The sequence below is a fragment of the Vulpes lagopus genome, chromosome 3 (assembly GCF_018345385.1).
Source record: "Vulpes lagopus strain Blue_001 chromosome 3, ASM1834538v1, whole genome shotgun sequence".
Taxonomy (NCBI): Eukaryota; Metazoa; Chordata; class Mammalia; order Carnivora; family Canidae; genus Vulpes; species Vulpes lagopus.
In genome coordinates this window covers 35,338,180-35,458,418 of record NC_054826.1, presented here as the reverse complement: position 1 = coordinate 35,458,418, position 120,239 = coordinate 35,338,180, and the positions used below count along the sequence as shown (strand labels likewise).

The following is a 120,239-nucleotide window of genomic DNA, read 5'->3' as shown; positions in this document are numbered from 1 at the left end:
CTGTGAAGTCCTCCTTGATCCCTTAGGTGTATTTGCTCTTTGTCTTTTCACTATATTGTCATCACTGCTCCATCAGGTAAACCTACAGCATCCCCTTGCAATCACATTTGATTCTCATTATTTAGTACTTACATTTTATAAAGTTGCCATGGAGATGAGCACGAGGTGTTATACTGTATGTTGGCAAGTTGAATTTAAATAAGATATTAAAAAAATAAAGTTGCCATGGACACTGAATGAATGATACTGAACCATTGCTCCTAGGGGAAGTATAGGGTTAGGTTCCTGTGAGCCCCTGGTCCCAACATTTTCATCAACTGATCTATATATAACCTTGTTTTACACACATTTCTGTTGAAAAACACTTTTATACCTTGTGGACTCATTAATGTTAAATTCACAGTTAATAGCATTATAACTCATGCCTGAACGAAACTTACGTAGCAAACATTTTCTTGGAAAGAGATGTCACAGCCTTCTTGCTCTTAGCACCACTACACAGCACTTCAGCTCTATGCTTAAGGGTCATTTTAAGCAGCAAAATGACCAACAAAAAGTACACAAGAGCAAAATGTGGCACTAAACAGACCTCAAAAAGGATACCTGTTTAGAGTATGATTGCTAAAATGTGAAGGCAGAGCACTACCTTGTCCGACCTCGGCTGGGGATGTGTGTGTGTAGGGCGACACATTTTTCATGGCTCTGGCATGGGCACACCATGAATGACTACGGAAGTAGTGATTTGGGAGTTATAAATACATTTCAGTGAGTAGGCAAATTTGCAAGTCCAGAATCTGTAAATAATGAGCATCAACTGTATTTGTTTCTGTGTTGGACTTCTGTTAGTAGTAAGGGGGCTTCTTATAGGAAGGCTGGTGTCTGTACTAGATGTCTTTTTCTTTTTTTTTTTTTAATTTTATTTATTTATGATAGTCATACAGAGAGAAAGAGAGAGAGGCAGAGACACAGGCAGAGAGAGAAGCAGGCTCCATGCAGGGAGCCTGACGTGGGATTCGATCCCGGGTCTCCAGGATCGCGCCCTGGGCCAAAGGCAGGCGCCAAACCGCTGCGCCACCCAGGGATCCCCTAGATGTCTTTTCTTTCTCCAAACCCCCTCCGCCCTTTGCACCCTGCTCTCTCCCCTCTGACTTACCTCTGTGGACCACCCTGCTACAGTTTCTTTGTCCTCTGGCTTCCAGTTGGGTTTGGCCAACGAGAAGCCCCAGCAGTTAATGGAGTAAGTGGGGAGAGCGGGTGCCGCATATTTATTCCTCTGGCTTCCTCCTTATGACATTCTCTCCTCTCAAGGAGACATTTGCCAGGTGACTCTCAGCTTTCACATTCAAATGAGCATTCCCCATCCTGCCTCTTCAGGCCTCCAGGTGGTAACTGCTCCTTGGCTGTTATTTTCCTCTCTACTACTTTCTGTGGTTCTCCTAAACCTGACCTACACTCTCTTAAATAATCCTTTCGTAAATAAGTCCTCCTCGAACTATCTTAATTTGAGTGTTGAAGTATTTGGTCTGTAGCTGATAAGATATCTTATTCATCTTGTACACCTGACACAGGGCCAGGCAATGTCAGATGAATTGCTAACTATTATTAGTACATTACATTTTTAGTAAATAAATGATCTCTAAAACTCCTTCTAACAGTGACTGTATGATTCTGTGATCCCACAAGCCAACTACACATCATGACTTGGAGTTTCATAGTCATTAAGACACACACACACACACACACACACACACACTGCCCATCTTGCTTACCAGATTATTTTCTGCCTCCTCCTCAAAGTGGTGGACTTGTGTGTTGGGAGATTCCAGGAAGAGTAGGGTCTGCGAGATAAATGCTCTGAGAAGCAGAACTGTTCATCCAACCGCTTTAGGAGTTTCATATCTGGGTCATTTCCCAGTGGGAGTCAAGCGCTGAAGGGAGTCCCACAAAAGACTGTGTAGAAGCCACACGTTTTTTCACTTTTGCCTAATGGTCCTCTGGTGCGTGAACTGGCTCCTGCAGTGCATGTGGGCTTTTGGTAAACTAAAAGGTACAGAGAAAGCTCCACACACCAAAAATATAAGCCAGTCTTTATTTTACTGGGATTTTAAGAGGCAGGGGAACAGCTATTCATTGCTGTCCAACTGTGACTGAAGAACTCTGAATTACAATTTCTACATGTCACCCACACAGCAGATGACAGTGAATGAATATGAACAATAACCTGGTACTCGGAACAAGGCAAAAAATCATCTTCACATTGGCTTCTTTTCCACCAGCTTTGCGTTTCCCAAATCCACTCACTATACTGCTGCCAAAATGTATTTTTAAACACAAATTTGACCTTCACTCCTTGCTCCATGACATCTTTTCTATCTATAGATAGAGTTCCCATGTTTATTGTCTTTTTAAAATATGGTCTTTATCAAAGATTTACAGCTTCAGTTTCAATTTGCCTAACCCTTTCTATCATCCTTACCCTTGTCAACGCCTCACACCCATCTCTGAAACTTAGCTCCAGCAGGATAAACTGATCATAGCCTCCCCATACATTTTGTTTCCTCTATCCTTCTACCTGGAAAGCATTTCTCTTATTTCTGCCCACTTACTTCCTAAGAAAACCCATAGTTCATCTTCAAAACTGAGTCAGACATTATATGCTCTGACAGTACTTCTCAAACTTTAATGCGCTTAGGATCACCTGTGGGTCTTGTGAAAATGCAGATTCTCAATCACTTAGTCTTGGTATGAAGTCAGAGAATGCACATTTCTCATAAGGTGATCATATTGCTGTTGCTGGTCTGGGGACCACACTTTGAGTAGTAAGGTTCTAGGAAGTTTTTCCTGATGTTTCCCTTCCCCTGAGAGATTTTATTACTTTTTCTGAGCTCTTCTCCTCTTTGCCTATATTTCTGTTGTTGCTCTAATTGCTGGATTATAATTTTATTTGTTGATATGTCTGCCTTTTTGTATGACTTACCTGGAGTTTCTAGAAAATAAAGACTGTGCTTTTTTCATCTTTGTTTCCATAGCTCTCAGTACAGTGTCTCATAGGAACACAGGAAGCATTTGATATTTACTTGTTGAACAAATGTTGCATGATATATAGTCCTTACTTTGGAACATGAAGCCAGGTAATCATTTTTATTTAAGGAAAATTTTTGGTTGTTTGACATTTGGGCAAATATGGAACCCAGGCCATATATACTGTATTTATTAAAGCATACAGCTTTATTTGCTAGACCCAACTTTTAACTATACGTGCTTTATAAATGGTTAGAGATTTTTTTTATTGGAGTTCAATTTGCCAACATATAGTATAACACCCAGTGCTCATCCCGCCAAGTACCCCCCTCAGTGCCCGTCACCCAGTCACCCCAACAGTTAGAGATATTTGTAACATTTTTATTGTGAATACTAGCAATCACTGTACACTAATAAATATTCATTACATCCAAATATAAATAGTCTTAAAAGGTACAAAATGCAAAATCTATAAATTGCATCTAGAACCAAAACCTTGTATAAGGGAATTCCCTGGGAACACATGATACCATTTTCAAACTGTGAATGGAGTAGAAAAAAACAGGCAGGAAGCCCATTTTGCAGGATAGGACACTGAGGAGTTAACATGTTCAGTTATGTCCCCCATGAATCTGAGCTTGAACACAATAATACCATGCAAGGGGCAATTTTTGAAACCAAGCCACAGAAATCAATCAATTTTGATGTTTTCCATCTAGACTGGTTGTTCCAGAAATCATCTCTAATTAAAGGTTCCACAAGAGAATGTACAAAATGCCAGAAAGTAAACAGGGATGATTTGGGATATGTTGAATCAGATCACCTCTTGAATGATACATTTGATACAATGATATCTTGAGACAACCAGTTTCATAATAATTATAGTTAAAAGTTATGCATCGGAATCTTCAGCTGGTCAAAATATCACACGATTTAGATAGAACTAATAGCAACACCATCTAATAATCTCTCTAAAATTTTATCTGAACATTGTAGGAAAATGAAATCTCTCTTACACCGGGGAATACCCTTCTCCACAAAGTGTCCAAGAATACTGCAGCTGGCTCAAAGCCAAAATGATAATTAAAGGAAGCATTTATACACCTGCAAGGAGGATCTTCCAAAACTGCTTTAGCTCACCTATAAATGGCTTCATGCAACATGACTCTGGAGGGGTGGGTGATTCAAAGGGTTAATTAACTGAGTAACTCCATCCTCCGACAAAGATGAGGAGCCAGATGGGAAAAAGAAGATCCTATTCCAAGTTGGAGGGCTACACAGCCAGCCATAATGGTCTATGTGGGAGAAACGTTACTTGGTGGTTGACTTCTTTAATTCGCTTTCTAGGTCTCCCCCAGCTGTTATTTATCTCCTCTGCAACCCCTTTCACCCTCAGTAGGAGGCAGTGTTGAATAGAAATACAGAAACTGCATTGGTCACAGACAACTCTGTCACTTAGGGGAGCTGTCTTGGCTTTTTAAAGCCTCGGGTTTATCATCTGTAAAATGGAAATAAGGATACTTTCTCATGGGGTTAATGTGAACTCAGGATGAAATAAAATTCTGCAGATAAGGCCCTGTACATATTCACCTTGCATATTTCAGGGCTCAATCGACAGCAGGCTGCCTTGTGCATCTTGGAAGCACCCCACTCAGTACTTGACTCAGTTTCCATCCAGATGGTTGGAGCGAGAACAGATCCTTCATTCCTCTCCTAGACTTTCAGAGACTTGAAGCGTTGTCTTAAAGTTGCAAATTTCTAGGGCTTAAAGAACCTTCGGGATCTCTGCAAGACCACTCTGCCCGGCATAGTGCTGCCCTCTGCTGATGAGGGTGGAAGAGTGCAGAGAGGGAACTAATCCTAAAGGTCAGAAGAATCCATGGCTGAGTCCCAGTAGGAGCCAGTGTTCAGAAGCAATCATCTTCTCCCAGGATAGCTGTGAAGCATTCTGTGCAGAGGAAAGGCACCGTCACCTGCCCAGCTTGGTACTAAAAGTGGGCATCAGAGTGGTATCAACCTAAGGCCTTTCTCTATACCAGTTGACACCCTACCATCTGATACCCTCTTTCTGGGCAGATGCCACCTCCAACCACGGGACCCAAATTGTTCACCCCAGTCCATCATGCCCCTTCACGGAGGGAGGTGGCAGTGTGCTCAATGAGTAAAACCTCATAAAGCTGCTTCTCAGAATATCTGGCCTCATGTGTGAGCAGCTGTTCCATCATCCTCTACGGCAGGAAGCTGTGGCTGACAGCATCACAACGGCTGAGTCGCTCTTTCTGACCTTAATTAATTCACCGGTTCTCCTTGAAAAAGCATCACACTCGTCATTTCTCTTGCCCCATATCCTGGGATTCTGTATCGTGGGGCCAAGTAAAAATCCCTTGACCATAAACTTTAGACCCATGTTGGAAATAAAAATAAGCATCCACAGTCCTACCATGTCCCTCCTTTTCTCTAAGAAGTGCAAGAAATGTTGTCTGAAAGCTGTCAGATTGAGGTTTGCATACCACACAAGATGAGAGGCTGGGAGGAGGGTAGAGGCATTGCTGCTGCTCTGGCCTCACTCCCGATTCAGGAGCTGAGCCTTCTGCTGGTGGCCAGGTGCCAGCCTCTGTCAGGGTGCTGCCTCTGTGGTGGCTTAGGGACTGACGCCACAGGCCAGCTGCCTCTGAGGAGTTCTGGGCTGGTGGCAGCTTTTAATGCTCTATGAAGGGAGAATTTGCTTCCCCCATTCAGGATCTGCAGCCCATGCCTCGTGCTGAGTCTCTGCTAAAGTCCTGATTCTGCAATTTCAGCCAGTTGACTCAAGAGTCTGCAGAAAGGTGGCCGGTCCTCTGGTTTCTAGAGAGGGAAGAAAAGAACTCTGTGAGTTCCTTGTCCTTATGTGTCATAGTTAATTCCAAAGCAAACCAGAATTTAATAGCCCTCTGAGGATTCTTAAATATGCTTCCATATATATTATTAGAGGCCATGGTGTAAAAGTTGTTAACAGCAGATATTCTGGAATCATATGGCCTACTTTTGTTTTTTGTTTTGTTTTGTTTTTTTAAAGATTTTATTTATTCATGACAGAGAGAGAGAGAGAGAGAGAGAGAGAGAGGTAGAGGGAGAAGCAGGCTCCATGCAGGGAGCCTGACTGGGACTTGATACTGGGTCTCCAGGATCACATCCTGGGCTGAAGGCAGCGCTAAACCGCTGGGCCACGGGAGCTGCCCATATGGCCTACTTTTGAATCTAAGATTTCCCACTCAGCTGTGTGACTTTGAGCAGGTTGCTTAACTTGTTTGAATCTCAGTTTTGTTGTCTGTTAAATGGGGATAATGATAGTCTCTATCTTATAAGACGGTTGTGAGAATTGAATAAAGTCATGAATTAAAAATATGTCATAAAATAAGTGATAAATAGCAGCAAAAAAGAAAACACTTAGGTATAAGTCTCACAAAATATGTATTAAGAAAAATACAAAGTTTTAAGGAAAGAACTCAAAGAAGATCCAAATAAATGGAGATATTTCATATTCAACAATGGGAAGACTTTATATTATTAAGATGTCATTCCTTTTCAACTTGATCTATAGATTCAACACAATCACACTCAGAATCCCAGAAAATTATTTTGTAGATATTGACAAACTTACTCAGAAGTTTACATGGAAAAAGATTCAGAATAGGCAACATAATACTGAAGAGGAACAAAGTTGGAGGACTGACACTACCCAACTTCAAGACTCACTATAAAGTTACAGTAATGAAGACAATGTGGTATTGGTGAAAGAAAAGGCAGATAGATTGATGGAACAGAGTTGAGAGCCTGGAAATAGACTCAATATAGTCAACTTATCTTTGAAAAAGGAGCAAAGGCCATCCATTGGACAGTGTTGTTGTTTTTTAACAATGGTGCTGGAACAATTAGGCAGCCATATGCAGTATAATGACCCTAGACACAGAACTTATAGCCTTCACAAAAATGAACTCAAAATGGGTCAGAGACCTAAATGTAAAATGCAAAACTTAGAAAACTTCTTGAAGATAACACAGGAGAAAATCTGGGCAACCTTGGGTTCAGTAATAGATTTTTAGTTACAACACCAAAAGCATGATTCCTAAAAGAAAAAATTGATGTTGAGCTTTGTTAAAATTAAAAACATCTGCTCTGTAAAAGACATTATTAAGAGAAAGAAAAGATAAACCATAGGCTGCAGAAAATATCTTCAAAACACATATCTGATAAAGGACAAAGACTCTTCAAACTCAAAAGCAAGAAAACAAATAACCTGATTGGAAAATGGGCAAAAGATCTCAATAGACACCTCATTAAAGCAGATATACAAATGAAAAATAAACATATGAAAAGATGCTCCACATTATATGTCATTAGAGAATTGCAAACAAAAACAGTGAGCTACCACTGTATACCTATTAGAAGGGTTAAAACCCCAAACACTTGATAACATTAAATGCTGCTGAGGATGTGGAACAGGAGGAATTCTCATTGCTGATGGGGATGCAAAATGGTACGGCCACTTTGGAAGAGAGTCTAAAAGTTTCCTTCAAAGCTAAATGTGGTGTTTTCATATGATCCAGCAATCACACTCCTAGGTATTTACCCAGTTGAGCTGAAAATTCATGTTCATACAAAAACATGCACACAGATATTTATAGTAGCCTTTATTTACAATTGCCAAAAACTGCAAGTGATCAAGACGTCCTTCAGTAGGTGAATAGATAGCCAAACTGTGGTACATCCATACAATGGAATATTGTTCAGTGATAAAAAGAAATGAGTTATCAAGCCATGAAAAGACATGGAAGAGTTTTAAATGCATGGTGCTAAGTAAAAGAAGCCAATCTGAAAAGGCTACATACTATATGATTCCAACTATATGACACTATGGGAAAGGCAAAACTTGAACAATAAGAAGATCAATAGTTGCCAGGGTTTTGGAGAGAGAGGGAATGGTAAATAGGTGAAGCACGGTGGATTTTAGGGCAGTGAAAATATTCCGTTATGATACTATAATGGTAAGTACATGATATTATGTATTTGTCAAAACTCACAGAACTGTACAACACAAAGAATGAACCTTAATGTAAACCATGAACTTTGGGCAGTCCCGTGGCTCAGCGGTTTAGTGCCACCTTCGGCCCAGGGCCTGATCCTGGAGACCTGGGATTGAGTCCCACATCGGGCTCCCTGCATGGAGCCTGCTTCTCCCTCTGCCTGTGTCTCTGCGTCTCTCTGTCTCTCATGAATAAATAAATAATCTTTAAAAAAATAAATAAACCATGAACTTTAATTAATAATAATGTATCAAAAAATAATAATGTATCAATAATGGTGATTAATTGTAACAAATGTACCACACCAATGCAAAATGTTATTAATGGGGGAGGAGGGGCTATGGGAACTCTCTGTACTATTTGCTCATTTTTTTTCTGTGAATCTAAAGCTCTAAACAATAAATCTATTCACTTAAAAATCAATGAAAGAGTTTTTAAAAAGGGAAGGTGCTAAGTAAATTCAGCTATCATGATTATTATAGTATTTAATCCTTGTGAAGTGGACTGGGTTTGTTTTTCGCTCTTTATGTCTTCACTGTTTGTTTCTTTGTTTCTGAATACAAAGGCTCTAGGAACTTACAGATCAAGCATTATTTCCTTCTCTTACTAGTAAGAAAAAGGAGGTTCAGAGATTGTCCAAGAGATTAATGCCTAAGAAGTACTAAAGTGGAGACAAAGTCCAAGTATCCTATACTTTTTCAATTCCACTTGTCACTCTCAACAATCTGAATTTGTGTTCATTCTCTATTCAGCAACTTTCAATTGTGGTTGAAGTTTAACATTTTCTAATTCACCAAAGGACATTAAGACTTACACTGATGTGGCTTAAGATATAGCCTGCCCCCCCCCCCCCATGGGATGACTGAGGCATCTGGGAGGGCAAAGTAATTGGCTTCTCAATCTGAATTGTTGAACAAATAAAATGAACCCGAATTAAGTCATTTTCATTGTTTCACACCACAAGTGAACTTCTGCTCACCAACTTCTAGAACTTTCATGTATACTTGATGGTTTGTTGATGTTATAAGTGTTTTTATCTCAGAAAACTGACATATTGACATTGGTCTTAACCCTCTTCCTTTCTAACAGTGTGTTGATGGCTTGTGACATTCTATTGCAGGTCAAATAATATTTAAGGTCCCTGCCAGCTCTTTTAGGGTTGGGCAACCTCTTTTGTTAGTAGACACTCAAAGCCACTTTCTTGTTAATATACTTTAGTAACACCTGCTTCCTCATCCTCTAAGAGGGTTCCTTTCTCTAGGGAAGGAGACAGACCCTAGAGTTGTAGATTACAAGGTAGGGGGAAACCACTTCCTTTACTGACCTCTTTCCAGCAATGATTCATTATCTGGTAGATATTCGAGGAGGCCAGCCGGGGCTTGTATAAGCGAAATCCAGTAGTGATGTCTTCCACCACTTCTGAGTTGCTTCTATTTTCATACGGGATTTTGCCTTCACTGAAGACTTCCCACATCAGCACACCTAAAAGAAATGGGGAATGCAGCATAGTGAATGATGAAGTTCACAACTAGCAAACAAACCAGCCTACATCTAGAAATTGGAGATTCCTTGACTTTCAGATTCAAGTCCTTACCTTTAGGAAGGATAATACCAAGCCACCTGAGGCTTACTAGGCCTGTACTATTTCTAAAGAACAGAGATTTCCCAATCTTGCTTGTGGTGAGGAACTTTTAAACTCAGCCCTCTTTTATATCTAACTCAAATGCTACTACTAAAAGTTGCAAGGGATGTAAACTCAAAGGTCTACACATCATGTAAATGGATGGAGTGGATGAGATGTGTCTTAATGCGGATTAGGGGGTTTCTGGAGAACTGGAGGGCCAAGTTCCATCTTCAGATAACAGCTATGATTTAGCTCCAGCCACCATAGGGCACATGGGGATGAGGGTTCGGGATTGCCACATTTTCTGATTTTTTAAAAAGAAGTCACAAATTGAGAGCTTAGAAATAGAAATGCAATTTGATTTTTAAAAATACTGTGTAGACAGAGCAAAACACATCTCCGGGGTGTCTATTTTTGACCTGTGATTTAATCCCCTTTCCTCTTCTGTCTTCAGCAGAAATGTCACACCCAATTTTATTATGTACTAATGTATTCATAGGATGTCAGAGTGGGAAGAGAGCTTGCAGATCACCTCGTTCAGTGGTTTTCAAAACCTATTTCAGAGGTTCTTAGGGCAGAGTTTTCCAAAGTATGATTCCCCAAACAACTGAATAAAAATCACCTCAGAAGTTTGTTGAAATGGCAGACCCCAGGCCCTGGCCCCAACCTCTGGATCAGGATTTCTAAGGGATCCTCGGACATGCCTCTGGAGTTTTGGGAATTTGGAAACTGCCTGTAAATAAGACTGATCAGCTCCCCAGGTTGCCAGAAGTTCTAGTGAGATTTCTTTGGAAAATTGAGGTCTGCTGTTCAAAGCTCATTTGAAAACCATTGCTTTCATGCAAACCTTGTAATGCATTGATTGGAAACTGAGTAAGGCCCAAAGAGCTTACTTGACTTGCTTAAAATAGCACAGTTAATTAGGGCAAAATTCTTAAAATGCATGACAAAGCTCAATGGCCTTGAGGCAGGCATCAAGCTCCCAGACCATCCAGGTTTCTGTTTCTCAGGTTTGCCACTCCTGTTATCTCTCCCTCCCAACCTTGCTTCCAATGGTCAGTCTCCTTTTTGAACACTTCAGGGGGCACACCTGAGGCAGGGACGGACTGTAGCTCAACTCTCTAATTATATGATACAATAGAAAATTCCCAAGCTGGCCATCTGTGTCAAAATAAGCCTTATGCAGAATTAGCAGGTAAATGTGACAAAGTGGCCATGAGTGCAAACATCTTGTTATGGGACGCCTGGCTTGGTGCAGTGTGACCAGCTGCATCAGCCATAGAGAGTGGCCACACATCAAGCATACCTTTCTTCATTATACACATACTTGGGGAAAAAAAGAATCTTCTGAGATTGCTCTGGTGCAGTTTTATTTCTTCCAAGTTCATTCTGTAACTTAAATTTGAATAACAAAGTCTTAGCTAGGTCTGTCAGATAGGGAAGCTGTTTTAAGGAATAGCTCAGAAGAACTAGAAATTCACGAATTACTCAGTTGTCCAAAGTGGCTATTCTAAAATGATGGGGGAGACTTCAAAACTAATTCTCTGAAGAGATTTAGTTAGCTTTTCCCTGGTTTCTACACTTAGTCAATACACTTGGCAAAATCAAACTCCAACTCATTCCTTTCCAAAGTATAACCCTTCTTATAATCAAAATCAAAGAGGTTGTCCAGTGTATTTTTGTGTATAGATTAATACACACAAACTATGGCTTGGGATGATATGACAAATCCAGCAAGAATATTTGGTAACTTTCTGCCACACCAACATCTTTCATTCTGCCTTTTATGCATGCCCATTTGCACTTATTAGAAATTCTAATTCCTTATCATGGAATAAGGGATTTTGCCTTCACTGAAGACTTCCCACATCAGCACACCTAAAAGAAATGGTGAATGCAGCACAGTGAATGATGAAGTTCACAACTAGCAAACAAACCGGCCTACATCTAGAAATTGCAGATTTCCTTGACTTTCAGACTCAAGTCCTTACCTTCAGGAAGGACAATACCAAGCCAATTTCATTGTCTACTGTTCTCTCACTGAGATAGTACCTCTCCTTTCTTTGGACACACCAAATTTTTATATTTGCTGGTTTTTTGGTCAGAGACACTGTTCCCTGGATCTTCATATAGGGATGACTTTCTCTCATCATTCAGATTTGTGCTCAAGGGTTACCTCTTTGGAGAGGCCTTCCCAGACCATGCTATTTAAAGCAGACACTTCATCCCAATCACGTTCTATCCCATTACTGTTTTTTCCATTACTGTTTTATTCATAGCACTTACTTATCACTATGTGATTTTGTCTTATTTACATATCTATTAGCTTGTTTATGTGATTACTATCTATCTCTACCTAATTTATGTCCAAGAGAATAGGAGTCTTTCCTATCCTATGCACCACTGCATTGTGAGAACCTAGACTAGCCCTAGCTTATAGTAGGTGCTTGTTAAATTATTGTTGAATAGATGAGTAGGATATTTATTGAGGGTTAAATGTGGGAATAGAATTTTGAACAAAATATTCTCCTGGTCCTCAAGGAACTCATATTTTAATCTCCTGACTCCTTTAGCTTTTGATCTTACCAAAGCTGTTACCAGCATCTGTTTCCATTCTCATTTTAACCCCCATTTCAAAGATCTCCAAGAATGAATGCAATAATGAATGCTTCATCATCCTCTTCAGAGCCATTATCATACACAGACTATGAGTGGGATGCTCTTACCACCCAGTCCTGGGCAAGCAGGGTTGCTTGGATTTGAACAAATAAAACAGCTGGGTGGAAGTCCCAAATCATGTGGGTGTGGGGCCAGGGTGACACTTACCAAATGACCACACATCTGACTTGCTGCTATAGCGACTGAAGGAGAAGACTTCTGGGGATGCCCACTTCACCGGGAACTTGGTGCCTGTGGAACTGGTGTATTGATCGTCAAGGACAAACCTGGGTAGAGTGGAGAAAGAATGTCTGAATGATCTGGGGGCCTGAGTCCCATTCCTTTGTGGGCACCACATGCCTATATTACCTTGTCATCCCAAAGTCAGACACCTTGATGACTTGGTTTTCTCCCACTAAACAATTTCTGGCAGCCTGGAATAGAGACAGGCAAACAAAAGGGAAGGAAAAACTATTGGTGAATAATCAATACAAGGAGTCTCCTATAATAATCTCAGTCTTTTGGGTTTCTATGTGCTGCTGTTTGAGGGCTTTACAGATGTGAATTAAACGTCACTAGTTCCCAGAAGTGAACTAAAGAGTTAATGTGTAAGATCTCTTATCAGTATAAGTAGGTTTGGTCTTTTAGCTTCATTCCTGAGATCTTATTTGAAGAGAAATCCATGGTGTTATCTAACCAATGGTGTGCTCTAATGCAACCTGATGCAATAGGGAATGTTAATGTTAGGGATGATATAAAGAAAATGTCACGACAAAAATAAGAATGTTTTAAGGTACTAATCCTCTTAAAACTATTCCTCAATAGGAAGAGTACCTAGTCCCTAATTAGTATCACAGAATTGTCCACTGAAAGAACCCTAAGTGATAAAAAAAAAAACATTCTTTTTTTCACATTTTAAATGTGCCTACAATTCCCAAGGGGGATATGTTAAAATGAATATCCTGAGCTCTGATCTCCAGAGAGATTCTGAGGATGGTTTTAGCACCTCCCAATGTGATTATGGTAGGTCCTTGAATAATAGTTTGAGAAAAATTGTGCTTGTCCATTTCCCTCATTTTACTACGAGGAAACAAAGGCACAGAGAGGTTAAGGAGAGGCTGTAAGCTTCATTTTGGAAGAGTTTAAATTCAGATTCAGAGGATACAAGTTATCCTCTGGGATTAAGGCTGGGATTAACACTGTGACTGAGTCCTACTAGGATATCCCCAAGTGGGTGGAAGAAGGAAGAAGGTGAGAGTGGACAGGAGATGTCTGTGACTTGTTATGTATCAACATATTCCCAGTATGGGTAGCTCTACATTTCAGTGGGATGTACCCCTTCCTCCCGGACTTGTAGATGTGTGCCCTGCATCCTCTTACCAGGTCTCTGTGGATGACACATGCCTCCTCCAAGTAGGCCATGCCTTCACACACATCCAGGCACATGCCCAGTAGGGTTTCTGCAGCAAAGAGTCCCCGCTGGTTGCGAAGATAATCTGACAGGCAGCCGTGTTCCATGAACTCAAACACCAGGCAGATAGGAGCTTGCTCTAGGCATACCCCATACAGCTGGACCAGTTTGGGGTGAGAGAGTTTCCTGGAGGAAAAAGGCAAGGGGTGAGATGGTCTAAACTCAGTCTTACAAAAATGCATTCCCTCCCCAAACAAAAATAACTTGAAGGATGGTGAGGAGTCAGATGGTATGTGCAAGGACAAATGGAGGCCAGTGTGGCTGGCACATCTTGGACCAGAGGAGAGTTCGGGAGGGGATAAGACTGGGGAGTGGACAGGGCAAGACCATGACAGGTCTTGTAGACCATAGTGAGGAGTTTCATTTTGTTCTCCATGCCATTTAACCCATCACTAGATTTGAGCAGCAAAGTGGTGTAACATGACATCAAAATGGTATTTAAGGAACACAGCACAGAATATCCTCCCCAAGATGTCTTTGTGTACTCTTGATTTGGCCACTCACATCATGACTTCAGCCTCCTCTATGAAGTCCTCTTCTGACATAGCCCCTTCTTGAATGGTTTTGATGGCCACCTTGTCCTTGTTAAGCCAGTAGCCAAGATGCACTAGCCCAAACTGTCCACTGCCAATCTCCTGCACAAAAGTGAGCTCAGTGGGATCAATCACCCATTTCCCTGGAAAAGAGAGACAAGTTTTTCCAGGGTTGGCATGCAATAGATAATGAGGTATAGGGCTATAAGGAGACTATACAGAACCCTAGATAGAATGTTACTTTATTGTTAATATAACCCAAAGATGGCAAATAGTATAAGCTTTAGACTTAGACCTATCATGGATAGATAAAATTATTATCTTCCTACCCCAAATAATAACATAGGATATGCCTTGAACACCATGAAAAATGTATGTGGGAGATTATATGGAAGAAAGACGGAAAATGGCATTAATCAAGATATCCAAAGAAAGTAAATGAAAGTGTTCTTGTAATGTCTCAACTATTTTTTATACTTGATTAAAAATGTTTTATTGCTATTTCTCACATAGGGCAAATTTCATTTGAGCTGATCATTCATTCATTCATTCATTCATTTATCCACCAAGTGCATCCATAGCACTCTGCTTGGCCATAGGAGGGATTGGGAGCAAGGAGGTGTGGATTCCAAGGGGCACACAGTCTGGCATGTGGTAGGCTTTCAAGAAATGTTCAGTAAACGAAAAAAAGGAATCTGATTCTCAATTTTCACACTGACAAAATAAGTAGATTCATAAAATAATCTCCGCAATCCCATCCAGCATGGATATATTAAGATTCTACAGTTATTAGAATTACTTTATTTGCATAAGGAGGCTAAAGGGGCATTACCCTTCCCTGGCATTTGGTTTTGTATCATAAATAGCTCAGTTTCTACCTCTTTGAAGCAGAGACTGAACAGAAAGTAGTATTGAGTTCCTGCCGTGTACAGATATGGTGCCAGTTAGGGATGGAGAGTCTATAGCAATGTTTCTCAAAGTATGACTCTCTAACCAGCTGAGGAAAAATTACCTAGAGCATTTGTTTAAAAGGCACATTCCAGGACTCCATTATCAGGGATTTTGTTTTGGTAAGTGTTAGATAGTGTCCAAGAGCCAACTTTCTTTTTCTTTTTTTTTTTTTAAGATTTATTTATTTATTTTTAGAGGGGAGGTGAGGGAGGGGCATGGAGAGAGAGTCTTAAGCAACCTCCTCTTTGAACACAGAGCCCCATGTAGGGCTTGATCTCAGGATCCTCCGATCATGACCCAAACAGAAACCAAGAGTCCAACGCTTAACTGATTGTGCCACCCAAGTGCTCCCAGGAGCCAAAATTATTAATAAGCATCCCAGATGACATAGATGTACACTGAAGTCTGAGAACCACCTGTCTAGGAGATACAAAATGAAAATACTCCAGCATCGACAAGCACACTTTAGGGGGATGCAAACTCAAATGCTTTTAGGTTCCAGGCAGAAAAAGCAGAGGGAAGAAGTTCCAAAGGATGAGGGAATAACAAAGCTTGTGGCACTAGAGATGCAAGCCTAGATTGTATCTAGGCTTTGCCTGAAGGCACTGAAAAAAAAATTAACACCATGTCATAGCAGACAAACTTTTCTGAATGCATCCAGCTTCCAGCCCTTGCAATGGACCATACACAGCAAACTTACATGATACAGAAGTTCTAGAAGTTCTAGAAGATGGGAATATGGTCCCAGGCATTATTTTCTAGTATATATTTTTCTTCTTTTTTTTTTTTTTTTAGTATATTTTTTTTCTAATGGTGGTTAGTAGAGTGCTCTGTACAAAGTAGGTCCTTGATAAACAGTTCACTGATGAACTCCTAAGTAAAACCAATGAACCTTGATTTGGCCTTGATAAGTGTGCTTTTATATATGTGTATATATATATATATATATATATATATATATATACATATATATATATATATATATCTTACTACACTCTGTAAATATTCCTTTGTGCACACCATATCAGATATACAATGCACCTGTTGTAATGGTTATTTTAAGCCTGGGGAATAATTAAGTACATGGCAAATCCATATAGAATTTGCCCCAGACCTTTAGGGATGTGAATAATGCAAATACATAACATTGCTGGATGCACTGCTCACCGTATCTCAGTCCCGCAGTGACTGGTGCTTTCTGCCTCCAAGAACAAACTGGGTGCCGGAGTCTAGTGACCAGACCTGGGTTGATTACGAAGTGAAAGGCAGTAGTTAAAATTTTACCGTAGCAACTGTTCAAGTCCAATCACCAGGAAAAATATAATCCAATGCGAAAGCTATTTTTATTCTGGATAACAAATCCCGAAGCCCAGTCACTGATATTACACCCCCTCCAACAAGAGTCATAAACACAGATGGGCAGGTGGTGAAATCCCATGGGTCTAACAGCAGAATTTGCTAATGGAAAATATATAATATGAGCAAGTATTTGGCATTGTTTCCTATTTGTAGATTTAGTTATTATTTATGGTCAGCTTGTCTGAGATGAAAAACCTGGCAGGACATTTATCATTTTTCTCCAAGTTTCCCTGTGAGGGTTCCCCGCTGGCCCCTTCCTTTAGAACTCACCTGCTCCATTGTGTTGGTGATAATTGATGAGGAGAGGAATGGAGTCAAACACGTACTTCTCAGCCACATAATATCGCTTGGGGTTGTCATTTGTTTCTTTAATGTGATAGTGCTTTATACAGGGGTTGTTCTCACTTAAACAAATGAAACATAAATTCAGTGATTATTAACAAGCAATGTTTAGACATAAAAGTGTCTGCTGGTAGCCGATTCCTGTTAGCTTTGTTTTTTACCCTCTCAGAAGGATGGCAGGTATATTTCAACTTGTGTGTCAGTCTTGACAGGGTAGCCCTGGGTGCTATAGTAAGAAGGACTCGGAGGCTGCATCTAGATCCAGTTAGAACCAGGCCCACGATGGATTAGAGATGTTTCTTCTACAACCACGCAGTGGGTAATGGTCTTGTGTGTGCTACATGCTTTCCTCCTGTGTGTGTGGATTTCACTAACTGTCAGCATACGATAAGGGAACACTGGACCCTTAATACTTATGTGACTTTGTAGAGTAAAGAGTTAACATAGCAGCCCTGAATGCTTTTTTTTTTTTAGAAAGGCCTGCTTGCAAATTTGACCTGTGGCTAGCATCTGAGAACTTGGATTTTGGGAGGGCTTTCACCATTCTCTATCTGATAAGGATGTCTCCCTGTTCCTAAATTGTTTGTATAACACTGTGGTTTATGTTCAATGGCTGCTTTTCTTTGGGGACTCTGGAATTTTGCCATGTGCTAGGCAGAGGGTACCTAGGTGGCCAGCCCCCAAGTGAAAACCTTGGGCACTGAATCTCTCGAGATTCCCTGGTAGACACTATTTTACCTTGTTGTCGAAGCTTGTTGCTGGAGGAATTAAATGGAGTCCTGTATGACTCCACTGGGAGAGGATTCTTGGAAGCTCATGTTTCACTTCCTCTGGATTTTGCCCCATGTGCCTTTTTCCTTTGCTTCCTTGATTTGTATTCTCCTGCTATAATAAGTCTTAGCTTTGAATATGACTATATGCTAAGTCCTGTGAGTTTTGGTAGTAGGTCACTGAACATGGAGGTGGTCTTGGAGACCTCAGCATAGCTTTATTTCTCATTCTTTCTCCATCATATTTCATGGAGCTGCAGGTCACTTTCCTCCCTGTCCCCAGCCATGGCAAGGCATGGCCCCTCTGTGATGTGCATTGTCTTCTTTCTCATCCCTCAGCAGCTCCCTTCTTCTCCACCACCTGTCTAGACCTTGCTCTTGCTCTGAATTTTGCTCATGTCCTCATTCTCCAAGAAGTATTCCCTGAGGACACCTTAATAATAATTTTTCTCTTTCCTCTTAATTCTTACCAGACTTTGCCCATTGCCAAACTGCTTTGTTCTTACTTACTCTTTAATTAGAAGAGAATTTGAGAGCTAGATAGGCTCTTAGACATTGTTTTACAGAGAGCAGGAACCTGGGATACAGAGCGGCAGACAAGCAGGGTCTTGTAGTCAGCCAGCTGGAGCAGAACAGTGGTTTGACCACTTGAGCTCCATTATCTCATGAAGGTGCCATTGGTTCTTTGAACCTTGGTTTTTTCTTTTATTTAATATTTTATTTATTTATTTGACAGAGAGAGAGAGAGAGAGAGAGAGGAAAGAGAGAGAGAGAAAGAGGGAGAACAAGTAGGGGAAGCTGCAGGCAGAGGAAGAGGGAGAAGCAGGCTCCCAGCTAAGCAGGGAGCTCAATGTAGGGCTCATCCCAGGACCCTGTGATCATGACCTGAGCCGAAAGCAGACACTTAACCAACTGGGCCATCAAGGTGCCCTAGCCTTGTTTTCTGTTTTGTTTTGTTTCCTATGTGGAAGGAGCACAGTAACTCCTGCCTTCAGAGTTTGTTAGGATCAGAAACAGTCTGTAAAATTCTGGCACATGATAAGGATTTAATAAATAGTAGGTAGCTTTATTAGCAGAGCTAGAACTAAAATACGTATCTTTTCACTTGTGGCTGAAAGAATCTATTCTTTGTGGGCTAAATTATAAACTCATCAAATGCAGCCCAAGTATTTTATTTCCTTAGAGCTCTGCACTCAGGGGTGCTGACTTGGAAGAGAACCTGGTACCTGGACCTGGTTATTTCCAGCAAAATAACTTGAGTTGTGTCAAGTTAGTTAGTCTCTGGCATTGGTTTTCTCAGAGAGATCAGGGAAAGTACATGATTTCTAGTGATGTCTCTTCCTCTTTCACTGTCTGATGTTGCTGTGTGTGGCTTGTTGCTCACACCCACCTCAGGACTGTCCCCACTTTGCTGAGCTAGCACCATACCTTACAATGGCTTTGGTGAAAACAGATACGGTATATGTTCCTGGAGTTCTGGAATCTCGTACCATGAAGGCTCCTTCTTTGCCCTAGGATAGTTAGAAGATACAGAAGGTTAGCGATCCTAGGAAACCAGGCTCATGCCTCCAGCTCCACTTTCTTGTCTATGAAAGGAGGAAATACAGTTTTGTACAGTGGCCAGTTTTGTACAGAGCAGACTTTCAGCAATAATGACTACCATTTCATTTGATCATTCAACAGATATTTCTTTAGGCCTTACCATGGATCAGAGGCTTCTGGTAAATGAAGACAGATAAATACAAGCTCTGCCCTTTTGGAGCTCCCCATGAAGCAGGCTCATTACAGATATCATCCAATCCTCACTAGAACATTGAAATCTAGATTTTATATCCTCAGTTAAACTGATGAGGACACTGAATGTCACAGAACTTAAGTGATTTTCTCACAATCCACAACTAGTAAGTGGCAGACCTGGGATTTGAACCTTGAAAGTGGCATGTGAGCAAAGCCTATGTTCACTCTACTGCTCCATGTCACCTAACTCAACAAATGTGAGAAGCCACTTCTCCATTCCCTTCGAAGGACACAAAGCTTTCTGGTCTGGAAGCTTCATCTGTTCCTTAATGGGAATGTACGTATTGGGCCCTTTTTAGCACCCTTTTCAGAGTGTTGATTTTGCTGTGGGCAAAAGGAGAAAGAAAACCCGTGAAGTTCCTGGTCACATGAGGGAAGTAGACAGAAGGGAAAACCCCAAGAATGTACTCTTCACCCCCCTATGACAGTTTGCCAGTGCTGCTGAAAAAAATATAAGCAAATGGCTAAGCCAATATATTCATTCCTGATGGGAACTTGAAAAATCTTAACTTTGTTTTGAGTACTTCATGTCTAATGTTCTGTTCCTGCCCAGCTGTAAATCTGTGCTGGAAATATTTGCAAAAGCTATTACTATGATTTATTTAACTTCAACATTCTGAGGACCACAAGTGAGGGCTGGAGAAACACATGAGCTCCATAGGAGAGCCACACATACTGGTAGCGTATGGAGCAGAGGATATACAATTTATACAATTTAGAACAGAGGATATACAATTTAGAACCCCTCTATCCCCCCATCCCTGAAGTGGATTATCTATACACAGTAAAAGCAATACACAGAGATGGCTATGCTAATTGTTTGAATCCTAGAATATCAGCATTATAGGATATTTAGCAGCATCCCTGGCTTCTATCAACTGGATGTGAGACACGGCCAAGTGTTCCCTGGGGAAGAAGTCACCCCGGTTGAGAACTACTGATCTGGTCTAACTCCCTACACCCCTGGGTCCTACACTTTGTTGATAATCACAATCACCTGAAGAATCTGAAGCAAAAGACAAAACAAAACAACAACAAACAGTTAACCGTGCTTCACCTATACACTTAGAATCTCTAGGACTGGCACCCTGGTTCCCTTTTAGAAGCTTGACATATGATTCTTATAGACATCCAGGTTTGGTCTCCATTGACTCAACTGAACACGTAGCTCTTATTTACAATAGTTCTGATGAGTTGTCTCTATCTCTCAGAAACTATTACAAGTTAGAAAGCTCACACAGAACTATAACCTCTATCTCTAGCTTGGCCCTAAACCTGCAGGGGTGTGTGTGTTGTGTGTGTGTGGGGGGGCGGGGTGTGCCTGGAGACAATTGGCCCTTACATCAGTGTGCATTCTTGCCAAACCTATAATTTATCACATAAATATGGAACTTTCACAATTTTATTATCTCTTCTGGGATTTTAAGAATCTATTTTGAAAATATGAGGAGGATGGAAGATAGAAGGATTGGATGAAGGGAGCCAAAAAGGTATAAACTTCTAGTTATAAGGTAAGTAAGACACAGGAAGTAATGTACAGGATGATGACAACAGTTAACAGTATTGTATTTTCTATTTGAAAGTTGCTAAGAGACAAGATCTTAAAAATTTTCATCACAAGGGAAAACAGTCTGTATCTATGTGTAGTGATGAAACTTATTGTATTAATCATTTTGCAATAGATACATATATCAAATTATTATATTGTACACCTTAAACTTAAAAAATGCCATATATCAGTTATATCTTAATAAAACTGGGGGAAAAAAAGAAATTTGAAGCTGAGACCTGAATCTTCAGGTCTTTATTGCTTAGCCATGGTCTCCCTATCCCATGGCTGTGAGTGGGAGCTGCTCAGGTTGCTCCCTGAAAATGGGGGAAGAATCAAGGAAAATGCAGAAAGCTGCTATATTTCTTTTCTAAGATATCCTGAACAGTCCTAGTGTTCTTTGTTCACATAGAATTTATTTTAGTAATTTTTATTTAATAATTTTCTTCTAAATTTAAGAAAATGCATTATAATCTTTCTGGAGCAATATATGATCTTAAGCCTGTAGGTAGCCTCCCACATTATCCACAAAGTGTTCTGTGCAGTATCTTAGACATGGTGAGAACAGAAGAGAGCTAAACAGATTCTTATTCTCCTTTTCTCAGATATAAATGTAAACTATTTTTCCATTGAAATATTAAAGACCCTTTTAACATTTGCTTACAAATCATCCTTTAAAAAAACCTTGATTTTCCAAGCATTAGATTTTTCCCTTCTTTGGGGTCAGTAGTTTATTTAATTTCTAGAGTAAAGGTGATCTATGTGACATCAAAAGTCCCAGATTAGATTCATTTGATTTTAAGATAGCTTTTGAGGCATAATTTACATACCATGAAATTCTCCCAGTTCGAGTGTATAATCCAATGATTTTTAGGAAATTTATAGAGTTGTGCAACTCAATCTAATCTTAGAACATTTCCATTACTCCCCAAATATACCTCTGTTTTATTTGCACCCCTGCCACATTGATATTTCTGTATTATAGGTTTGCCTATTCTAGATATTTCGTGAAAATTAAAGAATTAATATGTGGTCTTTTGTGCCTGGCTTCTTTCACTTAGAATGTTGTTTACAAAATTTTTCCAAGTTGTAGTGCGTATCAGTACTTCATTTCTTTTTATGACTGAATAATATTCCATCACATGGCCATACCACATTTTGTTTATCCATTCATTAGCGGATGAACGTTGGGCTGTTTCCACCTTGTGGCTACTGTGAATAATGAATCCATGTCTGGCTTTTTTTGCTTGACATCGCATTGGTGATATTTGTCCATGCATTACATGTAGCATAGTTTGTCTTTCCTTCTTTGCCAAATATAGAAGCTTTTGCTCTTCCCTCATTGCAATGTGATGGGTTAAACCCAAGGCAGGAAGAAACAAAACTTCAGTAGACGAAGATTTTATCTGTGTATCTAAATTATTCAAAAAGGGGAAGAAAGAGACCAAAACACCCCCCATAAAAACCAACAACAAAACAAACCCAGAAGTTTATCAAGTGTCTGTAAAGGGGGGAGTACAAATATCTCTTCTATTTAATTAGGAATGTTTTATTGTTGTTCTTCCAAAGAAGCCATTATTATTGTTATTTTTAAAAATTGTGATCAGAGTGGGGCTTAACTGTTAACAAGAGTGATCCACAGGCGTGAGAAAAAGGGGTGGTAAAGTTTGCAGTCAGCTCAGCTGAGCATGGGAGGCTCAGAGATCTTCTGTCCCCACCTCCCTACCCTGTAGTTGCTCTAAGTGGCATTCAGTGAGGGTGACAGGAAATTGGTCTGGGGCTGAGGCAGCCTAGAGTTCTGAGGAAAACAAGGCATCCTGCATGTGCCTAACTGCCTACTTCCTGCAAGGGGCTCAGAAGAAGTTGCAACCCCCAAGAACACTGGAGCTTAAAGGGTCTTTCTCACATGACTGCCATGCAAAGGGGTACTGACTAGTACAAGGCAGCCAGAAGGGTGGCCCTTACTCCCTTGGGACATTTTCGAGGTCTCAGTTTACCTTTTACTAATTCACCTAGAAAAATAAAGAGGTGGGATGCCTGGGTGGCTCAGTAGTTGAGCATCTGCCTTTGGCTCAGGACATGATCCTGGGGTCCTGGGATTGAGTCTCGCATCGGGCTCCCAGCAAAGAGCCTGCTTCTCCCTCTGCCATGTCTCTGCCTCACTCTCTGTACCTTTCATGAATAAATAAATAAAATCTTTAAAAAAAGAAAAGAAAAATAAAGAAGCAACAATAGGGAAAAAAGGTCATGGAGGTGGTGAAATATATGAATGGGGATTATGGGGACAGGAGACTAGAACTTAACTCTATAGTCCCTTGTTAACTGTGTCTGTGTGCATAGATGTACCCCTCTTCTAGTCCAGAATTATGCCACTGATTCATCCCCTGAATTTGGCCCCAGTTTACTCTTCTGTAACATAGATGATCTTTAAAGAGAATTCTTACTCTACGAGCCTATAATTCTGTGAATTCCAATTGCTTCCTGATTAAATATATGAGCTTCAGTTTCCTCATTCGTAAAATGCAAGATTGCTGGGAGAATTAAAGTGCATAGAAGCCTTCCTGGAATATACCAGAATGAGGACTATTAGGGCTATCATTAGCCATCATTATCACATTTGATGGTATACCATCTGTTGGAGGTGTTAATTCCACTGTTTGCCTTTATCTGAAACATGTTGACATATTAGGAGTATATTTCCTTTTTTCTGCCCATATGATTTAAAGGTGAATCTACAGAAGGTAATCTCAACACACAGGGTATAGGTTACTGTAAAAGACAGACTAATAATTCATAGCCTGTTACGTGGCATTACACTTGAGGAGAATGTCTCTGACACATTCAGGAGTTGGTTGTTTTCTTCTCTTGATACAAACCCATTATTAAGTCATTTTTAACTCATAGAAATATAATAAGCCAATGCCTAAGAGTAGGGCTCCTGCCTGAAATTCAGGTCACCCAAAGGGTGTGATGCTGTAAGGTATGGAATTACTCACAAGGAATTTACCCTCTACCTAAATGGGTTAAGACAGAAGAGAAACTCCTGAGGCCCAAAGCAGTGTGAGAACAGTGCCACTGGAGAAGTAATGACATTGCACTATGACGGGTTCAAAGGCCAGGCCACCATATTCCATGGCCAGGGATACGGGAAGCATGACAGGCGTCTTAGAGGTGATATTATCTGATAAATTGATAGGACGTTGTAGGAGATGCTTTTCTGCAGTTTCCAAACTTGGGTTAGTCTCAGAATCACCTGGGTGCCATTTCTAGAGGTTCTGACTGGTGAGGGCTGGAATTTGGAATTTGCATTTTTAAAAAGATCCCCCAACGCTTCTCATGATCATCCAGTTCTCTTTAAGCATGGCTGTTAATTTACAAAAATTATGAAGCATTTGATGTATTCATTCATTCAACAAATATTTTTTGAGCAACTGCTTTGCCGTAAATACAATCTAGGTGCAACAGGAACAAGATAAAGTCTTTATATTTTAGTGGAGAACTGTGAATGGGACAGTACCTCAGTACCTGTATCAATCCACCTTTTAAGGTTCTTTATACTTGTTAGATAAAGAGATACTAAACACACCCAGGAAACAATTCTGCTATTGTTTCAAGCAGTGGACAATCCAGGGAATCACTGAAGTTTACCCTTTTATTACCTACTGAGGCAAAGAGGATTTGGTAAAGTAGTTCAGAATATTAGCAGGGAGGAATGTCTCAACTGCCCCAGCAGGCAAAGTGTATTTAAATGTCTCCAAAGTACTGCTGTAAAACGGGAAACCTCCTCAGCTTGTCATTCATGTGGGCTGTTTCAAGTGCTCTATGGGTAACAACACTTCATTAACCAATGTGCGGTTGAAAATAACACAACCATACTTGTTTAAACTCATTATAATTCAGGTTTTAAATTAATTTGGCAATCGTCTCAATTAGTTCCAATCAGTCAGGTTTTACTATGTTGTCCAATAACATAGGTTGGGGAACTGGGAACTGAGTCAGCAGGCCAGACAACACAAGTTTGACTTGAAAAAATACAGATTCCCAGGAACTACCTCTGGAGATTCTGATTCTGCAGGTCTGGGGCGGGGCCCACTGGGATGCTGGATTTCTAAGAGTTGTACAGTGATTCGAATGCATGGTCTCCTGGGGACTGCAGGAAATAATTAAGTGCTGAGTTGATGTGGAACCAAGGAGAAACCAGAGTCCTGTCATGACTCAGCTCAATTCCTCTTCCCCCCATGAGATTTGGAACTCCTCAGGGTCTTCTCTGAGCTCGGAGGCCACTGAAAGCCTGTCTCATGTTCATAGTTTACCTTGGATTATCCCCTCACTCTTCAGTTTGTCTTGTTTCCCAGTAGAGTCTAAGGTTTACAGAGGTCAAAGATCCTGTCTCAAGTACCCCTAAGGGCTTAGTCTTGTGCTCAGCAAAATGATAAGGTACTGGAGCTTAGAGCCAGCAATTGTAATCAAGGAAATGGTGCACACACACCACGGGGCGGTGGGGGGGCTGCTAACGGAGACAGCTGTCTGAACACAGGCTGCCTCTCATGCATCCCCCCCTGGGAAGCACACACAGTCTTTTGGGAAATCCATAAACAACTGAACTTGCTCTCTTTGATGAGAACAAGCTACCGAAGGGCAGAACATCTCACCTTGTCCTCTATGCTAGCTGCTTGCTAAACGGCAACTTAGCCGAAGAAAATGAAGTTCAGTGTTCCCAGGATGACTGTGGGTTTTCCTTCTCCCCAGCCTTTTCCTCTTATAGAAGTTCTATTTTTGCCTTTGGTAGAATGAATCAATCTGTTACCAGTTTCCCTTTCTAGAAAAGTAAATAGCATGCTAATAATTAACTGTATTGCTTTGAATTATTCTTTGGCACTATTCATTAACCCTCCACCTTCCCATCACAGCCTTTCACTCCATTCCCGGCCTGGTCCCATGTTCCCTTCTCTGTGGCTCATCCCTAACCACTGTGCAAATAGTTGGCTACCAGGTTGGGTGACCAGCTGTCCTAGTTTGCCCAGGACTGAACGGGGTGGGGATTCCTGGACACAGGACTCTCAGTTTTAAAACTGGGACCATCCCAGGCAAACTAGGATGAGTTGGTCACCCCACCTGCATTGTGTGCAGGAAAGATTTGCAGTTTTATTTAAAATTCTTAAAGATAGAAAAATCTTTAAACCCAAACGGGAAAATGTTGTATGGTAAAATGGCAGGAATAGGGTTGACATTTTGGCACAGGGTGACTAATGCTTCAATCAACTCATACTTATTGTTTACTGGTGTCACCAGTAAGGCTAGTGTTGGGCACAGGTCATTAACATCATCTGAATATCAGACTCACCTGGAGAGATTTTTCTCTGAATTACTAATGCCAAGATCCTACCAACTAGATATTCTGATTGACTTAACGTGGGGTGGGGCTTGGGCACTGGTATTTTTAAAAATATTTCCCAGAAGATTCTAATGTGCAGACAGGCCTGAGATTCACTCCTCTAGGCATATATGCTGGTAAATTGATTGCTCTGGGGAGGACTTTTTCTGAGAAACTCCATGCAGTTGGTTTCTCTGAAAGAGCTATAAATGTGCAATATTCAGTGGACTCAAAGTGTGATCTGTGAATGTGTGCTAGTTGGCAAATTGTTGCTGGTCTGCCACACACAAAAAGAGAAACCAAGAGTAAGCATTTAGAAATCTTTTATAGCAATCAGAGTAATTTTCTGTCTAATGAATCTAAGACTAGTAAAAGAATGAACTTGCATTTTTTGGTGTCTTGGCCCCGTTATCTTTTCTAGTTATTAGAAAAAAATTAGTTCATTTTTATTTATTTTACAAATGTAAGTCTGTGACAAATTTGAAATTGAAAGCTAACCACAAAAAGAGTGATCCATCAATACAGATATTTGAGAGGCACTGTCCTAGAACAACAAATGACCTTCTGGTCCAGACAGAGAGGGTTCACCTTGAGTGCCAATCAACTGATGGCAGCTGCCTGGAGCACCATGTTGAGGAGGATCCTAAAGCCATGGACCATGATCAATTGTGTCACATGAGATTAGGAGCAAAGGGTGACAGTATGAGTTCTAGGTAACTATCATCGCTGATTGATGATATGTCCATCTTGTATTCATTGAGAAACTAAGGTCCAGGAAGAAGAAAGTTATTGTGTTGGTAACAGAACAGGGACTAGAACCTGTACTTTTCCCATCACACCATGCTTTCCTTCTTCTCATTGCTCTTTCCCTTAATTCTGGCATCCCTGAGAAAGATCAGTCTTGTTACCCATACTGCATGGCTCTTGAGAAGTACTGCATAAAAATCAGTTAAAACAAGTGATATATTTCCTCTGGATACACAACCAACCCAGTAGAATCTAAGTCACAGTCACCTTTGACCTAGTCAGAGAAGTAGGCAAGGCAAACTAGCCCCATGGCTCCCCAGGGTCAGCCATCGCAGCCAGAAAGACCACTATACCTGTTGTGACAGTTGTGTGTCAATAATAATGCCTTGGACCCTCCCTGAGTTTCTTATCGTATCATATATATGCTTGTTTCTATAAATCCCCAGAATATTTTCACTGGACATGAAAACCGCTGTAATCCAGTATGTGACTTACTGCATTGGCATAAAGCACAACATGGCTGGAAAGAAAAAAGCAAAATTTATGTTAAGTCTAAAGGTTGGTTAAGAAGACTTACTGTGTCCAAAAGAAGTTTTTCAGCTTTGTCTCGACTGATACTCTTATTGTACCACCTGAAAGCAGGAAAAAGTCATATGTCAATGACAGTTAAATTATTTTTATTACTTACTTATAAAAGATAATGCTAGAAAATGATTTGGTCATTTTCTGTCTATACCAGTGCTTTCAAACTTAAAAACAAAGGCACGAACCATTTCCAGGTAATAAAATGTTTAATTAGAAGGGAACAAATGAATCAGAATTGGTAAAGTGTTGGTAATTTTTGAAACTGTGTTTTGAATACATGGAGGTTCGTTATATTATCCTCCCTACTTTGGTGCATGTTCGAAATTTTCCATGATAAAACTTTAGAAAACCTTTAATTTCTCCATTTCATAAGTCTGTGGGAGATTATAAATAGAATGAGGCTAGGACAGCTATAAAAATTAAGTAAAATTTGGAAGTTTAGCCTTGTAAAGCAATTGCAGTGTTTTCCTCATTTAGACTGGTTTTTTTTTTTTTTTTTTTTTATTAATTTTTTTTTTTTATTTATTTATGATAGTCACAGAGAGAGAGAGAGGCAGAGACACAGGCAGAGGGAGAAGCAGGCTCCATGCACCGGGAGCCTGACGTGGGATTCGATCCCGGGTCTCCAGGATCGCGCCCTGGGCCAAAGGCAGGCGCCAAACCGCTGCGCCACCCAGGGATCCCTAGACTGGTTTTCAAGATCTGCAAAGTGATTATATTCTTTCTATAATTTTGGGGTCTGGTAAAAAACCTAAAAAGTGGTAAGAAGAATATGAATGATTTTTAGGGATGAAGTTTTTGAATGTTGCTGTTAACATGAACCACATCTTGGCTTCCCTGGCTACTTCTTAGATAAGAGGAGATAGAATGATTATCAGTTAACAACCAGTTTTAGGAAAGTATAAACCCCAGAGGAGAGTAGTTCTGGGTGGGCAAGGAATACTACTTGTCAAACTTGTTGGGCTGTTAGAAAATAGCCACAAATAAGTGGATCCATCTGGGCTTTTGAACATCATGCAACTGAATGGTATTTTTTAAAAAAGATTATTTATTTATTTATTCATTCATTCATTCATGAGAGAGAGAGAGAGAGGCAGAGACAGAGACACAGACAGAGGGAGAAGGAGGCTCTATGCAGGGAGCCCGACGTGGGGCTCGATCCCAGGTCTCCAAGATCAAGCCCTGGGTCGAAGGTGGCACTAAACCGCTAAGCCACCCAGGCTGCCCCGATATTTTATACCTCAGTGGGCTCTTGAAACTTATCTAGTTGAGGGATAGAAAATATGCTTCATTTCATGTGCAAGCTCTGATCAGTAGCTGCCTAAAGCTATGCACCTCAGCTCAGTAGGTAGGTGTGTCACTAAGAATGATGTCTATCCTGAGTTCAAGGATGGGGAGGGAATGCCAGCCAGAATGTCTCCTTCATCTTGTCTGACCCTTCCGTTTAAGGAAAAGGGATCTGAGATTCAGCCTGGTGAGAAAACTTGCCCAAGGGTATGCCCCCAATCAGGGCAGGAGACCTGAAGCCAATCAGTGGATATACCAAACCATGATTTTGTTCCCAGCTGGTATACTTTTGAGTTCTTATGCAAATATCACCTGAAATTAGACAATATTAAGTTCAAGGATAAAAAGTTATCATATTGAGTATTTTTATTACATACATACATATATATGTATATTATGTGTATATTTAGAAATAGATAATACAATTCTAATATAAACATAGATATATTTCTAATATAAATATTGTATATCTAATGTAAAAATATATTTTAAAAGTATACGTGCATGTGTATATATGTGTGTGTATATATATACATGTACTTCTAAATGTCTGGATGTCTGCTTGTGAGTCATTTTATTCTCTAGCTATGATTCTATAATCTGAAAATGCAAACTGACAGTATGTAGAATAGATAGGGCTCACAGACTGTTTTGCTTGTATGGTGTCATGTTTTGTTTTGTTTATGACTTAAAGTACCATCGGGAGGGGGCATACACTTTTTTATTTGCCCCAGGCTCTACCATTCTCTAGTGCTTTATACTCTGTTGGAATTTTGAGTTTGCCCCTTCTATCGTAAATGATGAGATTCTGATTAAAAGCAAAAACAAACAAAAGTTCCCAGCCTAGTGATCATTTGAAATAAATGCCTATTTTTTCTTAAAGGCATTGACTATAAAAATGAAAGAATTTTATTTAAGCATATTTCATACATGTTTCATTGCGGCTCAAGTATTCTTGGAACCGATGACTCTTCTGTTAGCTGAGGGAGGGGCTACTCACACATACTTGATCAAAGCCCATCTCAGGTTGAGAGACTCTTCAGAAAATGATAGCTCTTCACTACAGAGTCCATTAAAATTTAAGCAACAAATAACTTGACCACATTTGAACTAATAAGAGCCCAAATGAGTTGATAGAAGTCTTCATTAGCTAATATTCTTCAACCCTGGTATCTTACATTAGGTGAGGACTTAAATATTTTTCATTTTTAAATAATTTCAAATGTATAGAAAAGTTGTAAAGTACTATAAAAGGGCTCCCATATACACTTGACCCAGATGAACTAATTTCTGACATTTTATATATTTGCTTTACCATTCCCTCTGAATATATATATATATATATATATATATATATATATAATTCCTAACCATTTGAGAATAGACTTTTACTCCTATGTATTTCAAAGAAATAGAACATACACTTATATAAACATGGTACAATTACCAAAATCAGGAAATTTAACATTAGTGCAATACTATTATCTAATTTCAGACTTGGTTTGAATTTTATTGGTTGTCCCAATGATGTGTTTTGTCACTTTTTTTTTTTAAGAGAGGAAGAGAGAGAGAGAGGTGAGGGAAAGGGGCTGAGGAAAAGGAAGAGAGGGAATTTTAGGCAGGCTCCAAGCCCAGCATGGGGCCCAACACCAGGCTCAATCTCAGGATCCTGAGATCATGACTCGACCTGAAATCAAGAGTCAGACATTTAACCAACTGAGCCACCTAGGTGGCCCTATTTTTTTTTTTTTTAATGGCTCAAGATTGCTAGTCATCTCCTTAGGCTCCTTTAATGTGGACCAATTTCTCAGTCTTTTATGTCTTTTATGATATTAACATTATTAAAAAGCACAGGCCAGTTATATTGTAGAATATGAATCTGTGTATTATTTTCTCATGATGAGATTCAGATTATGCATGTTTGGGCCAGGGTAGCACGGCAGTGATGTCGTGTCCTTCTCAGAGTATCACGTCAGGAGACTTGTGTTGTGAATTTTGATCACTTGGTTAAGATAGGGGTCTATCAAATATTTCCACTTTATTACTAATAAGTGATTTATGAGAAGATACTTTGAAACTAGGTAAATATCAAACTTTCACCTCCCTAGTTCTGAAATTTTCATTGACGTTTCTTCTCTGAATTAGTTGATACTTTGAGTTACAAATGGTGATTTTTATTTATTTTTATTTTTTTTATTTTTTTCAAATGGTGATTTTTAAACGTGGTCATTCCTTCTACATTCATTAGCTGGCACTGTATGGTAAGAAAGAAATTTCTAGTCTATCAAACTATGCTTGTTATTGATTCTTATTTTATTCAATGGATTGTAGTCCATTACTGTCATTACTTATTTTGATACTCAAGTTGTCTTATATTTGGCCAGAAGGTATAATTTTAAGCTGACTTCTGTGTCCATTTCAAGAGTCCACATCATTAAAATATTTTGGGGGGCAGTACTTCTTTACTTTTTGGTGCAAGGTGTTCCAAGTTCATCCTGTTTTTGTCCCTGCCTCAACTCTGAATCCCCAAGCCATTTCTCCAAGAACTCCATTTTAGTGGGAAGTGCTATTTAGAAATGAAGATCTGTGAACAAATGCTATTCTGGTGCTATGGTGCTATTGCTTCTGGGCCTTTTAGCAGCTGAGCTAGGGAACATATGGACATGGTGAGTACATTGTCCACTACAATTGGATTTTATTAAACACTAAGTAGTTCCATTAAAATTATATCCATGTGAACTCTTCTGTAGATGACAACCTGAAGTAAACAATACAAGCCAAGCAGATATTTAATACCTCTTTGTCTGCTATTTTGGTATTGGAAGTATGCCTTAAAGCATATTTTAAAGTGAGTTTGTATTTGATCCAGTGTTCATATTGGTTTTTTGCTTCTCAAGTAAGACCAACATTCTCAGAAGAACCTTTCCTTTTACTGCAATCTGTGTAGGGATCTTAGAGTCATCTCTGATAAAAGGGGAGGTCACTACATATATCAGTCCTCTTCTCCTATTTAAAATGTTCCTCTACTATTTACTTAGGGATCAAAGTACTAGAAGAAAAAAAATGCTGGTACTTTTATAATCAATCAATAATTTACTCCTAATATAAGGAGGACCGTAGTACCATATTTTTAGAAAATGTATAAAATATCTTACTCATAGGTTTCCAGGCTATTTGGAGACTTTTCCACCAGATAACTGCTTGGTACATATCCTTCATGCCTGTTAAAAAGGAAATTCATGTTTAGACTATTATAGGACAAACTTTCACATCTCTATTTTAGAGGTTGTTCAATCCACTAAAAGTCATTTAAAGATGGCGGAGTCTCACAGTATTTGGCATTCTTGATAAGACACTTTAAAGTTTTAGAATAAAAGAGTCACTAAAAATAGCAAAACTCTGCCATCTGTTAAAGGCAATAGGTTTCATCACTGAAATATAAACCATAATAAAGAAGAAGCGACTACTTTACTTAAAAAGCTATGTTTGTTGCTCTCCTCATTGTGAAATTTCCTCTAGTGGAAAAAATATTAATGTTTGGTCTCTATTTTCTATAAGGAAACATTTTCTTTGGGGTGCGACAATCAGAATTTTTTCCACTTTTGTGCTACCATTTTATAGTGAGGAAGCCAAAATAATTAAAGTATAAAAAAATCACTTTCCAACCACAGGTCCCAAAAGATACTGCCAGTCAGTGTTATAAGTTTTTAATTCAAGGCCTTCCTAATATTTTATTGTTGTTAATTGAACTCCTTTAAACGTAAATGGTAAAACATGAGAAAAAAGAAGAATCACACTGGATTTAGAGGTGAGAGTTTCTTTTGAGCAGGAATACATAGATGTGCATAAACAAAGACATATGGATAAAGAGACTAATCAGCACATCAAAATACTTTACATTTGTGTATAGCACTGTATTTTTCAAAGCATGTTCACATTCATTATTACATTTAATACTACAAGAAAAAAGCAATGTCCTTTGGACTCTCTGGGCCTCTGGCTCCCTCTCTGTAAAATGAAGACCCTAAACTAAATTCCACATAAAGTTCCTCCTGACTCTGCCAGTCTATAAAAAGATGCCTAAGAGTTTCTTGCTCTTTGTTCCATAAAGCATATTTTAATTTTTATATAATAAAGCCATTTTTCAATCTAGTGATTATATTTAATGAGGAATGTATAGTCTATTTCACAGAATGGTTTTGAGGAATGAAGAGTTCAAAAATGGGGATGCCAAATATGGGATGATTGTCTGATAACCTGTACCCATGGCTGACACTGTTTGTCAATCGTGGTGTGCTTGCTTTGGAGAATTGAACATCCAGCTTCAGAATTACCCTGAATATGGTGTTCATGGCAGTCTGTGTCAATCGAAAGAAGTCAAGTTATTCTAAAATTTGCTATTTCTTTTATATCTATCTTTTCGAATCCACTTGATCATGTCTGGTTTTGTCATGCCATACGTTTACAATTATATTAATGGATCCGATACCATTTTTACTTTTAAATAGAATAACCGTGTTCTAATATGCCAACCACATAACATCATGTGATAATATCATTATCACCAACGGTAATTCTCTTCCCCTTGCATGTGGATGTAGAATTTACAAAGCTTCTTTCACTTTTATCATCTCATTGACTTCCTTAACACTGTGAAACAGACAGAGCTGATGTTACCATCTGCATTTTGTAGATAAGGAAATAGACCCACGAAGCATAAGTGACTTTTCCAAAGACCTACAAAAGTAGTTGATATCCAGTCCAAGTCTTCTGTCTCCCCATCTTGTGTACTTTCCACTATCCTGCATTATGACAAAGCACACTGGGGAAATTCCCAAAACACCAGCTAGACTTTAGGGTGTCCTCTTTGATGGCCTTTGAAGTGCAGAGCTGAGCATTTCCACAGGCCACTGAACAAAGGGTGCCACTGTCATTTGGGGAAGTGAAACCCAGGAGAAGAAATTTCCTGGCACATTAGGTGTGCTAAACAAATGTCAGTTGACTGGAGGAGTGAATTTCTGAGTAAGTTCTGGTGTTTGTAGAACCAGGAAGTCTTCTACCTGTCTCTGATGTGGGACTCCTTATAATAGGCAAAGAGAAGGTGATGTGACTGACCTTACTTGCCTCCACGAGTCAGCTAGAGAGGGAAACTAGCTCTGGTCTCAGCTAGCCAGCAACACTGTCTCACAGAACACAGTTCTTGAGCTAACCATATTTTACACCCATCTTTCACTCCCCCCTATAATGGCATCAATGAGGCTACTTAAAGAGAAGGTGATGTGATGAAACAAATTTGTATGTAAAAACTATGGCCTTAACCCTAAAGATATTTGTATGCTTCTTTCTTTATTCATCATATTAGCTTTTTTTAAATTATATTTTTAAGGTTAGTGATACCCACTGTTGACACTCCCACACACTGTTGGTGGGTAGTGGGAATGTAAATTTGGCAATCGTTCTGAGGGAATTATCTATCAAAATGGAGACATGCTTTAATTCAACAGTTCTGTAGTTAGAAATGTGAGATGTATACTTTTTCAAAAGAAAAATATATTTTCAAAAATATATATGTTGCAAATCTTTTTTCAAAACATTGCCTGGAAACATGAGCATGAGCAATACAGCATCTTCACTGTGGCCTTGTTTAAAATAACAAATGAAGAAAACAAATGGCTTGGAAACTAAGTGTCCCACCATTTCAGATCATTCAAATATTTATAATACAAGCATTATCAGGCAGCTCAGTGGTTTAGTGCCGCCTTCGGCCTAGGGCATGATCCTGGAGACCCAGGATCGAGTCCCACATCGGGCTCCTTGCATGGAGCCTGCTTCTCTCTCTGCCTGTGTCTCTGTCTCTCTCTGTGTGTCTCTCATGAATAAATAAATTAAATCTTTAAAAAAAACCAAGCATATCTTCCAAAACTATGCAATTATTTAAAAAACAAAGTAGATTTGTATCTGCTGATATGAAAAGATCTCTGAGATACATTACCAAAGGTTAAAGGCAAGATGAACAGAATGAATCACCTTTGTTCAAGTGAAAAGAAAGGATGCATTTGTGTATGTATAAGTTTTTGTCTGGGATACACAAGAAAATGTTGATAGTGATTACTTTTGGGATTGATATGGGCACAAATGGAGGTTGGATTTTTTTTTTTTTTTAAATAAGACATCAATTTAGGTCATCCAAACGTTGCAGTGATGGAGTATTTTTCTTATTTATATCTTTAATCAGTAATATCCTCATACTTTAAGAATACATAAACCCCTAATATGAATATACAAGAATGTTCATTGCAGTGTTGTTAATATCTGCAAAATATTGGAAGTAATCTGAATGCCCCAAAAGGGGATTCCTAATTATGGTACACTTTTGTATTGGATTTATGCGATCATTGAAATCATATTCTGGAGAATATTCCGTGGCTTGGGCAAATACCTCTGATGTATTAAAATGAAAAACTAAAGCCTTATAAAGCAGCACAAATCTGAGAAACTTAAAAACATTACAACTAATGTTTTTATGCTAGTATCTAAGTCATATATATCCCAGGCATTCTGAAGGTTAACAAAAGTAATTTTGTTGTATTTCAGATCAGAGAAGGGCTCAAATCCTATAGTGGACAATTGGTATTAGCACAACTTTTCTCCCTGACTCATGTAGATGGCTAGTTCAAAGACTGGTAACGTAGCCACTCTTTCATATCTTCTTCCTGATACTTCTTAATATAACCACTAATCTGTACTATTTCTACATGTCTTTTCTTTTCTTTGAAAATAGACACGTCATGATGGGATGTGCCTTCAGTCTCATCCAAACACTCAAGAAAATAGTGCTTCCTTGTAGAACAAGCTGCCAATCTCCTGCTCTGTGGATGTCTGTGAAAAAATCCAGGAATTTTTAGATGGGCTCAGAGACTGGGAGTGCTTGATGGGTAGTGAGCATAGCAAGTGACGGCCTCTGCCACTTCTGAGAAGTGGAAAGAACCCCTCAACCCACTTCTGCCTTCCTTTTCCTCCTAACTCTGCTCTCTTCTCCTACATCAGTGAAGTGGTCATGCTGACGGAGGCAGGACAAATCATTCCAGTGTTTTCTCTATTCCCACCTCACGTCAAGCGCTGGCACAGCAACCACAAAGATGCCTTACCCATTCCTGTCCTGCACCCTCCACCAGTGAATCTCGGAACTGTCCAGTAGGTAGTACTCCTCATTGCGTTGTAGCATGAGTTCCTGTGGGTCATTTGTTTGGTAGTCATACAAGGCAATGACAATGGTTTCTTCGGGTTCCCGAAGTGATCGCTGGAGGAGGTAGAAAACAAAACCAAGCAATGACATAGACAGGAGATAAACTGCAGAACAAAATCAACAAGTCCTTAAATTATAACTTGCTCCTGATTCTATGCTGGGTCAACACATCAGCTCCTACAATTCACTGGGTATTCACTAAAACCACCTGCCTTCTCTAGTTGGCTTTCTTTATGACTTAGGACTACAGTGCTGAATATGACACAAAGACACTCAGTACCTGGAATTCATTTCCCCTCTCATTCTGTGTGGTGAATTTTGACCACAGTGAATTCCAAGCAGCCACATGCTTTTCATAAAAGTCTGCTGGTCACACATTGTAGCCTCTCTGCGGAAAGCGTCATATTCTTGGTGAAAGTGATGCAGTCAGTGCTAGGTTATTCAGTACAGGCTTTTCTGATTTGACTTGTGGTTTTGTCCAGATCTATAGAATCATAGACTACCAGAACTGGAATGCCTCTGAGAGATCATTCAATCCATTCTTTTGTTTGGAATGGGGAAACAGAGGCCCAAATGGGGAAATGAATATAGCTAAGCTTAGCACTTGAATTAGTCTTAATGCTTTCTCTCTGATAGCACATGGACTTCCTTCTTCCTCTTAGGGGCTCTCTTGCCTAAGTGTCTACTCCTCAGCATTTTTTTAAGGATGATATATTGAAGACATGAAGAAGAGACTACAAGCAAACAGTTGTGGAAGTTCAGGAAGGGCACACTTGCTACAGGTTGGCAGATTTTGTGAGACAGTATATATGGAAGAGACTGAGATTACTGGTGAGGATGAGATATGGTGGTGTTGGGAAACCAAAATGTCTGTGAGGACATTGAAGCATTTGGCGGTATAAAAATCCCAGAGATTTAAAAAGAAAAACTTGTCATACTAATGTCAGATTAGGATCTGAAGTCTAGACATTGGTGGAGCTCATTAGGTAGTGTTTTGGAGTACTGCAGGTGAGAGTCAATGGGACTGAGGCTTTCACCCCCACAGCTAATGGAGGAAGGAGCTGTATTCAAGGACACTTAGAGATTAAAGAGGGCTGTGACATCATGGTATCCATCCCATTATAGGCCCAACTAATTGATCGATCTCTGTGAAAAGATAGGTCACAGCGGGGTTCTCAAATGATGGTGGTACCTTTCCATAGGGAGCATCTTGACATCTATGGGAGTCTTGTGAATGTCACAAAGGTTTAGGTGTGCTGCTAGCATTTAATGGGAGAGGGCCAAGAATGCAAAAATCTCTGCACTATCTCACATTCTGAAAAACTTTCAAATGTCCTGTTAGACATTCATGTGGTGAGAAATCTGCTTATAATAATAATAATAATAATGTGTAATAATACTCAGAGCCTAGATACACCCTCCACCCTGATTAGGTGGGACTATGAGGGAAACCATCTGCAAGCCAGAGTTGGCTTCCCCAGAGCTGGCTTGGTATTACTTAAATCTTATAGATCAATACATTAGATCAGTGTTTCTCCCTACTTCATTGTGCCCCAGAATTACCTGGAGGTTTATTAAAACTCAGATTGCTGAGACCCTCTTCCAGAATTATGAAGACGGTAGATCTGGGATCCAGTTTGAGCATTTACATTGCATTTCTAACAAGCTCCCAGGTGATACCGATACTGCTGGTCCAGGGACCACACTTTGAGAACTGCCACTTGAATTAAAACCACCATGCCAGAAACTCTGTTGCCTACTAGCTTAACAACTAAGTTGCTGAATGGCCTTGGAAAAGCCTCAAAACCTCTATTGGGACTTGATTTCCCAAGCTTTAAAATGTGAACAAAACTATAACCCTCTGTAGTGGCTGGCTAGAACAGATAGTGAGGAAAGGAGGCACATACACACACACACACACACACACATATATAGTATATATATATATATATATATATATATATATATACACACACACACACACACATATACATATACATCTTTGAAATAGATAGTAAAAGTGTAGAAGTACTTAAAAATATTAAGTATTATCAAAAGTAAGATGTGGAATAATTACGCCATTTTATTTTATTTTTTAAAAGATTTTATTTCTTCATCTGAGAGAGAGAGAGCATGAGTGGGGGTACCAGCAGAAGGAGATGGAGAAGCAGGCTCTCTGCTGAGCAGGGAGCCTGGCATGGGGCTCTATCCCAGGACCCAGAGATCTAACCTGAGCTGAAGGCAGATGCTTAACCATCTGAGCCATCCAGGTGCCCCAGTACATCATTTTATATACATAGCTTTATTATACCCCAAAGTGGTCAGGTAGCTGGATAGACAGTTTGATACCAATACGTTTTTGTTGAGTGAATAAAATAAACTGAGGTTTTAGCAGCTGAATTGTCCTTCTGTGCAAATAGACACATGAGACAGTTCAGGTCCAAGAAACCCAGTGTGTTCATTTCAACTGAATTACTACAACCTGCTGCACTGCCCAAGATTTGAAAAATCTGGACAAATGGGGAAAGTGCAGAGGGGACATGCTAGTCAGGCAGCTGCAGTGCTGGGCGCCCACCGTGCCCTCACTTACCCTGTTGTCTTCAGGAGTAGGAGGAAGAGGCTTCTTTGAAGCTGAAACAAGAAAAACAGAAAAAGAAAACGAACATGAAACTGAATGTGCCCAACTGGAGGCGAGCAGCCAGCGGGCTTTTCAGAGAAAAGAGGCCCTTGGGAGAACAATAGAAGCAAAGGGTCAGAAGGAGATGTTGAGACACAGAAAGGAAAATCGGCTGTGTAGAGCCTGAGTTTTATCTCTTTTAGCATGTTGGTTCCCCATTTCATTTTCTAGAAATACTAGAAGCTTCTAGAAGTCAATATTCTGTGTTCCTAGGAAAAGCCTAATCCAACAGTTGCTACAGAGGTGTTAGGCTTGTGTCCTTCTCCGTGGGCCGGGAGACCTCCAAAACACACCTACCACATGCCAAACCCCAGAGTGGGAATTGATGACTCAGGGTAACAGTGACTCACTGGCTTCCTGAGGCAGCCGTGGGCTTGGGGAGGGGGCAGGTGCGGGCATCGTGTTAGTTAATGCTTCTGAGCATGTGTTCCTACTATCTCCTCCAAACAACACCCTAAGCACCTCTCTCTCTGTTTATCTGTTTGTGTCTCCACATTTCCCTCTCTTTACCTCTCCTCTCTGCTTTTTTTTCTCTTTTCTCCTCTCATCTTTTTCTCCTTTTTCTTCTCTCTCTCCTTTCTTCTCTTCCTCTCTGTCTCTTGATATTTCTCCTTTGAGGCACTGAAAAGGTCAGGCCTGGAATCAACAGACCAAAATTGAATGTCTGGGAGTAGGTGGGGCATGGGAGGCAGCACATAGGCTTCTGCTTAATTCAAAGAATTATTTAATAATTAGATAGAAAACGGGAATAGGCTCCATAAGTAGGTGGTGAGCTCCTCATCTCCATGTGAGGTTGACTCACATACAAGGTTAATCCTTGCCTGACTAGGACAGTACCTCCCAGCAATGTGGTAAGAGGAGATCCACACAATGACATGGGAACCCAGCCCCTGTGCTAACTTCTTAAGCAAGAGCATGGTGGGGTATTGACCTAGGTTTGTGATTAACTGAGAAGAAGAAAACAAACATAACTGGAAGCGTGGTTCCTACTGAGCACTCAACTCAGAGCACCAGGGGACTGGTGTTCTCACCCCAACTCTTCCAGGAATGAGCTGTGTGGCCTTGGGCCTCTTGTAGCCCTAAACATTCTGTGACAGGTATCTCTTCTTCTAGCCTTAGTCTTCCCTTCTTTCTTCTCCCTCTGTGTGAAGTTGGTGTGTACTGACATCAGGGCCAGTTCTGGTTGCAGAAATGAGTGTCACTGTGGATTGGGTAGACCAGGATCCATTTTTACCCAACCACCTCTGTTGCTTTCCAGACATAGACACACATACTGCTATATCTCAGCTTCAGATTCCTCTGTCCCCAGATAGGAAAGACTGGTAGGCACAGTTACCATTTATTGAGAACTCAGACATCTCAATGCCAGCAGCTGTGCTAAGAGCTTTCCACAATCCCATTATCACAACACAAATGCACAACCACTAACAGAGTGACTATACAGTGGTTAGGCCCTGGATTCATGTGGCAAGTTCAGCATGAGAAGCCCTCTCCAAGTGTCATCCTGGTGAGTCATTCAGATGCTCCTCACCCCCCAGTCATGTGTCTAAGACTCAATGGAGGTTAAATCCTATGCACCCTAAAGAGGATCAGCAGCAACATGCAGGGTGAAAACTGCAAAATGGAAATACAGATTCAAAGAATCCAGAGCTGGAAAGGGGCTTAGAAATTGTTTCATCTTAGGACCCCTGAAACTTTCCCTAACATGGGAGAGATGAGGACATTAGGGCCCTTGATGGCCAAGTGACTGGTCTAAGGGCCCAAGCAAGGTGCTGGCAGGAATTTGGAGACCAGGCTGCTGGGCTTTGGAAAGGGCTTTTACTCACTGGAGAAAGCCCAGGCCATCTTGTTATCATGGTGGATTTCACTCATATAAAACCTGTTTCTTTTCTATGAAACACTAGCCTTTGTGAGTATGGGCTGTAGGATAATGCAGAAGATCATTCACTTCTAAAACTAGGTATATATTGTTCTTCTGGACTAAGCAAGGGACTGGCAACCTTAAATTTTCTTTCCCAATGGGGAAGGTGAGAAGCGGTGGTTTTAAAAGTGGTACTAAGAGGGGCTGTGACTCAGGAAGCCACGGAAAACCCAGCCATGTGTTACATTTAGCACATCCGCTTTGGGTTGTCAACGTGAGGTATTAGGTTTTTGTGCAAAGAAGAAACTGAGAGATGAGAAAAAGTGGCTAGGGTAAGAGAGGTTGAGAGGAGAGAGGAATGGGAGCAAAACAATTCACAGGATCCATCATTGCTATTCAACAATGGCTTTGCAGAGCACTTCCTCACGGTGTGACCTTGAGCATACCTAACATCTCAAGGTTTTCTGCTTCTGTGACTTCACACCATATACCCCAGACGACTGTGAGGAATGGGAGCACACCATGTGTAAAAGTGCATGCAGGTGAAGCTGCACTTCATTGAAGGTTCAAGTCCCAGAGCCATCGCGGGAGAGAAAGCCGGGTTGCATACCAATCTCAAGTTCTGGGGCCTTTGACCTCCAGGGATTAGAAACAATGTTTTTTGTTTTCATTTTGCATTTAGGCTGTGGCCTTCTTTTCTCTGAGATTACAGAGATCAACAGCGAGTTTGAAGGGGAAGCAGGGAGAAGCCGCAGAGTGCAGTAAGCAGTTTTGGGGTTTGCTTTCTTCCCCTCCAGCAGTATAAAGTTGAGCTGGTGTAATTAAACCTATGTATGACGTGACACCATTATAATAAATAAATAATGTATGTACCTCTAAGTCTGTCTCTACAACTTAAGATTTAAGTAGACCATGTCATTTACTTTTCTATCTTGAAGGTTATAGCAGTGTTTCCCAAACTTCACTGTGTACACAAATCTCCAGGAGATTTGTTAAAACACAAGTTTTGATCTGGTGGACCTGGGATGGGGTCAGAGAATTTATATTTCTAGCTCACAGGGATGTTGACACTACTGGTCCAAGGATCACACTTCTAGTAGCAAGGAGTATAAAGACATAAGGTTTGAGATGAAAAAACATCAGCAGACTAATGGTTGAGGCAGATGATTTCCCTCTGAAAGTTCTGAAAATGCAGAATTTTGTATTTAAGCCCTGACCCTCCTGATGACGGGAAGCTGAGAGCTTTTACTTCCTATAACTAGAGAGATCAGTCATTTTGCAAAGGAGAAAGGTAATTCCCAGTCCCTTACCATTCTTGGTTGGATCGTACTGAGCACAGCCCACTGCGAGCTTCTCCATCTGAGCACAGCACCTCCACCTCCCATCCATCCAGAAATTAGGATGGTACATGGGCACCAAACTGTTGTTATTCCTTGTTTCTGAAAGAGATCAGCACCAGTAGAAGAGTTACTTCCAGGTCAGTCTACCACGGGCTACCAACTTTCCAACTCTCTGCAATCAGACCCTGCTGTGTGAGCTTGAGTGAGGAGTACCCAGAATAGTCAGAAAAAATGGCCTTTTCCCCAACCATATCCATTTATGCAGCAGTACATGCTGGATTTAGGCATCATCAGATCTGGGTTCTTGGCGGCTGGCCTTGCCTTAATTGTAGGTCCCTTGCTTGGACAACACCCTCGTCTGTTCAATGAGATTGTTAGACTGGATCAGCGGGCCCTACAAAAGTGCCCAAGGGGCAATGGGGAGACTGAGTAGGAGGGATCCCTACCCCCTCGTCTCTCTACCTTCAACCACAGGAATTTTGCTTTTATCGGTTCCAGATTTGTGGCTTTAAAGTGAGACTTTGGTAGGAAAAAAAAAAGAGGTTCTCTTGCCAAAGAAAAGAAGTATAAGGAATGGAGATCTAGACAAGCCATCTCAAATGTTCTTTCCAGCTCTAACATCCTGTGAGTAAACCCCTCCACAGAGGGAAAACAGCCCATGGACATAGTTGGGGCCCTTTTGATAACTTTTGTTCCTTAATGTTTATACTAAGTCCCATGACTTGAGAGCCTTTTTTAGCTTCTCTAGTGGTGGCCTGCTCATACCCCATTTGAGACAATGACCTTGGAGGAAGATAAGAACTGTATTTTTATTCTCATTTTTCAGATAAAGCCATCCTAGCTCCTGAGATTCCAAATGGCTGGCTTATACTTAGTCCTTATAGCTACTTAGGGACAGATTAGTATCTGAACCCAGTTCCCCTGTAAATCCAGGGCTTCAGGTGAAATAACAGTACTACTGGTTGAGGACTTTCTTTGGGTATTGTTGGAAGTATCTGATGTGTCTTTACATATTTAATTCTCACAATAATGATGTCACCGATGGTTACTAGTCAGAGTTTATAGCTGAGGAAATGGAGACACAGGAAGGTCAAAGAGCTAGCCCCAGGTCACATACTCATAACTGGCAGAGCTGGGATTTTCACCTTAGCAGCCTGGTTGCACATCTCACATACACCCAAACACTCTGCTGGTTCTAATTATGCTGCCAGGAAGGGGAGCCTTAAGGGATACCCTTCCTGCTGCCCTGAAAACCGTTGAAGCTAGCTAACATTGATTGGGTGCCGACTCTGGCCAGGCTGGTTTCAAGGGCTTTACTCGAAGCAGTTCTGGAAGCAGAGCAGGTACTATTATTATCACTCTCTCCTTCTTTCCTTTTTTATAGATAGGGGAAACTGAAGCACAGAGAAGCTGAGGACGTTGCCCACGCACTCATGGCTAGTCAGTAGCAGAGCCGGGATTCAAACTCAGGTCATCTAACTCAATGGCCCATCTTCTTCACACAAGACCAGGAGTTGGCAAACTTTTTTTAAGGGTCAGATAGTAAATATTTTAGGTTTTGTTCACCAGTAGGAAAAATCGATATATTATGGAGGTACTTCTCTAATGTTTTAAAATGGGGCCATGTAAAAATACAAAGACCATCCTTAGCTCAGACCCTTATAAGAATGGGTGGTAGGCTGGATTTGGCTGACCCTGCACTGTACTGATTGTTGCCTCTTGGACCCAGGGTGAAAAATTGGAATCCAACACCAACACCAAAAGTGAGAAATATTTGACCATCAGCTGCCCTTTATCTTACAGAGGAACCCAAGCTTATAATCAAATAATCTGTGGGAGCCATTTACACAGGAGAGTAGTTACCTTCTTTAAGGGCCAGAACCCAGCGCTGCCGGCTCTCACGGTCTGGAGCAAACACATAGAGGAGGTAGTTGTCATGCACAACCTGGAGATAGATACACACAGATTCCAAGGTGAGTGGTGCACCCAGAGATGGATGGCTGACAGTAGGCCCATCTAGCATACTGGACTGAGAGTGGGGCTTTGGGCGTTTGTCACTTAAAGGCACACATCTGGGTGATTAGGGGACCTGTGTCATTTTTAATTCAGATATTTGAATGCTGTGCAGACACAGGGTAAATCCCCACAGCTCACACAACTTGTTTGAGATTCCATGTTACTAGTAAGCCATTGCTAAATTAAAACAGCTAGAGAATAAGCTCTCCATGTGACAGGACATTTATTTCCCATATTAATTTTTAGGTGATTAAAAAATCTTTCTGGCATATGAAAGAGTAAGAAATTAGATGAAAAATGTATAATTGAGATTTTAGAAACTTCTTAGTTTGAAATAATATAATAATATATGAAACCACCCCACTGGTTCTATAAAGAGTACAGAGTTCCTGTGTTCTTTTCACCCACCTCTCCTTAATGATAACATCTTATTACATAACCATAGTACAGTTTCAAAACCAGGAAATTGACATTGGTCCAACACTACTAACTTAGAGTACAGATCTTTGAATTTCACCAGTTTTTTTCATGTATCTTAAAAAAAAAATTTTTTTTTAATAGGCTCCATGTCCAGTGTGGAGCCCAACACAGGACTTGAATTTACAACCCTAAGATCAAGACCTGAGCTGAGATCAAGAGTCAGGGGTGCAGGTACCCCTTTAATGTACTCATTTTTAAAAAGATTTCATTGATTTGAGAGAGAGAGACAGAGAGCATGAGGGGAGAGGGGAGAGGCAGAGGGAGAGGGAGAAGCAGACTCCTCACTGAGGAGGGAGTCCAATGAGGGGTTTCATCTCAGGACCCCCAGGATCATGACCTGAGTGGAAAGCATATGCTTAACCCCCCCCCAGGGGACCCAAATGTACTCATTTTTAATTGGAATTTTAATGATAGGAAAATGCATGCTCTTTGTTTTATTTTCGTTACTAAAAATGTCAACCCGTGGAGGTCAATTTTCTAATAGGAAAAGAGTCCTTTTCTATATCACATTTAAAAATGGAATATTTACCTCTCAAATTGGCAAAGAGGAACAGTAGCCTAGAATGTACAAGGAGATATTTACTCTCCTTCAGAGTCATAGATGCCAAGAGTGATGACAAGATTTGGACAATGTCATGACCTGAAGACTAATGATAATCTCCACCAGTTCTGTCCAGTAGGACTTTGTGCAATGGTGGAAATGTTTTATAACCTGTGCTGTCCAATACACAGCTGTTGAACATGTGAAATGTTCATTCCACTGTGGCTTAGTGTGACTCAGAAATTTTTAATATTGTTTAATTTACATTTAAATATTGAACATCCACATGTATATTGAACAACACAACTCTAGATAGCTCTGAGATTATAAAATTTGAGCCTTTTTGTCTCAGAACCTCCAAACAATTTAAAATCAAGTACTGCAATCTGTTGCCCCAAAACATGAGTAAATTGTACTTAAAGAAAATTAGGTTTGGGGCCATTTTTTAAAAAAGATTTTATTTAGTTTTTAATTTTAAAAATTTATTTATTCATGAGAGACAGAGAGGTAGGCAGACACAGACAGAGGGAGAAGCAGGCTCCATGCAGGGATCCCGATGTAGGACTCGATCCTGAGACTCTGGGACGATGTCGTGAGCCAAAGGCAGATGCCCAACTGCTGAGCCACCCAGGCGACCCGGCTTGGGGCCATTAATACTTTCCCCCCTTCCTTTAGGAGCAGAGAATTGGGACTTTTGTTGAGGTAGGGAAGACATAAGAGAAAAGTAAATGAGGTAGGAAAACTTTTTCAAGATTTTGTGCTTTGTTGAATTGAATGAATGAATGAATGGGTGGATGGATGGATGGATGTAAGAACATAGCAGTTTTCTTCTGGGCTTAATCTAAGATCTAACTATAGATCCTAGTAAACCCTGTCCCACCTTCTATTACAAGGACTAAAGATTTCAACCATTATTCAAGGTTTTGAACTATTGTTCAAGGAATGGGGAGCTAGAACCCTTGGGCATAGTGGACTTACCTGAAATGGATATTTATAGTGGCATGGGATACTAATGTCACTTTTCACAATCTCGACACATTTGATTCTGGAGAGTTCAATGGAGCCCTTCAATGTGCGCTTTTTCTGTGCGGAAAAAAAGCATATTCTATTTAAGGAAGAGAGCAGACAGTGTTTTTGTCCAGGTTGCTTGTAGAAATCCATTACTAGATAAGACCCATTAGCTTTGTAAACGAAATCCTCCACCCCCTATATATATCTAGAAGCTACTGGTTGACCCTCTGTGCCTCAGAGAGATGCTCTCAGCAGACTCCTGGGAGAACACTCCCTGTGAATTGTCTCTTGATAAGGTGGACTGATTTTTACTCATTGAGCCACGACATCTTATATGTTAGGGACCTTTTGGCAAACAGCAGTATTGTAGCTGGAGTGAGGAGTGCAGTACAGAAACCAACTACATGTGTGCACATTCTCTCTGTTCTGTGCCAATCCATTACCTGGCCTGGATGGTGATATATACCTTTAGTGGCACTTTTCTTTTCTACATCTGCCTTCTCCAGGTCCCTCATATTTATCAACAGTTCCACAACAACACCCCTGTAGGACATTCCTGACTCCGCCTTTAACTTTCTCTTCTTCGCCTTCCTCATCTTACTGGCCTCATGTCTTATTTCCTTGGAAATTAGTTAGATTTATTTCCTTGGTAATTAATTTACACTATGGTCATGTGATAGTTATGCTTTATAATGATGCTACATGTTACTTAATTCTAGGGGTCCTTGTACTTAGAGAGTGGATCCAAGGGGATGTCACCCAATGGGACAGATTCTATTGTGAACTATCAGGCTCCAAAGAAGGCTAGTTAAGGAAAAGCTTATGTGGAGCAGAAGCCTTTCACAAGTGCCTAGAATTAGACTTTCATTGCGAGCAGAGTTTAATTCAGCTATGGAACCAGATGCAAAATACTTCATTACACCTTATCTTTTAGAAAGAGGTATCAAATGGTGGTGACTTGGGCAAAAGGTTGAAAAAGGCTAACGTCAAAGTTGGGTTCTATTTCCTTATTGATTTTCTGTCTGAATAATCTGTCAGTTGACATAAGTGGGGTGTTCAAGTCCCCTACTATTTTTGTATTATTATCAATCTCTCTCTCTCTCCCTCTATGTCTGTTACTATCTGTTTTATGTCATTAGATGTGCTAATGTTGGGTACATTGATACTTAAAATTGTTATATCTTCTCATTGTTACAATTGTTATATCTTCTCATTGTATTGGTCCCTTTATCATTGTATAATGCCCTTTGTCTCTTGTTACCATTTTTTTGTTTTAAAGTTTTATTTTGACTGATATAATTATTGCTAACCTGGATTTTTGTGTGCACGTGTGTCCATTTGCACAGAATACTTTCATTCATCCCTTCACTTTTAGTCTGTGTGTGTCTTTGGGTCTGAAGTGAGTCTCCTATAGGCAGCATATAGATGAGTCTTGGTTTTTTTTTTTTTTTAATTCATTCTGTCCCCCTATGTCTTTTGAGTGTAGCATTTAGACTATTTACATATAATTGCTATGTAAATACTATTTAAATGTAACTGCTTATTGATAGGTGTGTACTCATTGCCATCTTGTTACTTGTTTTCTAGTTGTTTTTGTAATTCTTCTCTGCAAGGTTGGCTCAACCTATAACCAGCTCTGTGATCTTGGACAATTCATCTCACCTCCCTGAACTTCACTTTTTATATCCACTAAGTGAGGATATAAATACCTACCTTTTAGAGGTTATTTAGAGAACAAAATGAGAATATGTAAACAAATTACTTGGCTTAAAACAGGTGCCCTCAATAAAGGGTACCCTCCCAATTAAAGAGGTTAAGGAATTCCTAACTATGGTAAGAGAGCCATAACATCATAAAATTCTCCAGAAATTCTCAGCTTGTGCTTCTATTTTTTTATATCCAGCCTGGATATATCCAGCCTGGTTGCTGGCCTTTGCTTTAGCAGCCGAGGCAGAGAACTGGGATGAAAAAAGTCAAGATGTGAAAAGTATCCCTACCAAATATAGGGATGCTTACTGGTGTTTCTTTTTAAATTTTTTTTCTAAAGACTACTTAATTCATTTTTTGAAAGTACAAAATTTTTCCATGTTCATTGTAACAGATAAAATAACATGGCAATATGTTAAGAAAATATTTATAGAGCCCTATGATTGCACCCTTCTCCACAACCCTGAGGTAGCCAAGGTTAACCATTTGGAATGCATTTGTCTTTCCCACACACATTTATAGCACATATACAAACAAAAATAAGCATCTGCTCCACACAGTGGTTTGCAGCTTGCTTTTGTAATGTAAGGATGTATTAAAAGGTCAATTTTCCTTTAAAAACCTCTGAAAACATATATTCTTTGAGCTCAAAATATCTTCTCATTTAGAGTCTTCCACGGCCTGAAATACATGGGTTGGTCCTGCCCATAATCATAGTTCTTTAGGATGGTTAATCTGTTTTTCGAAAACAGAAGAGCACAAGGGAACTGCCTTTTCAACAATCTTCTGCTGCTCTGGGTAAACAGGGAGTCTGAGCTTTGAGGTTATCTTGTTTTTTGACTTCTGTTGCATTATTTCCTTAGTAGTATGCATAGCAAAATGCAACAAAAAGCCTCATGGCAGTAATATGACAACCCTGTTTGCACAGATGTTTATCCTTGGAACCCACTGAGTCCTGTTCTCTCCCGAGAGTGAGACCAGGACATCTATCACCATATCTCCAAGGCATAGTGGTGAGTCTCCAATAGGTGCTCAATTGGTATGATACAAACTAAGGGCATCACATTAAAACACAGTTTAAACAATCTCAGATTTAAGGCTAATGCATTTAGCTATTCAGGAACTATTTACTGTGGGTCTGCTATAAGCTGAGTGCTATTCCGTGGGCAGGAAATAGAGAGATGAACATGGTTAACCTTTTCTTGGTGCTCACAGTCTTGTTGAGAAGTCAGACAATATAAACAAGTGCTATAAAGAAAACAGAACAGATTGATATGCCCACCTTGTAGACAGGACTGGCTTTGTCTGGGGAGAGGGCCTTTGAGAAAAGATCAGGGAGTTGAAAATGGAGCTAGGTATGAAGTCTAGTGGCATGGGGGTGGGTAATCATCCTATGCAGAGTTCACAGTAAGAGCAAAGCCCTGGGGAAGCAAAGTTCTGGATATGTATTGGTTGTTAATAGCCTAGGATCATCAAAATCAGGGTATAAAATGCTGTTAAGCATCAACCAGAGTTCTGAGTAGATGTAAGAAGTCTGTGTGAAGTTCTAAAGCAGTGCTGTCCAAGAATAGCAGAATGTGAACTGTATGTGTAACTTAAAGTTTTCTAGTAGCCACACTAAAAGGAAGCAAAAAAGAAGCAATAAAATTAATTTTAAGAGTGTATTTATTTGTCTACCCTATTATATCTAAAATCTTATTTCAACTTGTAATCAACATAAAAAATTAATGAGATACATTATTTTCAGTACTAAGTCCTTGAAATTATGTATTGTATAACATATCTCATTTGGACTTGCCACATTTCAAGTGCTCAGTGGCCACACATGGCTGTGGCTACATTATTGGACAGTGTGGCTTCAAGATATCCAAGGAGGTTTCTCTTCCACCTCAGATTATCTCCTTTGATCTCTTAATATCTATTGACTTCAAACATGGATTTTTAAGAGACTATGTTTGAACAGTCTGCCAGGTGAGCCGGCTCTCGGGTTTGTTCTGTTGGTATGGATATCATGTTCCACCATCAAAATTCACTCTTTTTTCCTAAACAGGTGTCCTGAGGCAGGTTGTCCTTGAATTTCATGAGATCTGATATGTTGTAAACACAAGACCAGCTATACAACCCCTCAGCTGGGTACTGGGGTGTAGCCGGTCAGTGAGCTAAACACAGTTCCATCTCTGCAAAATGGTGATTGCCTGTAATCATCCCAAACAACTGTGCTATTTCTGAAAAATGCCAGGGTAAACCTTCCAAGGAAACCACACAATAGCCATCAGGAAAAGAGAGACACCATGTAAAACCTGCTCTCATTCTTATTTGTCATTCCATCTGCATCACTGGGGTGAAAAATCATAGGACCTCACTTGGCTTTGTCTCTTTTCTTGGCCATGTTCAAAGCTGCACTGTCTTCATATTCCAAAGCTTCTCCCTGGATACCTGACATATGTCAAACGCAATCCAACAAGATTCTGGTGTCTACATATTTGCACAAAGGCAAGCTTGTGCATGCAACTTTTATATGCCCTTTCTTTTTATGTTAGTATATTGTATAAAATAGAATTTTGAACCTTGAGTTTCAAAGAGAGAGGCAGGGAACAAAACTGAAATAAAGAATGATCAACATCTCTGAGCACTTACACTTCAGCCACTCAGCAGGCCAGAACCCATTTAATCTATGATCCTGCAAAGTGCCATTGGCCCATCTTGCAAGTGAGGAACTTGTTCAGAGAGGTCAAGTCTCTTAAAAAGTGGAATGGCAGATACAAGCTCAAATCTATGACTCCAGAGTCTGAGCACTTAATGGCTATATTTCATGGCTTTGCACATGCCCCGACTTTCCACAGGAGATTTTCATTCCCCAGACTCCACACTAAACAATCATTTGCGTAATCTATACTCCAAGCTGTGGCCCAGCAGACATTTGTCTGCATCCTGTTTGGTCGTGCAATGCTTGTGCTGGATTTGAAAGGGGGAGCACATTTTCTGCTTCTTCAGAATGATACCTCCACTTCATTTCTAGAACATTGTCTCCTTGGCTGCTTGGTTAGTTCCACAGGTATGTCAATGAGAAGCTATGTATCTGATACCTATGAAAAAGGATATCTCCACTCCTCTGAAAAACAGCCAAATTTCAGCTTTGGAGAGGCAAAGTGGGAGACGATTGCAACTTTCATGTCAGGTAGACCTGCATCTGCATGATAAGTTGCGCAATGTGAGGCAAGTGTTTCAACTTCTCAGCTGCCTTGGTTTTTTTTTGTTTTTGCTTTTTGTTTTTTTCTAAAGTAAAGAATGATAATAGTCCCTGAATCATTGGGTTAATTTAGAGACTTACAAAAACCACATATACCTACTCACAAAATAAACTCATTCAAATGATAAATCAATCACTCAAGTGTTCCTTTCTTTCTCCAAATACCGTACATAAATGAAGACTTTGTTCTCTCATCTTTTTGTGTCCATTTTTGGGGGTGATTTTCTTTTGGGAAAATATGTAACCAAGAACCAACATTTGGGAGGGCAGTGTTAATTTTTAACTGGTGATACTGGTAATTTTGACATTCTAGAGTCATTTGTTTAATTTGCAAATTATTCGTATAATCAGGCCCAAACCACAAAAGGGGCTATTTCCTGGTCTTCTCAACTGTCTTACATTTCCTCTCAGAGGGCTTATGCTTTCTGCTTTTCCTCCCACTTGCTTATCAAAATCTTCCTCAAATAGTCATTCACCAAAAGTTTAACTTATTGAGTAAAGCTTGGCTTATTTTTAGAGGAGTTTGGATTAGGACAGATATTAGAGACTGAAGCCAAGAAGGAGCTTTGATAATGGAATTTCAGGCATAAGCTAACAGAGTATTTTTCAAGAAGAGTATATTTCAGACTTTCCCTGATAACATTGTAAAAGTGGCCACATACTGCCTTTATAAGAGTTTCTTTATAATTAGAAAATCTTTCTGGTGATGATTTTAACCAAGGCATTTCAAATATTTCACTCAATGCCTCTTTTGGTGTGTAGTGCATTGTACAATCTGAAATCACATGATGACACAATTGAAATTATAACTGATATCATGTGAAATGAAACTTAAGTGACTGATTTGGGGGTTGTCACCACCAAACATACACAGTAGAATGCCAGTTCTAAAATGGGGCATAGGAGTCTTCCTGGATTCTAGTTTCATCCTCTCTGTAAAACATGCTCAAAGTAGCCCATGAATTTACTCCCTGCCTCCCAACTCAACAGAAGCCTTTGATGACAAAGGGGACCTGGTGCTGCAAGGGAGAAAAGCAGAGATTCAGAACTTGAAAAAGCCATGATTTGAATCTCTGTGATGACAAGTAGCACAGGGCAAGTTGTCTCTGTTCTTTGGGCTTAGTTCTTTTAGCTCTTGAGGAGGAATGGGATTGCTGACAGCTGCTGTGTAGGGTCACTATGACCTAAGCTTTGGAAAGGCACCGGGCATGTTGCCTGATACCTAATAAGGACGTGATCATTACAGTATCAATGAAAAAAGTAGCATCTTCTAAAACACTGGGGCAATTTGGGATGAACTGTTGCTGGCTTCTCCCCTCCCCCAACCCAACTTCACCTGGCCCTAAGTCCATGAAACTTTGCAGTTCTGGGAGAATCTGGAGCTAAGGGAGAAGCTGTTGACACTCCTGGGCAGACATAAAGTCAGGAAATTATGATCCATCCCACACCTACCTTCTTTTCTTTCCTCTTTTCTACAAGCTCTTTTAGTCATAGCTAAACCAGAGTCAACTGGCTTTCCTCACCTCAGCTTTTCACAACGTGGTTTTCAATGAGGCTGGTTGTGCTGTGGGGAAAACACTCTAGCTTCCCTCAAAGTCTGCCATTTTGTCAGTAGTAGCACCCTGACGACCCAAGAGGAAAATGTGAAAATTTTACCTCAAAAAAGAAGAAAAAGTGAGAGAAGAAAAAACAGAGAGATAATGGACTATACTCTCATATAGTTTCCAGAGGGAAATTTGGGATCCTTTCTTAAAATTATGAGTGTATTCTCTGATGAGACACTATGAAGAGCAGACATTAATGGGAATGGCTCTGGTGTTTGGGAGTAGGAAGTAGAAAGAGAACTTTGCTTTTAACCTCATAACCTTCTATTCACTATTTTACCATTAACATGTATCTTTCTTATTGTATTTAAAAACAATTAATTTAAATACATACATACATAGATTTCCCTTATAGGATTTATCCTATAGAGACATTGGTTCAGAATATGTAAAGATGTAGGTAAAAGGATTTCATAACAGCATTATTTATTTCACTAAAAGCCTAGAGAAACTTAAATATTTGCCAACAGACAAATGGCTAAATTACTTAGGGTTCATCCATCCTGTGACTAATCTGTGGCCATTAACAAAGAAAAGGCTGGTGTAAATGGAGGAACAGAAATATATTTTTTTCTGAAAAAAGAATATTTAGAGCAATAGATGGGGCATTGTCTCATTTTTGAGAAAATAAATAATAAAATATATAATAGTATATGTAAAACAAAGAAATAATACAAAAGGAACACTGCTAACACTGGCCTTCTTGTGGGTACCACTATGGCAGACTTTCACAGTGTATTTTTTTTGTATTTTTTTTGTATTTTTATAATATATGACATTTTTCAGTGAGCATGTAAATTTACTAAGCAGAAAAATGAAAATAATATTTTAAAGCATTCATAAATTTAAAAACACCACAATGAACTACAACTTTGGCAGATGACTATTGGAGAGGGCTAAGGGGTACACATGGAATGCTGGGTGTGCAAAATGAAGCAGTTCTCTGCTCTTGCAACCCCCTGACCCCATTAGCAGTAAGTGGCAGCTAGGAAGCACCTGTCACCGCTCTTCTCTATCATCCATGGAGGTTCATGATGATGCTCTCATCTTCTTCTTGAGTGATAGCTATTTTCTTCATAGATTCTAAGAAGGCAACTCCGTACTTTTACGTGGGTATATTTATCTCAGAAGTGAAGCAATAATTCAGGAATAATTTCCAGGCCTCATTCATGTTAGATAAACATATTAGTGATCTTTGCCCTAAAAAAGCATGTTTGTTTAGATTTGCTTTCAAAAGGGAGTAGAGAGAAAAGGCCTTATGTAGAAATGAAGAGCAAGAAGTGAGTGCTGTGGGCCAGTGTGAAGTAGATCCTAAAGGAGCCCTGCGCATTTTGTCTCTGCTCTGCAAATGCTCTTTTAAAACCCTCCTTCTTTCCAGAATAGGCCTTGTGAGATTGTTAATGAATTTGAAAGAGCGTATTTTCCTATATATCTTTCAAACATTGGAGGGTCAGTGGCCAAAGCGTATAAATTAATAACAACTTCCCGGCAATTCAGAAAATAACACTAGCACAAAGGTGATACTTAATTAATATTTGTTAGGATTGAAGGAACAGCAGGTAAGGCTAAGTGTGCAGCAGAAAGTGATGTTTGTGAGCCCTACGACAAAACTTTTAATAGTAATGGTTTGGTAGGTGGATACAAATCTCTTGACAGTGAAAAGTTAGGTCAAAGCTAGTCTACACAAAGGACTGAGCTAATAAAGAGCTCCTACAAATTATTAAGGAAAATATGGACAAGGTTATAGAAAAACAGGCAAAAGGAATATGAATTTCTCTTTAAATATATGAAAAAAATGCTCAAACTTACTACGAAAACAGAAATGCAAATAAATTATACCAAGATACCTTTTTCTAAACCTGTCAGACTTGCAAATATCAAAACATATGGTAATATGGTGTTGGTGAGGTTTTGACAAAGCAAGCATCACACACATGGCCTTGGGGAATGTTCATTGGCACAACTTCTATGGAAAATAATTTGGTTGTATTTAATAAAATAACAGATGCAAATATCCTTTGACACAGCAATTCCACTTCTCGAAGTATTTTCTACAGACTAAGGCTTCTCAACCTTGGCACTATTAACATTTTAGGCTGGATAATTCCTTGTGAGTTTGTCCTCTGCTTTGTAGGATGCCTAGCAGCTCCCTAGGTTCTACCCAAAAATGCCAGTAGCTCTCCCCTCCCCAGTTATAACAACTAAAAATTTTTCCAGACATTGCCAATGATGGGCAAAATCACCCTTTATGGATGTATTGATACAGAAAGTTACATATATATGAGGTTATTCATTCCTCATAATTTATAATGACAAAATATTGGAAAACAGAATACATGTCCATCATTAAGATAACTTCTAATCCATTCAGTAAAATATTATGGCAACCACAAAAAAGAATGAAGAAACACTTTGCACATAGGTATGATTTGATTTTTAAAAAGTATTGCTTACAAACCAAAAGAAGGCTAAGAAGTATCTGTAAAGTATGTCATCATTGTATTAAAAGGAGGAAAAGAATATTTATTTGTATTTATGTGTATGTGCATAAAGTATTATTGGAATAACTGATAAATTGATTATACTGATTGTTTTCAGGCAATGAAGCGCTATGGCTTAGGATAAGGGTGGGAGTCGGCCATTGCCTAATGCTTTGTAATTGTTTTTGAAACATTTATGTTAATGTATTAACCATTCAAGAATTTTTTAAAAAATTAGTCTATATTTTACAGAAGATGGTCTAACAAAAGTGGCTGTGGAAACAGAGACCTGAAATCCAAAGGGCATACTGCCAGGGGGCAAGAGTTCATTCTACTGACAGTTCTGCTTTGTAAACTGGTATCAATTTGCAACATGGATGAAAGCAACGAGAACAGTAGTAACCTAATGTCATTCAGGTTTATAATGGATTTTTCAAGAATTTTACCAGCTTTCTCTTGAGTTCAGAGAAATGTGGGGGTCAGATATTGGTGGCAGCAGGCTGAGTCACACCTGCCGAGGTAGAGCATGGGGGCCAAGAAGATGTCTTTTGCTTGTCTCTTCTATGCTCACGTTTCCAAGTGCCCTGGTCTCTGTGGATGCACCTCAGTGTCTCTAAATGTCCAGTGGGATTATTACACTTTGCTCTCTGAGCAGACTAGGTATCTGTATTTAAAAGCAAAGAATCAGGGATGCCTGGGTGGCTCAGCAGTTGAGTGTCTGCCTTTGGCTCAGGGCGTGATCCTGGATTTCCGGGATTGACTCCCATATCGGGCTCCTTGCATGGAGCCTGCTTCTCCTCCCTCTGCGTGTGTCTCTGCTTCTCTTTCTGTGTCTCTGCCTCTCTTTCTGTGTCTCTCATGAATAAATAAATAAAATCTTTTAAAAAATAAAAGCAAAGAATCATGAATGGTGATTCATGTTGCTTGCTGCTCCATGGATTCAGTGTTTCCAGCTTTCAGTTTGCAACCCACCCACACAATTTCCACCATTATGTGGTTCTACCAATCGGTACCATATATTTAATGCTATTATTTACATTGACTAATTTTTCACTTCAACAGATTTATTCTAAGGAAGTTGTAAAGCACCACCATCCATTTACAAATACTCTTCTCTAAAGTAAATTGCAATATGCATATAACTATTAAATTAAAACTGTCAAAACCAGGTTTGTCCAGGTACCATCTAGTACACCCCTTGTGGTACTCCACTTTGGGAAACACTTGAGTGGATCTCTGTACATGAAATTGATCATTGTAAGGACTGTGACGAGGAGCTACATTTGGTGTTAGTGGCCTCAATCTCACTCACTTTCCGGGCTCCTAGTCCTGGCTTGTACCCCTATTTGGCAGCCTTTCCTGTATTACCGTGATGGGTATGTATTCCCAGAATGTTATTCTAAGAAAGTACCTAATGAGGGATAGCTGTTATTATGATTAGCTAGTCTGGTAAACTAAATAGAGCTGAGACCTATATAGCATCCTCCTTGGCAGAGGTCACCCCAAGAGCAGAGCCTCAGGTTTACAAGTTCAGGAACTCATTTTTGTTAGCCCACAGAGTCCAGGCCCACAGAAGCACACTGCAGTCACATGAGACTGGTGAATTCACAAACCTCTAGTGAGAAACAGAATGGCCAAGATGCTTGCGTCTGTTTTGCAGAGAATTCTCACAGAAGGAGATTCTACTTGGGCAACCAAAATGATATCAGAAATACACATCTTAGTGGGATCAAACTACAGGGAATTACTATAGCTCAAGGCAACGTGCTGCTTTTACACTTATTACCACTACTGTGACCTTGGGCGAATTTCTTAACTTTTCCATGTCTCAATTGCTTCCTCTCTAAAACAGAATGTTTCTTTTATCTTCTTCAGATAACTGTGAGGATTACATGAGAAAATTTGTAGGAATGTGTTCAGTCCTCTCCTTGCAGTGGTGCTGGTTATTGTTGGTGGTGATACTGTTGTGCTATCATTCAGCTAAGCCTGGGGTCTCCACTCAGGACCTTCATTACACAGAGCTGGAAACTCACCAATAAATCTTTGCCCCAACTTTCTCTTCTCAGCCACTGTGGCTTCTATTACAAGACTTCTCAAACCCAAACAAGCTTAGATTCAAAAATACCCATTGAAGAACATTTAATCCAACTTTTAATATTTGTCCCAGATATATGGCCCAGGAAAACATAGCCTCTCTAACCCTCTCCTTTCTCATTAACAAAATGGGGGATCTTTTGCAGGGGAGGAAGCTTCTTGGCACTCCTTAAATTCTGCTCTATAGATGGAGGGTTCATCTACATATACATAAGATTGACTTTAAATCAAATCATCTTATCCATATATGAAATATTATGTATCTTCTCACTCTCTCACCATTCACATTCAAAGCCTATAAAAGTAGTGCACTCGAAAATCACCACAACAATGGGATTCTTTTGTTTTCATAAGTTCCTTCTTAGAAACATAGTCTTCTCTAATGGTTGTGGTAACTTCTGGTGGCTCTGTGAATTACTTTAATTTCTATGACATGATGTAGCAGCAAAAGATAGAGGCCATAAAATATCCTTATCCTATGACACAGTTATCACCCACACACTACTCTATCCTAAGGAGCTGATTTAAAAAAGAAGACTGTTTTATGTTAGGTATACTATTATTTTTCAGCATTCTCATCATATCTGGAAACAACCTGAATGTCAAAAAATAGAGGATAAGCTCATCAATTTGTTCAGGTACATAGAATAGATAAGTATATCTCTGAAGTGAACTAATTTGATTACTACAAAAATCATATGCATGCAAAAATGATTACTTTGGAGACTATGTAGATATGTAGAAATGTATCTATAAAAGAACAATGAAGAAAGTAGCATATAAAATTGTCATGCTTTATGATTATGACAACATGAAATTTATGTCTACACAAGAGCAAAGGTCATTCTCACAGACTATAAACTGATATCTTTAGACAAAAGAGCTACAGAGAACTCTTGGGTATAATTATTTCATTAATTTTTAAAAATGGTGTGGGGATATGAATGCTTGCTGCTCTGTCTCTTGTGATTAATCAAAATGGATTTAACCTGATTCTAACCCATCCTCAGTCTTTGCGGCTAATGGCTGCCTGAGCTCAGTGCTGGTCCAAGGACTTCACTGTTGGTACATCAAGCACCTTTCCACCAAAACTCAGAGTAGGATGATTCCAGACAAAGTATCCCCAGAAGAGGGGTGCTGTAAGGTGTCGTCAGCAAGAACCCCTGTCTTGAACTCTGTATGTTCAAGTCTCTGTGCCTCATGCAGACCAAGCCTTTTCCTATCTCAAATTCTTCACACTGTCAGTATCCTCTGCTTGAAATGCTTTTTCCTATTTCTTCATGTCACTGGATTTTTCTTATCTTTCAGGCCTCAGCCTGGATATAAATTCCTTCTCTGACCACACTGTTTCCCAACTCAGCCCCAGCCACTGCTTAGTCTTTCTGTACAACCTACCACCCTCTATATCTGCCCCATGTATTTATGTACTTGCTGGTTGTCTGTCTTCTCTACTAGCGTGGAAGCTGGTGAGGACAGACATCTTTCCTCTGTCATTTACTACTGTAGTCCTAGCACCTACCCCAGAGTCTGGCACATAGTAGATGCCAAGAAATGTTTGCTGAACAAATGAATGAATCTTTAGATACCCCAAAAAGAAATATTTCCTTGACACAGGTTTAGGTTAAAAATAATAATAATAAAAGCTTTGGCACAAGTAGGTGTAGTTTAGGGAGGAAAAAGTCCTATATTTGAATTTTTATATTAAACAGGTATAATTTCTGTGACTTTTTAAATATCAAAAATAATATAATGAGAAGCTTGCTTATAAATACCTTGATGTTAATGGGAATTATATGAGAATGTAAGATTTTGGATCAGGTTCTTATTTAATGAAAATACTGACAAGTTCACTGAAATTTCAAGAAACTGAGCAGACATTGGACCTAAAAAGGGAATTTCATATGCATGGAGCACCATTTCAGAGCTTTTGTTTCTGTCCCTGGATCACTTTAAGTGAAGCTCTGTAGTGTCATGAAATCAAACCCAGACTGACCTCTGGATGAAAATTAGACCCTTGAAGATCTACTTTTTCAGTAGGCCTAATAATTCATGAAGTAGAAGAACTTATTACTACTTGGTTCAGAAAATGGAGGGATGAGGATTTACTATTTGGCCCGTGAAAACTTGAGAAGCACTTTAAAATGGTTTTCTGCAGGGTCCATTTCTGAACTTGCTATGAAGATGTCTTTTTTTCCATGGACCACATAGCTCAAGAAACTGAGCTCTTGGACTTTCCAGTGAAACCTTTCTTCCAGACTGAGTCAAGAACTAGGTCCTCACATTTATAGTATTGCTCCGTGGCCTATTTTTATTGCAAAGAATTGGTTGGCAGATACATCGGTACCTGAGGAATAGGAATTAAATTCAATTTTAACATGGGGAGTGCTTGCCTCCAAAATAAACACTCTCTATCCACTGGCTTTCTCCTTAAAACATCAATATCACATCACAAAGGTAAAACCAATTCCCAAAGAAAATCCAACAAGGTAGGCATTGAAACCATGTAGTTTTGGCCTTGAGTGGCCTGAATTGCAAAGCACTTCACTTTGGACCCTAACTTCCCTTGGCCTCACTAGACAAGGCCCACCTTTTTTCATCCCAGATGCTCTTCTCAATTCAATTTGACTTTTTGTGACCTATGTTCATTCACTGGGCATTTACTGACCACTTACTGTGGGCCCTGCACTGCTCTAGGTGTTGGTGATGCAATGGTGAGCAAGGTAGTCCTGCTCTCATGGAACTGACCCCCCCAGTGGATACACAGACAGAAAATAAACGGGAAAGCACATCCATATACCCAATAAATATGTACAGATGCTGATTTATCGAAGTACCCATGTACTTAAAAAAGAAAAGAAATGAAACTGGATCCTGAGAAAATATTTAAATAGGCACAAACAAACAGCCCCTTCAAAATGCCTGGGGTGCTCCTGACTGTGAGAACAATGAATACAAGCACCAAGAACCCACAGGCCTCGGAGAACGAGCATGCCCTAAGTGTACCTACCCCTCACTTGCCTTACCCTAGTCCTGGCCGTGTCCAAAGGCCCTACAGGGAGCATGAGTTTGGAGTGTTGAAGGCTCACAAAGAGGGAAAATGTGGTAGAGGCATGGTGGATAGAGAGTGTGGTGTGAAATGAAATTGGAAAGGCAGGTAGGGACCCCTGGATGAAGAGTCTTGTAAGCCATAGCTGAGGATTTCCTTAAGTACTCTAAACAGCCCTGGAAGGGTTTAAAGTGGGAGCAAAACCTGATTTATCATTTTAAAAGTTCGTTCTAGGTGTCACATGGATAATAAATTGTACAGAGCCTAGAGTGGCAGTGAATGGCAGTGAAAGCCCAGCCAGAAGGCAACTCAATCACATAGGAGTGAGGCAGAAGGAGACTATGACTGATAAAAGTCTCAAACAAAAATCCTCAGGTAGTTTTAAGAATATTATCGAGGCAGGGTTTAGCTGTAGAGAAGAAAGGGTAAGAGAGAAGAAAGGGTAAGAGAGAAGAAGAGTGTGGAGGAAAAAAGAGAACAGTGCTTTCTCCTAAAAAAAATGTGTGTGGGGGTGATGTGTCAGGGTGGAGGGCTGGCCCACCTGCTGATTCCTACATGTACCTTTCTGACCCAACTCTTAAAATTCCAACCTCCTGAATCCTCTGCTTCCTCTTTCAAGGCTGGGCCATGAACTTCTACCTCTGGGGAGTCTTGTTTACTTACTTTTATACCCAGGACTCTTCCTTTTGAAGTCCTATATAACTTGCTTTGTTCTGCTCTTTTGGAATTGAGACTTGTTCTGTTAGAGGTTCATTTATGTAACTCTGACCTCTCCAATGGTATCTCTCCCTCAGATCCTTGCTCTTTCCCTCCTTTTCTTCCTTCCACAAACAATGAATGAGTGAGTAGTATTTGCCAGGCACTGTTATAGACACCGGTGATGCGATCCTTACCAAATTGGGTGCTGGCCCTCATAATGTTTAATGGGAACCTCTCTATCATTAAAAGGAGGGTGGGGGAATGACATTGACACAATAATCACTTTAACAAGTGGGTAATTGCAACTCCAGGATGTGCTCTATAGAGAGGGTAGGTATTGCTAAGGCAGAGCAAAACAGGAGTAGATGACCTAGTCCAGAGAAATTAAGGAAGCCTTTCCAAGCAACTGACATTCCAAATGATGGCCTTAGATTTGAAAGAAATCTTATGTAGTTGGGTCCCAGAGAGACGGGAGAAAACGGGACATGCGCTGAGATGGAGGATGGCATGTGATAGATTCTGGTGTCTGCTCTAGGTCTAAAAGGAGAATTGCTGCAGGGACATGTCTGCTTCTGATAAGGATCATTGGGACATGATCATAAGGTGTCATGCTGGCTGCTGTGTGGCGAGTAGAGTGGTGGGGGGCTGGGGCAGAGTAGGTGTAGGTAGTGGTAGTTCCAGATGAGAGCTGCTGGCAGGTTACATGGGGAAAGTGATCATAGAAAATGGAGATACGATTTTATAGGAACTTTAGGAAACAAAGTTTGCCCTGCCTCGCATTTCTTTTTCAACACATAGTGGGGCTCCCTGAAGTGATGAAGGCAAAGATTTGTCCTGGAATATGTGTGAAATGATAGAGCTCATGACATGCATTATTGGAGAAGATCCATGTGCCCTGGGTTGCTGATTTTTAGGACTGCTTTTTTCCAGTGCCATCAGAACAAGAAGGCATTGCATGCTCTGCAGGAACCTGGGGGAGACCCTAGCGACCCACAGGTCACTACTGCTACTAGGAATTAGCACCATTTATCAGGGGGTACTGTTCAGGCCTGAGATATGTGGCACTTATTTAAATTCTTCCAATACAGGTTATTTAAATTTTCTTTGCCTCCGTTACCTGCTCAGAAAATTAAGGTAATAATGTTTCCTAAGGTATGGAGTGGTTGTAAGGATTAGATGAAATAATTTATGTTTATTTAGCACAGTGATTGATACCATAAGTGTTAAGTAAATATTAGTTACTATTATTATTAGAATAATGGTAACCTCCCTCTCATTAAAAGGCAAGATGAGGAAGGAATGTTTAATCACTACCAAAAATGCAAACACCTTTATGTAGAGTCACACAGCCTTAAGCAACTTACGCAAAGCTGCATAGCTTATAAATGGGGAGCTGGTCTTTGATCCAGATGTGCCTGACACCAGAAACTTTGTTTTTGATTGACATGCAAGGAAAAGCAAGGAAGAAGCAAGGACAGGGGACCATCTTTAATTTAAGACCGATGCGTGCTCCAAGAGATGTTTCTGCTGCTAGATCAGACTGCAGGCTAACAGGCAGGGCGTAGAGCGTAGAGTGGAGGCCCTCACCCAGGCATTGACTAGAATGGTGGTCTTGACTGTTTACCCTGTCCCACACCGTGTAATGGCTCCCACACTATGGTGAGCAACACAAACTTGGTCCTGAAGGTGTAGAGACATTAAAACAGGGAAACCTTTCTGGTTGTCCTGAGGGTCCTTCATAAGATTGAAGGTAGGGCCAAGCTTATAACATGCCTTTCTCATGAAATACTCAACATTGCCTGAGGTAGGTAGGACAGGGGTCTTCACTTTACAAATAGCAAACAGAGGCTTAAAGAGGTTAAATACCTTGCCTGAGGTCCACATCCAGAAAGTGATAAAGTAAGAATTTGAACCCAGCTCTGGCTGGACCATCAATCAATGATACTTTTCTCCATCTATGCTGCTCCTTCCATCCCATGCTTACTGAGAGTACCCAAAGCCCTCCATTTCTCTTTTACCCCAGAAAAAGAATCTGGTTTCGCTCATATACAACTAGGCATGTTGCAGAGCTGGTGACCCCCTCTCTGAACACTATTTGTATTTAAAGCTGCCAGTGGTATGTTGGAGTTGGCTTGCTGTGGCCCATGAGGGCTGATGGTTAAATTTTGAGGAGTTTTGTGAGCCAGTAGACCTCACATCCGTAGTTTGAAATTGGCCATGGTGGGAGTATTTATACCAGAGACATCAGCAAACACTATGGATTAGGGCTTCCTGATACTCTCCACTGCCACTACCAATGCAGCAGTTGCCAAACATTTACCAGCACACCATGGGGCCCTAATCTCATTGTCCTCTGTTAAAGAATGTCAGGCATCAGGGACCAGTTTGCAAAGAAATTGGCAGGCACAGGGTGGTGTGTGCAAGCATGTCTGCCAGTGAGCCACACAACTCGCCAACTCGATGCTTCTTTCTGGTCCACTGCTCCAGCAGGGAGTGCTTCCTGGCTCCACTGAAAACACTTGCACATTTCATCACCAGACACCAGAATTAAATCCTGGTTAGAATAAGAGGCTCAATCATATGGATATTCAGACATGGATATTTAAAGTTAGGAAAAACACACTTCATTTGCAAAATTACAGAATTTTTTTCCGAGTAGGTTGGATTATTTTTCATATGATGTCATAAATCCACAGAATTTTAAAACTACAAGGAACATAATTTTTAAAAATGAGCAAAGAGAAAAAGCAGCTGTGACCCTGAGAGGGGCAATAGTTGGTTCAGCATCACACATCATGCATATATATCTCCACAGACTTGCATTAAATCACCGAATAGAAAGAATCCAGGACCCTGATGTTAGCCTGCCTTTGAGAAACACTTCACTGTTTTTCTTCCTTTGAAAATGAATATGTTATGCTCCCCTGCTTGCTCCTTCAGAGACATGATGATGATACAAATAATGACTAATTTCTACTAGGTGCTTCTTAGGTGGCAGGGCTTATGCTAACTAAGTACATTACATATTAAGTTGAACTATGTGAAATTGCTAATATCTGGCCTTTTTTGATCTACTGAGTGGTAATTTCAGATAGTTTAGTCTAAATACATTCTCTCTGTTAATCTTTACCATATTCTCGTGAAGCGAGTACTATTATCATATCCACTTCACAGATGATAAGGCTGAGGCTTTAAGGGTTTTTTTTTTGTTTATTTGTTTTTGTTTTTGTTTTTAAACTTTATTTTTTATTTTTTTATTTATTTATGATAGTCGCAGAGAGAGAGAGAGAGAGAGGCAGAGACATAGGCAGAGGGAGAAGCAGGCTCCATGCACCGGGAGCCTGATGTGGGATTCGATCCTGGGTCTCCAGGATCGTGCCCTGGGCCAAAGGCAGGCGCCAAACTGCTGCGCCACCCAGGGATCCCCTGAGGCTTTAAGTTTTTAAGAAACATTTCTTCCCATAAGCATAGAGCTATTGTCACTTACAGGTAATACATAGTGCACACTTGTGTGCAAATCAATGAAGCTAAACAACAGATCATACATAGGGCATGGATACTAACAACTCACACACCTTACCTTTCTCCGTGACCTTGGATAAATTTGTAACCAATGGATTTTTACAATATTTAAAGAAATGCTTTTATCAATGTTGCATATGAATATGAACCACAGGCATTAGAAAACAAAAAATGTGATGTTTGTGCACTATATATCTGCTATATCCTGTATGGAAATGTTAGGAACTCTAGCTTTGGAACCCCAGAATTAAGTGTCCTGGAGTTTTTTAAGAATACTTAAATGAATAAGTAGAGTGATTTTACAACATTGCCTATATGCAAATTATAACCAACAAAATTCTGAATCAAGACCTTTTGGTTGTGTGATTATTTGTAAATAATATTGTACTAAATTCACAACCAAACAGCCCACAAACAGCAACACTGCTTAAAAATGATCACTGCTAACTAAAGCTCATGATGCTTGGAAAACAAAGTGGTGAAAGCTACAAAATGGGCTTTGAAAAAGATATTTAAATCAAATGACTCTTCTTTCAATATGAAAGAAGAAACGAAGTTATAATATCACAGTAAGAAAGAAATTGACCCATGCCATGTGATTTATCAGCTATATATGATGAATCCTCCAAGTTGGCTACTGGCTGTCTGTTAACTTAGTTAACAAATACTTACTGAGTATCTAGCAAAGGGACCCTGTCCATAAGTAATACTATGTGCCTTCAGATTGATTATTGATTATTTTCAGTACAAGTATCCTGAAGATTAGCATGTCTGAACCTCTAAAGAGGCAGCAGTATGATTTCACAGGCAGCATCCACGGGTTCCATTACCAGTCTGACCTCCTTCAGGGCTCCATTTTATTGAACACCTCAAAGCCTGGCTCTTGAAAGATCCCAAACTCATGCCTATACCTACTAAGTCAGATCTCAACTAGGAATGGAGATGTCTTTGTCTCTAAGCGACCACCAAGCACCTAACGTTGTTTCCCCTTCTGTAAAATATAAGTGAAAACTCCTGCCTAACCTCCCTAATGATGGGAAAAATAATATAATGATATAGTAATAAGTCACACACAAGCTTTGAAAATTTGCTGAGAAGGCCTAAACAGGTACAAGAATTTTTAAAGACGAAAGGAATGTTGTAGGTAGTCCCTCCAGACCTTTCATTATAGAAAGAAATAATCTGATGCAAAAAGTAGACATGTTCCCAGGCTCAATCACGAGAGAGAGTAGAGTTTGGTCTAATAACCAGGGTTCTTATCAGCATTATTATCAGTGATAATAAGAGCAACATGAACAATCATAATATTACTGATCTTATAGAATATAAGAGTATCTCTAGATATAGAAGAAGACTGACCTAGCTAAGCAGCTGTAATCTTCTGGATAAGAACTATTGATCTGTGCTGCAGAGCACTGCAACAGCCCCTGTCTCTGGCTAAGTTTTCCAAGGGATAAAGAGGTTTACCATTGGGCCTTGCAATTTTAACATAATTAAATGCCCAGGGAATATTATTCCAAGATATCAAGTGAGTAATGACAGTGGGACAAATAGAATTAAATTCATAAAAATGTTGACATTGAATTATTACTTAATCATTCCAAGTATCAGTTTCCTCCACTATAAATTAAGGAAACTGGGCAAAAATTATCTCTTAGATCCCATTAAATGCTAATATTTTATTAATCTACATTCCATAAAATCTAGTATATTTCAGATGAAGTTAAAATTCTATCCAATCATAACATTTGCCACATAAAACATTATTATTTTAAACTTGAACTTGCAGGAAAAAATCACTAACGAATATTAAACATATTCTTTTGCAGGTTTTAGAATAAAATCACCGAATACAACCACCCCACCTCTGGACTTTTCTCCACATTCTCTTCTGATTATTCTTATTGTACTTTTGAGGCAGTTAGAACAAGCACGTCTGTGTCTCCCTTGGCTTTATTTTATTCCATGTGTATCTTCATGATTCAACCCCATCTAAATAAAAAATACTGCTTAAAAAAAGACAAGACAAAGTGCTCACATACCCCGTGACGATTCTCAAAGTACGCCAGGCTGGTTTTGGTTAAAACAAAGAAACGGACTTTAAAGTTTGAGGGAGAAGTTCTTCTCTTTTGTTGTGATTTCTTGATGAGCTGTTCTTCCAGGAGGATAAAGTTGTTCATGATCCAATTCTTGGGAAGTGATGCACTTTGGGCATCACCCCGTGGCACCACCTGTGGAAACAGCTTTGGGGTGAGGACTGCGCAGGGGAGGCAGTTGATCTTCAGAGAGTTGTTAAAAGGCCTCTTGCCTCCGATGCTATCTTTTGATCAGTGTTCAGTCAACAACGTGGAGCTTCTCCTCTGATGTCAAAGGCTATAACCACATCCTTTCAAAATTCACAAAACTAAGAAGCATATGTAAAAACTATACATAACCTTGGCTGTATGGTTGGGAAATGATATTTGAAGAATCTTAGACTCAAAATGATAGGAAGCTTTAGACTTTAATCTTTACAGTTCCTGATTTAGCCCATTGAACAGTTAAGGCGTGTTGCTATTAGGGTGGGAACACAGGCTCTGGAGCCAATGGGTATAGTTTGTGCACTAGTTTCATCTTGCTGCTGTAACAAATTATCACAAAGTCAGTGGCTCACAAATTTATTATCTCACAATTCTGTAGTTCAGAAGTCCAAAATAGGCCTCACCAGGCTAAAATCCAGGTTACAGCAGGTTTCTGATCCTTTCTGGAGGATCTCTAGGGTAGAATCTGCTTCCTTGCCCTTTTTGCTTCTACGACTACCTGTATTCCTTGGCTCATGGTTCCCTTCTTCCATCTTCAAAGCCAACAAGATCTGGTCGAGTTCTCTCACTTTGTACCACTGTAAGCTCTTCTGTCCTCCTCTTCCAAAAAATGTTTAAAGATTTTATTTATTTATTCATGAGAGATACAGAGAGAGACACAGGCAGAGGGAGAAGCAGGCTCCATGCAGGGAGCCTGATGTGGGACTCGATCCCGGGACTCCAGGATCATGCCCTGGGCCAAAGACAGGTACTAAACTGCTGAGCCATCCAGGGATCCCCTCCTCTTCCAAATATAAGGACCCTTGAGATTACCCTGGTCTGCCAAGATAATATAAAATAATCACCCTATTTTAATGTCAGTTTATTAGCAACCTTAATTCCATCATCTACCTTAATTCTCCTTTGTCATGTAACCTAACACATTCACAGGTTCCAGAGACTAGGCATCGACATCTTTAGGGGATCTATTCTTCTCTCTACCACACTTTGAATTCAGGCACTACCACCTAACTAGCTGTGAGACTCTAGGCAAATTACTCAAGAGTTCTGAGCCTCAGTTTTTTTAATCTGTGAAAGGGGATAGCAGTGCTCCTATACAAAGGCACTGCAGGGCTGCTCTCTGGCTTCCTTGCCAGTCTCATCTCACAGCTTGCTCACACATTCTCACTCCAGCCCTCATGTATGCTCCTTATACCACTTTGAACACCTCATTTAGCCTGAAAACAGCTTCTCTCCTCTGATTTGCCTGTTTTAACTCTAAATTATACTGCAAGTCTTAGCCTGCATGTCACTTCCTCAGGAAAGCCTTTCTAGCTTTCCTAAATCAAATTCGCTAATTATACGTAGATGATACCTTACACCTTTCTCTTTATACCCATCATGACAATTGTCATTGTACATTTTGGAGCGTGATTTTTGCATTAATGTTTCTCTTCCCCACGATTCTAGAAGCTCCATGATGGTAAGGACTATGTGTGGTTTTGCTCACTGTTATATACTCAGCAATCATCATGATGCCTGGTGCATACAATGGATGTTAAAAAATAAATGTGTTGGATGAATAATCACCAAACCGGGCTAGACAGTTAAAAGAGACAATGACTATAAAACACTTAAGAGATGTATATTGAAGTTTATTATTTTTAAAAGTTTCAATGAAAGCCCATAGGAGTTATGAACAGATGATTACTTTCCTATCCTAAAACTTAGTGGAAAAGCAGATAACAAGTATAAATGACACAAAAAGCAAAGTATGTTTGGCCTTTGAGATAAAGAAACCTGCATTGGAATCCCGTTTCTGTTATTTACTAAGCTGTTTCTCTTTGGGTAAGCTACTTACCATCTCTGATCCTTGGTCTCCTTGTAGGATCCTTTAGAGGACTGAATCCCACAAATACTGAGTGATGGGTGCTAGCCACATATCTTGCCTTAGAAATAGTAGGGCTTTTTTTTTAAGATTTTATTTATTTATTTATGAGAGACACAGAGAGAGGCAGAGACATAGGCAGAGGGAGAAGCAGGTTCTATGCAGGGAGCCCGATGTGGGACTCGATCTCGGGACTCAGGGATCACGCCCTGAGCCAAAGGTAGACGTTCAACTGCTGAGCCATCCAGGTGTTCCAAAATAGTACATTGTTGAAGTACAATATGTGAGTCCTACTTCTGGTGTGAAGTAAATAACCAAGATATCTCAATGGAAACAGAGATGGAGTATACTGGACAGAGATAAATAATGAAATAAAACAACTGTTATTGCAGGATAGGAGTGCAACCTTTTAAAATTTTCTGTTTTGAATGTAAATTACCAGACTAAAGCTTAATTTTGTTTCATATATTGGATGCCCCAGCACAGTCAAGATACTCAAGAAGGTGGATAGGGGTGATACTTTAAATGATTCCCTCTCCCACCTTCTGAGGTTTTAAGATGTGTGTGGAAATACACTGCTCAAAAGATGTATTATTTTTTTTCTCTCTGACTATGATGGGGTTGAGGCAAGGAATGCTGTTTTTTTCCAAACAGCTACTCTTCCCTCTTCTTTCTGGGTAACTGACTTCCTGAAGGTTATCTGGGCATATGGCTTCCAGAATAAAGACTACATTATCTGGTCACTCAACTGTTTTTTAGCTAATGGAACATGATGAGCAGATGTGATGAGCACAACTTCCAGGGGGGTGTCCTTTATTGGCAGTCATCATACTCATTTTCTTTTTTTCCCCCTTCCTTTCTACTGACTAGAATATGGATATGAAGGTTAGAGCTGGAGCAGCAGTTATTTTGTATCATGAGGTGAAAATTGCATGTTGAGGACAATGGAGAGTTAAGATAGAAAGAGCCGTAAGTCCCAATGACCTTGGATCCTCCATGCCACCCTGGGATCACCTTTTTTCTTTTTTAACATAGAGAGAAATAAAATACATTTTCTAAGCCTCTGTTATTTTGAAGTTCTGTCACTCACGCTAAACCTAGAGTTAACTAATATAGTGCTGTATTTTGAAATAGACTGTAAACTCCTTTGAGAAGGATATAGACCTGTTTTGTTCAGGTTGAAAGGTTTACAGACTTCTCAAAGTTTTATCTGAGAAAGAAAAATATCATGAGTAAATGCTGTAATAGGCGCTTTTCATTTGCCAAGTCTTCATGAAGTGAAATCATAAGTAATTTTATTTTCTTTCTCATAATACCTTCAAGCCCACTCATTGGGATTTGTCTTTGTCCTCAACTAAATGTGACCTTAGAAGCCCCAGTATTTTCTCATAGCTTTCAGGAAACATTTATAAAAGTACATAATCTGTTTTAAGATTTTTGTTCATTTTTTTGAGAAAGTGTGACTGTGTGTGTGGAGGGGGGGGCAGAGAGAGAGAGAGAGACAGAGAGAATCCCAAGCAAACATGCTGAACACATAGAGCCCCACAAAGGGCTTGACGCCATAACCATGAGATCACACACTGATCTGAAACCAAGAGTTGGACATTCAACTGATGGAGCCACCCAGACACCCCTCTTTGTTTTGGTTTTAAAAAGTCCAGTTTGCAGGAGCTAAATTCAAGAAGCTCCAACTTGTCAAAGATGCAGCAATTTGAGCATCAAAAAGAACAGTAGTGTCGATGAATTGAAGAATGGTCAGATGTTAAAATCACGAGTTCGTAAGATGCTTAAAAAAAAATCTCAACCTATTGATCACTTTGGGAGAATGCTGGAGAACCAGTTTATTATTATGAAAACTAGAAAACAAAGGGAAAGGATAGGACATATCTCTTGTCTTTCTTGAAGAACCATATCTCAGTTTAGTAATCAAATACTTAATAAGGGAAAGTCTTTCTTTAGAGAAGAATATCAACTAACACATGAAGAGAGAGTGTTAGAATACTGTCATCATGCAATCTCAATGACATGATGGGTTTAGGCAACAATCATCAGTGGCTACTAAAATCATCATGTTGAAAAGCCAATGGGAAAATGTATTGTTTATACATTAGCTTGATAACACTTTACTGTATTGATGAATCTTAACATCACATAAAGAGAGACAACTAGACATTATATGTTTCTTGATGCAGTACAATAGGAAGTACACAAAGCCACCTACGCAGCGATCTTACAAAAAAAAAAAAAAAAAAAAAAAAACCCTACCCAAACCCAAATCTCATCAAACCTTTCTAGATCTAAATCCAAGCTTGCAGGAAATATTGGAGATAAAGGAACATGACAAATGACACAGAGAGATGCAATTGAATGAGTCCAGAATATCCAAAATACTGAAGACAAATGACCCTGTGTCTGCAACAAATTAGAGAAAAAAACCCTGTAGATTAAAAGACTAACAGGCAAAAAAAAAAAAAAAGACTAACAGGCATATCAAGTATGTGATGGTTTTGTTTAATACACTTAATCTATATGCTTTACACTAGCTTTCTGCATTTAATAGGTTAGAATGTAAATTTAAAGTGTAGCAATAGCAACAAAATATTTATTCTACTGTAAATGACAAAAGAAAAAGAAAAATTGAGCCTTGGGACGTGCCCATTTTTACTGTAAATTATGATTCCATAACTGACCCGTAGTAAGTAGTGTTTCTGGCCCCTAAGTATTGCTGCCTTGTGTATTTGATTTAGTGTACAGTAGTGTAGGTGCACAACTCTGATCATTTTTCAAGCCATGTTTTATCGTATCTGTTTTCTACTTTATGTGAGCAAGGTTTGCTGTCCAAGGTATAAATATTCAATGGGAATAAAACTGGCATGGTACTTTTTTTTTTTTTTTTTTGGTTTGGCTCTTTCAAGAATAATGGCCCATCAGTGAGCGTTTTTAACACACTCCATAGTCTTTTCCTGTGGTGTTAGGTCTTTACTTTCTTTTTTTTTTTTTTTTCCTGGGGCTATGGGTAGGGGTGGGCTGTTGTGGGGGAACTGCCCTTTAAATTTTAAGTGACACCACAGAAAAACACAAAAAGGTGATGGGTTGTGTTGTGCTTTGTATTGAATGCCGTCTTGACATCTGTTCCCTTGTCCTCTGGTACGTTCTGAAGCTGTGTATGAGATCTGGATCGCCTGTCACTTGCGCTGGTGACAGGCCTAATTCATTTGCTTTGTACATTTTCTTTTACTTTCCTTTTTTCCTTTCTCTGGAGGCATCACATGCTGGTGCTGTGTCTTTATGAATGTTTTAACCATTTTCATGGTGGAAGAATTTTATATTTATGCAGTTGTACAATTTTATTTTTTTTCTGCAAGAAAAAGTGTAATGTATGAAATAAACCAAAGTCACTTGTTTGGAAAAAAAAAGGCTCAAACAAACCAATTGTATAAAGTTATGAGACAACCGGGAAATCTGAACATTGGCTGCATATTTGATGATTAATTATTAATTTTTAAGATGTGATAATGTCCCTGTTATGTTAAAAGAGTCCTTATTTTGCACAGAAACATACTGAAATAATTATTTATAAAATAATAAAATGCTCACGATTAGCTTTGTTATAATTCAGGGAAGGAGGAGAAATAGGTGGAGAACGAATGAGAAATGTTTGTCCATGAGTTGACAATTACTGAAACTGGGTAATGGGTAGGTGAGGATTCTTTATTCTGTTCTTTTTATGTTGCTATATGTTTGAAATTTTCCATAATGAAAAGTTAAAAAAAGAGAAACCAAGGTGAGTCCAGATCAGCATAATCATCAGAAGTCCAAATATGCATTCAATTTAATGCTTTTCCTCAATCCAAGCATGAGCCTGCCTCAGGCTTAGAAGTACATTGACTTTTCCACCATGCCCTGACTCTCTCTTTCACCTGGCATTAGTCTGGCTCCTGACCCACCCGTTCAGGCTCACGGGGAAGAGAGGCAAAAGGCACTGCATTCAATGAGGCTACAGTTGGGATCTGGGGTTGATGCCTTCTGCATGTGGCAGATACACAATTATCACTTTTTCTTCCATAGGAAACTTCTGTCATGTGTTTTGTTGTTGTCATTATTTTCAGAGGGCGCCAAGTGTGGGAGGTGAGAACTGAGGAGAACAGCAGTTCTCTTGATGTGGGAGATGTCACTTGGACTGGCCAATGAGCCCAACCCTCAGCTTTTGGACACTTGCTGCTGTATCTTCAGCATGCCCCTTGTTCTTTCCAACTCTGTTGGGATTCCCTTGTCCATCTTGGTTGTCCTCTTGGATGAATTTTCCTTGAAAACTAACTGTATGCCATTTATTCCCTTTTATGGCTCTACTGCAGAAAGACTCAAGTATCCTTGCCGTGATGGGTGCACCATTTGCCCTAAGTACAGCCCCTTCTCCCTCTTGACACCAAATAAACAGCTCTTCCACAAACTTTCACCATTACATTTCTCCAAGTGGGATTTAGACACCAATCCTTAAGTCTCCTAAACTCTATGAGACTTATGTCAAGTTCATTAAGTCCCTTTGAGTCCCTTCACTTGGCTTCTGAGGGATGCCAGCGCCCCCTCTCCTTCCCCCTCAGTGGGTTGGGAGAGGAAATTCATAGTGCACCAAAATCTTTCTCCTGACTTTTCAAGTCCTTATTTTCTAAAGGCTGAAGGTGGGCAGACACTATTACTAGCAGAACCTGTTTTGCTCCTTATTGTGTCACAGATGACATAGTATTCTATTTTAGGATAGGAAGATGCTTGATTCCTCTAATTATAGTATTAGAGGTCTTTGTGGCCTCAACAGAAACTGAGTTGAAAAGCCTCATTTAAAACCCTATAACGAAGAAGAAAACAATTCAGTCTGGCACTACTGGATCCAGACATCGGAATTTTTCATTTTCATTTCTGTGTTCGGCTCTGTGTTGACTTCATGCTAAGGCTCACTTTCCTTCATGGCAGCAACATGGATGCCAGGAGTTATAGGCTGATGTGTTACCGGATTCTTTTCCCTAACCGGATTCTTTTCCCTAACAGTTTCAGTGAAATCCTCAGAACTGTGGGTCATTGACCTGGTTTGGTGGCATGATCACATGCACCTCCATCATCACAGCCAAGGCAGTAGAATGTTTTGTCACCTATTTCTAGGTCTACACTCTCTCCTGGATTTGAGGGCGGGGTACAGTCAGTGCTACCCAACCACATAGACTGAGAGTATGGGGGTGGGTGGCCCTCCAAAGGAACACCTGAGTGTTGCCGCCAGAGAATGTGGAATTGATGCCAGGTCATCAATAAATCATCTGCCTTTTCCCCAATCTAAGGTCTATCTTTGTTGCTTTATCACGTGAGGTCCCACAATTCTAATCCTCTTCCCTGGTCTAGGGAATAACCATTCAGATAAGCAAAGATGCTTCTTATGTAACCCCAGAGCCTTCCTGTGTGCAGGCCAAAGATCCTTTAACCTGTCCTCTTAGGATGTAGCTCCGAAGCTCTTTCTTTTCCTTGTGGTTCTCATCCGAATTTGATCAGATTTATTTATATCAGTTTAAAAATGATACTCAGAATATTTTGGTAATTACATAGCCTCTTCTGAAAAATGTTTTAAAAACCTCACAACCCTTTTTTCCTTCTAGAACTATCAGTCCTAGAGAAAAACAAAAGCAAAGGCACATTGATATATATGCACAAAGTGTTCCCTGCAGTGTTATTTGTGACAGAAATGGTCTATATGCACATCCCTGAGAAACTTGTTAAATAATCTATGATGCCTCCATCCAACAGGACTATAAGATGATAAAAATGAATAAAGTTAAGGCATATCTATAATGAATCACTCTAAAAAAGTACAAGATATATATAAGATAGAAAAGGTACAGACCACTATGTATGGCATACTTCTGTTTTTACCTAAAAACCTTTTGTGCTTATATTAATGTGTATACACACACACACACACACACACACACACACACACACACACACAGGGGGATGTCAGAGAATTTACATATTAAACTTTCAGCAAATGGAATTGAAAGAGTAGAAAGATGTTTCATTTTTCAATTTAAATGATTTTTAAAATGACATTATGGGAGAACTCCTTTTTACTTCCCAGTTTAAAATAAAACTATGCCCTTTGTTGGAAATCTTTGGTCTGGGTAGCAGAAGACAGTGATAATAGGTGGCCAGGAAGCTCAGAGCTAATTTCCTGAAATAGACATATATTTCTGGTTTTAACAGTAAAATACATCCTTGCTGGAAAAGACAAACCAGCAAATAGACAAAATAAATAATTACTTCTAGTGTCACCCCTCAGAGATAATCAATGTTGACATTGATTGTACATTCCTCCAGTATTTTCAGAGTTAACTTTAATATTTCATTGTCATAATCATCTTATCCCAGCTCCTGAATCTGCTATCTCCCTCTACCTGTAGAGTTTCTAATCTTTGTTTTTATCTTTATTGTTAACTGTTTTATTATTTGTGTGTATATTTAATGGCAAGCTTCTATAGTATAACATCAAAGAAATGAATATATAAACTGAGGTAGGACATCTCCTGGCTTATAAACATAGCAAACTTGGAAGCCGAGAGGAAAATAGTCTTTTGTTCTTTTTCTTAAAAGATTTTATTTATTTATTCACGAGAGACACACACACACACACAGAGAGGCAGAGGGAGAGGCAGGCTCTCTTCAGGGAGCCTGATGTGGGACTTGATCCCAGGACCCCGGATTCATGACCTGAGCCAAAGACAGACACTGAACCACTGAGCCACACAGGTGCCCTGGAAAATAGTCTTAAGACAAAATCCGAGTTTAATTTTGGCTCAGTATGGGGCTAACTGTAGCTGTATAGGACAGAAGAACGAATGAAGCCAAAAGAAGGTAGAAGGGGAAGAGAGGTGACATTAGTTGGATCATAATATTAAGAAATAAAATTGTTTAGATCACCTGTTTGGCTTCTTTTATGCCTAACAGCTCATTTTCTTTTTAAACCCAAGGCAGAAGCAGATTGATTTGCATACTGGCCCTTAGGGGAAGCATCAGGGTGACGGTAGTCTTTTTCTGACAGCCAGAGGTGAGGCAGAAATTGGATTGGCCTCCTGAAGTCCTTGGTACCTAAGGCTAACCGCAGCTCATCCCACGCCACCGTGCTTAGCAGCATTGACATAAAAGTATTGTGGATTGTATTTTAGGCCAGGGGATTTACCCAGCAGATACATATTGTGTATAGTATGGAAATCTCCCCGCCCTCACATCCTGCCCTAGCTTACAATGCCCTCTCGGGTGGCATATTCATTGAAAAGGCTATATATAGCTTTCTGCTTGCCTCGGTTTTCAAAATAATAGATGGGGAGCAAGAGTTATTGACTTGAAACTTCTTCCCATGATAAATAGTAGACTTCAGCCACCTATAATCTTGCATGTCTATACTCAGTATATCATATATAGGGTTTTCACTTTGCACATCTCTTTAATCTTAGGCCAATTAAAAATATAAGGAAAATTATGCTTAGAATTGTGGCTTTGGCAGTTTTTCATACAAAACAATCATTGTTGGTTTTAGTATTGGGATGGGTGATATTAGGTTTACCCTTCATTCAACTCATTCGCTATTTTACCCTATCATATATTTAGTTGCCCTTCTGTTTTGTTGTCCGTTTGTAGTGTGTTCTCCTGGATCATAAGCTTTCTGAAATTAAGGTCATGGCTTATACATGGTTCACTATCATCCCTGTTAAGAAAAATTATCCAAACTTCTAAATAAAAAATTGTCAAGCAGGCAACATGTACTATCAGTGCCATATTAAAGCATTGCTTAACATACCAGCCCAAGGATTACTTAATTAGCTAAGAGAAGGAAATAAGACAATGGAATTGGATCAATAAGTTAAGACCGAAGTATTGCTATCTATTATTTTTAACAGCTTTACTGAGATACATTTCACATACCATAAAATCCATTCATCGAAACTGTAAAGTTCAGTGGTTTTTAGTATATTCAGAGTTTGTAACTATCACAGTGTAATTTGAGAACATTTTTGGTACCCTAAGAAGGCTATCTACTCTTGATTCAAGTATCAGACTCTGTGAAGTTCTGTCATAACTTACAGATTTTTGTTTAGAAGAGATGCAAATAATTTCTCCCTCATAAAAAAGATAACCTCAAAGGTTGAGATTGTGTTGTTCCGTAGAGATTTAACTAGTTTAGTAACTAATCTGAAATGTTTACCTGATATTCTTTTTCTAATACCAATGACTATTCCTCTGATTCTTTTTTGTTGTTGTTTTTTTTTTTTTAAACAAGTCATGGGATACTGATCTGCTCTTTTTTTTTTAAAAAAATTTTTATTTATTTATTCATGAGAGAGAGAAAGAGAGAGAGAGAAGAGAGAGATACAGGCTCCACACAGGGAGCCCAATGTGGGACTCCGACCCGGGTCTCCAGGATCACGCCCTGGGCCGAAGGCAGGCGCCAAACCACTGAGTCACCCAGGGATCCCTCTGATTCTTTTTTGAACCAGCTTTAACATCCTGCTGGTTCTCTCATTGATGGATTAATTAAATCTTTGTCGTGTTTTCATTCTATGTTTGAATGAAAATCATCTTTAAAATTTTTTGAGATTTACATTTTGATAACTTGAATGCTCTTAGCACAATAACGGGCAATGGAAAGGCCAATCAGTAAATATATCCTAACTTATTGATCTTAATTTTTTTTAAGGTTATATTTATTTATTCATGAGAGACACACAGAGAGAAAAAGGCAGAGACATAGGCAGAGGGAGAAGCAGGCTCCAAGCAGGGAGCCCGATGTGGGACTCGATTCCGGGTCTCCAGGATAACACCCCGGGGTGAAGGCTGCGCTAAACCACTGAGCCACCCGGGCTGCCCGATCTTCATATTTTTGATAGGGGATGTGTTGGGCTTTTAAAGGTTGGGAAGAGAGAATACATTTTTGAAAGGTCTTAAGGAGAAATCAGAAAATAAATTTTGAATGATATTTTGTATTTTGGTTCTCAAATTCTGAAATGTGCTAGGGAGAGTTACCTTTGAATGAAGCTATTTATTTACTTCTTTTCTATGTGAAGGCCTGAATCAATGAATATTCTTAGAGTCTTACCGATATAACATTTTTATAAATGTAAAAATCTTAAAATATTGTCTATTTCTATGTAAGTAGTATGTGCAATTAAACAAAATCTGAAAGGTATAGAAGAGAATGCTCTGGAGAGCTAAGTCTCTATCCCACCATTTCCCTCAGCCAACAAGTTGCCCCAAGGTTGCTCCTGTTACCAGTATCTTGCACATCTTTGCACATGTATGTACACACACACAAACATATACAAGTTTCAAAATGTTTTATTCAAAAATATATGGCATATCATATATGCTATTTTGCAACTGGATTTTTTTCACTTACTAATATCTATTGAAAATTTTTCAACACCAGTATATATAATAGCTGTCTCAATCAAAACATGTCTAGCAACTGATCACTCCTCACTACACTACTTGGATTGCTACCACACTTGTCTTACTCATCAACTCTTGCAGGAGCCACCCAGTCTCCACTTCTATCCCTCTGCAGCTCTACAATCTCTTTCCAGCATGGTGGCAAGAATGATCCTCCGTCTATGTCAATCTGATCATCTCCCATTTAGAGCAAAGCCAGACCTCACAGTTCTACAAGGTCTGTCCTATGCCATCTGCTCCCCTACTGTCACCACAGCTGCCTCTTGGCCTCATTGCCAACTACTTTCTTTCATTCTACTCTTGTCACCGTAGCTGCCTTGGTGCCCCTCTAACATAGCAGCGATGCTCTTACCTCAGAATCTTGGCCCTTGTTATTGCCTCCGACTGAGAGGCTACACCCCTAGGTGTCTGCACCGCTTCCTCCTTGACCTCCTTTATGTCTTTGCTTAAATATCTCTCGTCACTGAACTTTGCTTGACCAGCGTCTCCAGCTGCCCCTTCTCACTCAGATACTCCTGTTCAGCTTGCCTACTTCATCTTTCTCCATAGCATTTATCATCAGTGGGCACACCAAATATTTTACTCCTCTTTTTGTCTATGAACAAGTTCTGTGAGAGCTAGGGTAGTTGTCTGTTTTGTCCATTGCTGTGTACTCTTAGTACCTAGAACAGGGCCTGGAACAAAGTAGACACTTAATAATATTAATGAAATAGATGAATTTATGCTGCTCAGTACTCGTATATGTGTGCTCTATTTGTGCGACTCAGTCTGGTGTAGTTTAACCACGGCCACAAGCGGGGACTTCCATGTGTGTTTGATCTTTTGTGACTTTGAAGAAGTTGTTTAGCTTCTTTTAGCCTTGATTTTCTCCTTTATAAAATGCAGATAGTAGTTGTACCTACAATTTATAGAGCTGTTGTGAGGATTCAATTTTTAAAAGAATGCAAAGTGGCAAGTAACCCACCTGGCTTATAAGTTCTTAATAATATGATTGTTTTCTCTTATAATTAACTATTCATCAGAAAAAAAAACTTACGGGAATATATGGTTGCCTATAATATAGAAAAATCTAACTTCTTATTTTTAAACCTGATAGTGTTAACTTTTAGTGATTATCTCCTCAAAATAGAATATAAGCCACTTTGTTTTTTTGTTTTGTTTTTTAGGTATGTCATTTAACATCTTTAGAAGAAAACTGTTTAGCCTTTCAGAGGTAAAGACCTTTATCTTTGCATTTTCATTTTCTAGTTGGTCCCCAGATTTAGACTTGCTCAATCAGTTTTGTGGAATAAACAAATAGAAGAATTCATCTCAATGGCCATGAGGAAGCTCATATGTATTGGAAGGCTGCAATGTATCAGATAATGTGGTAGGTACTAGGGGTATAAAAAAGCACATTTTGGAGGCACCTGGCTGGCTCAGTTGGTTGGGCGTCCAACTCTTGATCTCAGCTCAGGTCTTCATCTCAGGGTCATGAGTTCAGGCCCCATGTTGGGCTCCATGCTGGACAAGGATCCTACTTAAACTAAATAAATAAAGCTTTAAAAAAGAACATTTTGGGGTTGAAATACCTTCACATGGTGATTGTTGAGTTTGAGGGGGCACATTTTCATTTTAGAAGTAGTCTTCTAACTGGGGGAGGGGGAATTTGGATTAATCACCTGTGTAAAGTAAAAAAAAAAAAAAAAAAACACTCCAGAAAGATGCCATAACTTCTCTGAAGTGCTTTTCAAAGAAACAAAATATCAGTGGTTATCAGGTAGACATCAAGAGTGAAGCAGCAGGCATACCAGTGCGGGAAATCCTATGGTGATTCAAGACCTCTATGAATCTCCGTGGTTCCCAGTAAGTCCCCACGCATATTGCTACCTGCAAATGATTCCATATTTGGTGCAGAATGAGAGTCTGATGGTGAGCCATGCAGCCTAAGGCAGAAAAAAGTCCTGACCTGAGTCACAAGACCTGGGATGGAATCCAGCTCTGTATTCTGACACTGACCAAGGTAACCCTGAGCCTTAGCTCATCATCATAAAATTATGGTTTTAAAATTTCACCTCCTTTATATTTCACCTCCTTTATATGAGAAAATGGGTGAGAGAAGCCTCTGTGCCCTGGAAACCACTGTACAAATGGAATTTTGGTTCTAACAGGTAGCAGTAGTTCCTTTGGGCCATTTACTCAGCAACTACTTCTGAGTGCCCATCAGCAGTGTGCTATACACTGAGGATATGCAGAACAGCAATCCCAACAGGATCTGCCCTTAGCAAGCACATGGTCCACTTCTAGGATTTGATCCCCAGGACATAGTTTAGCAGATGCAAAATATACTTGCAGGAAGATGGTCATTATAGGGAGAACTGTAACAACAACACCAGAAGCAACCCAGATATTTACAAAAGCAGAATGGTTACATAAATTATGCATCCTAACATCTTGATTAAAAGAATATCTAGCCTACCTCCACCTCCACCCTGGCAGTGTCAGCCTGTCCCCTGGGGAAGATGGTGGTTAATTTGGGGGGAGACTGGTGACCCTGCCCCAAGGGGGTGGCTGCTTGGAGGCTGGGACAAAGGGGTGTGTGATGGGGACAGGTCACAAAGGACTGTGAAGGATAAATGCAGTAGTGAGGGGAGATTTAGGCAGAGCCCTGCAGGGAGATGGGCAGTTGCCTTCACTCCCTCTTTCTCTCAAGGACTCGATTTGTGGCTGGTGGAGCTGTCAAGAATGAAGAGAACAATGAGCAGCGAGTGTTTGTTACCTTATTACACAGCCCACAGCTACCGTTCAATGGGTGTGTTCAATACCTCCATGGGGGAACTGCAACGACAACTGTACAAGGGAGGGGAGTATGACATTTTCAAATATGCACCTATGTTTGAAAGTGACTTTATCCAGATCAGCAAAAAAGGAGAGGTGATTGATGTACACAACCGTGTCCGAATGGTGACCGTGGGCATTGCATCCACTAGTCCCATCCTCCCGCTACCTGATGTCATGCTACTGGCTCGACCAACGAAAGTCTGTGAAGAACATGCCAGACACGCCCGGACCACCAACAAGGGGAGAGGTCGCAAGCCCACAAAGATCCTAGAGCTCACCAGGCTGCTTCCCCTAAAATTTGTCAAGATCTCCATTCACGATCGTGAGAAACAGCAGCTGCGCCTGAAGCTTGCCACTGGCCGTACTTTCTATTTACAGCTGTGTCCCTCTTCAGATGCACGAGAAGATCTCTTCTGCTACTGGGAAAAACTTGTCTATCTTCTGAGACCCCCAGTGGATAGCAGCAGCAGTACCCCGACCCTGCCAACTGGGGAAGGAGCCAACTTAGAAGATGACAAAAGCCTAATGGTAAGCATTAACAGAGACAGGAGGAAGTGGGGCAGGGTGCTTTGGGAGAGCAACTCAGAGCTGATCCTATAGAACCCCTGGTGCTCTCTGAGGCACCTGGGAAATGCATTCCACTTGAATAGGCTCAGGGCTAAATGAGCCACCACTAGGGGAGGTTCTGAGTGCTTCTCACCGTTGTTCCACAAGGCTGAATTTCAGAAAGACCTTACGTATTAGCTGTTCTGGTCTCATACCTAGGGTTGTAACTCCTTCCATCCATCTGGGCATCCTGATTGCCCAGTCTCTTCTTGAAAACTGATCCCAACCCAGTTACTCTCATCAGCTGTGGAACATTGTTAACAATTTGGAAGTCTCTCCTTCGTTCTGTATCCCTGTGACTACCATGTGCTGATTAAGATCAGGACAACCCATGTGTGTCGCACATGCACAATTTCAGCAGCCACCACAATGTAAAATGTGTGGATCCCTTGGCCCAGCAATCCTACTTCTAGGAATCTGTCCTGCAGAGATATAAACACGTGTATGAGAGAAAAGTATATGAGGATGGGGAATTGTATCAGTGCTTTCCCTGGCACTGAGACTGTTAAGTAAAAACCAAGTGACCATTTGATAGGGGTGGTGTAGGTGGGATCTCGCATCAAGCAGGAGGATAGATTTGATCATTTCTAAGGTCCTTCCAATTATAAGCTTCAAGTGGCTCAGCTCCAGCTCCAGGTTGAGAAAGGAGCAGACAATTCTAGTCTCACTTTATCATCTCTTTCATATCTATTTCTCCTCCCCTTGGCACAGACCACAGAGCTCCATGGAGAAGGGGATCAGGATGAGTTCAGGCTTCACAAGCCCCGCGAGGTGTCTAGAGCCAACTCTTCTGCTTACGCTGGGGGAGAGGGAATCCATCATGGTCACCGTGGAATGCCCAGTTCACCTGCAGTGATGAGGTCTGCAGGGATGGCCAAAGGAGCAGCTAACAGGGCAGCCTCAGGCATGGCAGTTGCAGGATCAGCAACAAGCTCTACAGCAGGCTTGGCAGTGGCAGGGGCAAAAACAAGCTCTTCATCAGGTGCTCTGAGCTTAGCAGCAACCAAATCTACGAGCACAGGCCAGGTAAGCACGGCCCTGTCTGGAGCCACCGTCAAATGTCCGGGAGAAAGCGGATCCAACAAGGCCATCGCAGGTGCTGTCAATATATCCTCAGAGGGTACAAATGTGGCCTTGGGTGCTGCAAGCATGTCCTCAGTAGGTGCTTCTACCCTGACCACGGGGGCTGCCAGTATCTCCCCAGGGAGCAGCATGAATGTGGTGTTTGCAGGCACCATGACAACTGGCACAGCTGCTGCAGAAAGATCTGGATGCCTAGTTGTAGGACCCCTTGTCTCCACCTTGCAGAGTGAAGGCTACATGAGTGAACGGGATGGAAGCCAGAAGGTCTCCCAGCCCAATGCTGAAACCCGGAAGGGAAAAAAAGAAAGAAGAGAAAAGAAGGACAGAACTTCCAGCAGGAAAAGTTCCCATCACCACAGGACAGGTGAATGTCACCACAGGACAGGTGAAGGTCACCACAGGAAAGGTGAAAGTCACCACAGGACAGGTGAAGGTCACCACAGGACAGGAGGAAATAAGTCGACCCGGAAATCATCCTCCCATCGGTCCTTATCTGGCCATGACAAAAGAGATGACAGAAAGGAGAAGGGGCAAAGCCATGCAAGAAGCAGAGGACACAGCTCTCACAAGAGTGGTACCCATGGCTCTGCAGCAAAGGTGTCAAGGACAGCTCACAAATTGGGGAAGATCAAATCTGCAAATAGTTCAAGTGCTATAAGTAAGAAATCCAGTAAAATTGGCTCTTTCTTCAGGAACTTGAGAGCCATGCCTGGTTCAAAAACAGGGGTCCCATCACACAATAGAGAGGTAGACTTCGTGGCTAAGTCGTTAGAGAAGTGCAACATAGAGACGAAGGTAGAGAAAACCCCAGATGGCAAAGACCTGGAGATCTGTAGTACCATGACATCTGAATCAATGGAGACCATAATCTTTGAAGCAAAATCCATTTAAATAGGAGACCGGGCAGGAATCTGCAGTGGAGACCCAGCCTCAGGGAAGTATCCCTAGAGTCAATTCCAGCTTTCTCTAATAAAGGAAACCATGCAACTCCAAAAGAAATGCTATCTTGTTTGAATGTCTATATCCCCTAGCCTGATAATGACCTCACAGTGGCTCCTGTGATGTGAGCCAAGCTACAGCCTGAGACCCCAGCCTCCAGTCAAACAACTTCACCTCCCATCCATGACCACCAGAGTCCGTATGAGTGCCATGCTTTGCTTCAACCCCTTTCTGCCTTTGGTTTCCCCAAGACCATGACTACAAGTCATAGACTATGGGCTGGAAAGCATCACCACTCCCATGTTCCCATACTCTTCTTTCTCTTTCTCAAAGGTTCCTGAACACAGACTTGCAGCCCAGTCCTTAGACTGAAGACAGGACTCACATCTCCTTGGGATAATTGAGAGATAAAGGGGATATAGCCACATTTGTAGACAATCAGAATGAGAAGTTTATCATCTAGATCAGGAATTGGCATCCTGAGGGCCAAATCTTGCCAACTAACTGGTTTTGTAAACAAAATTTTATTGGAACATAGCTACAGCCATTCAGCTATAAATTGTCTACGGCTACTCTCTCATTAAAATGGCAGATTTGCATAGTTACAACAGAGACCTTATGGCCTACAAAGTCTAAAATATTTACCCACTGGCACTTTACAGAAAAGGTTTGCCCACTCAAGATCCAATCTTAACAATTCTTCCTCCTAAGTATATTCTTTGGAGAAACTCTCACATACGCTTGCCAGGAGACAACTAGGAGAATGTTGACAGTAAAACAATTTGTGATAGCAAAACCCTGGAAAAGCTCAAATGTTCATCAAACAGGAGGATCGATAAATTGTCGTATATGACTACAGTGCATATTAGATAACAGTGAATATGAATACCAGCCATTCATGTTAGCATGGATGAATCTCACATCATATTGAATAATATAAGCAATAGAAAAATACATAGGATATAGTTCCACTTATAGAACAGTTAAAAAACAAGATCAAACAACATGTTTAGGGGTACATATTTACTGAGAGTGTAGAGAAAAACAAAAGAGTAAAACAACATTCAGAATAGTAGATATCGCTAGGGTGGAAAGCTGAGAGGGATGATCTGGGAAGGCACAGAGAACTTCAACCGGGTGGGGATTGTTCTATCAAGCAAAGGACTGTGTCCATGGTATCGTATTATGGAATCTTTTATTTTAACATCCCCAAAATCAAGATGGCTTTTAAATTCCATCAGCCAGGCGGAAGTTGCCACTTTAGAAGAATATTAACAAATTTATCTCACTTACGTCTTCCTATTAATATATGTGCAAGAGAGATAGACAACAAAATAAGTTTGAAAGATATTTTTCAGTGTAAAATAAAAATTCTGAATGAATAAATACTCAGAATTCAGGAACATAGAAAAAGCATAGATATATTATTGAGAAAGAATAATCCAAAGTGCTGTGTACAAATGGTATAATTATGTATGCGTGTGGAAAAAATTCCAAAATTAAAAAATTATACCACACTAGAAGTGAGATTATAAATTTAACAAATGTCTATTGTGAAAAAGAAATGACATTTTTTTTTGACATTGTTTTTTCAACTTAAAAGAAATTGTAAATGAGTTTCACAAGTCCATGAAAATCATTAAACTGTTAACAGGTGATAAAAGTTGGATTTGAGAAAAATGATTCTGAGGACCAAGTGTGTTTGTATAAGCCTGGAGGCCATCCTCCCAGTCTTACTATTTTTTGCTCATTCTCTCTGACAATAGTGTCTACTAGGATGGAAGTTGAGTTTCCAGTAAAACATGGGGACTTTCTCTGTAAAGCAAATCTGTGTGGCAAAGGTGGGGGAGGTGAGAAACAAGGTACTCTGGAAGGAGTGGTGGCTTGGGAGTATCGGGGAAAGTCCTTCTCAGTTGCTCTGGTGGTGGCTGGGAAATCCCACTTTGTGGTTTCTGATATACAAAGACCAACAGATGCTGGGGATTAAGATGTCCTTGGACTTGACTCTCGAAGCAGTGGGTACAAGTAGAAGGAGAGAAAGTGGCATGTCCTCCAAGACCTGACAGGCTTTGGAGAAGCCTCCTGGGAATGTCAGAGGTTTTGGGGTATGGGAGAGAGATAAAGGGGAACTCATTCCTAAGCCTTTGACTCAGTCCCAAATTTATACTATGACAGAGACTGAATTATCAAAGATACAGATGACTTAATCACATGATTCTGTAGACCATGGATTTGTCTTTTATCCTTGTTTTAGTCTTATGCTATGCATTTCTACTTCTATACCCTAAAGGGCTTCTTTAATACAAACCCTGTTTGTCCACCATGCAGAGTGTTAGCTGAGCAGACCCATTATTTACACAAATGGCACCAAAGTAAAATGGAGGTGGAGACTTGCACACTACAATGTGCTCTGCCAGGCACTTTCTCTGTATTTCCTTTTCTATCTTAACAGCTCATCAAGAGACTCATGCATAAATACTTACAAATTTCAAAGCAAAAGACCTCTTCCTCCTGAGGGAGATATCAATTGGGTCATCAAGTCAATACACTCTATCAGATAAAGTCAATATTGTTGACAGCAATATTCATCACCATGGTAGCTATTCTGCTGCTGCAAGTGCAGTGAAGCAGTGGATGGTTGATTACTAATCAGCGTCCCAAACCTTAAAGACTGGCACACACATAAGAGACAAGAAAAGGATCTTTGGCCAGCCACAAAGTAAGGTCATTCATGGGGCTGTTGTGATGAAATGGAGTCCTTCAGACACAAGATGTGCTATGGTGGGAAGAAACAAAGTGCCTCAAAATATCGAATGCAGTGTCATGACTGACAGAGTAAAAGTGATGTGAGAGAATGCAGCAGGGGCAGTCCACACAAGACTTTGAGGTCATGTAAAGGATTTTAACTTCTGAACTAGAGTAGTAGAAAGCCACTGAAATGTTTTATTTATTTATATTTAAAGATTTATTTATTTATTTGAGAGAGCAAGTGCACGTGAGCACAAGTGGGGGAGGGGCAGAGGGAGAGGATCTTCATGCTGACTCTGCGCTGAGTACAGAGCCTGACTGGGGGCTTGATTCCACAACCCATGAGATCATGACCTGAGACAAAACCAAGAGTCAGATTCTTCACCAGTTAGAATTGGGCTCAGCAGCAGAACGGAGGTGAAAGAGGAAAGAATCTGTGAACGGGATGAAAGAATAATCAAAACTATCCAATATGAACTACCCAGAGAAAATAGACTGGAGAAAAAAATGAACAGTGCTTCAGGGACCTAGAACTAAAGGTCCAATACTCACATTATTGGAGCCCTGGATGGAGAAGAGAAAAGGTGGGGCTGAATAGATGCTAGAAGAAATAGTGGCTGACAACATCCAAATATGGCAAAAGATACAAACCTACAGGTTCAAAAAGCTGAGTGGATCAAAACATGAAAAACCTAAAGAAATCCACGGTGATATAAAACACAGTTAAATTTCTGAAAACATTTCTTAAAAATATTTCTTAAAATATTTCTTAAAAAATATTAAAAGCATCTAGATGAAAATGATAGTCTAACTATACAGAAGACAATTTGATAGACAGTGGATTTATTATCTGAAACTAAGGAGGATGGAAGAAAGTAACACAATTTTTTCAAGTGCTGAAAGAAAAGAATGGAAAACCTAAAAGCCTATGCCCAGTAAAAATCCTCCAGGATATTTATTTTATGAAGCTAGTGTTATTCTGAGAACAAAACCAAAGGTAGTAAGTTAAAAAAAAAAAAGACCATTACCATTCATGAATATGGATATAAAAATTTCTAACAAAATATTAGCAAATAGAATTCAGCAATATATAAAAAGAATACTACACAATGACCAAGTGAAGTCCTCCTAGGATCAGGAACAAGACAAAGATGTCCATCCTCACCACTTTTATTCAACAGAGTGCTTGGGTTTTAGGCAGTGTAATAGGCAGAAAATAAAATTAAAGGCATACAGATTAGAAGGGAAAAAATAAAACTGCCCTCATTTGCTGAATACATGATTATGTATGTTGAAAATCCCAAGCAATCTGCAAAAACGTTCTAAAAACTAGGTGATATAAAGGACATAAAATAATAATAAATAAAAAGTGAGGTCAAGTTTGCAGAATACAAAGCCAATCACATTTCTATATATTACTAATGAACTCATGAAAAATTTTAAAATTAAAAATACAGTACCATTTACAATAAAAAATACTTGTATGTAAATCTAAGAAAACTTATACAGAATTTATATGCTGAAAATGATACAATGTTGAGGAAAGAAATCAAAGATCCAAGTAAATGGAGAGATATACCATGTTCATGGATTGGAAGTTTCCACATAGTAAGAATTTCAGTTTTCTCCAAATACATATATAGGTTTAATTCCTATTAAAATCCCAGAGAAATATTTTGTAGATATAGATGAAATTAGAGAAAGAGAAAGCACTTAGAATAGAAAAAAAAAAAAAGAGAAGAATAAAGTGGGAGGAACAATCTACTTAATAACAGGACTTTGTTACACAGCTACAGTACTCAAGACTGTGATATGCGTGAAGGGATAAGACTCAAAGATAAGTGGAACAGAATACTGAATCTAGAAATAGATTATACAAACATTCCCAACAGATTTTTGATAAAGGTGCAAAAGCGATTTAATGGAAGAAAGAGTGCCTTTTCTACATATGGTGCTGGAGGAATTTGACATCCATAAGCAAAAAAATAAATCTTGACCTAATTTTACACATTATTAAAAAGAGAACTCAAAATATATCACAAAATTAAGTGGAATGTAAAACTATAGAACTTAGGGGGAAAAATAGAAGATAATCTTTGGGATCTAGGTTTGGGCAGAGTTCTTAGACATAACACCAAAAGAATAATCCATAGAAGGGAAAACTGAGAAATTTGACTTTATTAAAAAATAAAACTACTTGCTCTTTGAGTGATCCTGGTAAGACAATGAAAAGACAAGCTTCAAACTGGGAGAAAATATTTGCAAAAGACACATTTGATAAATGACTGTTTTCTAAAATATATAGAGAACTTTTGAAATTCAACAATAAGAAAACAAACAACCCAATGAAAAAATGGTGAAACATCTTAACAGATACCTCACCAAAGAAGATACACACATGGCAAATTAACAACAACAACAAAAATCGCCCCACATCATATGTCATTGGGGAAGTGCAGAGTAAAACAAGATACCACAGCACACCTATTAAAATGACTGAAAGCCCAAACACTGACAACACCAAGTGCTGGTCAGGATGTGGAGCAACAGAAACTTACTCAGTGCTGGTGGGAATCCACAATGGTACAGCCACTTTGATAGTGGCGTTATTTTACAAAACTAAACACACTCCAATCATATGATCTAGCAATTGTGCTCCTTGGTACTTAGCCAAAGGAGTTGAAAATTTATATCCACACAACCCTGCACATAAATAGCAGCTTTATTCATAATTGCCTAAACTTGGAAGCAACCAAGATGTTCTTTAGTAGGTAAGTGGATAGACTGTGGTACCTCCAAATATGGAATATTATTCAGCAATAGAAGGAAATGAGCTATCAAACTATGAAAGGACATGAAAGAAACTTAAATGCGTATTACTAAGTGAAAGAAGCCAATCTAAAAAGGTTACATACTATATGATTCCAACTATATGACACTCTGGAAAAGGCAAAACTATGGAGACTGTAAAAAGATTAGTGGTCACCAGGGGTTTCGAGGAAGAGAGGGATAAATAGGTTAAGTCCAGGGAATTTTTAGGACAGTAAAATTTCTGACACTCTAATTGTGGATACATGTCATTATATATTTGTCAAAACCCATAGACATTTAGCACCAAGAATGAACCCCAATGTAAGCGATGGGCTTTGTGTAACAATGGTGTGCCAATGTTGGTTCACCAGTTGTAGCATGTACCAGTCTGGTGGAGAATGCTGATGGTGGGGAAAGTTATGAGTAGCTGGGGGAAGGGGTTATATAGGAATTCTACACTTTCCACTCAATTTTGCTATGAGCCTAAAACTCTAAACCTGTAAACCTGAAAGCTCTAAAAAATAGAATCTACTTAAAAATTGTACTTAGAGAGCTTTTCAGTTATGGAATTACAGAACTTTATCCTGAAACCTGGAGAGATTTTTCCCCCATTGGACATGACTGTTCACATGAGCTTTGAAATATGTGAGATTGCTATCTCTAAGGTGTATATACTCAACGATACATACGTAGGCCAATACCAATAGAACTAATCGATATCAAATCTTTCAAAAAAAAACTTAGAAGCCATATGATTCAGTGATTTCCAAACTTTTGGTACAGTTTGAACTTAAAAATTTTTTTGTATGAAAACTTACATGAAATATAGCAAACAAAGAGAGGAAGGTGTAGCCAATCCACTTGAAGGTGCAGATAGAGTGCCAGGGCTAAGCTTAAGCCCTACCAGTTAAGCTGCCCTTAGCCTCAGGACACCTGGAAAGCATTTCCATGGCTTAGAGGCTGCTGATTTTGCCTGAGATTCTCATTTTGCTTAGAGAAGTTATGGCCTGCCTAAGGTTATCTAACAGACTGGTTGAACTCTGATCTTCTGACTCTCAGACCAGAGCTTTCTCTACTCTGATTAAAGTGGAGGGTTCCTCAGCCCAGGTTAACATGTGCTGGGGGACAAATTGGGACTCAGGTGTCAGAACTGGAGGAAGATAATAAGGGGACAAAGGAAAGTAGATTCAGAAGGAAGACAGCCAAATCCTGCGTAAGTCACAAACACTGGAGTCTGTACATATAGGGTAAAGGAGACTGTGGGAGTCTGAATTCACAAAATCTGTCTCCACTCTTTGGAGGCCCAAGGTTCTAAGAGAAGTTCATTTTGGACCTGAAATAGGTGGAACCAAGTGGCTAAAGATAACTGTAGAGAAACAGCTTCTGGACTGGCAGCGCATTGGGCCACTCTACCTGCAGCCCCTCAGATAGTAGCTGGCATTTTGTAGATGAGCAATACATACTGGTGAATGAACAAGTTTGTTAGGATACAAATGTATCATCAAACTCTAAAAGTCTCTCTAAGAGGGTATTGCCATCCATACTTTCAGAAAAAATAATTCTGATCTTTGAATGATAGAGTTCCACGGAAGGGCCTCTCCTCTTTAAACAATAGTATGCAAACTACTGATCCTATCTTTATTTAAAATTATAATATTTTGGGACATCTAGGTGGCTCAGTGGTTGAGCATCTGCCTCAGGTCGTGATTCCCTGTGACTCCCCACAGGGAGCCTACTTCTTCCTCTGATTATATCTCTGCCTCTCTGTGTCTCTCATGAATGAATAAATAAAATCTTTAATAAAATAAAATAAAATTGTAATGTTTTATCAATCATGGATCTTTTGCTTTAATTTTTATTTTTAAAGCGTTGCATTAAATAGTATTTATCTTTATTACAGAACTTTGCTTCTCCTCCTTAATTTTGCATCTGAGGCAAGTGCCTCACACTTGACCCTAGTCCCAACCCAGATGTGAAGTGATATCAAAAGCGAGCAGATCATAATTGTACACGCTTGCCATTCAGAAGACATGGAGTTTTTCTTCTTTCTTTTGCTTTTATTCCATATCCATTTTTCAACAAAAATATATTTAGCCCTGGCTATGTGGGAGGCAATGCTGGGAATGTCAAGGCTGATGCCAGGTAAATCAGGCACTGAGCTGTTGCCACATAAATAAAGCAGGTGGATAATTATGACTTAAGGAAGAGAGGTGCTACAAGTACAGAAAAGAGGCTATAAGAGGGTATAGAGGTAATTTTTATTTGGGTGAACTTGGAGAAACCTTCTGCAGAAGGTCACATTTGAGATGGACCCCAAAGAAGGACCTTAAGTTAGTTGGATATAGCCTAGATTCTTTGGGGGAATGTGTAGGAAATAATTCAAGCAACCAATGAAATGGGTAGATTTTGTGATGATTCAAAAACAGTTACAATAATGGTATGGCTACTTTTTCTTTGGTGAAATTCCACATAATAATGTAAATGTGGACTTTAACCACAGTAACAGCTACAACAAATAATTCAAAGGGGCTTACCTGACTTTTGTGGGATTCTAAATCCTTTTCAAGTTCTTCAGCTTGCAAGAGCTGAGATTGGCCCTCCCTGGGACCTCATATGTGGGACACAAGTCTCGCCCTTGTAAAACAAATTATAAACTGGAGATCACTCCCAAATGCCAGGGTTACTGCTGCCCCCTGCTGCCATGGAAAGGGGTAGCAAGCAAAGCAAACTTCTGGCGTCCTCCCCTCCCACTGGCCACAGGCAGGTTGGGTGGAGATGGTTGTTAGTGATAAGGTGTGTAGTACCCCTAAGACAACAACACGAAAATGGTGATTACGAATTGAAAATATATTGAATAGCAGTGGTGAGAGTGGACATCCCCGTCTTGTTCCTGATCTTAGGGGAAAGACTCCCAGTGTTTCCCCATTGAGAATGATATTTGCTGTGGGCTTTTCGTAGATGGCTTTTAAGATGCTGAGGAAAGTTCCCTCTATCCCTACACTCTGAAGAGCTTTGATCAGGAATGGATGCTGTATTTTGTCAAATGCTTTCTCTGCATCTATTGAGAGGATCATATGGTTCTTGTTTTTTCTCTTGTTGATATGATCAACCACATTGATTGCTTTACGAGTGTTGAACCAGCCTTACATCCCAGGGATAAATCCCACTTGGTCATGGTGAATAATCTTAATGTCCTTTTGGATCCAATTGGCTAGTATCTTGTTGAAAATTTTTGCATCTGTGTTCATCAGGGATATGGGTCTATAATTCTCCTTTTTGGTGGGCTCCTTGTCTGGTTTTGGAATTAAGGTGATGCTGGCCTCAGAACGAGTTTGGAAGCACTTCATCTCTTTCTATCTTTCCGAACAGCTTTAGTGGAATAGGTATGGTTTCTTCTTTAAACGTTTGATAGAATTCCCCTGGGAAGCCATCTGGTCCTGGACTTTTATGTCTTGGGAGGTTTTTGATGACTGCTTCAATTTCCTCCCTGGTTATCGTCCTGTTCAGGTTTTCTATTTCTTCCTGTCCCAGTTTTGGTAGTTTGTGGTTTTCCAGAAATGCGTCCATTTCTTCTAGATTGCCTAATTTATTGGCTTATTTACAACTGCACCCAAAAGCATAAGATACCTAGGAATAAACCTAACCAAAGAGGGAAAGGATCTATACCCTAAAAACTACAGAACACTTCTGAAAGAAATTGAGGAAGACACAAAGAGATGGAAAAATATTCCATGCTCATGCACTGGAAGAATTAATATTGTAAAAATGTCAATGTTACCCAGGGCAATTTACACATTTAATGCAATCCCTATCAAAATACCATGGACTTCCTTCAGAGAGTTGGAACAAATCATTTTAAGATTTGTGTGGAATCAGAAAAGACCCCAAAGAGCCAGGGGAATATTAAAAAAGAAAACCATAGCCGGGAGTATCACAATGCCAGATTTCAGGTTGTACTATAAAGCTGTGGTCATCAAGACAGTGTGGTACTGGCACAAAAACAGACACATAGATCAATGGAACAGAATAGAGAATCCAGAAGTGGACCCTCAACTTTATGGTCAACTAATATTCGACAAAGCAGGAAAGACTATCCAATGGAAAAAAAGACAGTCTCTTCAATAAATAGTGCTGGGAAAATTGGACAGCCACATGCAGAAGAATGAAACTAGGCCATTCTCTTACACCATACACAAAGATAAACTCAAAATGGATCAAAAATCTAAATGTGAGACAAGATTCCATCAAAATCCAAGAGGAGAACACAGGCAACACTCTTTTTGAACTAGCCCACAGCAACTTCTTGCAAGATACATCCACGAAGGCAAGAGAAACAAAAGCAAAAATGAATTATTGAGAGTTCATCAAGATAAAAAGCTTCTGCACAGCAAAAAAAATAGTCAAGAAAACTAAAAGACAACCTACAGAATGGGAGAAGATATTTGCAAATGACATATCAGATAAAGGGCTATTATCCAAGATCTATAAAGAACTTATGAAACTCAACAGCAAAGAAACAAACAATCCAATCATGAAATGGGCAAAAGACATGAAGAGAAATCTCACAGAGGAAGACATAGACATGGCCAATAAGCACATGAGAAAATGCTCCGCATCACTTGCCATCAGAGAAATACAAATCAAAACCACAATGAGATACCACCTCACGCCAGTGAGAATCGTGAAAATTAGCAAGACAGGAAACAACAAATGTTGGAGAGGATGTGGAGAAAGGGGAACCCTCTTGCACTGTTGGTGGGAATGTGAACTGGTACAGCCACTCTGGAGAACTGTGTGGAGGTTCCTCAAAGAGTTAAAAATAGACCTGCCCTACGACCCAGCAATTGCACTGTTGGGGATTTACCCCAAAGATACAGATGCAGTGAAACGCCGGGACACCTGCATGCCGATGTTTATAGCAGCAATGTCCACATTAGCCAAACTGTGGAAGGAGCCTCGGTGTCCATCGAAAGATGAATGGATAAAGAGGATGTGGCCTATGTATACAATGGAATATGACTCAGCCATTAGAAACGACAAATACCCACCATTTGCTTTGACGTGGATGGAACTGGAGGGTATTATGCTGAGTGAAATAAGTCAATCGGAGAAGGACAAACATATGGTTTCATTCATTTGGGGAGTATGAAAAGTAGTGAAAGGGAATAAAGGGAAAGGAGAGAAAATGAGTGAAAATATCAGTGAGGGTGACAAAACATGAGAGATACCTAACTCTTGGGAAATGAACAAGGGGTAGTGGAAAGGAGGTGGGTGGGTTGGGGTGATTGGGTGCTGGGCACTGAGGGGGGCACTTGGCTGGATAAGCACTGGGTGTTATGCTAAATGTTGGCAAATTGAACTCCAATAAAAAAATTAAAAAAAAAAAAAGAATTGAAACTATACAGCAGGGGGAACGATGCATTAGCCATGATCACCCAAAATGCATTATTTAAACAATATATATGAGCTGATAAGAATCATATAGCAGGAAGAAACAGGGACTGGAGATGAAAAATGTAATTTTCTCGCCTTCATTTCTCTGCCTGGGCTGGTTAACAATGTAATTGGTTAGTGTGAATTCAGGGATTATTTTTTATGAACTTGTCTGCCTAAAGTTATTGTATGTAAACTATTCCTTAGCAACCTAATCTTAAAAAATCAACAAGGTAGAGAAAAAAAAAAAACTGCTGCCATTTAGACTCAAATGTGATGTCCTTTATGATGTGTCAGGCTCCTAAAGGCAAGATGCCAGTAAGACCAACAAAATTAAAATCAGGGTAAATTGTGCTAGAACAACTGGATTCCCAAATCCAAAAAAAAAAAAAAAAAAAAAAGTAAGAGGAAGAAAAAGAATGGAATAAAAGAGAAAGAAAGAAATAAGGAAAGAGATGGAGAAATAAAACATGGGAAAAATCTTTGTGACTTTGGATTAGGCAAAGATTTCTTGGATAGAAAGCAAAACGTATAAACCATAAAAAGAAAACAACTGCTAAATAGAACTTCTTCAAAACTTCTGTTTTTTGAAAGAACTGCTAAATAGAACTTCTTCAAAACTTCTGTTTTTTGAAAGACACTGTTAAGAAAATAAAAAGATTAACTACAGACTTGGGAGGAAATATTTACAAAACCCATATCTGATAAAAGATTTACATCCTGGGTGTGTGTGTGTGTGCACCTGCCATCTTACAACAAAATAGTAAGAAAACAAAAAAGCCAGTTAAAAAAGTGGGCAAAAAACTTAAACAGGTAGTTTGCCAAAGAAGGTACATATGGCAAATATGTACACAAAAGATATTCAACACTAGGGAAATGTGAACTAAAGTACTACATAGCTATGAAAGCATAGCTTTTTGTAAAAGCAAAATACCAAGTGCAGTTGAAAGTACAGAGTAACTGCAAGTCTCATAGTTTGCCAGTAGAAATAAAAAATGATACAGCCTCTTTAGAAAACTGCTTGACACTTATATAGCTAAATATATAACTATTATATGGCTTAGCAATCCCATTCCTACGTAGTTGTTCAAAAGAAATGAAAACATACATGTATATGAATGTTTATAGGAAAATAACCCAAATGTCTACCGACTGGTGAATGAATAAATGAATTTTGGTGCATTCACACAATGGAATACTCCTTACCTAGAGAAAGGAATAAACTATCAATACATTCAACAACACTGGTCAACCTCAAAAGTTTTTATGCTATGTGAAATGTCCACATACCGTATGACGTCATTTATAGGACATTCTGGAAAAGGCAAAGCCATATGAACAGAAATCAGATGAGTGGTTACTAGGGACTGGGATAGAGGGGGAGGAGTGAATACAAAGGGGGCACAAAAAGAATTGCTTGGGGTGATAGAAGTAATCTGTATCTTAATTCTGGTGGTGGTTGTTCTAGAACAGTATGTATTCATCAAAACTCATTGAACTGAAATTAACCTGAAGTTAATTTTATTGTGTGTAAATTATTCCTCAACAACCTAATCTTAAAAAAAATCAATAGGGTAAAGAAAATATTTCTGTGGCCATTTAGGCTCAAATAATAAATAGCAATGTCTTTTATGATATGCCAAACTCCTAAAGGTAAGATGCCAGTTACTGTGGACCCCTGCCTATTTCTACTCCTCATCTAGCACTCTTTTTCTTTGATCATTAGTATAGAACATGCAGGCCCCCTCTTTATCTATAACTTGGAAAGATCACAGCAGCCTCGGGTTCTTTGTACTTGCTCTCTTTCAGGTCTTTCCATGGTTGTCTCCTTGACATCCCTTATGTCTTATCTCCAAAGTCAGTTCTGGGAGAGGCTTCCCTGATGACTCTCAATAAAGCAGCTAGCCCCCTGCACCACATAATTATCATGTTATTTTGTATTTTTTTCCTTCATAGCCCTATCACTATCTGAAATTATTTGTTTGCATGTTGCTGTCTGTGTCTCTCCATTAGAAGGCAAGGCTTTGTCTTTTTTTCCTTCTAGAACAGTGCCTGGCATAGCAGACATACAGTAAAGATTTGTCAAATCAACATATTCCTTGTCAAGCTATAGAAGGCATCTTTGATGAGTAAAGATTCTGAAAATATAGCCACATAAATAAATATTTATTACATGCTACATTTTTACTAGCCCCTTTCACAATATGAGTTTCATACCATTATTTATTTGTAGTTTATTGTAAAGAACATTAGACTGAGAGTCAAGAGTTCTAGATTCTAGCCTTAATCTAGCTACTACCTGAAAGACACTGCACCTTTGGGTCCAGCAATTCAATTTCCAGGAATTTATCTTGGGAAAAAGACTGAGCAGGAGTACAAACAGATGTGTACCGGGATTAATACCCAGTGTATTAATAATAGAAAAAACTTAGAGGAAGGTAATTTCACACAATGGGGCTTTGGCTAAATAGACTGTGATTTATCCTTCAAGGTCGCACTGTGAATTCACTCGAAAATGATGACTGAATTAATTTTGTTATACAATAAATGTCCATTGGCCAATTTCAGCCACCATTCTAGGTGTGAGGATGTATCAGTGAATGAAACAAAAACCCTAGTGAACCTTGTATTTTAATGGGGATGAAAGGCAATAAAAATAAATGTACTTTATAATGTGGTATCACATGATGGTACGTTCTATGAAGAAAGGATGATGCATAGTAAAGGGATTGGGGAATCCCCCAAGAGAACCCAGTGTTTTCTATGGTGACCAGGAAAGACTTCTCTGAGCAGGTCATATCTGAGCAGAGACCTGAATGAAGTGAGAAAGTGAGGCATGTAAATATCTGTGGCAGAGAGTTCCAGGCAAAGATAGTGCCCCTCAGGCAGGAGTTTATGGTGGCAATTTTGAGGGAAAGAAATAAGGCCTGTAGCTGGAAAAGTGTGAGAATGGAAACAACAGTAGGAAATAAAACTGGGGAAGTAGCCAAGGAGTTGGTTTTGTAGGGCCTTATAGAGGACATTAGATTTTATTGTCAAGATGAGAGAAAACCTTGGAGGATTTTGAACAAAGGAGTGGTCAGGTCTGTCTTATATTTTAAGACTGTGATAAATAAGCTAGGGGAGGACAAAAGTTGGAGCAAGGAAGCAATTTAGAAGGCTATTTCAGAAGTCCAGTTTCCAGTCCTGTGCCATGGACTAGGACCATAGCAGTGGGAATGGTGAAAATTAGTTATATTTGGGACTTTTACTTATTCTAAATAAAATGAATACAAAGGCAGGTATGGTAGTTTCAGTGGCCTATGGGAGGAAGAGGAGTAAAAGATAAATTTTTGGAGTTGAGTCTTTGTAGTTGAGTGAAGTGCACTTGAATAAAGATGTTGGATAAGGCGGGGTCTGAGTACAAAGGAGAGTATGTTGCCAGGGCCTCGATACCACCTAGTTCCTACCACGTGGATGAGATCACATGAAGAAGTGAGAACTGAGTCCTGGGGTCAAATGTGCCAAATGTTGCTGCAGGTGGAGTAAAATGAGGACTAGGAATGAGCATGGGAGGTCTTGGTATAGGTTGCATTGAGTAAGGAAAGGGTTAAGGTCTAGGCAGGGAGAAAGAGGAGGCCCCTAACTCCCTTGAGGAGGCTCATGAAGGGGGCTGGAGTTGGGGTGGCTTTGTGACCAGGCTCACAAAAATCCCAGATCTGGAGAAATGCTGAGGCTGACATAACCAGAGATAAGGGAACAAACCAGACCGCCTGGCCCTGAATGTTAGGGAGTATTTTTTTTTTTTCCTGTGGGCAGCTACATTGTAATTACAGAAAATGATGATACCTCAAAGAAGTAAGTCATGTTATCAGTAGTCTTTGCTCAAACCAAGCCGGCACAAGAATTTCAAGGCCACATGCTTTCTGGTCAGTTCTCAATAAAAGACTGCCAGTAAAAGCTCACAGTGGCAACCCATTTGGGACCTCTTTCACTGTAGAGAGTTTTTTTTTCTTTCATTTCTGTTCTCACCTTCACTTAGTCAACTTTCGCGTCACTTCACCATTTGGTGTCCATGGGGTTCATTCTTTGACTCTGTGAGACAAGAACCCTGCAACCCTGTAACAACATTGGATGAATGGGGAAGAAAAGTCTGATTGGGGTATGCTCACAAGTGAATGGATTTCTTCAACAAATACACTAATGTGGTATGGAGATGGAAAAGACTATTAAAAAGAAAACCATAAAGGAGTGCCTAGGTGGCTCAGTTGGTTAAGTGTCTGACTCTTGGTTTTGGCTCAGGTCACGATTTCAGGATTGTGGGATCAAGCCTCGACAGGCCCCATGCTCAGTGGGGAGTCTGCTTCTCCCTCTCACTCTGCCCCTCTCCCTGCTCACGTGAGCATGTATGCTCTCTTTTTCTCTAAAATAAGTGAATAAATCTTTTTTTTTTTTAAAAGAAAGAAAACCACCCCAGGATAGCAAACCAAGACTTAATTGCAGTTTCAACCTTTCCAGGAGTAGAATTCTAAATCAATCAATCTAGAATTTTCTGATCAGCACCAAATGAGGTAATCTATGGCAAGGGGCCATTGTTCCCCACTCCCAAAGGAAGATGAGGTAATCTTCAAAATAAGGCCCTGCTCTTTCCCCTAAAGGAACGTGACCTTGTGTGAAACAAACCTTTCCTTTGCTAATAGCTTCCTTGCTCCACCCTCCTTTCTAGAAAAATGTTCCACTTGGCACAAATCCTTGGAGTTCCCCATCACTTGCTAGATGGGATTTTGCCCAATTCATGAATAGATTAAAAAATCCAATTAGATCTCTTAAATTTACTGGGTTAAATTTCTGTTACTTAACAGAAACTTTAGAATCAAAGATTAAAGGTAATTGAAAGACACATCAGCCAGTTACAAAGGCTTATTGGATCCTGAAGCAATTGGTATCCAAATAATGACTTGATTTTTATGATTTTTTTTTTTTTTTTTTAAGAAAGGTAAGGGGTGGGGGAGCAGAGGGCGGGAGAGAGAGAATCTTAAGCAGGCTGCAGGCTGAACACACAGCCTGACATGGGGCTGTCTCATGACCTCAAGATCAAGAACTGAGCTGAAATTGAGAATCAGAAGCTTAAACAATTGAGCCACCTAAGTGCCCTTGATTTTGATGAATTTAAATAATTGCTAATTTATTTTATTTTTTTTTAAAACAAATTTTATTTATTCATGAAAGACACAGAGAGAGGCTGAGATGTAGGCAGAGAGACAAGCAGGCTCCATACCTGGAGCCCATTGCAGGACTTGATCCCAGGACCCTGGGATCGCGACCTGAGCCAAAGACAGACACGGAACCACTGAGCCACCCAGGCACCTCTACTAATTTATTTTTAAATGATATAACATTTCTATCGTTATGGGGGAAGATGAGAGTCCTATTTTGGACGTGTATATTAAAACGAAATAATGTCTAGATCTAATGGGTATACATTGAAGGTGGATAATGAGCACACTTTTTTTTTTTTTAAAAGATCTTATCTATTTGAGAGAGGAAGAGAGAGAGAGAGAGAGCAAGAGCAGTGTGAGGGCAGGGGGAGAAGCAGATTCCCTCCTGAGCAGGGAGCCCAAGTAGGGCTTGATCCCAGGACCCTGGGATCACGACCTGAGCTGAAGGCAGAGGCTTCACCCACTCAGCCACCTAGGCGCCCCTCTACTTTTGTATATACTCGGAATCCCGTTCTTTTCTAAAAAATGAAACCAAGTAATCTTACTTTAGAGGTAAAGTTGAAAACTTTTATCAGAATAACAATTTTTTTACGTCCAGTATGCTCTCGTCAGATTTCCACGAATTTGTAAGTTTGTTACTTCTTATGAAAATTGCCTCCCAAAAACTTTGATACATTTTTTTGTTAGTTACCTGGAAATATAGATATGTTTCAATTCCTAAATGAAAATAAATATGAGTGTGAAGAAATAGAAACTGAGAATGGTATTAATTCCCGGTCACGTTCATAAATATTTCCAGATTAAAAGTAAATGTAATGTTACTTTGGACAGTAGGATTAGAGTCGATCTAATTTTTAAAAATCGGCTTATCTGTATTTTCTAGTTTTCATGTAAGGCAAACGGATAAGTTAATTTTAGGTGTCAAAAAAAAAAAAAAAAAAGATAAAAAAGGAGCGAAGCTACCAGTTGCAACTTTTACTGATAGAAAGTACTAGCACAGGGATCCCTGGGTGGCGCAGCGGTTTGGCGCCTGCCTTTGGCCCAGGGCGCGATCCTGGAGACCCGGGATCGAATCCCGCGTCGGGCTCCCGGTGCATGGAGCCTGCTTCTCTCCCTCTGCCTCTCTCTCTCTGTGACTATCATAAATAAATAAAAATTAAAAAAAAAAAAAAAACCCAGCCAAAAAAAAAAAAAAAAAAAAAAGTACTAGCACAGATACCCCCACGCCCGAGGCCGCCGGCGACCGAACCGCCGAGGGCGGGGGAGGTACGCGCAGGCGCAGTAGCAAGGCATCGGTTGGAGGCGGGACTAGAGCGGCGGCTAAAATACAGTTCTTTCAGCCAATCAAGGGGCAGTGTCAGGGGCTTCTTCCTGGAGGAGGTGGCCGGAAGTTGGCTTTCGGTTGCGGAGGCGAAGGCGGCTCCAGCGTAAAGCCAGAGCTGAGGTAAGTGGGCGGCGACGGCTTGCGGCTTCGTGCCGCGTGCGTCTCGCCTTCCGGGCCCCGCGGCTTCCCCAGGGCGGGCTGGGAATGGGGGAAGCCTGGCGCGGACACGCTCCGTCACCTTCCTCTCCCACGTCCCTCGGAGATGCGGCCTCGCTGCTGCTCGCGGGGAGCCGGGCGGAAGGTGCCGTCGGCGCGGCGCGCTCGGGCGGTCCTCGGTGGGGGGAACCCTGAGTTCTAGTCCCGCGCCGCGGCTTTGCTGAGCTGGGCGGCCTTGGCGGGCCTCGGCCCCCGGGCCTTGTCCGCGGAGGACGACCGTGCCCGCGCTCGTCGGGGATGGAGCCTGAGGTCGGCCGCCGACCCCAAGCCTAGTGGCCACGTCGAGGCGGGGAGGCGCTCGGGCCCAGTCACCACAGGCACCGGGGGCGGGGCGGCACCCTGGATGCCTTCCTCTCGGTGAGCCCCCGGCTTGGCACCCACCCGCGGAAGGGGGGCCTGGGGCCCGACCGCCGGCCGTGACGCTTGGCGCCGGTTTCAGTAGAGACCCCGCCTCGGAAAAGTTGGGCCCGGAGAAGCGGTGGAGGAATGAGCAGGGTCTGTGCGACACGTCAGGTTGCTTCCGTAGGCGAGCTTGTCCTGGGCAGCGGGCAGGAGCCGGGGTGACGACCGTTGCCGCGGTCTCACCAGCCGCGACGCGGGGCAGGCGGCCCCTCCGAGACGCGGAGCCTTCCTCGCGAATGAAGCTGACAGACGTGTGAGGGAGACTGAGAGGCTTTTTTTTTTTTTTTTTTTTTTTTTAAAGATTTTATTTATTCACGAGAGTCCCAGGCAGAGGGAGAAGCAGGCTCCGTGCAGACGTGGGACTCGATCTCGGATCCCCGGATCCCGCCCTGAGCCACCCAGGCGGCCGCCGAGAGGCTTTGAAACGTACCTGTCACGTGGTTGGCCTCTGGGAAACGGCAGGTTGAATAGAGGAGTGCCTGTGGCGTGGGGAGGCGCAGAACCGGGCGCCCAGCTAAAAATGCTTGAGTGAGGCGGAGCCTGGGCTGTCTCTACAGTCGCTTTTGAAGTAACCAGATCAATGCTAATTCTCTGATTTTGGTAGTAATCACATATAAACACTGTTTATCACCCCCACCTCCACCACCCCCTCCCCGCAAGCAGTTTTACCCCTTTTTACTCGAGGGCCGCCTTATATTACAGAGAAAGGTTTTATCCACTCATATTGATGAAGTCATGGATGATTTCCGACTTTTCCTACTCTTTTCAAACCTCGCTGCATTAAACACCCTTAGTGCACATTTTTATGTGCTTGTGACGTAGGACAGATGTTAGGGTTTGAAACCAACAGCCAAGAAAGAGTTCTTGAGACGTCTGTGGTGCAAAAGAGTGGTCTTTATTGAAGCATGGGGGCAAGACCCGTGGACAGAAAGAGCTGCCCTGGGAGAGTGCGACCTCTGCTGGCATCCAGCGCCTGTCGCATGGAAGGTGTTCTAATATTTGTTGAATGATGGAGTATTTGAAATCTCGATAGTCGGTTAGATGAAAAGTATCCTTTTTAAAACTTTGCTTTTAGAAGTATATTAGTCTGAATATTTTCCTGCTTTTATTCAGCATTTGCATTTTCCTTGTCTTTTTTTTTTTTTTTTTTTAAGATTTTATTTACTTGAGAGAGAGGGAGCTAGCCCAGCGTGGGGAAAGGCAGAGGGAGAAGGGAGAAGCAGATTCCCTGCTAAGCTGGGAGCCGGATGCGGGCTCAATCCCAGGACCCTGAGATCAGGACCTGAATCCATGACTTGAGCCAAAGGCAGAAGCTTAACCGACTGAACCACCCGAGCCCTCCTCCTTGTCCTCTTTTGTCTATTTTTCTGTTTTAAAAAACGGAGGTTAAAAAAAAACTCAATCAGTGGGCCTTTATTGAGGATCTTTTAGGTGTTGAGGTGCTGGAGATGGAGTTGTGTATTAGGCAGTTCCTGAAGTCCTAGTGCCCTCCTTCCAGTGGGAGTGGAGTCAGAAAATAAATTTTTGAAAAGTCAAAATAAAATTTCCAATATTTGCTCTGTTAGCTTGCAGGCATTTTTCTCCCAAAAGAATGGGGTTGTCTTTTAATTTTGCTTATGATAATTTTCCTGTGTGGAATATTTAGACTTATTTTTGGTAGTTAGAACTCTTGGCCTTTTGTAGGAGCCTTAAAACTTGGTAGTTATTTTTGTGTTTTCTTTGTTAGGTTGTGAGTGACACTAAGATGGAAGCAATGTTTTTTTGTTTATCCTTGATGATGTAGTGTAGTGTTTAAGATATTATGGTTCTGAATCCTTCCTCTACTACTTAATCTGTGACTTTATGCAAGTGGTTCAACCTGAATGTTTTATGAGCCATCCAGGAGATCAGGCAGTTTGGATTAGAGCTAGAAAGTACAGAGTCATAAACACAGAACAGGGCTTCTCCACTTTGGTACAATATTTTGACATTTGGGGCTGGGATAATTCCTTTTGGGGGGCTGTTATACACATTGTAAGTGTTCAGCAGCATCCCTAGCCTCTACCAATTAGATGCCAGTAACACCCCATCCCCCAGTTGTGACAAGTAAAAATATCTCCAGACCTTGCTGTATGTCTCCTGGTGGGCAGAATTGCCCTTGGTTGAGAATGACTGGTAGAAATGGTGTTAAAAGCCATGGAATTAACTGATAATCACCCAAGGGAGAATATAAAACAGAAGTCTAAAACTATTGGCCCATAGACCACAAAGATTGTAGATAGTTCTTTTTGACCTCACAAGACTTGACCATTTCTAGAACTAATTACCAGTATTTAAAAATTGAGAGATTCTGCATGAAATCTGGATTTTTGCCCTCTTTTAAGAAATAAACTGGGGAGCAATGGGTTTTCATTTCCATATGAAAGCTAATGGCTGGAGACTTTGAGATTTGGCATGCTTATTCATCTGAATCATTGTCCCAGAGCGCTTCACTGTTTATGTTACCTGCAGTTTTGGCACTTGAATTTCTGATTCCCTAATTTAGAGTGAGAAGAGGGCCCCCAGAGCAACCCTCTGAGGCATATAACATTAAAATTTGGGTAGAGGAAAGGCACTAAATGGGATTGAGAGGGAGTGGCCAGTGAGATAGGAAGAAAGCCTAAATGTAGGCTCATGGAAGCTGAGGGAGAAGGGAAGTGTGTTGAAAAAGAAGAAAATACTGATGAAAGATTGAGTAAAATCACTTTCGAAAAATATCCATTGGATTTGCGGTGATTGTTGATGACTTTGAATAGTTTTTGTGGATTTAGGAGGTTGAGGCCAATTTGGATAATGACAAAAATGAATATGCAGAGGAGTGAATTATGAGTTGGTAAAGTTATAGTAGATCATGATGCCTTTGAGCACTGCCTCCTAACTCCACCAAACCTGCTCATTCACCTCACTCCCAAAAAATCCTTTTCACCATCTTGGCTTGGTAGAAACCCAGGGCTGCTCCACAGTTGCCCTTACTCAGTATCTCACAAAATTCCGAATGTAAAACTGCCTCCAGTGTAGTAGTATTTGCCATCTTTGGTGTTGGATGGTGGTGTTACACCTTGAAAATCAGGTATGGTCGGTTTAAAGTTAACCTGTCCATAAGAAAATGTAGTGTGCATTGCAGGGAAAAAAAGGTATGAAATTGGATCATCATTTCATCAAAGAAGCTCAGGTGATTCCAGCTGTCTGAAATACAGCAATGTTAATTTTGTCAAAGTGTTATTAGACTTATAAGTAGGTGTTTGCTTTTGGAAGCAATCTATAATATAAAACCAAAAGGATTGTGATACGAGATGGGGAGACAGCATGTGTAATTTGGCTATAGAGAAGTGTAGAAAAGTGATGTAACTAGTGAAGGCTATGGGTTCCAGATTTTATTTATAGATGAAAATATACTTCATATATTTTTTCTTTTTTTTTTTACTTCATATATTTTCTGTGTGTGCCAATGAAAGTCTTAAGCAAAGAAGGAGAAATAATTGGATGATTGAAGATATAATGCTAATTAGAAAAAGATGGCAGCCTGTCCATGTTGTTTTAGAAACTAAAGGGATTGTTTTGTCCTGTGCCCCAAACTGCCAAAGAAAAATAAGAAAAATACTGTCTGTAGTCACCCACTGTGACAGGTTAGTTTTATAACTCTACTCTAAATCTTTGGCTTATTTCCATAGGTTCTTGATCTTCCACTATGGGTGAGCCACAACAAGTGAGTGCCCTTCCACCACCTCCAATGCAGTACATCAAGGAATATACAGATGAAAATATTCAGGAAGGCCTCGCTCCCAAGCCTCCACCTCCAATAAAAGACAGCTATATGATGTTTGGCAATCAGTTCCAATGTGATGATCTTATCATCCGCCCTTTAGAAAGTCAGGGCATCGAACGGCTTCATCCTATGCAGTTTGATCATAAGAAAGAACTGAGAAAACTCAATATGTCAATTCTTATCAATTTCTTAGACCTCTTAGATATCTTGATAAGGAGCCCTGGGAGTATAAAACGAGAAGAGAAACTAGAAGATCTTAAACTGCTTTTTGTACATGTGCATCATCTCATAAATGAATACCGACCGCACCAAGCAAGAGAGACATTGAGAGTAATGATGGAGGTGCAGAAACGTCAACGCCTTGAAACAGCTGAGCGGTTTCAGAAGCATCTGGAACGAGTCATTGAGATGATTCAGAATTGCTTGGCTTCTTTGCCTGATGATTTACCCCATTCTGAAGCAGGGATGAGAGTAAAAACTGAACCAATGGACGCTGATGATAGCAACAATTGTACTGGACAGAGTGAACAGCAAAGAGAAAATTCAGGTCATAGGAGAGACCAGATAATAGAGAAGGATGCTGCCTTGTGTGTCCTAATTGATGAAATGAATGAAAGACCATGAAGGATGTTTCTTTTTCTTTTATTTTTCAGTAAATGGCATATATGGTTAATTTGCTTTGGAGAGTTTCAAAAGAGATATAACTAGAAGTCATGTAAATGACTTGACTCTAACTTTATCAATTATGAGATGTCACAGGCTGTAATTTTACTTTATGGCAAGTATAGGCAAATGAGGATATGTATACGTTAAAAGTAATCACCTTAAAAAGCAAAGTGCTGAAATTATGTGAAACATCCTGGTTTTGGAGTTGCAGAAAACATTAAAGATATCCTCAGTAATAGCAAGCTTTCATCTTTGAAAAGTAGGTTTGTTATTTAAGAATGATAGATAAATAAAGGATATCAAGCTGTATAAATGTGAAATTATAAAATCTTTAGATTTATTTTACTTAAAAAATTTACTTGATCTCTAAAAAAGTAGTGTAACATGTTAAAAGAGAGGAACCCCATAGATTTATAAAACAGCAATTTTATTTTTCCTCTTGAGTGCTTCTGTAAACACACTATCTCAGCTTCTTGTTCCTACCATGGGTAGGTCTCATAACCTGTTTCCAGTCACTCAGATAATAAGTCCTTTGAATACTTTTCATTACATTCATTTTAGTAAAATGTCTATGTAATTAGCTATACATTTCCTTTAAAGCCGTACTCAGACTTGCTAAGGCTGGGAGCCTGCAATGAGAAGGGGATTAGTAGCAGAGACTACTAATTGGATTGTGTATTGGAGATGCTTGTTGCCCTGAAATATGGCTTCCATGCCAGGGTCTACATTTTTTCACTCCTTGGGTCTATGTACAGCCATAGGACTAAGCTCTTAGCAATGGAATATGGGTGCAAAACTTCAGGCCTCTTGCATAACAATTTTTTTTTAAAGAGATTTATTTATTCACGAGAAACAAAAAAGAGGGGCAGAGACATAGGCAGAAGCAGGCTCCCTGCAGGGAGCCTGATGCGGGGCTTGATCCCCGGACCCTGGGATCATGACCTGAGCCAAAGACAGACACTCAACCACAGAGCCACCCAGGTGCCCCCATAACATTTTTTTTTTTTTTTGTAAGTTCCTCCATTTTCTTCTCAGTTGCTGGTTGGATGGCTATACCTGGGTTAACTTTGGAAGCCACTTGAAAATAATAAAAGTTCAGTCAGGTGGGTCTTTGAATGAGGACTAGGCTCTCCATTTGTTAACCACCCCCTACCCTAGCTGATTTGACTATATGAGTGAGAAGTCAGCTTGTTTTTGAGCACTGACATTTTATTTCTGCATTTTCTTTCCTGCTGTCCATCCTCTCTTCCAACAGGGTCTTTGTAAAGACTCCACTTTGTATCTGAACTTTGCTGGTCTTTCTCTTTATGTAGGTCAATGGTTCTAAGTTTTGTCCAGCAGCATTACCATCACTTGAGGACTTGTTAGAAATGCAGATTCTCAGACCTCACCCTAGACCTAAATCAAACTTGTTGGGTAGGGCCCAACAAGCTGTGGTTTAAAAAAGCCCTTAGGTTCTGATTCACACTCAAGATTAAGAATCACTGATAAAGGAGGCACCTGGGTGGCTCAGTTGGTTAAGCTTCTGCCTTCGGCTCAGGTTATGATCTCAGGGTTTTGGGATCCAGCCTCACATCAGGCTCCCTGCTCAGAGGGGAGCAGAGCTTGCTCCTGCCCACCCCCCTTCGTTCTCTCAAATAAGTCTTAAAAAAAAAAAGTCACTGACAAAGGTAGTACATTTTCCAGATGTCTACTTTTGATTCTTCCCTCAGTTCTTGGTTCCCGGTATACCACTCTTCAGGGGTTTGGTATATTTCTAGTCCTAGAGCTGGCAAAGTCTAGTTTAATATGGCTATATGCCTATTCTTTATGTGAAACATTTATGCATCCTTTTCCTTAAACATCTTGGGAGTGTAGACTGTTGCCAAGTAGATAGCTCTCTATTAGGCCACTAGTTGGCCAAAATTTTTTTCTATATGTGTTTGGTATAGTCTTTGGGCTCTGGGAGCACAGTCCAGATTAAACCTAAAGATTAAATCGAAGAGGGAGAGGAGCCCCCCATTTGCTTGGGGTGGGGGGTAGTTGGATATTGCATAACACGAGCAACTCTCCAAAAAATTTCTTTCCTTTGACCTCAACTGTTTTATAACTTTGAGGCTAAGGGGTACTAGCCCCTTATTTTTGGCTGCTTTTCAGTTTTGGAAAAAACTAAATGAGTTTTGGAAAAAACTAAATGAGTCATCTAATGTTACTAGAATCACAACATCATTTATATGGGAGAGTGTGTGTATGTGTGTGTGTGTGTGTTTAGGAAGGATTAGGAGTTAAAATTCCATGAGGAATCTTAAATTCTGACTTTGGGAGGATCTGAGGATCTGTTCTTGAAGGTCCAGGTAGCACCTCACCAAAACTAATAAGAGTTCTAATGTGAACTGCAATTACAATGAGATGAAAGAACACTAGTCTGATAGTTTCAAGTTTGAAAGTCATAGTCTTTCAATCTTGTGAGGGTTAAAATACATCTCTGTATACCTAGTTATAGTGAATATTCCTGATAGACTGATTCCTCAAAATGAAATCTCTGGAATAGCCTGGCACCTCTTGAAATTACCGATTCCCAGACTCCAGAGATTTTAATTTCATTGTCCTGGAGTGGGGCTTTGGCACTGGTATTAAGAAATCTCTTGATGACTGTGCGGTGAGTTAAAGGAGTATTGTATTAGTACACTCTGCTTAACTTAGTTGAAGCAAAATGACAAATTTTTAAAAAGATACTATGCAGTTACATGATTAAAGGATAAATTGAACTGTGAAGAGGACTAGAAGAGTCTCCAGGGCAACTGCTACTCAAACTCCATTCAGATCCCTTCATTGTTTCTCTTGTCAGGTTTCTTTATGTTAGCTGCTGCTGCTTTTTTTTTCTTTTTTTTTTTTTTTTTACAAGCCAGCCTTTTTTGTGAATGTATAGAGAATATGGCTGCTAGCAGTTCCCAAGTTTAAATCTTTGTGCACCGCTGTCAGGGAAAAAAGGAAAACTGGGGGGAAAAGGAGGCATTAACTAGTCCAGAGGGAGAAAATAATAAGAGTGGCATTCCTCATTTCAGCTGGGCCAATCAGCTGGCGCCCAAATCCTGTTAAGAATTTGGCAGTCCCCAAAATGTCCACGCATGGGAGAAGGTAGTCTCCGTCTCAGGAAAAGAAGTGCTGAGTTTTGTCATACTGTAGATGTCCATTACAAATTGAGCACATGTAAATTTTTGATAAAAATAAACAGGTTGTATTAATCTCTATTCCTAAATTCTCCACCATACTATTCATTTATTAATTGTATTCATTTAGTGAAAAGTGGGGTCCTCTGCCTGACACTGGTCTAGTTACCATGGAAATGGAGAATGGGGAGGAAAATGGAAGAAAGATAAAACAAATGAATTAATTTTTGAAGGTCTGTTTGTGTTTTAACTATTCAGCCATTACAACACTCAGAAGAATCTTGCTTCTCATTTTATTCCTATTGCCTGCTCAAAATTCCTTGTTCACACTATCTTTTCAAGTTACGTTTACATGTTCACATTTGTGAAGGGCTTTGGAAGGGAGTTAAAACTGTGCTGTGCTGTATTTCAGAGAAAAGGCCTGTGCTAACTTCTAAGGTCACTGGAAACAGCAAGTACAAGTGTCCCATAAAGAAAAAGCATGATTTGGGTGAGAAATCATGTTTGGCTGCAACATAGGGAAGAGGTTGGAGCTAGAGAAGCAGATGGAGGGCAGATTAGAGGCTTTAGAAGGTTAAGGGAAGGAGTTTGTTTTATCCTAAATAAGATGGGAAATCTATAGCAAATATATAGAGAGCTTTGCTTAGCACTGTTCTAATCATTTTACGTAGATAAATTTATTTTATCCTCACAGCATCCCAGTAAAATTAGTATTATGGGACACCTGGGTGCCTCAGCCAGAACCCCAGGATCATGAGATGCTCAACCACTGATCCTGGGGTTCTGGGATTGAGTCCTGCATCAGGCTCCCCATGGGGAGCCTGCTTCTCTCTTTGCCTGTCTCTGCCTCTATCTCATGAATGAATAATTTTTTTTAAAAAAAGCATTATGATTTTTTAACATCCATATTACAGATGAGGAAGCAGAGGTTCTAAAAGGTTATATAACTCACCCAAGGTCACCAAGCTAGTGAGAGGCAGAACCAGGATTAAAACCTAGTTTCAAGGCCTAAGCACTCAACCTCCATACTTGAGCACCTTTCTACTGCATCATATAATTTAAAAGTCATAGTGGAGCTTAGAGTGGAATCCCATATTTCAACCCTAAAGTCCATACTCAAGACACTACACAATACTGGATTAAGGGAGGAACAGATTTGTAGATGGAAATTATGAACTTCCTTTGAATATGTTAAGGCATTTATGTCTTAGACTTCTGCAGGGATCTTCAGGAGATACTGTTTATAGCGCTAATCTTCCTTAAAAACTGCTGTTGGTAGGTGTTCTACTATATGAAACTAAGGCTCAGTTTTGTGGCTTGCCCAGATGGTGTATCCAAATTAGAATTGAGGTCAGGAGTTGACTGCTTTTTCTGTAAAGAACAAGTTAGTAAATATTTTAGACATTGAGGACCATCAGGTCCCTGTTACAACTACTGAAATATACTGTGGTGCAAAAGCAGCCATAGACTATCTAAGCAAATGTGTGTCTATGTTCCAATACAACTCTCTATAGACACCGAAACTTGAATTAAATAGTTTTCATGTTTTGAAATATTCTTTTGATTTTCCCTATTTAAACAAATAATCCTTAGCTTGTGGCATATACAAAAATAGGACAGCTAACTGGATTTGGTCTGGAGGCTATGACCTAGGTGGTTGGATTCAAAACCCTGGAGTGTGCTTACAAAACTAGTAATAACCACAGAAATAAAAATTATAGGATTGTTCTAAGGCCTAAATTAGATTATGGCTACAAAGTACTTAGCACAATTTCTGGTAGTTAGTAAGCTATCAAAGGTCAATTAGTATCTTACCTGATAAGTCCTTTGTCTTCACTTGGCATTTAGGCTCCAGAGATTTAAGAACTGTTTTAAAATTGCAATGTGATTAGTCTAACAGTAAGTGGCACTCTTATCTCAAGTTTAGAAGCCACAGTCAGGGAGTAGGCAGGAGAAACTCAGGTGCTGCTTATGATACTGAGCTTGTTTTTATTCAACAAGTGAGACTTGTTGCCTATGTCTCTAGCCTACAAAATCTTTTCTCCTGGAGAGAACAGGGGGTGAATTTTTCAAAATACTTAGTATTATGTTGTTAATACAGTCTTTTGATCAGAGCTTTTGTTTCCCGGACAAGACCTGGGGAAGGCCTTGGTGCTGTTTGTACTGAGTGAATGATGACAGATGCTTCTCACATTTGCTTTACACATATGACCAAGGTCTGTGAATCTGCTGGTTCCCTGCCCCCCACTCTAGATTTGGAGTAAGGGAAGATGTTCAAAGGATAGGAGTCAAGTGGGGAGGCATGGCTGGGCTGACCAGGAATGCGTTATATCAGAACTACAAGGAATGATGTCTTTCGGGTCTTTATTGATTTTTTCATTCATTCATTCAACAAACACGAAGATCTGCTATGAATACCATCCAACTGTTAGGAGCCATTCAGAATGAAAATACTAACATGGAAAGATATTCTAGATACGATAAAAGCAAGTTACTATATGTAGTCTGAGTTCATATTTGTGTCTAAGTATATTCAAATTGGAAAAATAAAAATGATTTTGTGGGTAAAGAAATTGAGACTTAAGAATGTAACTTGCTCTACACCAAGGACACTTCAGCTAACAAATGGCAGAATTAAACCTCAGGTGTAAAAGAAAAGAGAAAGAGCAAGGCATGGTGGATTTGGAGCCCCAGTATTTACTGGCTGTGTAGCCTTAACTGTGGTAATTCTTGTACCCTCTCATAGGGTAGGTACTATTAATGTTGAGAGACTCACTCTAATTCTTTCTGAAGCAGTATATTCAGTTAGGTCTCAGGCTTGCTGATCTACGTGTGCAGAAGTATCTGATCTGGAAGGGCTGAGGGGGGACCTAGGAGGTTTATGTGGTGCATGTGCCTAGGCACTAAGCCATCGCTATTTACGGGAGAGAGTAATAAAGAAGAAGAAAAAAAGGAAGGCACAAATAATAGAAATGAAAAAGGGACATTCCTATACATTTTATGGACAGTATGAAATAATCTGAAAATATTGTGGATAACTTTATATGAATAAATGTAAAAATTTAGACAAAAATAGACAAATTCTTATAGTTACCAGTATTGGTTTAAGAATAGAAAACTTGAATAGCTTTCTAATGATTTGTTTTAAAACATACCAGTAGTCAAATTCTTCTCACAAAGAAAACTTCAAGTTCAAATAGCTTTGCTAGCAAGTTCTACCAAACATTGTCAGAAAAAAAAACAAAAAACAAGCTTATTTTATGTAGACTCAGAGAATAGATAAAGAGGGAACATTCTCTTTGTGAGACTAGCATAGATAAAATACTAGCACATTCAACCCAGGAATATGTAAAAATAAAAGGTAATGTTTTATGGTCAATCTGTTTATTTTAGGAATGCAGAATAGAAAATTAGTGTAGTCTGTCATAATAGATTAAAAGAGAAAAATCACTTGATCATCTCAACAGATGTATGAAAGGCATTTATAAAATTTAGTATCCATTCATGAAAAAAAGAAAAAAATATCTTAGATATTTAGGAATGAAAGAGAACTTTCCATTCTCTAAACAGTAGCTCCATAAAAGCTACAGAATAATAGATACCCAAGGTGGAAGCTGAAACCTCTTCTTTAAGAGCTGGAATGAAATAGGATGCCTGCTATCAAAACTTCTATGAAATAGGAACTAGATCTCCTTCCTCTCCAGCATGGTACGGAAAATAAAATATAGGATTGAAAAGGAAGAAACTAAACTGTCATTATTTGCAGGAAATATGACTACATAGAAAACAATATAATCCACAGATAATTTATTAATAAGAGTTTAATGGTTGGAGGGGGAAAAGCACCATTCAAAAATAAAAGTGCATTTCAGAATACCAGAAACGATATAAAAACTTAAAAATAAGATACATGTAAAATAGCATCAATAATATAAAGTACTCAGGAAAAACTTAAGGTATAAGTTGAAGATCTCTCTAGGGAAAATTTAAACATTTTATTATGGGATATTAAAGAAAATCTAGATAGAAAACATATTTATGGATTGAAACGCTCAATATTGTCAAAAGGTCAAGTTTACTCGACAACGTGGGAGAAAACACTGTATTCACAGAAGATTAAATCAGCAGAGGACTAGTATCCAAAATATGTAAATATTCATAATTTATATGGATAATTATCAATTTATGATAAAAAACTGAGAATCCCAACAGAAACATGGACAAAATAAGCCTTTCTCCCCTTAGCACTCCTCAAATCCAAAGGGCTCTTGAACAAAAGAAAAAGTAACCTTGCTAGTAAAGAGGAAGATGCAAATGAAAAACACAGGACTTTCATCTGACAGTGAGATGCCATCATATCCTTTGCCAGTTTGAAAAAAAAATCTGGCAATACTAAGTGTTGATGAGGTCATGGGAGAGGAGAAATTTTTATACACTGCTGGTAGATGTCTTGGGAAACAGGCATTATCGAATAAATTTCAAAATGTATATCCCCTTTGACCCAATAATCCTACTCTCAGAAGTATACTCCAGAGAAGGTTCTGTGTGTGAGCACTAGGATTCGTGTACGAGAATGTCCAGGGTAGCATTGTTTATGATAACTGATTCAGAAGGTGCAGTGTTTATCTAAAATAGAATGAACAAATAATTTGAGGCATATCCACTCCCGGAAAAATATTCAGTAACAACAACAAACAACCAACAGGAATACACAACAGCATGAATGAATGTCCCAAATACTCTGCTGAGTGAAAGAAACAAAACACAAAAGCTTACAGGTGATATATCATTCATACGATATTCAAAAATAAGCAAAACTATTCATATAATTTTGGAATGCATACACAGGTGGTAAAAACCATAAAAAGGGCAAATGATTACTGCAAAACTTAGAATAGTGATTATTTGGAGGACAGGGGCAAGGTTTTGTGATCAGGAAGGGACACATGGGCTTGGAGTGGGTGTCAGCAGGACTTCAGGAAATTGGCAGTTTTACTTTTTGTTCTGGGTCCTGGTTACCTGACTGCTTTATAAATATTTGTACACTATGAGTTTATCTGTGCAATGTTTTGTAGAGGCAACAGTTATATTTTCCACCAGACAACAGTTTAATCTTAAAGCTATATTGTGACATCATCAGGCACCATCGTCTTGGAAAAAATTAAAAAGTCCGACGGGGCACCTGGGTGGCTCAGTGGTTGAGTGTCTGCCTTCAGCTCAGGACGTGATCCCGGGGTCTTGGGATCGAGTCCCACCTCAGGCTCCATGCGAGGATCCTGCTTCTCCCTCTGCCTGTGTCTCTGCCTCTCTCTCTGTGTCTTTCATGAATAAATAAATACAATCTTTTTTTTTTTTTTTTTTTTAAGTCTAACGGGACTGTGATTAGAGTCACGGAGCATCACAAGCGTTCTCACTGACAGTGAGAATGTAAACAGGAATAAGCAAGCACCTTGGAAAACTGCTCAATCACATTCTTGCAAGGTGGATGCCCATGGAGAGAGAAAAATGAGAATGTCAGTCACGGATGAAGGTGGAAAATAGTAAAAGAAAAGAGGAAAGAGACCTCACCGGATCAATGAGGAGTAGGTGCCTTGAACTGAGGAGTATGATTAGCTTCACTATCTGAACTGGGGGTGGTAAGAGACTCGTGAGCAAACAGAAGAAAGAAGAGATGCCACATTCGAGAATATGCTGGAATAGGAGTGAGTGACCACTCAGGCAGTTCCCCTCACTAGTGTGGTCTCTGCAGGAAGCAGAGGCCCTGCACTTTCAAGATGAGCCAGCAGGGAGGAGTTCCCGCAGTGACTCATACATAGCTCAACAGAATTTTTTTGATGGTAGACCCCTTTTGATTTTTCAGTTTTGTCACTGGGAGCCTTGCTGTATTACGAGGGGTATTATTTTTACAGCCCTCCCCACTTCCTCTACTCTGAAGAGGTTTGATTATATGCGCAGGGGTAGCATTAACTTCCCTTCGGAGTGGCCTGCTGGGCAAATATCGCCGTATCTCAGAATGTTGACGTCCTTGTTGGGCCTCTGTTTTCTACGCTGTGCACAGAGCTCTGGAGAGGGGTCAAAACTGCCTCTTGTGCTGGTTTGAGGGTGATCTTAATCTTACTGGCATTCATAGTTACTAAATACAAAAACTGTCTATAAACACAAAAGCTCTTTAGCATCTCCCCAGTGTGTGAAGAGCATTCGAATATATATATTGTTGTTGTTGTTTTGTAAGAAGAACCATGCCTATTTGGAAGGGCAGGTTTTCTTTTCCCATGTCTGCATCCCATCCCCTTCTGGGAAGGCATCTCTAGTGGACATTTGCTTTTGCTACCCAGAATCCATCTTTCCTCCTGAAATGCACCACGCTTTTATTTGGAGGAACCACCCTCCTTTCACTTTTAGAACACAAGATTGGGGATATGGCTCAGGCTCAAACCAATTGGTCCTTTTTGATCCTCTGGACACAGTTCAGGAATGAGTCTGTGACCAATATGGGCCTTTGAGGGGATGTGAATCACTGGGCTTGTGTGAGAGCAGCTGAAAGATGTTCTTAGTATGTGGCTGTGTATTCTGCAGGTGCAATAGAGGGACACCATGTAGAATATGAGGAAGGAGCCTGTTGTGCCCAAGATTGCGAATCCGAGAAACCACCAAGGAGCCGACACCGATGCAATTACATGAGGGTTTATTTACAAGCTCGAGCTCGGGTCCAAGTATACTCCATACAGTAGAGCAGGGACTCGGACCCTGAAGTGGGTTACAGCTGCGTTTTTTATGGGCTGGTCTAGGGGATCTTCAGAAGGGGTGGAGGAATTTTTTCCATTCCAATATGGGGAAAAGGGTGGGGGAGTTTCTTAAGATCCCATACGGGATTCTCTGCCAAGGGCATTCTGAGCTTTATTGTCTTTCCGATACAGAATTCCCTGCCTAGGACAATCTGCAGTTTTTCCTGTAAAGTTCAGCTCTTATTCCCAGGGGCCTAAGATGGCTGTACTTGTGCTAATGCTAAATTTGAGGTGGAATGGCCTTAATTTTTCTCGGCCTCCACAGAGCCAAAATTGGAGACAGCAAGGAACCAGGTACCCAGTAACCTCATGGGGGCCATTAAGTCAAGTCGGCCTGCAGCTGAACTTTTCAATAAATGTCAGGCAATAAATTCACTTTCTAGTTTAAGCTAGTTTGAGTTGGGTTTTTTCTTAACTGCAACATAAAGACTCTAATGAGAGAAGAAGGGTTTATTGGTATAAGAACAACACTAAGATTGTGCTATGAGAGGTGGTCCATAGCAAGAGAGAAATTGATTTGTCTTATAAATGTATCATCATTCTGAAGACCTAGAAGTTGCCTTCAGGTCTTCCCAGGATCTCTGGTTTGAGATTGCCCTCTCAGGTTGGGGCCTGGTGGGGAGGGCAATGCTGAGAGCAATCTAATGCAAATGAGTGCATGGAGATGACCAAAAAAAAAAAAAAAAAAGTAGAATAAAAATAAAAGACTTTCATCTGAGGTGGAGTCTTTGAACTGACAGTTTAATGGGGAGTATATAGATATGTTTTGTACCTTCTCCTACATCCCCTTGTGTTCATGGTGTTCCTAACTATCCATGAGTGAGACTTTCTGGTGATCTACCCACAAGAGGTACTGACATGAACATGTTCCTATATTTAGAGATGAACCCAGACAAAGATCTGAAAGGAGATCCATTATGTTGACAGTAGGATTTCATGCTACTGAGATTATGGTTTTTATTTATTTATATTCTTTTTTTTCCCAGAAATTTCTACAATGAGTATGACTTATATAATAAAAAGGTTTTTTTTTTTTTAAGATTTTTATTTATTCATGAGATACAGAGAAAGAGTCTGTGACATAGGCAGAGGGAGAAGCAGTCTTCCTGCCAGGTGCCTGATGTGGGACTCGATCCCAGGGCCCCAGGATCATGACCTGAGCCAAAGTCAGATGCTCAACACTGAGCCACCCAGGTGCCCCTAAAAAAAGTTTTCAAGTACTGAAAGCTTTTTTACAAGCACTTTTATTTATTTATTTTCAAAGTTTTTATTTAAATTTCAGTTAGTTAATAGCCAGTGTAAGATTAGTTGCAGGTGATATAGTGATTCAGCACTTCCATACATCGCCTGGTGCTCATCACAACAGGTGCACTCTTGTTCATCCGCATTGCCTATTTCCATCCATCCCGCTGCCCACCTCCCTTCTGGTAACCATTGGTTTGTTCTCTATAGTTAAGATTCCTTTTCTTGACTTGTCTCTCTCACACTTTCCCCCATGCTTGTTTGTTTCTTAAATTCTATGTAAAAGCACATGGTACTTGTCTTTCCTGACTGACTTATTTCTAACAAGCACCTTTGTTTTTTGTTTTGTTTTTATTGAAGCTCAATTTGCCAACATATACTATAACACCTAGTGCTTATCCCCTCAAGTGCCCTCCTCAGTGCCCATCACCCAGTTACCCCAACCCCCCACCCACCTCCCCTTCTGCAACCCTTTGTTAATTTCCCAGAGTTAGGAGTCTCTCATGGTTTGTCTCCCTCTCTAATTTTTCCCACTCAGTTCCTTACAAGCACTTTTAAAGGGAAGTCACATGGCTAGATGCAATCTGGAAGTCAGAAGACCTAGTTCAAAATTGCTTCACTTAACTTCTTATCCTTAATATCCAAACTTAGTGCCTCCCTTTGCAAAACCTTGCGAGTAATACTACATGGAAACTAAAGTGTTATGGTTTGAGTAAGATAGGGCTTTTGATTCAAATCAAGGATATATAGGATTCCTTATGTAGTCATCTCTCCAATACCCATTCTTCTGCATCACTCCCATTGCACAAGGTAGATTTTAACTAGACTGAGTTTTTCCAGATAATCCCATCTGTATCACCCATGTTCTCCTGTCTCCTGACCTGTATAAAACTCTCTAACTTCCATTATGAATTTTGTCTAGTGGCCCTTTAGTTACCTATCACTGTAACTTCTAACTACACATAATCCTAATGCTTTCATTTGGTGCTTGGAGACTATCTTTAAGGAGTCAGATTTTTTTTTGCCACTTTTCCTGCTGCTGAAGGGGAAAAGCAAAAACACTGTATGTGGTATTATATGTAGCACCCCACTACATAATTGTAGCTAACATTCAACAAACATACCTTATGAAAACTCACAATACAACTTTCTTAACACAATTTAGAAATGAATTAATTACCATACATAAGACTTCTTTTACCAGAAACACATTCCAGGCTCCTTTTAAGAAGCAAACTTCTATTGCATGTAATTAAAGAACCATAGGCCTCTATGGATCTTTTATGATCAACTTTACAAATAAACTGAGATGTGACGGGTCCATTTCAAGGGGATGATAACATTGTTGCTTTCACACAATGTTTTCATTCAGTGGCATCCACAGGGCTGTAATAAAGAATGAGGAAATTTTTTATGAGATGGAATGCAGAGATCTTTGGAATAGAGAGTGAAGTTTAAAAAGAAAGATGCAAGCTGATCAATGTTAGTACTCTGCACACAACCAGATAACTGTGGTGGAATCTGAAGCACACAGCACCAGCTGTGAAGTACTTTTGCCAAAAAGTCAAACTGAATCTAACTAAACTACTAGAGCTAAGTTTCGTTTATAGGAAACACGCAGAAAAGAGGAATAATTTAAATGTTACCACAAGGAAGCAGGCAAACCCAGAATGTGGAACATTCTGCAGAATAACTGGTTTGGACAACCAGTTGGTGGCAGGGGGATGGAAGGAAGATTAAGATACTTAAGTGACATATCAACCAAATGGAACACAGGGACCTTGTTTGGATCTGGATATAAACAAATGTATTGTAAAAGGGTATCTTTGAGATAATCAGGGAAAATTTGATTATGGAGTGAAGAATTAAGTGCTAAGACACATTATTAATTTGGGCATGTGTAATAATAGTATTGTGGTTACGCAGCAGAATATCCACTTTCAAAAAGCAAAATGCACACTGAAGTCTGTAAGGGTGAAATAACATGATGTCTGGGATTTGTTTTAATATAGAAGTTGGTAATTTTGAATCTGTGTGTTGGGATGTCATACTTTTCTCTCTGCTTTTGTGTATGTCAAAAATTTTTTAATAAAACAATAAATAGAAAATACAAGGTGCAACACAGGTATACAATTTGTCTAAGAAAGGAGGAAATACAAATATATATTTTATTTTCTTGTGTTTTCATTGGGGGTATACACATGACACTTAGGAAACAGAAACCTACAGGGTGGGTGGGGGAAGTTGGTAGACTTGGAGGAGTGCGAACAAGGCTTCTTCATAAAGCTTTGATATTGCTTTAAATTTTAGCCATTTGGATGAATTATCTAAACAGGTTTTTTTTTGGATAAACAAGAAATAAAAGTTAAATAAACATGAAAATGCTCAGAAACAGCCTCCTATATACAGGGAAAAAAAAAGAAGGGGGCTAGAGTAGATTTCTAGGCTCGTTTATGACTAGACCTCAATGAATTAATAAATTGTTAATATTTTATAAAGCTGTTTCCAGCAGTAACTCTAGAGATGGACAGAAAACAGAGTACTAACAATAAAAAACAAAACAGTAAAAAAAGAAAAAACAGAACACAAAATCTGAGGGCTAAAACTTTTAAGAGTATTGCTGGGGGTGAGGGGGGTGGGGGGAAGGTGGTCAGGCAGTAAACATGACCTCTGACCCC

General features: G+C 39.9%; 3 protein-coding genes across 8 annotated transcripts; 2 read left to right on the top strand and 1 right to left on the bottom strand.

Moving 5' to 3' along the window:
* Positions 1 to 3,108: 3,108 nt before the first annotated feature.
* ITK (IL2 inducible T cell kinase) lies at positions 3,109 to 66,998 on the bottom strand. The gene is made up of 17 exons (XM_041747118.1): positions 66,748 to 66,998; positions 46,271 to 46,375; positions 44,119 to 44,200; positions 42,226 to 42,354; positions 38,968 to 39,008; positions 36,280 to 36,431; positions 32,287 to 32,352; positions 27,837 to 27,891; positions 19,221 to 19,303; positions 16,951 to 17,084; positions 16,489 to 16,563; positions 14,342 to 14,513; positions 13,747 to 13,963; positions 12,736 to 12,800; positions 12,535 to 12,653; positions 9,409 to 9,566; positions 3,109 to 5,865 (listed from the first exon to the last, which is right to left on the bottom strand). The coding sequence occupies exons 1-17, from the start codon at positions 66,883 to 66,885 to the stop codon at positions 5,794 to 5,796; spliced, it is 1,863 nt and encodes a 620-aa protein (XP_041603052.1). The 5' UTR covers positions 66,886 to 66,998; the 3' UTR covers positions 3,109 to 5,793.
* A 14,093-nt stretch (positions 66,999 to 81,091) lies between these two features.
* FAM71B (family with sequence similarity 71 member B) lies at positions 81,092 to 83,755 on the top strand. Its single transcript, XM_041747392.1, has 3 exons — positions 81,092 to 81,703; positions 82,493 to 83,228; positions 83,292 to 83,755. The coding sequence occupies exons 1-3, from the start codon at positions 81,092 to 81,094 to the stop codon at positions 83,753 to 83,755; spliced, it is 1,812 nt and encodes a 603-aa protein (XP_041603326.1).
* A 17,576-nt stretch (positions 83,756 to 101,331) lies between these two features.
* MED7 (mediator complex subunit 7) lies at positions 101,332 to 109,615 on the top strand. 6 transcript variants are annotated; one of them, XM_041750378.1, is made up of 2 exons: positions 101,332 to 101,437; positions 105,625 to 109,615. In XM_041750378.1, exon 2 carries the CDS (start codon positions 105,642 to 105,644, stop codon positions 106,341 to 106,343), a length of 702 nt encoding a protein of 233 aa, XP_041606312.1. In that variant the 5' UTR covers positions 101,332 to 101,437; positions 105,625 to 105,641; the 3' UTR covers positions 106,344 to 109,615. The 6 variants fall into 6 exon arrangements, with proteins under 6 accessions (XP_041606312.1, XP_041606313.1, XP_041606318.1 ...); XM_041750379.1 differs by lacking the exon at positions 101,332 to 101,437 and adding an exon at positions 101,452 to 101,890; XM_041750384.1 differs by lacking the exon at positions 101,332 to 101,437 and adding an exon at positions 102,004 to 102,028.
* The last annotated feature ends 10,624 nt before the right edge of the window (positions 109,616 to 120,239 follow it).

What these genes read in the sequence shown, in the direction of transcription:
- ITK (XM_041747118.1), bottom strand. Translation starts at nt 66,885, where the DNA reads ATGAACAACTTTATCCTCCTGGAAGAACAGCTCATCAAGAAATCACAA. An exon ending in GGTTCTGGCCCTTAAAGAAG is followed by an intron (nt 42,355 to 44,118) that starts GTAACTACTCTC and finishes GATCTCTTTCAG; the next exon opens with AAACAAGGAATAACAACAGT. An exon ending in CTACTCCTGAAGACAACAGG is followed by an intron (nt 36,432 to 38,967) that starts GTAAGTGAGGGC and finishes TACCTCCTCCAG; the next exon opens with CGATCACTTCGGGAACCCGA.
- FAM71B (XM_041747392.1), top strand. Translation starts at nt 81,092, where the DNA reads ATGAGCAGCGAGTGTTTGTTACCTTATTACACAGCCCACAGCTACCGT. An exon ending in AAGATGACAAAAGCCTAATG is followed by an intron (nt 81,704 to 82,492) that starts GTAAGCATTAAC and finishes CCCTTGGCACAG; the next exon opens with ACCACAGAGCTCCATGGAGA. An exon ending in TTCCCATCACCACAGGACAG is followed by an intron (nt 83,229 to 83,291) that starts GTGAATGTCACC and finishes ACCACAGGACAG; the next exon opens with GTGAAGGTCACCACAGGACA.
- MED7 (XM_041750378.1), top strand. Translation starts at nt 105,642, where the DNA reads ATGGGTGAGCCACAACAAGTGAGTGCCCTTCCACCACCTCCAATGCAG.